Source organism: Cygnus olor, chromosome 2, assembly GCF_009769625.2.
Source record: "Cygnus olor isolate bCygOlo1 chromosome 2, bCygOlo1.pri.v2, whole genome shotgun sequence".
NCBI classification, from domain to species: Eukaryota; Metazoa; Chordata; class Aves; order Anseriformes; family Anatidae; genus Cygnus; species Cygnus olor.
In genome coordinates this window covers 132,676,598-132,820,776 of record NC_049170.1, presented here as the reverse complement: position 1 = coordinate 132,820,776, position 144,179 = coordinate 132,676,598, and the positions used below count along the sequence as shown (strand labels likewise).

Sequence of the window (144,179 nt, the reverse complement as noted above, 5' to 3'; positions counted from 1 at the left end):
ATAACACTAAATATTACTACTTTGCTAGAACGGTAATCAAACTCTTGATGGCGTAGTCATTTGTGACTTTTGATAGTGTATTACCTAGTCCATTACACACATTTTGATACTCAGTTTTTATGAAACCCAAGTCATTTTATCTAAACTAAATTAGTTCATGTAGGTATTTAAGACCAACAAACCTATAAGCAAAATTCTGCTTAGTAATTATAGCAGTCAATCCTAGTTATATTGTAATGAAGCTTATACTGTAGTTAAATTAGTCTGTTCAGTGTAGAAGATTGACTTTTTAATACTTTACTGAAACTGACATTCCTTTTTCCTTTTCTTACCATTTCATGTGCTATAAATAATAACACAATTCTGTTGACCTTGATATAAGAATAAAGAACGAGGTATGCATTTGATTTTTCCCTTTTATCTTAGTACTAATGCCGTTTCATACTTTAATGGGATGTTTTCCCTTTGAAATATAGCCAACAGTGTCAACATGAAACTTCAATGGTTATGCCAACGCAAACTAAATACTTCTAGCACCTGTTGAACAGAACAGACACATCTTTTCAAAATACATAGCCCCACTAACTCTTAAAAGCTCTGCATTATATATGCAGCACATTACTTCTTGTATTAACTGTGAGTGATGAGATAAAAGATTCTGGACATTAAAATATTTTGGACATTGAAACTGAAATGCTGGAATTTCTTATCCTCATTAAGACAAAATTTTATGAATGTCAAAGTGAGTTTTAACTGATTAAATAAAGTGACTTAGTGGCGATATCTGGTTCAATACTTCATTTACCAGAAATTACATGGGTACAGTTTTCCAGTATTGTGACTTCAGCCATATACATAGTTACAGATGTTCTGCTGGTCATGTCAAATAGCCTCAAATGGATTTCAGTCCTCATAGGCAAAGCCTGGACTGCATGGGCCCCTGGAAAGCAACACAACAGCACTGTGGCGAGTGCAGAAATTTACCCTTCACTTTAATTCATGCTGCAACAAGCTTATCTGCAGTTCTCTCCATTCCCTAGGATTTTAGGCATGGACTTTAAAAGTAGTCACAGGCCTTTCCCACCAGTTGTGCAGGGCACTGGGGTCACAGTATCCTGTATGTGCCATGCAGGTGCTACATAAAGACCTCCTTACAGCCATGAGCATTCAGAGCACTCTGCCTTTCACACAATTTGAGAAATATTCGCTAATATACCATAACAGCTCAAGGTAAAAACGTAACTAACCTGATCTATCGAAAGAATCATCAAATACAATTCTGCAGGTTTTCCCATTATTGAGGATGGTCTTCGCTGCACCAGGGTCATAACTAGCGAACCACGGCAGGAGGGAGCGATCATAATGCACTTCTTTGTTATTGATTTCAATAGGTGACTGATGGCGCCCTTTGGCAATAGGGTAATTTTTGTGCCACTGCTCTGGTCCTAGAAAAGAGAAATATCATGAAAACCTTTTCCAGCTAGGTATGAGTTGCACTTGTTTCACAACAAATGCAAGTTTGTCTTTGCTGTGCTATGGAACATAAATAAAATGTATTAGCAAGTGGGTTACTAATCACCTGGCTGTTAGTCATGGCCTGTCAAGAGCCGTGTAACAAACAATTAGCTCATTCCAGCTCGGATATTACACACCACAAGTTATTCAGCTGAACCCAAACCCACACAGCACCCCCCAGATCTCACGTAGCAGGTGCCTGACAACACACCGGGGGGAGGAAACGAAAGGTGTGCGCTCAAAGCCCGGCAGTGGCTAGAAACGCGACGGGGTACACCCAGGTGGTGACCCAGATGGGACACCTAGCCTCGGCCCCAGGCACCCCACTGCAGAGCAAAGCCGGTACCGGACAGGAGCTCACCGTTGTCGCTGTCGTAGCCCCAGGGGTAGTAGTTGGGGTTGATCATGGTGCCGCTGCCTCGCCCCAGCCCCTCCCGGCGGCTCTGGCAAGACAGTGGCCGGGCCTGACGGCGGCTTTTTATACCCTGCCGCCAGCTCCATGCCCGTCCCCGCCGAGAAGGACAGCGGGGCCCCGGGGCGGGGAGAGCCGCGCTCCCTCGCACCGCCCGCCACCGCCCCGCCGTCAGGGGCCGCCCCGCCGTGAAGGAGCACGGGGGGATGGCGGCTGGGGATCCGCTGTGTGGGGAGGCTCCGATGTGTGGGGAGCACGGAGGGGATGGCGGTGCGGGGGCTCCCGGCCGTCCTGGGTGGGGCACGGGGGCTGGAGCACACCGAGGCCGTGCTGGGAAGGGCTGCTGAGAGGACGGCTCTGCTGCCGCCTGCCCCAGCTCTGAGTGGGGTGTGGAAACGTGTGAAGGAGCTACAGGGCTGCCAGAGCAAGCAGTCCAGTTTCTTCACAAATTTGGACTTTCCTCGGGCTGAGGCTGAGGAGTGTTACGGGTTCTGTCGCCACAGTTCTTATCCTTACACAGGAGGACACCTGTGCACACCCTTCACCTGTGCACAGCCAATACAGACCTGCCCCAGATGCTCTGCCATGGTGCCACTTGCCCTCGTGTTTCTCCGACGTTGCTGGGCTTTGTGTGGTCTTATCTGGAAAGCCCACTTGCCGTGAGACTGCCTCAGGTTAGATCAGGCTGGGTGTCTCCTGAGGGGACCGCGTTAGCAACATGTTTCCCACTCGATCCACAGTGCAGCACCGGTTTGGAGGTCGTCTGGGGATGAGGCACTGTGTCTGACAGCTTCTGGGTGCAAATGGTTATCACAGATTCACACCCTTCCCTATAAAATTTCCACATATACAATTGGAATCCAGTGTTGCTCCCTGTCTCCCACTGTTGTCATAAACACCTTCCCCACAAAAACTGTGGTGTCGGTTGTCCCCGGCCTTTAAAAAGGTGCTGCTTCCTACTGCAACGATTCTTGGAAAGTGGAAATCATCCTAGCTGAAGATCCAGCTCCTGCCTGCTGCAAATAAAGTCTCCATTATCGAATTAAGCATAGGATCTGTTTGTTTTGCTTCTGTTCTCTTTTCATTTAGCAGGGTGTTATGCATCAAAGTGCACTTAAAATTGTAAGCATACATGTTAGCATGTGCATGTTCCTTATCTGACACGCATGTGACGCGCAGAACTCAAATAACTTCTGAAAAATATTTGTTATTCTGTCACATGGGGAATTATTAGGTGAGTTAGATACAGACACGCTGTTGTAAAATGGGTGACAGACTAACTTGGCAGAAGAAAAGATATTGGACTGAAAGGTGAACTACTGTGGTTTATGCTTTAGTTGACTTTCTGAATAACAAGAAGTGGAATTATCTTAATAAGTAGTAATGAAGTAGGGAAAAAGTACAAGTCCATCAAAGAAAAATGCAGATGGCACAGGTTGTAAGTGTGGGGTTGTCGTATGGAAAAGTCCAGTACCCCTGAACACTGTGTAAGCTACAGTGGATGAAATTCAGTAGCAGAAAGTGAAACACAATGGTCCTGAATCATGGTCTTGGCTGACAGGTTTGTTTGTTTGTTTGTTTGTTTCTGATCCGAAGTGGAAGTGAAAGAGAAGGGGGAAGAGTGGGATTTGTTGGACATACAATGTCAGTAAACATGGTCAGGGACTGCTCGCAAAAAGCCGGTACAAACTGGGGCTTATCAGGCCTGGTAGTTTCACTGGAGCTGGAGGGATGCTGGTATGACCTCCTCTGAAATAGGTTTGTGCTTCTTGGTGTGTGTGCTCAGTAAAGCAGAATGAAGATGATTTGGAACAAGTGCTGTGGAGACCAGAACACCAAAGAACCTCTTTTACAAGAGGAGTCTATAAAAGCTCAGTGTGCTTTGCATAGCAAACAGGGGGAAGAGCGAAGTGACAGCTTTCTGTAGATACACATCAGAGAGGTAAACACCAAGAAATGAGAAGAGTTATTGAAGCTAAAGAGCAAAGTCAATCAAAGAACAAATACATATGCATGTGCCACAAACAAAGGCAAGATAACTGATGAAGGTTTCGAGCCTCCCAAGGCAGTCCAGTAGCTTTTTAATAGGAAAAGTGGGGCCATGAACGCCGTACACAAGAGCTACATATTTATGCTCTACAGAGCACATACTATTTCCCACCTCTTCCTCATTTTGTTACTCCTATTTCCCACCATTTTCTCACTATCATGACCCACAGACAAATCTCTAGATCCACAGCATCTTCTGGTGACTCAGACACTTGCCTGTCTTCTAGATAGAGCTACATTGCAAACATAATCACAGTCTATCTGTAGTAGCCCAGGACTATGAAGAGCACCCTGGAAAGCAATTATAAGCAAATCTACTTCCAGTCCAGCATTCAATCAGCTGGAGCCAATCTCTCTTCACATTTTCCAGGTTCTCAGCCTATTTTTGTGAAAACAATTTTATGTTGCTTCTTAAAACCAAATTAGTGGTAAGTCAGGGAAACCACAGTGAGAAAATATCTGGGAAGAAGAGAGAAAAAAATAAATGGAGTTCTGGTACATGAGTATAGACATATGCATTGAAGCTAATCAGTGTGTCTCACCTGCCACATACAAATATTTCCCCAACTTCACCGTTTTTTCAAATATGTGCCCTGCATCCACCAAGGAACCTGTCCCAGGTCACCCATTTCTCACAATCAGACCATTTTTCCTGTTCACCCATGTCGTTGGGGCAGGATTAAACTTTGGGACTGTTAGGTAGGCATCTATGAATTTACAGTGAAAATGTGCACTAGTAGATTAGTAGATAATAACTAGTAGATTGCAAGGGTGCACAGTGTCCCCCAACACATCTCTCTGGGTGAAATATTCACGCCTGTCCTTCTTAGAAAGTTCCTGAGAAGAATAACTTAAAAACACTGACCTTACTAGCAGAAAATCTCCTCTTCTGGTATGAGAAAACTATTAAAAGTCTTTGTTGGTCTTTTTTATTGGTGGACATGGCCTAAGTTCTCTACACATTACAGACTAGAGAAGTGTTTTAAGTAAATACACAGATTGAATAGAAGAGAACAGTCGCAATTAAATTTAGTCTAAAGAGGAGGTTGAAACAAAGAGCTTTCACAGAGAAAAATGACATTCAGTATTGGACAATGACATATTCCAGTCTGCCACAAACCAGATTACAATATACACACCAATGCCTGCAATGCAGAGACTACTGGAATCAGTGAAATACTTTTGCAGACAGCATGGCAATAACTGCTTTTAAAGCTATAGGGGTGTTATGGGAGAAAGTTATAGGAGAAAAATTAAAAAATATATTAACATGTTCTCAATGGGATCTCTATGGCACTCTCTATGGCAAAAAAAAATAAATAAAATAAAAATTCCCCCAGAGTACTGATATTTCACTGATTAAAATGCATGGCTATGTGTCTTCCCTGTGGAGTTCTGATTAGTCATTCATTATTTTTTCCTATACCACATATTTTCTCCATATACATTGCTAAGATTAAATCACTTTATAAGGTTTAAAGAGTATCTTTTTTTACTTTGAGAACATAAGCTTCCTCTGGATCCCAGCTAGGCTCCTACTTTTTTTTTTTTTTCCTTTGAAAATGTGTTTCCTTCACATATGTGTTTATAGGCTGTATTACATCCTAGGATTATTATTGTTGCTATTTAGTCTTTATGTCTAGCAGCAACAGTCAGAGGACCTATCATGCTAGATATCACACAAACATATAATGAGACCTCTTTCAAAGGCCTGAGAGACAGATGGGAAGGAGGTAGGCAGTCAGGAGCACTAACAGTAGCTCATGATTACAAAGCAGATTAATGACACAGTAAAAAATAGTATTCCAGGATGCTTGATGATTCATCCCCTGCACAGATCACTAGAACCTGGACTTTCAGAAAATATTGTTGTACTAATTTCTTGATGGGATACAGAAGTTTATTTCAGGGCAGATCACAGGTCACAATTTGGTGGGTCCTATCCTTGTGTTGGAACTAATAAATACCACAGCTTTAGATAATAACAAAGTCAGATAAGAAACAAACAAACAATCAGATTTGATTTCTGATTTAAAATCCATTTTAGAAATAATAGTAAAGTTCAGAGATAAAAGTAGTCAAGAAGTGAAGTTAAGAAGTCATCAGACAACACCCATTCTGTAAAAATAAATAAATAAATAAATAAGCACATTCAATACACAGAACCCTATAAGCTTTCTAATAGAATAGCTATTGTGGTGTTACTGTAAGATTACCCACATGGCATGTACACTGAAATCAAAGTCTCCATTCAAGAATGAAATCTGAGTTGAGCCATCTGCTCATCCGTGCTCTGGCACCGAGTCTTAGGACAATAAGAATTTGACCTCATCTCTTCATAAAAACGGAGTCTGAACATGTCTGCTGTGAAATTCATGCAATTTGGTGACTCTTCTCCACTAATGTATAGTTCGTGTTTTTTATTTGGTTTACATTGACCTTAAACTGTATGTCTGAAATGAAAATATCTAGTAAAATGTTAAACAGATGACTGTCTCCCAGGGTAAGTTGTTGAAGCTTATATAAACTATTTATTCTGAGTCCTTGGTATTAAATGATTTGATAAAAATTCTCAGGCTTAGGATTGGAACACACATAAGGAAAAATTGGAAAAGAAATCCAACATCTTTATAAACTTAAACAGCAGTGCTACTTCCCAGTCTAAGGTCCCCAGCTCTTTCTCTTTCTCTCAAAGGGAGACTACCCGAGCACGTTCACTGATGCCTGTCTTTATCAGAAGATAATTTAGAGGTAAGACAAACCTGAGCACTTTTAGAATTATTGTACAAATCTTGCCCCTTACTTTTTTTTTTTTTTAGAAAGACTGAAATATATCTGAACTGAAATAGTTCTGCAATATAGCTAATGAGAGAAAAAGTCCTAGAAGAGAAAGCAAAACATGAATCCACTTTGCTTACATGTCATGGAAAAGTGCTCAACAAAAGTGTCTTCTGTGTCAGTAAGCTAAAAACTCTGAGGAGCACAGTGGGAGGGTAGATCTGCAATTGAGAGAATCCTCAAGCCAAAGCCTTGATGCTACTGATGGTGATGGCTATACAGATACAAAAACTACTTCCAGAAATAGATAATAGGTTGTCTTTGCTCATGTTTCATAACCCACTTCCAGAGAGTGGAGGAGGTTGCTATTTCCAGCTATCCTGACATAGTGATTCCTCCCAAATGACTTTATCTAGGCTTTGCTCAAGGGACCAGGAATTACTGCAAGGTCCTTGGCTGATTAGAATACTATTACCTCTCTATATTGTTTCCATCCCTCTTGATTATTCACTTCTCCTTACATATGCATAAGACAGAAAATCATTAACTCAGGAGTGCGTAGTCTCAGTTTGAACAAGTAGAAGAATAATTCCAGTTCAGAGAGACAAAGGCACATAGCTGGCCAAGAGATTTAAGCTGGTCAGTTGCTTCTTATACATATGTTGTTTGGACTTTAGACTTCAGCTAGATATCTTTCCATGTAATAATAATCATGATTAAAACTAGGGTTTGTTAGGATAAATGAAGAAATTATTAGAAGCTTATTCTGAATTTGGGTCCAAGGCATACACAAAACAGTTTTAATAAAAAGCTAAGTATATTCAAAATATCAGCCTAAGAATTGCTATATTTCTCATTAGCATAAATGTGTCTTCATACCTGGATCTAGATTTATGCATTTCCAAAATTCATTAAATCAGTGTGTGCAAATTTTGCTTTCATTATAAATATGCATCTATTCTTCCAAGTTATTCACATTTCACAGAATCTCAGCAACTCAGATGCTTTCATTTCCAGCTGCTGAAATTTCCCAAGCTGACATTGTGCTGAGAACATGAGAAAGAAGCTATTAAGCTATAGCTCTACGTAGCCACATTAGAGGGTCAAATTATATAGCAAGTGAAAAGGTTTTTTAATGTGTAACATTGCCAGTCTCTTTTTTCTGTAATAATAAAAAAGTGGAGGGTGGGATACGTCTGTGGTATTTTTGTAATCCCTGTTATGAGGTCTAGGAAGAATCAGCTCCTGCTGAGTTAGTTTATTACAGGACTTTCATCCAAAGAATCTTGTTCCTTGCATGCTTTCTTTTCAAAACTAAGTGAAGAAACAAAAATAAAGAGTGATTGAGAAAGTCCACTATTAAATCAGAGAAATTCCTTCTTCCATTATGAGGCAGATTAACAGCAATTACAAGATCAGACTCTCTTTCATCACATGCTACCTACCACTTATACCACAACCCCAAATTTGGCTTATTCATATAAACACTGATATATATTGCATTTTTAATTCAAGCATTTTTCTTTTCCAGCCAGTATTTCCTTCCTTTTCTCTTCACTCTTCTTCCCCATTCCTATCTTATTTGTATGAGGGAGAACAAGGTAATGGAAGAGCATTGCTCCCAAGTACTGAGCCTTTGTCAAAAGGCTATGTCTACTGAGGCCATACTTACTTCTTTGGCGTTATACCTACGTTTATAGAGCAGTGCTTCTGCAAGAGAATGAGCACAGTAACCCACCCATTCACTTCTCTTTTACTCCCAGAATAAATTTATAATAAAATTTACAAAATGGAGTGAAGAGCAGAATGTATAGATACGAGACCTCTGGGAACCAACCTATCTATGGTCTCTGAATTGTAAGCAGGTATTTCCCAGCAGGTATTTCACAGTACCTTCACAGATCACATCCAGAAACTTTAAATGTGAAGTTTGGTGGTAAGTATACATAACAACTTAAGCAGAGACATATTGAGATCTGTAGGTACTTTGTATCAGTTGGGGTTCACCAAAAGGGTGCAAAGAATTCCTACTTCAGAAGAATGGCTACCAGCTCTTTCTGAAAAACACTGGCAAAGCAGTTACTTGAAGAAAGGAACATGCACAAATTCTTTAGATCCTCCACCTTTATTGAATATAGTTCCTCCCGTTCCCCCCCCCAAAAAAAAACAAACCAAACCAAACCAAAACAAAACAAAACAAAACTTGGAAATCAGCTGATCACACCCAGAAAACTAACTTAAGAAGTATTAAGTAGAAAATATTTTCCAATCTGTCATGTCATGATTATAGCTCAGCATAGCTGTGTTTTTATGGTAAAATATATGTAGAGGGGATACCATATGAATTTCATATTTTAATGTCAAAACCAGTTGAAAATATTGCTGATGGCAATGGCACATTCTTTTAAGGGAGTGAATGAAGCACTGCTTTTCAAAAAGATACAGTCTGAAATCGTCATCTTAGTCTCATATCTGTACATGGAAAGCATCTGAAGGGGATAAAATCCCAGTATTATTAGCTACTAGGAAAGCTTCCTTGCTGAACTGCTGCCGGTAAGCTACACTGCTACAGGTATTTGCACAGTAGGCATGTTATTCAGTAAATCTGGAAAATGCACATATCCAGGAGAGTAAAAATATGAGGGAGATGTGCTAACAAAAGGGATATGTATTAGTACACACAACTTTATATATACAAGCCTGCCTAAAACTGGTTTATAAAGACTTATCTTCAGAATTGCAGCATATTTCTAAACTGTGTGGAGATCAACATCACATAACTGAGTTGGCTAAGCGTTGTGACATCATCTTGATGACATTCTCTGTCTGTCTGCTTGGAAGTAATGTGATATCTACAGAATGGGCAGTACCATAGCACTCTAGCAGCTAAAATACCTCTGCAGTTTTCTGCAGATCAAATAAACAGCCAGCTGGTCACACCAGTTAATACAGCACTGCCCAGCTATAAACTGAATTCTTTCCTTATTCATCTTCCCAATTAGGCATATTTAAAGGTAAATCATTCACTGATTTATTGGCTGGGCAGGAAGAAAAAATAAAAAAAGAAAGAGAAGAAGAGAGATGTGAAACCTCTCTTGAGTGGCAGAGAGAATAGCTTAGGCCATAAGGAGAATGGGAGCTGAGTATGGGAAAAGAATAGCAGAGGCTGATATGAATTCCTGGGACAAGCAGGAAGAAGTAAGAAAGGGGGCTGAATGTGAAGGGGCAGCAGTGAAGAAAAAGATGGAAAAAGACTTGTGGCATAAGGATTATTTACTTGACAGAAGATAGCCTGGTTGCCAGGAGTGCATAAAACAGAAAGGAGAAAAGAAAGGCAGAACACAATGTCTGTGAGTGCAGAAGTGAAAAGAGGCAATGGCAAGGTCAATAAATATGCCCAGTAAAAGCCGAAATGCACTGCAGCAATCCTCCAGTATATAGTCTCCCTCCTTAAAGTCTTGTAAATCTATGATCAAAATGAAAGAGGCAAATGAAAGAGATGATGATAATTCAAATGAAATTAAGGTAGCTATTTATTGAGATACTATGAACAAGGCTTGCTGCAGTAGAGTATCTACTAGTGTCCCTGTGTGACATTTATTTTACTTAATGGCAAAACTGTAATGACCTGACCAGTGGCACAGAATACACCCTCAGCAAGTTCAGGGATGAAATGAGATGCTGCTCTCCAGAGGCACCCAGACAACTGGGCCCATGGGAACCTTGTGAAGTTCAACCAAGGCAGTGCAAGGTCCTGTCCTGGGCAGGAGCAAGCTCAGGCACCAGGACATCCTGGGGAGGGAAGTGATAATTTCCCTCTCTTCAACACTTGCGCAACTGCTTCTGGAGGCCAGCTTTGAGCCCAGTAGCACAAGAAAGACATTGACAAAGTGTTTTGAGTCCCATGGAGTGCTAGTAAGATGGTTAGTGGCTGGAAAAGGTGACATGCAAGGAGAAGCTGGTGTTATTCAGCCCATAGAGCAGGCTAAGTAAGATATGCCTGCTTCAGTTGTTCCACATCAGTGCCTTCATGCAGAAGGATTGCAGCGTATTGCAGAACAGTTTCATAATGACTGTTTTGTGCCTAGTACAAATATTAATATAGCATAGCTCCCATTTTAGTTATGAATTTGTGGCAAATAACGCAACAAAACAGAAGCTGCAGAAAGCACCATATTGTTTTGCAGCAGACTGGCATGTGTGAGATGTTCACGTTGTACTTTTCATTGAGCATGCCATAGTTGGTGTGACATGTCACAGCCAAGAAGCCAGTTTGTCATATGCCTTCTACTTCACTGGAATTTTTGCCAGGTTATGGAAAACATGGTAGGCATGAATGGAAACCTATTAACAGCCAGATCTTTGTCTACCAAAATAAAAAGAGCAGCATACTGAGTGAAATTAGGTTGCTAATATGTCACAATTTCCCTGTTTTCCCACAGTTTCTATTGTCAAAGAGCAGAATCTGATACTGGCAGACTAAGAGTAGATGGCTTATAAAATATCTTTTGGCCAGCAATTATTCTATTTTTATTGGTACTAATCTACAGAATTGCCTAGCTGCTATAGCTTTCTCCACTCTACCACATACCTTATTTAAAAGCCCTCATGAACAGAATTGTATACTAGAACAAGAAAAAAAATGCAAAGTTTGCTAGTATCAGTAATTTTGTCACCTTCTCAAGTAAAGGTTTTTATATGTGGAGGAGTTAGAAAAAACAAAAACAAAACAAAAAAAAACCACCAAAACAAGTAAACACATCTAGGTGAATGATCAAAATGTGTTGGCAGTCTTGGCTGGAACGCTGGTAAAACGCTTGCTGTATTTCAGCATATGTTCCCATCTACTCACTTTGCAATGCAGTGCAGCTACAACACATAATTGTGAGCTCATTTGGATACTTTTTGAATGCCATCCAGCCATTTCTGTCGACTGCATTGTTTTGTCTGCTACCTTTCAATTCCTTTCAGAGCCCTGGAAAATATTTGCTTTTGTGCCCGCACGCACTCACACACACACATTGCCCATGTGTAATTGCCAGAGGCAACAAGTTTGCTTCATTTAATATAAAGCAGGCTAGCTGAACAGCCAAAAAAATACACAAGAAGAATATTACTGAGTGGGCAGAGGACCACGTGAAGTTCTCCATAATAGCTAGTATTAGGACAGTAAAGGAGATGCTAATGCAAGATAACCCAGAAACATGTAGAAAGAACTCACCTGCAAAAGTCTACCTGACACTCTGCCCAGAGCCGGGAGCTCATAAAGTCCTCCAACAAGTCTGGCAACTCTGGTCAGGCTGCTTCTGTGAAAAATCTAACGTGTATTTTTTCTTACCAGCCTGTACAGTTTGCAGCCTGCACTGACCATCTCCTGTGCAAAGGGATGCATGCTTTCTTAGACCAGTCACAGGTAAGCAAGAAGACATCTCAATGAAAAAGATTGATGGTGGAAGGGCCCCCCAAAAACCCCCCAAAATTTTAAGAAAAAAAAATAATGAGAGCAAACTTTAGAACAAAACCTGCTACTAGAGACAACCCTGGGACAAGTTAAGCAGAGAGAGAACCAGCAAGGACTGTTGGTCTTATCAAGTGCACACAGAGAGAGAAGCAGGAGGAGGAACCATGTCCACAGCAAGATTTGAAGCCAGACGCATAACGCTGAGCCACAGATTATTTTGGAAAATGAGTGAGAAGGATTTCTGGGCTGTGGCCAGTGTAATTATGTTTATGGAGTTGGATTTATCTTCTGTTACGGTGAAAGCCGTACAATTTCCTTCCTCGGGTGCCATCCAGTGAATGTACCAAATGGGGTAACTGTAAATAACAAAGTTGCTTATATGCATTAACTAAGTGTCCATATCCTGATGGAATAATTAGATCGTAAATTCCAGCCAACACTAATGTTCAGGATAATTGGATTATATAGTGATTCCCAGTGACAAGGAGTCTATGGGAAAGCTTTCTCTAGGTAATACTACCTTGGTGCCCTATCCACCTGAGCTGTTTGGCAAAACTCCACATCCCCATTTCAGATAATGTGAATGTTCTTGCTTATTTCCACCACCAGTTCTGACTACTGAGGCTTGACATTTCGTATGCAGCAGACAGACCAGATGGTGAGACAGAAGCTGAGGCAAGGAGATGTTCAGCAGCTTCTCTTCTTGTGACTGATTATAACCATTCATTGCTATGATGCTTATTTACCAGTCCTGACTTTTTTTTCTCTATACGCTCATAAACTGAATTAACTTACTCCTTTTTCTGCCATGTAAGGTATTGAGTTTCCTTACTGACATGGAAATATGTGCATTCATGATGTCTATCTGGGCGACAACTTTAAAAGAGGATACCTTTTATTCAACAGTTCAGTCACAGTAAATATTGCCAAGTGAAGAGGTTACTCACATGAACAAGTGCATTGTGAACTACCCCTCACAATCATACAATACGGAGATACAAATGCAAGTATTTATTGTAAGAAATGGATCCACTGTTTAACTTGAAGCTTTATTGTTCTACATGTAGTATGGCCTAGATGCTACTGCGAGGCTATTCCAGGCAAATCTTTTCTGAATCACGGAACTTCAATTCCTGATTAAAGATGTTTCAATACAACAAGAAAAAAACAATAGACATCTCTAATGTAGTGTTGCTTTTTGTACTGCATTTAGAGAATTACAGAGCAAGAAAATAGCAGAAATATCTAAAAAATTACTAGCCCTTTAGGCAGATCTTGTGACAAGCAAACACCCACCTTGCTTCCAGCATGGATGACAGAGAGCTCAGCAGAATAGCACAAGCAGCAAATTTTGTCAGGTTTCCAAAAATTAACTGGTAATTCTCACTTTTATTAATTTTAAATAATACATTTTAAATTGTTTTGTACTATTAAATATTAACCCTTGAAAGTTCAAATTGATTGAAATATCAAACGACAGAAAGCAAAACTCTTTGTAACTCAGATCATATCCTTGAGTAAAATGTCACAGACAGGGGTCTAGCGAGAAGTTGCTTTTATAAAGAACTGCCAGGCAGGATTTTCTGCATGAGCTCTTTGCTCTTCATCAGCTCTGAGGTAAGGAGAATAATCACTGAATCCATAGCAAATATGTTTTTTTTGTTGTTGTTGTTGTTGTTGTTTTTTTAAATAACACTAGGGGGAGAAGGTATAGGAACTCTGGTTGGGAACATTCAAAATGTTTTATGAGACTTCTTACAGTGGCACTGAAATAGTCTGATGATGGACACCAGTGTAAGTAATCTTTTTCATTTTTAGTTAATACTGTACATAACCTCTTTAATGTAAGTCCTAGCTCAGTTACTACTTTAAAGACGGAAGACGTTCCATATCTTCAGCCTTAGATTTCACTCATTCCATGCCTTTTTCAGAACTTTTCAGTGGAAGGTCTAGCAAAGTGCTCTAAGACATTAGGCATGGAAAGGATTGTTTCTAAACTTGCATTGCCTACCTTTCCTGACAGAGACAATGAAATCACTGTTACAATTATAGGTCTTACACATTGTTGGGCAACAAATCAACTTTGATCTGTTTATTCAAGGGTCAGTAGCATTTGTTTAGCTATAAATTTAGGTATATTGCAGACACTGATGCCATCCATTGCTCTATGATGTCTGACAAGAAAAATTGTTCCTTGATTATATTCTTTCTCCTACAGAGATTTATTACACAGACAATGCACAACACCGTGGGAGCTATTAAATTAGTGTTTAATGGCTCGAAGCCTGCAGTGTTAAGGGAAAAAAAAAAAAGCCATCACTGTTCTCTGAAAGAAGTGAATTTTTAATGGAGTGTCTTTGTTTTTTAATTCAGCAGAGAAATTTTCATTACCATGCAGGATGATTGAGACATCATGTGCAGAGAGAAAAGGGATATGTAGGCTGAAAGAGCTAGTTAGACAGCCTCTCACTGACATGCGGGGCAATGCATCCTTCAGTCCTGGTCTCATAATTACTCAGATCAGCAACTAATGTAGTGCTTATCATTGAGAGATTCTCATCCGTAACTCCTCTTACCTTGTGATAGGATTCTTTGGGACTTTAAGAATGGAATTACATATCCTAGCTGGACTTTACTGAGCCTATGGAAGAAAAAAAGCACTTATATGCAGAGGCTTTGCATTATGTAAACATGCAGGCAAAATATGAGATTTTTAGAAAGAAATGGCTACCAGTCTGTAGCTATCAACATTTATTTAAATGCAGGATCTTATAGCCCAAGTATCAAAGTAGGGAGTATTCATTAATATAAATACAACATTATTTTTATATTAAACTCTATTTTAAAATCTTTACTGTGACTTTCCTCCTTATTCTGTGTGGGAGGGTTTGTGCATGATTCAGTAGTGCACATCAAGCTGGACTAGCCAGCGAGCAGGAGGAGAGCTGCACCTGAGAATATCCAAGGTCAGAGCTGGATAAAGATAGCCTGGGGCTGGGCAGGAAGCCTGGACGAATTTACAGCCTGGTCGAATTTACAGCCTGGTCTAGGTTTTGAGGGACCTACAAATGTGTGTGCATGTGGATGAAGCGTGAGGCTGTGTATACATCAGCAAGTGAGCTCAATCCCTTGTGGTCATGTTTATGGGAGTGCTGTTGGTGTTTTTCTGGGTGCTGGCAGAGGCTGCTCTGTCTAATGTGTGTGTGTGTGTGCACATGGGTGCACGTAACCCAGCCTCATTATGGCCTGGATACCTGATGGGAACAGCAGCAAACAGCCTGGGGAGGAGAAATCCCTTCTGTCTTGCAGTTTGCAGGATTCAGTTGCCTTTAACGAGGGCATGTAACAGGTAGCTGGTCCGTATTAGGTAGCAGGCCGTATTAGGTTGACTGCAGACTGCTCATGGGGCCCCTGCATACTGCAGGTCCTGGCATGAAGATCAGTACCACTGATGAAGCTGAGCAACAAACATTATTAGTGATGTTAATTGCTCCATGATTCTATCAGTACATGGTGAAGTGAACCAATGGGTAGATTACATTTCAAATCAGTGGCATGGGATGAGCCATCTACAAGGAGCTTTTAATACCAAGAGAAAGACGTTTCAGTTTCTCTCATTGATATTTTTCCCACCTACACCTTTTCTTCTCAGAATTTCATCCAGCTGTCTTCCCTGTCATGTAGGTGAATAGCTGTTAGACTTCGTGAAGCTCCAGGTAGAGTATCCTTCAAGCTGTCACCAATTTCCTATTCAAGATCCAAAACAGGATCTGTGGATGGGGGCTAGGATCTTCTCTCTGAATGGCTCAGAAGTAGGAGGAGGGTCTGACAGCAGCCAGCAATAATCAAAACAGTGCAAGGAACTTTGAAAGCAAAGTGTGGGAGATGTAAGATGTGTGAGAGGGGTGTGAGCTTGTGGATGAGGCTGGGACAGTCTCTCTCATGCAGCATTTCTCCTTTTTAGCCTTTTCAAGTTTCTCCAAGTTGCTCCATTACCTGTATCTCCATTCCCTTCTCTCACAAAACTATTTCAGCTCCCTTAGAAGACCTTAGATCTTTTTATTAGCTGAATATTGTTGCTTCTGTCACCTCTGTCATTTCCAGAAAATAGAAAAAAGTGTGTAGGAGAACCACCTCTAGCTATAGAAACCACGGTAAGCTGGTGTAATGGCCTATCCACACCTCTGCTGAATGAAAAGTACAGTGGCTGCCAAATATTTGTGTGCCCCACCAGGTGTACAACAATGGCTAGAGTGGCAAAGAATTTCACCGCCTTCACCAAACATCTTTTGTTTGTGATCTGAACTACATTCACACACCCCATCTGGCAAATATATCAATACATTATTTCTCTCTTGCTTGCTCTTTCTCTCCTCTCTCAAACACCACTATAGTTTTTATATAATAATCAGATTATTTCAAGGATGCTGTTAACATAGCTGGCTTTTAAAGCTAAGCTCTATAATTTGACAAATGAATGTATTCAGTGCCTAATATCTGTGATGTTTCTTCACTGAGGAGGGATTCATTCCACTGAATGCCAAGAATCAACAGACAGATCACTTTTGGGGTTTATTTAAACATGACTATGGTGGGAGTTTAGTATTATGAATGGTCTTTATGTGGTACAGCAATACAGGTCTGATTTACAGGTCTGAATAGTGCTGGACTGAGATTCCAGTCATCAAGTACTGATTACACACTTGTCAAGGTAAGGAAAACCATTCTGAGTCAAATTGAACACCTTCATCTTAGCACACTTTGCCATAAAGCTGTCCACAGTAACTCCCTTCTGGGAGATCCTAGTGCTATCTTTTCTCCTTTATTTCCTTGGATTGTGCAATTCTTAGCAACTAATCACGTACAAAATTCTTTGCAAGGACTGCAGCCATTTGCTTCCCTTCTAAACAAACATAAAACTTGTACAATGGAAAGAAGCATTTGCCTTACCTTTCAGATTTCTTTTAGTCTCAAGCAGTCATTTTTTCCTTGAACTGAGCATGGAAGCTTCCTCTCATGCTATGCCTTTCCCTTTTCTGTGTCATGACACCAGAAGTTTAAAATCCTGAAGTAAAATTTCTGAAATGAACACCCTTTTCTGGATATAGGCGGCCAGCCTTACAGTCACCAACAGGACACAGAAGCAACATGGGCACTGTGATGAATTTGTCTGTTGTTCTTCTAGCTCTTATTCCGCCATCAGAATCACACAGAATCAAAAGCTGAGTTTGGAAGGGCCCTCTGGAGGCCATCTGGTCCAACCCCCTGCTCAAGCAGGGACACCTGGAGCAGGTTGCCCAGAACCGTGTCCAGGCAGCTTTTGAAGATCTCCAAGGGAAACTCCACAACCTGTGGGCACCCCAGTCACCTTCACATTGAAAAAGTGCTTCCTGGTGTTCAGAAGGAGCCTCCTGTGTTCCAGTGTGTGCCCATGGCCTCTTGTTCTGTCACTGGGCACCACTGAGAAGAGCATGGCTCTGCCCTGCACCCTCCTTTCAGGTATTTATGGACATTGATGAGATTCCCCCTGAGCCAACCCTTCTCCAGGCTGAACAGTCTCTCAGCCTCTCCTCACAGGAGAGGTGCTCCAGGCCCTTCACCACCTTGGTGACCCTTCCTTGGACTCTCTGGCACATCCATGTCCCTGTTGTACGGGAGGGCCCAGGACTGGGCACAGTACTACAGGTGGGGCCGCACCAACACCGAGCAGAGTGGAAGGATCACTTCTCTTTTGTTCTGCAGGCGACTGACTAATGCAACCAACCATCAGCCTAATGCGAAGTTGTTGGTGTTGTTGGCTCACCTTTGGTATATGGAAATTATGGATGAGAGAACTCATTATAAAGGTTGGTACTCTCTGTAATTATTTGAAATCAATAGGGGTAAAGGATACTCAACTGCAAGCACCGCTCAGCGAAGGGTTTGGTCTGTGGCCCTCTGTATCCAAAGTAATCAAACCGCAGAGTAAACCAGAGGCAGCATATAGCCCAAGAATTCATCTCCTTGTTAGACATAAACACATACGTACCCCTCTCTGCCTGAGGGGGCATGTCCAGGGTCAGGGTGTGTTTAGTGGGAAGTTAGGTGAGGAGAAAGCAGCCTGTATCTCTGTTATTTTGGGAGTCCTCCAGGTGCTGCATGTGAGGCTTTGAGAATGACCAGCTCCTTGGACACTGTATGGGGGACATGCTAGTGGCAGGAATGACAGAAATGAGGACTGGCCTACGCAGGAAGTAAAGATCAAAATATCGGATGTGGAATTTAACTCAGCCATGGGTGTATGGTATCTATTACTGTATAGCATGCTCTTACCCCACGTTCTACCCGTTATTAACACATCGGTTATGTTCAGATGATCAGCTGTTTTTACATGAATATACCACCACCATCATTGCATGAAATGAGCCCCACTTTGGCTAGATGGAGGAAGAGTGACTGTTGTAGACAAAAGTATAATTTCACTGATGAAGGTAGATGGTATGATGATCCTACATTCCCCAGAAAATTTTAGGATGCTTGGACCTTTTTTGTTCAATACCTTTGTTTCAATGCTTATTTCATTACTCCTGATGGACCAGAGGAAATCTAGACCACATTGTAGCTCAGGCCTCCTGTTATTTACAAGCAGTATCAGACACTGTGAATGTTGGGGAACTGGCTCCACCATGTGGGCTATGAAAACTGAACATTAGAAAGTCTAGCAAGAAACTTGAAAGGAGTTCTAAATAATGATGATAAGGAAGCACATTGTGTAATTAAAGAAAATACGGCAATATTTTGCCCTTTTGTTAATGGTATACTGGTTGTGGGAGAGCTACACTCAGAAAAACAGGCTTTGGTAAGATAGAAAATAGGGTACAAAGTTAATACTGTACCAATGCTGAAAACCCATTCTCTTGTATATATGTATTGAGAGGTACATAAAGTATTCAGTTACTTCTTTTGGGTACCATATCCATAGCTGGATCTTCTCCAGACTGCCCGTTTTACTTGCTCTGGCTGCTTCACATTGCCTCTGGAAATAACGCTTTCCCTGAGACCAAGTGGGTCACGTCAAAGGAAGCAGCTCTGCCAAGAGGCCCACAGCACCCAGGAAGCCATACCAGTGCAGTCCTGTGGGGAGCGATGAGGAGAGGCACGGCCGGACTTCAGAGGAAAGAGGCTACAAAGGGACTCACACAGGACTGTGTGGTATTTTTTGCAGCCTAGCATATCATACAGACATTTCCTGGCTCAGAGAAAGCCTGAAGGGAGTATCTTCCTAACAGACTGTTTGAGATACTCACGTTTCTACTCTGCCTTTAGTATACCTGAATTTTGTCTATTAAAACACAAACAAGCAAACAAAACCTATTGTTCTGCTTTGTGTCACGAGCCTCACTTTGGGGGTTCAGAGCCTTTTGATGGTGCTCAGTTTAAGGAATAGAGAGACAGTAGACTCTCCTTTTTCTAATTCCTAACACCTGCATTTGGTTACTCACCTCCACGATAGGTCCTGCAATGTCTGCTGCTGAACATGCAGTGAGTCAGTGCTGGAGCCCAGAACTGGAGGCTTCATGAAAATGTTCCTGCAAGCCAGTTCCAGTGGACAGGCTTTTGTGCAGCAATGGTTACATAGCTTGCCTCTTTTTGGTAACAAATGGAAGCAAGCAAATTACTGTGTCAAGGAGTAAAAGCCTGTATGTAAATGGTTAATATAGAGTAGCTGATATTAATTATTAGCCCAAACGTGTGCAAGCTCTCACCTCATGGAAGGCAGTTTATTTGCTTTCACTTGCAAAAAATTGCCATTGCTTAGCTGCTCTGCAATGCTTATTTGTTCAGAGGCTCTTCTCTTTCTCCTCTTCCATCTTCCATCACCACTCTTCTGCAGCCTACCATGAATTCTGAAAATGCTGAAATCTTCCAGCAATCCGGTCCCCTACTCTCCCTAGACTTTTCGTGAGGCCTCCTCCACTTCTTGTAATTCTTCTCTCTTCATAACTTTAAGTCAATAGAATAAATTAGTGTGGCACCGTTTTGCTTTCATGCCTAAGAACAATTGATGGAGTTGACACCTTCAGTGAAGGAGCAGGAGCAGGAACCTCCTGCTCCCAGCAGGTCCAGTTAGAGCATGTTGCTCAACAACATGTGCAGTCAAGGTCTGAGCATCTCCAAACTGAGATGCCACTGCCTCTTTGGTTTATAGATGTAAATATTTGACCACCTTTCTGCTTTTTTTTTTTTTTTTTTCTTTTCACATTATATCTAAAAATTCTCCATGTTCCAGATTTTGCCACTTCTCATCTTCTCCCTGTGCATTTTTGGGATGTGTCTAACTTTTCTCCCCTTTCCTCCAGATTGTTGTAAGGTGTCTCCTCAACCTTCTCAAGTTGTAACAACCCAGCTCTCAGCATCAGGATGCAACATGTTGTGCTCCAGCCCCCTGAACTGACCTTCCGTTGGACTTAGAACACTCTGTTGATGTCATCTCTTTATCTGGGAGTCAAAAACTGGACCCAGTACTCCAGAAGCAGCCTCACAGCTGCTGAAGAGAAGGATGCTACCACTCCTCTCAACCTGCTGGCTATGCTCTTGCTAAGCATTTTTGATTACGGAATAGCAAGTCTTTTCCTCATTTAAGTGCATGGACGTTTCCATTCAGTTAACTTGTCCTGACACAAATACTGAAATCTTGCCTTTTTGATATTAAAATCTTTGAAGATGCGTTTTCATTTGTTCTTCTTTGTAATTTGAATGGAAGCAAATTGCAATAATCCATGCAAGATTAATTTAAATGACAAGCACATTTACTCACTGTAATTGCATAGAACATTATCCCATCATGATTAACTGATAAAGAAATCTGGCATTTGTTACATACAGGATTAAGTGGGTTCTGCATATTCATACAAGTATTTTGCTGTCCAGTCCCAAATTTAGAAAGTCAAAAATTACCATAATAATATTCCTTTTGTAATGTCATTTTTTTTAATATCACATGATCTCTATCTGTATTCTAATCTGAATTTTAATAAACATAAAACTTTACAATCTTTCTGTCTCTCCCTCACAAATAACCCTGAGATGGTCCATTTCATTTATTGCACTTTTTTGCAGATCATACTGATGATCTGTACAGCAGCCCTAGACTGAAGACACTTATAAAATGTATTCTTAAAGACAAGGTGAGTCAGATTTGTTCTGTAATTCATCATTAGCTGTACATGAGCTGTACTTTTTATGGGAAAGTGTTATAATATATTCTATCAAATTCTCATTTTTGGAAATAAAAATAATTCCTGAATGCATGCTTTATACTGAATATATACAAAGATAAATTGGAAAATTCATGGAGAAGAAAGGCAGATAGATGAGGTGGAACACATACGATATAGATAAATTTACTGGGGACAAAAGGCCTCAGGAAGAAACAGATTGATTTATTTTGTTAAACTGACAAAATGAGCGTTCTTTAACTCTGATTACTCAGAAGATAAATATGAGCAAGTGCATGCAGGACTCTCTCTTAGAGATACAGTAAAAATAATATATATTCTTTTTCATTTTGTAGTGGAAATGCATAACCATAGCTGCTTGTATATCAATGGTCATACCAGGAATTTATGGTACAGTTATGAATTTACACCCAACTGAAAAACAGCCACAGCTTTTGGGAAATTATTTCAGCTAGTAAAAAAGCTTTGAAACTGCAGGAATAACTTCTAATTCTCTAGCAATTGCTCTTGTGAGGTGTGGGATGCTGCAAGGTCCTTCAATGTCTCTCAAAACCTAATAGATGGTAATTTATTTCAGTAATTTCTCTGGACTGCTGAAATTAATGCATTATATGCATAAAAGTAATCAAGGATTTACTGCACCGTACTGATTAGGATATTTTTTTTTACACTTTTTAAAATTTGTGTGTCCAGAGGCTTTTTTCTCTATTTAAGGTAGAAAAGACAGCAGGATTGTAGTCCACAAAACATATTCTTATTTTGTTAACCAGTGTTATCAATACCAACTATGCAATCCATCAAAGGGAGAAAGGCAATGGTACAGAACTATGCACTCTTTATTCTTTGAGACAAATGCAAAGTCTAAAGCATATTTGCAATAAAGTTAGTAAATCTGAGGAGTAATAGTTTGAAGACAGAATAGAATGAGAGCAAATGCACAGGGGAATAACCTATATTTCAGGCAGGACTTCCTTGTGAGCCAATATACAAAGCATGTGTTTGCTGTAGGAGCCACAACTACTGTGCCAGTAGTTGATATGCTTCTGTCTAGTCTGCCACTCAAGAGCAGTACAGGTAATACTGAAATAAAGTAAAGGACATCTGATGTGTGGGGAGCAACTGCATAGTACCAGGGCAATTAAGATATTATTTCACTTTAAAAAGTTTACTTTGTGTGCTTAAGAAAGTATAAATGAATAAAGAAATTTCAAAATGACGTAACTATTTCAGCTATGCATGTGCTTGGCGCATGTGCTTCTTCCAAGAAAACCAAAATTAATATTCAAGTTAGTGATATTCAAGATCATACATGAATGCATGAACTTGGGAAAAATATAACAGATTATTTGAGTCCAGGCAAAAAATAAAAATAAAAGGCAAAAGTGTTTTATCTGATGTCTCATGTTTTTGAGGATCTGTTTGACTGGATACACAGAACCATGTTGAGATATTAAAACGAACTACAACAGATGAAAAGGTAGTTACTAGAATGGCTGTCCATCCTTGTATTACAATCAAATGAATCAAAGAAACCAGTAGCAAGATTTTGTAGTAAGTTCTTGTTACTTTCCATCACCACTCAGCATCAGCAATAAAACCAGAACAAATCAGTTTCTTATGTAAGTCAGTTTATTGGTTCTCGGAAGACACAAAAGCCATTAATTTTAAGTGCAGGCAAACTAATCCTGTTTTATTGCCCCAATAATAAGAAATTAAAACATCACAGTCAATGCCTTTTAGGTAGGTAGACTCAAATTCTTGTCTCAGTTATTTACGTAGAAACTTTCTCAACACCAAGATCAACTGCATAAGGATATAACAATAAATTTTACATGTAAGACACAGTATAATAGAAAAAGTTGTTTATGAGCTTTCTATAGAAACATTTTATGTGTTGAGATGTATAGACTCAAAGGTTAAAGATCTAAGAGACTCTTAAATTAATGCTGTTGCAAGTGCCTGCACTCCTAAAATCAAAAGCAGATCCTTCTGATAATAAGTCAATGGCAAAACAATTGTAAACAGGATTCAATCAATACTCAGTTTCTGCTGACACGAACTTGGTTTTTAAAATAAAATTGCTTCATACTAAGCAAAATAAGCTTCTAGTAAACTGAAATATTAATTCTCAATGGGAATTCAAAAATTATTTGAAAAATTGTAAGTGAGTATAAAGGATCAAAATCCACCTTCAGTTTTATCCCTGAATTCTCATTGAATTGTGCTGGTAATAACAGCAAAAATTTAGCCAATATTGCCTGTTCCTTACTTCACCGCTGGAGCACATTTTTTTCTAGCAAAGATGAAAAGTGAAATAGTGAAGGGTGACTGGGAAATGCCTCTTCTAGCCACTTGTACCCCTGATTTTTTCAAGTTTTGACATATTCCTTATGTACGTCACTGTGAACATGTTTTGTTGCAGTATCTCTAGAACTCTCTTTGCCACCTATTCATGAGTTAGAGGAAGATAATCCCCAAACTTAATTTTCAGGAGACTTTACTCACCATGACTTTGACTACCCAGTCTTCTGATTGGTACCACGCTGAGAAGTCATCCCAATGGTCAATATTACGTAGCAGATATTTACTCACATATTCTGCATGCGGAGCTAACCTAGATGGTAGTTGTGTTACACTGTTTGGGGAGCATGCCGAAATGATAGCATTTTAGCATTGTGAAGGACAGGGGAAGATGTTTCTGTCTGCCAGTCATTCTTTGCTCAGATCATATGTGCCAGCTGAACTGCCTCCCAGAAAGTGACAGCGCTAAAGAGACTTCACTTAGAGCCTCCAACTACGCAGAGTCCCAGTAAACAAACACTTAGGAGACTTAATCTGGATTTTTTTAGTAGCAGGGAAGACAAATGACATGAGTCATCAGCAAAGACCCTCTCCATATGCAACCAAATCCCTAATAGGTGAAATCATTAATATGTAGACTAAGATGCCAAAAAAAAAAATAGGCCAGAGGATCAAAGATAAATCCATCATCCTGAGAGGTAACAGTAGAGCAGCAGGAGCAAGGCACTTCACCCCCCAGCAATCCTAAAGCTGCTGTACTAATACAAGGCAACCTGATACCAGCAATGCTTTAGGGCTGGATGGGTGAAGTAACAGTAGCAGTAAATCAAGGAAAGATCAATGGGCAGCTGCAGGACATGGCAAAGACAGCAAATGCTGCCATGACAGCAAGGTATATCTTTTTGTCTTCACACCACAAAAGCCAAACATGCCTGATTGTATCCCCAGAATCCTGGACAACAAACTATGAACAAGAGAGGAAAAGAAAAATGTGGTACATTAAAGAGGAGTTTACTCTTTGGATGCTTGCACAATGTGGGACATCTGAGGAAGTTATCTACTAAGATGCTGTAGGAGCAGGCATTTTAGCTCCTGTTCATGTACTGTTTGACCCACTGTTATTTCTGCTTTCCTGAGCTACTGGTTCATTTTTCTGCCTTTAGCACATTTCCTTTAAAATTCATTTAAGTATTGGAACTGAGCCCGTTTTTCTTCCAAGACCACGTGGCAGAGAAGTAACACTATCACAAATGCTAAAACATGAGGTCAAGGAATACATGTATTTCACATTTCCTTCATAAGGTTAGTGATTGCATAGAGTATCTTCTTCTGCTTTAAAAAATCAGATTCAGTTTTACCACTCAGAATGTTAAGCTGAGAAACACAGATCTTGATCCAGAGGAAAAGCAGTAAGAGAGCAAAAACTAACTATGCTTTAGAATGCAGGGATTTTCTCAACTCAGGCTCCACAGAGCTTTACTTGAACGAGGCTCTCACCATCCTGCCCTTCACAGGCTGAAGTGGACGCCAGTTATCAACCAGTGGGTTCATGGCTTCGTTTTCACCATTCTTGGAAAGGCTACGGAGCTTTGCCATCTGCAAGGAAGAAAAATAAAAGCGGACGTGTAAATTCATCTGGAAACAGTCCCTTGATGCCTAGAACAAACACTGAGGCAGATGAGGAATTTGATTGTACAACCGATACATTAATTTGTATTATCATTAGGATTTACAGGTTCTAGCTAGTTTGGTTCTTCTCACTGACAACTTTTAGGAGGTCAGTAATTTTCCTGCACCAATAATTTCTTAAACCTGCTAGACATTACTCTTACTTGCCACTTGATGTTGAAGCACAAAGAATGAACCGAGGCTGCTGAGAGGACTGAGTTCTGTGCCTCTGGGGCAATTCTGCCTACACAGGTCTCCAAGATCCCACAAACACTCCTGCTGAAGCTATTCCAGATCATGTCTAGGAAGACAGCCCAATTCTCAAGGTCAGCTTTGCAGTTCAATTCAGCTTAACTCTTTTTGTAGCCAATTTTTCACAGTCTTCAGCTCTCCTCATAAAAAAATGCAAGGTAACATATGGCTTGCAGAACATTACACTGACGTGGTGCGAGACTGTCGAGAACTAGTAAAGGAGTAGCAGCACTAGCTGGAGTTTACCTGGTCTGGGCTGACTTCAATGGGCTCCCTCAAGAGAATCCAAGTGATGCACTCCTCACAGGGGGGTGTTGTGAATGAACCGTGGTAGGTCCAGTAGTCCCGAGATTTGGGGAAAAGAATTGATGGATCGAAGTGCTGAAAAGGAGCCTCTTTCCCCTTAAAAAACATGAAAAATCTCTTAAGTAATTCTAGGCATATACAGCATGAAAGACACCAGCATCAATGTTATAGGGGAAGTAGTTAAATATCAAGATTCATGCAAGAGATCAACCTCCTTTTCGTCTCGTTAAGTATCTGCCCTGAAATTAGTAACAACTGAAATTTTGACTCCATTAATAAATTAAGAGAAATTACAACCTGAATTGTGCAGGACCAAAGCAAATTCATTGCTATATTTTTCTATTCCCCGTGCCCTCAAAACTAATTAGTGATTATCAAAATTTGTTTTATTTGGGGTCATTTGGGATAAAAGTTAGGGCACTGCAGGTTCTGGTACCATTTTTATCCAATAGAACAGTGGCCAGGTGCTTATCCAAGATTCAACCTTCTTCTCTATCTCAAGGAATAAAAATCTGCATCTTTCTCCCCCTGAACCTGTTCTCTACTTACATTGCTATGGTGACACTTTTAATCTTTTCGTTGGCACTTCACACAGAAAGCAAAAATTGAAATACTCCCTGGAAGGGTACAGGACTTTGAATGCCTTTTACTAAAGGTGAATATCAACAGACAAGGAAGAACAGCAGACACCAGACAACATTTCCTAAAAGGGTTTTCTTTTCTACCAAAGGGCATACTCAAGAAAGTATCTCAACAGGAGTGTAATGAGATTTTCTTGTCTCCCCTGCAGGTGACCATGAACTAAACAAGAAAGTTTAGTTCTCTACTGGTAATTTAGGAAGCAATTCTGGAAAACTAAATCTGTTCTTCCAAATTCCTGCTCCTCTAATAGAGAATCTTCTCTAGATAGAAACAGAGAACTACCCTACAAAGTGTAATGGGAGGAACTGAAATCTTTTCCACACATCCTTGCACGAAATACCAGCCGAAGGAATAGCATCAAGATTCCAAATGCCTTCCTGACAAAATTATTCGGTAAATTCAAGATGAGTTTGCAAATAGCTTCAAACAGAACTGTGCTTTTTCAGTAAATACAGTACAGTGTCCAAGAAACTCCTCTTTCTGTAATGTATCACAGCAATTGAGACTGCATGTGAGATAAATACACTGATGATACCATCCATTAATCTATCCTGAAAAATAAGTCTCAGTAAGATGTATGTTATGACAAAAACAGAAGGTTTAAGAAATAAAATACAAGATCTGTACGACTGCACATGACCTATCTTTCTCTGCTTTTCTAGAATTGTTGCTTTTCTCAGAATCAAAACAAACAGTATCTGTAGGAAATCAGATTTCTTCTATTTTTTCTGTTTTGCAGTTAGAAGTCATAAATTCTGCCTGTGAGGCAGTCCTGAATATGATGTAATGGGGTAGTTATCACTATCACCTCGTCATAATTATATGAGACACAGTGTTTCAAAGGGCCATTTATAAACTTTTTTCAACTGTAGCAAAGCTCTTCTGCATGGTAAATGGCCAAAAAGGGACGAAAGGGTTACGAGAGGAAGCTCAAACTATATTAAGATTGATATCATTGACAAAGTAGGTGGCATAAAATTGACCTTCAATTCCCTCAGTAGAAAAAATGAAATATAATGAAAGCTAAGAAAAGCTAAGCTAAGGTTGAAACAAAATTAATAAGACTAAGTGAGAAGATAACAGATTTTAGAATCAGACCCTCACATCAATGACAGTAAGTATTTACAAACCTACATGCTTTAAGTATTTATATACTTAAAGTAATGAAAGAAATTCTGCTAAATTTGCAAGAAAATGTTTATAAACTTTGCAAAATTGGAGTCCTAGTGATCTGGTGATATGTTCAACATCATATATAAAACTGAGTTTTAGCATCATTAGATAGAATCATGAGGCTTTTCATGAAGTGGAATGGTAAGGTAGACCTAGGAGTTAGGTTATGTTAAATAATGATGTTAAGAAGTAGCATCATAATTCTCTGCAAATAGATTCCCTTCTGCAGTTTTATGTATGTAATAGGTATGGACTTTTGGTCCTTAGATATGCATTTTGTCCTCTGACCTCAAGTTCAAAAAGCTTTTAATTTCTTCTTGGTGTTTGTATACTAGCTTATTTACACACAGCAGTGCCAATAAGATTATCAACTATGCATGCAAGGATTGACAAAATATCATCCACAGCATGAATAATTACAGAAGCGAAGAGTTATATGCCTACTTCAATAAAAAAAGTGTCCTGCTCCACAGTCCAATCTATCACCTCCGGTGCTAATGTTAGGTACCAGAATGATGCTAAAAAGAATGAATCTCAACTTTGGATTTCTACTGCTGATGCTTTTCAGCTACATTTTATCACAAAAAAAAAAAAAAAAAAAAAGAAAGAGAGGAGAGTTTTGATACCTTGGTCTTAATGTTATCTATTTCTTCAAGAATTCTCTTCATTTCTGGTTTGGGAGTTTTTCCAACCTGTATGCAAAGCGCAAGTATAGTATATTTTCATCGTGTTCCACGGTATGTAGAAGTATATCACATCCATCAAGTTAGGCAGCAGTACCCTTGCAGTCCCAAGCTTAATTATTTAATTAAAAAAGGCATCCGTGTGGATTCCAACTCTGTGTGCTTATTGGTGGGGCCCACCGGGCACGAACCTATGGACAACACCCCTTAGAGCATCCAATACAGACTGGCACAAAACTGTGTATGTTAAAAGAACGTCCAAAATAGAAGACTCAAGTAACTGGCTTAGTAAATCAAAAGTGTGCTGTAAGACTCCACAAGGCATCTCCCACTGTCTGAGCAACAAACTGTGCACCCAGTGTCAACTAGACGCCGCAGGGTCCAGAACTAGGCTCCTAGTTTGGAAGCAACCCACAACTGCTGTGAGATGGGCACTCAGCAAAGTGCTGGTAGTCTGAACATATGGAGCTCTTACAGACACAGAATATCCTGCCGTACATATGCAGTCAGATCAGATCTGGTGAAAGACATATGATGAGAATCATGTCATGAACTCCTAAAGCTATGGGGTCATTCTATTGCTTGTGTTCATGATGTTTAGCACCACCAAAAGCTTTGACATGGCTCTGCATCTACGAGTAAAGACAGTATGCATAAGACATGCTTTTAATGACGTCTTTTTTACAAAAACAAATTAAATTCCCATTATTCAGAAGATAATTCAATCTCTGTTCTAGCAATACTCAAAATCCAGTCATGAAACAAGACAAACCCAGAGCAGAACAATGACTCCTGTGTCAAAGAGCAAGAAAAAAATGAAAGAAGGCCAAGGAAGATAGAGCGATACTACTTTATTTTGTAGACTTTTTAGCTGACCTTAGCATGGTCAATAGGAACATAATGTTATACTTTGTAAGTTGTGCTTTACAAGACAAAGCTTTAATCCAGAATAGACCAAAAAAGATGACAAAGGAAAATAATCAAAGGACATTGTCTAGCGGAAGGTGTCCCTGCTCATGTCAGGGGGGTTGGAACTAGATGTCCTTTAAGGTCCCTTCCAATGCAAACCATTCTGTGATTCTACATAGTCATAAGGGAGAATCTGTACAGGTGCTGAAATTCTATCACTATCAGTTTAAAACAACTACAAGAAAAAATGTCAGGCTGGTTCACAGTATAACAGAATTAAAATGACATTGGATTTAGTCTGTCCAGGGGTACTGTTGTAAAATTAATTATATCCACTTGCTACATTTGTATGAATGCAAATTAGCAGGGATGTATCTGACACTGTGCTCAACCTGAAGATCACACCTGTGAGTACAATGAGAACCATATATTTGAAGTTTGCATAATTTATCCTACTGGGTTGTTTGCATGTAAGTGTTTCTGAGTGTCCTAGACCACATACAGGTTTGAAACTAGGATTGATTTATGTTCATAAAAAAAATCAATTGCAAAATATCAGTACTGTAATATTTTTTATTAACCTGCTGTATTTCAAAGTTAAGATGTTCAGTGAACTCCTTTTACCATCAATTCTTTCAAGTACTTGGTCTTTTGGAGCAGGTTCCTTAAACTCCTTTTGATTCTCAGCTCATGTAGGGATCATCAAGAGATCAAGGGAGTGAATCAGTCAACATAATCCTGCTAACAGGTAGATATAATACCTGTTAGCAGACAAAGGGCAGGAGGAAACACTCCTCCTATGCAGACTGTCCTCCTCACTCAGTACACATCACAGCACAGAGCTGACCAGCTATCAGGGACAAAGTTAGCAGGTGTCCCAGGCGTGAAGTTCTGTGTCTTTTGTTCAATACCACCTGTGATATGTGCCACTGGTGTCACAAATGGTGGCAGAAGTCTGCTCTGAATGGGTCAGTGCATGCAATCTGAAGGGCCCAAGGACATATGTGACTTCAGTCTGTGCATCACTTTGAATGTTTTCCTGTAAAACGATACAGTGTAGGGAAAAATAAAGGTAAAAAGACAGTAAATACAGAAAATATTTGAGAACTGAATGTTTGCCACTTACTTTCAGAAAAATGCCCACAACAGCCACACCATCAGGTTGTTTCAAAGCTCCAGCAAAATTGCCATGTTTTGGATTCCAGTGTACCATGTGTAACTAAAAATCAATAAAACCTTGGTTATAAATGCAAGAGATTGCCAGAGGTGCAGTCTTACGATCTCTTACATCATATTACAAAATTTCCACTAGACAGCAAGTAAAGGAATGAACATGAAAAGGAAACTACACATAAGTATCTCCAGTTCATGTTCCCATGCTTCCACGTGCTCGCACTTTCTATATATACCACTTTGCATTTGATTGAAGCATAAAGGAAAGAAAATGGACTTTACCACACAATGTCTTTTAAAAATTCATCAGACAATTTGGCTATACACAGTTCAACCCAAGCATGTGACATGCAAACATGCAGTGCATAAAGCACCTACTGACATGCACTTCATTCCAGTAGATCTTGAGGTTATGCAGATATCAGCTCTGGGATTTACTCTGGGTTTTATCTAGTACATTTGTTATTGTTTTTTAACTCTTACTGCTCTCTGCACATCATACCGGAGAGGAGTAGAGATTGTAACCTGGCAGTTCCTTCTTATTTCTGCTTTCAACAATGCTTATTTTCAGGATATACTTTAAGTTTTGTATCTCCTTCCAGAAAATCTCCTGTATATAGCTACAAGTACTGCAACCAGCAGTGTCTCAAAATAAGCAGTGTCTGGAACATGGTCCCATACAAAACAATAGGAGTCTGGTGCATATTTTGAATGCAAATTTTTAACTTTTTCTTTTAAACTATTTTATTTATTTTTTAAATAACAGCAAAGTAACTTGCCTGGAATACAAACTTGTGTAATGCTGTTTCTTTTCCCTTATGGATAAAGATATAATTGCTAAGGATAAAGGTAGAGTAGCCATGTATCTTTGGCCACATTTTGGCAAAATGTCATACATTCCAAGCATTCTTCTCTTGTCTATAAATACCCAAATACTGCAAAAAGAAAAAAAAAAAGCAAAGTAAAAAGTCTGTGCTTGAACTAACCAAAAAGTAGCCTGAGGAAGCAGAATTTGTCTGTAGTCAGTCACAGAAAGTAGAATACTATTGCAATTTGGCTGTGGCTAAGGAATGTGAGGAAAAAAAACCCAAAGCATCACCTACAGTCATTTCTGCAACGCATGTGCACACTGACCCTGTAAAATATCTACCAGAATTTTCTCCTATGATGGGTGGGCAGAGCCCCTGTAAGCTCTGCACCTCGAGGTTATAGGTGATTTACGGTCATAAAACACTGCTGCAGTCTTCTTTTGTGGACATAGGTATATATTTTGAACCTATTCTCAGATAAGACAGAGGAAAGAAATTAAGGAAGAACTTGCTAGTAATTGCCTAGCATCACTAGTGAATTCTGTCACATTTATTACCTGTTGATGTCTTCAGGGCCTAAACCAGCCATTAGTTTTAGCAGCTCTGGACAACAATGGCATAGTAGTTTATATATAAAAAAAATCTGTTTACCACAGTTCTTGAAAGCAGACAGATTTTAAAGCACACATGTTTGGCAGTTGGAACATACTCTCTTTAACAGCCTGAATCAGTTTTAAGGTAGATCTAATTTTAAACTTCAACTTATCAAGTGCACTTTTCGGCACTTTTTTCTACTCATAACGCTTCCTGAAACTAACTTAGTAATTCAAGTTATGCTACAAATTATTAACAGCCAACAAAGCATCAGCAGAAAACAGAGCTTTCTATTTGGAAATAACATATCGCTTTGCCTCAAGGATTTTTAAAACATTATAGAAAAAGAGCAAAAACTCATTCAATGAAGCAAATTTCATGTTAGTATATATTTGTAAAGACCTGTTTGTTGGCAGGTGCAACATATTCCACTGCACAGTGATGAATATTCACAAGTTTCATAGACAGATTTTAGAGAAAAAAGAAACGAAATAAACAGATTTTAAAGAAAAAATAAATACTTGTAAAAGGGAGAATGGTTAATCTGTTCAGATGCACAACCAAATTCCAGTTAGTACTGAAGACTACTGTTAAAACTCAGTCCTACCTCTGCTGCATATTTCACCCCATCTATGACATGCTCAGAGCCATGGTCATCAGAGGAACCCCAGTGCAAGTGCAGCTGGCGCAGCCTGTAGGCTCCTGTGAGCGGCCCACCTCTCAGCACTGCAATTGATAATCTCCATCAACGCCAGCCTACAAACTAGTCTGTAAGCAAACTATGGTTACAGCGTGGTTGGATGCTTCTAAAAAGAAAAAATGTTCTTAGGCAAATAATGCTTACCACACATCAGCAATTTGCATAAACCCTGACTCTCAAAACACCACTCCTGTTCTTTCTGTTAGGTTTGGGGACTTTTTTCAGCAGGGACTGCCTAGAGGATAAGCTCTCAAATGTATTTTTTCATTCATTACCTAAGGCAGCAATGAGACGTGTTCCCTTACACAGAAAGCCGATAATGCAGTTCACAACTGCAGTGCCAGAAGACCTTGCTTAAATAGCATTCAAGTTTGAACTTCTAACAATAGCTTTGAAGTTCAAAGTTAACATATTTAAAACCTCTTGTATCCAATGGTGTCAAATTAATTCTTGATATCACGTGTGTTGGAATACCTACAGATAAAAGACGTGCTAAGCACAGAGCAGAAGGTTTAACTCTGCAGTTTCTCTTTTAAGTTGGCATGTGTCATAGCCATTGACAGAGGCACTGCTTCAGGTTTTAGGCATGCCTTCCTCTTACTTTTTTGACTTTGTTAATATATAAGTAAATTATCCTAACTAACTCAATACTGTATAGAGCTCTCAGTGGAAGATATATCACTTGATTATTATTCTTGTTTCACTTCTGAATATAGGAAAAATGGTACAGACTCTATGGCCCAAATTCTTGATAGTATTTGCTTGCCCTTTTACACTGGAATTTGCGTGAGGGAGGAACTTTCCTTTAGGAGCTGAATTTGTGTTCAACCTACATTTATAAGCTAAATCAGTATCAGAGTTAGAAACTCATTTATCAGTGGTTTCTTACCAATGGCCCTTTTGAGAAATCAAATACCGTGTAGTGCTTGGAAACAGCACTCCATAAGGGTCCACAGATATCTCCAGCACAAACATAAACCTTTTTAACTTGAAAGATTTTTCCATGAGATTAGACCAAAAAAGTGTTTCTGAAATTCTTTTTCCTGTGGCTCTTTAGAGCTGTTAAACATTGTATTTGATTCCAACAGACAAATCTACTACCCAGCAGCCTGTAGAAAATTAGGTGCAGGGAGCTCACATTGGGTGTCCAGAGGAGCAAGAGAGATAATGGGGAGGGAAAATGATTTACGGGAAGGGCTACACCAAGGGCTGCACCCATCTTGACCATATCAGGGTCTTTCTCCAACACAATTCCCTGGGCAGACACCTTCCTGAGCCACCTCTTTCTAAACATTTCTGCCTTCAGGAATCTGCAAAGAAGACACATCAGATCCATCCAGAAAGGTTCATAATCAATTTAATTCCTTATATGCTTTTAAGTCATGGGATTGATTTTATGTAATGCTTGTGGACAAGAATTCCATGTTAAAACAGAAGTGTAATTTATTATTTTTCTAAGGCTTCTATATAGAAATAACAGTAATTGATATTAAAGCACAAAAACATAAAGAGATGGTCCTTGTCCTAAATAGTTTAGATTCTATCATCTGTGAGATGTGGAAAAATAACATGTAGCTATAATCGTAAACAGAGGAGTCCAAGGAAACAATGAACTCATCAGAATAAACAGGAGTGATTGTAACCTTTCAATATACCATTGATATATATCATTAATTATATAGCTTTGTAAGAACAGAATCACAGTAAAAATGCCATCAAAGCTGATGCAAAAAAACAAACAAACAACAACAACAACAAAAAAGCAACGGAAAGTTACTGTTTTCCATTAATTAGTTTGTTTTCCTTCTTGTTAGAAGAAAGTCAATATCAATATTGCATACTCTTGATATGTCTTCACATTATATGGTATGTGAATTTACTTTTAACTTTAACTGCTGCTGCCTGTTTGTATTCAGAACTATAAGCTAATACACCTCTGGAATCCAGTTTTGAAAAATTTAACTTGAGATGCAAGACTGATCTCTCAACTAAATAGCAAAGCCATTTCATGGCTTTTCTGAAGTGGCTTCTACAAAGCAGAGGGAAAAGAATCATTATCAAATGTCAAAGGTTGAGTCAAAAGAATCTAAACATTTCCAGAACTTGCTGAACAGTTTTGGAATTACCACTCAAAGTAGATAGTCACAATCACTAAGCTATGTAGTCTGCATGCAGCATACTTAATGTAGGTGTAATGCTTTATTGGTGCTGCAGAATATGTACTGAATATTACTGCATGAATATGCAGTGATGATAACTGTTGGGATTTTTCATTTAATTGTAATTATATTTTTTCCCTTTTGAACATACAGTTGTAGTTCTGCTGTTTACACAGTTAAAAATTCCATCTTTGGCATTTTGCTTAAATAGGCATTCAGGCTTTGGGCTCTGTTTACCTGCTTTGTTCTATCAAAAATAACATTGCCATGCTTGTTTTCAGATAATACTACTCTAGTTCACGTAGCTTCTGTGACTGTCCATCACTGTTTAAACAAGTATGACCATGACCATCAAGAAAAGCCAAGAAAAATGTCCTATGCAGCAAGAGGTGCTGTAGCAAGTTGTTTTTAATTGGTTGCTTCCTTTTGCATTCAAGGAAGTAAGTATTTGCAAATTCTTAAGGGAAATAGTAACAGCATTTGTGATTTGACTACATCCATTTCTCCAACCTGGAAAAGTCAGTAAAACCTCAGTTTTGGGTAGCTGCTCATACCAAAATGATGTAGGTAACTTTTGCCAAGAAAAGTTCTAGATTCAAAGGCTGATTTTTGTGATTTAATGTTAATATATGTAGTAGAGATGTCTGCAGAACTAGAAAAAGTAGCCAGGACAAGGATGTACAAGTTTCTCTGTTATACCTAAGACACAGAATTGAGTGTGGATTGGATACCTTCCCTGGAAAAAATAACCATAATGTCTAAGTGCTCAAATATACTGGAACACTGTGAATCTCAAAATCTGAAATAGCCACATGGCTAAACAGAGCAATCATCAACCTGACTGTCGAGGATGTGAAGCAAACAGAAGAAATCTAGATCAAAGCCTGTGAAAACATGCAAGTTTTGTGCTTACGAAGCATTTAATACAGCACATTAAACCCTTCTGGATAAAATTCTCTCATTTTACACAACACCTGAGGACTTGGTGTCCATGCAGAAGGTTACTTTAGGGAACTGCTAGCAGTAATACCTGGCTGCTACTCAGTCTCCCTTTTCCATTGAATCTGTGTGACAGGGGTGTCCATGCAGCTGCAGCCTCCCTGCCCAACCTGTGCTCAACCTAAAAAAGGCAGGATGCACAGAAATAAACTCTGGACCACACCTCACCTACCCAAATAACTTCTTCCATGTGGGCTAGTTACGGTGGGCTGTGTTTTGATTACAAGCACTATGTAAGCTTTAATTCCTGACAACCCCCAAAAGCCAAAGCAAAAGCTGACCTGATCTATCAAAACTGTCATCAAAGACAACTCTGCAGGTCCGCCCGTTGTTCAGGATGGTTTTGGCTGCTCCGGGGTCGTAACTGGCATGCCAAGGAGCGAGCGAAGAGTCGTGCCGCACATCTTTGCTGTTGATTTCGATGGGTGACTGCTTGTCACCTTTGGCCATAGGGTAGTTTTCATGCCAGCGCTCGGGTCCTGGGTGGAAACACAAGGGCAGGTCACCGACACCTCCCAGCCAGACCCCGGCTCGCAGCGGGGCGATGACCCCCAGCCCCGGGGCTGCCCTCCGGGCTCCCCCCCGGGGCGTTTCAACCCGAGGGAGCCCCCTCTCCCCCTCTCACCGTTGTCGCTGTCGTAGCCCCACACGGACTGGGCCATGGTGTCGCTGCCTGTCGTTTGCCTCGGTCCCCCGGCGGCGCTGGCGGCACGGTGGTCCCGTCTCTCCCTCCGCGGGGGCTTTTTATAGACGGCCGCCGCTTCATGTCCCCCCCTCGGAGGCGGGCAGGGGGCGGCGGGGGCGGGGAGAGCGGCTCTGACGGTTCCGGGCTGCTGGCGGGGGCGGCTCGGTGAGACCCGGGGCTGTGCCCTTCGTCTCCCAGCCCAGCCACGAGCGTGGGTTTAAACGCGATATTCGTCCCCCCTTCGCAAGGCAGGGGGCTGGCGGCGGGACGCTGCGAGTCTCGGGGACTCCGGTGCACAGCGCGCCCCGCCCCGCCAGACCTGAGGGGGCTGCATCGCCCTGACGGGGGGAGGCGGCGGCGGGCGGTGGGGCTGGGGTAGGAAGCCATGGCTGTGGGCTTGGGCGAGGTAACGGCGTGGGCACACATCAGGGCTTCGTCTCAAACTGGTTTCACACATGGTCCCATATTAACAACCCCAAAAGACACAATTATATGCCTGAAGGGATGTATCATAGTCGGAGAAAAGCCATGTCATTATGCAAAGCGAGCCTTTGTCAGCTGCAAAATAAACCTATTCCTTATAGTTGGTCAAATTCGAGTTTGATTTTGTCCGTTCGATTCTCATGTACACAGGGAGCCTTACACCAGATGGGGTGCGAGACCATGCATCTGCTGGCTGCTGAGCCCGTGGGTGGCTTGGGTATGCAGGGCCTACCAAAAAGTAGGAAATTACAAGGAAATTGGTTGGAAATTAGAAGACACTTCTTCTCAGAAAGAGTAGTCAAATATTGGAACAGGTTGCTCAGGGAGGTGGTGGAGTCACCGTCCTTGGGGGTGTTCATGGAAAGGTTGGACTTGGCGCTTAGGGACATGATTTAGTGGGTGACATTGGTGGTAGGGGGGATGGTTGGACCAGGTGATCTTGGAGGTCTTGTCCAACCTTAATGATTCTGTGATTCTATGGAAAGCTGCACACCCGAAGGCCGGTCCTCCAATCTCCACAGCTATTACCCTCTGCTAACACTGGCAACAAGGAGCATTGGTGAGGCCTAACGGGCTGAAATTCAGGCTGAGTATCTCATAGACTGTCGTTAAGCATTGGGACAAATCAGAATAGAGGCTGCATATTTCAGCCTCTAAATGAAAGCAAGCATTTGCCACATTAGGCAACTTGGCAATCTATATTTTGGTCAGGAAAACAGCTGTTTTTCAGATGATGGGGAGTCAGTGATCGTTATGGTGATAGTTGGCTTTCTCCCTACATTTTTGTTGAATGCTCAAAGGTTTTCTTTCAAATGCCACCTTGACTACAATCTCCCATGACTTTGTCACTCCATGTTAGCAGTACCACAACCATATCGGCCTCCTGCTAAATACTATCTCAAACTGCATACCTCAAGCTAAATAATATCTCAAGATAAATGTTTGGGGGTCTGCCAAGAGGTGTTGCACACCACGGAGGTTTCCAACATAGTTTCAGGGAGGTTGCTCAAATGCAGCATGTGCCCATCAGCACTGGAAAGTAGAATGAACATAAAAAACTGCAGCTTAGAGATGGTAAAAATTGTAAAACCCTTGTATTGGTGAGGTACAGGGAAGAGCTTGAGAAGCTACAGTATACAGAACATAAATTAATTTGGTCATATTTTACATCCCACAACCAGCTAGAGGATAAAGTCTCCACACATAGCTTACTTACATTGCTGGGTTAATAAATAGCTAAATTTTGACTTTGTTCAGGTTAACTACAATGATTTATTTAAACCTAATTAGTAAATTCTTCTTGCTTAGTAAATTCTTCTTGCTCTGAGGTTAATCATAAGTTGATATCCCCTGTTTGAGAGGAAGGTAGAACAAGATCTCTTCTCTTAGGAATCTGCTTCTGAGAAGATTCATATAGATCTTTATATATTCTCTATGTATCTTTAGAGAAGATTAAAACTTGTGAAACCTTAGAAGCTTATACAGTATTATAAGAGGTGTACCTATCAGCACCTTTAAAGATACAATGATGTGCTCGTAACCAAAGTGTCCTTTAAAAAGTGTAGTTCCTCCTATCTTTCTTAGACAGAAATAAAATAAGAAAATACTGGGAATTGATTTAGAAACAATGGGATGGAAAATTATATCTTTTCACTTTCAAAAAAAAAAAGGAACTCTGAAACAAAAGAAAATATAATCTTTTACTCTGTCATCAATCAAATGGATAATGACACATTTGTTTGCAAGGACAGGCATGTAAAATTGACACCTGTTGCAATTTTAATTCAGAAAGCTTAGACATTAATCCTTTTCAAATGGTTTCTACCTTATCTTCCTAGAGAGAAACATTTGTGAGCTTATGAAATTCTAATTGGAACAGCTTATTTTCTTTCTGTATAGGGAGACAGCTTAGTAGGCTTGTCTATTGATGGCTCAGAGAGACTTTTAATCAACTTCAGATATACAAGGAGTGCTTTTTGGAGCCATTTATAAAGGTAATGGACATGATTTGTATTACACACTAAAAAGTGCAAGTCAGTGCTTTCCCTAGTGTTCCATTTCATTGTTCTTCATGACATTTTGCACAATCTTTTCTATTAAGGAGTGCCATGATGACAGCAAAAGTCTTCATATTTACATCTTCCAGTGAGCTGGTCCTGTTGCACACACCTTCTCCACATGTAAGGCACTGACTTACACATGTAAGTGACAAACAAATGCTAGGATCAGCAACGGAGGTACTTGGAGTCAGCCCCAGACAGAGTCATATCATATTGTTTCATTAATGTTGTGGTGCTGTTATTCGTTTCCTTTAGGTTTCATCATCAAAGGTAGAGCAAGAAGAATTTGTAGTAGCTTTATCTACATTAAAAGGTAATCACAATAAAATGCTCTTAGCATCCCTTAGGACCTATCTTCATATTCATCTTTCTTTTCTGACATTGGCTCAGAAATTCATTATCATCTAACTTGAATAACATCACTTCCTCCAGAAAGTAAATGCATCTGTTACAGAAAAGCCATTATAATTAAGAAAAGCCCACAATTTTAAACATCTAAGAAGAACAGTTTTTCCTAGTGCATTCAAAGCTGCATTGCAATAATTTCAATATTTTTTTTTTTTCTTACATGTCTAGAGAGCCATCAGGCATCTGAAATAGTGAAGGGGAGAGTACAACAAAATCAACCTATATCATTCATGAAAAACTTCAGGATTTCTGTGAACCCGGCTACAGTATGTGTACTGCACCGGCAGTACAACAATATGCTACTAATGAACACATCCTCACAGTATCTTCTGAAAAGAAATTATATTATACCCATTTTAGAGGTGAAGTTATTCAGGTGTGAAATATTTAAGGATGCCATCCATAAAAGTAGTCTTACATCTCTTAAGCACTTTTTAAAATCTCACTGAAGTTATTTACCTGTGAGTACATAAAAGGACTGCAAAAAAGCAGGGAATCCAATAGTCTCTTACTGTATGTTTTCATCAGGTAATGCTTACTCGTGAACGTGTCTGCATGCATTAGTACTCAGTGGTAGCACTGTATGACATAGCAAGTTGATATCTATTTCATCAGAAAAATAAAGATTTGAGAATCAGAGAAGGAAAAGTAAGATGAAAAGACTAGGGAATTGAATCAAAACCGACTGAAGCAAATGGCAGATTTCAGCGTCAGCATTAGTGGTTCAGTCTAAAAAATATTAGTAAAGTCATGATTTTACTTGCGGAAGCAAAGCTGTGCATTTGTTACAAGTGTTCTGATTTTGTTCTTGAAGGTAGAAGTGATTTGAGCATTGATAGGAGATTTCAAGGTGAACTGTAAGGGCAGGCTGAATAAATACTAAATTTGGCTTCTCTTAAACTGTCTTTATAGAATGGTCCAGGAATACAGCACATATGATGTGAGGACTTAATCAAATAAAAAGCAAGTGACATAGCATGGAAAGTGATTTTGTTAAAGAATGCTGCTGATGTTTTAGCTGTGAAAGATAGCTGCCAGACAGCTCCCTATCCCTGCTGTATCTGTAAATACATAATATCAAAAGTAGAATCCAATCCCAGTGCATATAAACCAGCAATCTTTGTTTTCTGTTACACTAATAAAATCACGTATGCAAAGTAGACAAGTACCTGCATCACACCTTCCTGTAACTGAAGAAAAATACAGTGGGATGACGTGTGACCAGAAGTGAAAGAATTTACCCCACACAGCAGTTGTAGAAACACTTGTCTGAAGCTGATACCCAACCACAGGATACAGTTTACCTCAAAATCTTGTCTGAATAAATAAAACACAGTAGCCCTGTTCAATACCTAAGCAAGCAGGTGCTGTTCATCCAAAAGAGGATTTTGTCTCCTAAATGAAAGACTGGAAGAGAAGGAGCAGTACTAATTAATATGCTATAGCAATGGGACACTTTCTGAGGGACTTGCAATTCAGATGCAATGTTTGCTTCTGCCAGACCAACCAAAGGCATAATCAAGCTCATTTCACTTATGGAAATACCTCACCTGATGTCGAAGACGCTTTCTTTGGTAAGGAAAGGAGAAATAAACAGAGTTTGGAAAATGGCTCAGAGCCATGGCTTTATCCAGGGCATAGAAAGCATTCACAGGAGAATGATGCATGGAAAAGGGACTTACTTTGTCAAGCTTTGGATCCCACCAGCCATGGCTGGCATGTCCAATACCTTGACATAACGAGAACAACCAAAGTGCTGTCCCACCTCAGTATGCCGATTTTCAGCAGTCTCCAAAGGCCAGCATGACAGCTAGGAATGGCTGACTGTAAGGGGACACACAGAAGTAAATATGCCAGCAGGATGTAATTCAAGAATTCCCCTGCTCAAAGCTAAGCTTTCCAGGTTCCACCATGCTTAGGGCTATTTCCCGTGGGTGATTTCATGCAAAGGGCTTTACCGGACAGAGCACAGAACGTGCCCACGATGAGCACATGGTTAAATAAGCAAAAGCATTTACTCAGTCCCTGTGGCCAATCTAAATATAAAATATCTTCCACTATATTTAATAGCTTGTGGAAGAAAACAATACAACAGAAAGGAATCCGATAATACAAAATATGGAAGGGGCAACAGTGTTTTTTTAACATATTGCACATTGTGTGCCAGGGAGTGCAAAAAAGGTATGTCACTCAGTGCTTTTGATTGAGGGATGCCATGGTGGCATGCGGTAGCCAGAAAGCCAAATTGTCATATGCCTTCATTTCACTGAGATGCCATGCTATGGAAAACATTGTAGGCATGAATGGAAACCCCCATTAACAGCCAGACCTATGTTGGAAGACTTGCCAAAGGAAAAAGAGAAGCATATTTGTTCAATTTTGTTGTTTTTATACAGAACAAGTTATTTAGCTACATTACTTTATTTGTTGAAAAACACAGTCTAGCACATCTAGACAAGCATTAGGCAGATTTTTATGTGTACTTCCATTTGAGGAGGGATATAGCTCAGCAGTCTTCAGACTCTAGGAATTTGCTTGAAAAATTACATCATTCTCCTGCTACAGTTCAGAACTTACATTACCATTTGCAGAACTTGGTATTTAATCCATGAGGGGCAGTCAACATGAAAACAGTAAACCAGACTTCAGATTTGGCAAAAGGATCTTAAGTTTTCCTTGTGTCAGTCAATTAAATTAATATGGACTTAATATTACTAGCAAAAATAAATAAATTAGTAAATTACTAAATAACATGCATAGATCTGATACCACAAAAACATGCTGCCTTTTAAAGACATATCATCCAGATCTGAAAAACTAAACTGCATAAACTCTGCAGGGAGATGACTCTTCTGTTTTTCTCATAGGAATTTGCTGTATGGCATTCACAATGAAATCCAAATCTGAGCTGGGCTGTCTACTTTTATACACACTGGCACAGTCTGACTTGAAATAATCCAAGTATGAGAATCTGACCTATACTGTTTGCTTTTATAAGCTGTGGACGTGTCTATTCAGAAATTCCAGCAGATTGGCAACTCTTTTATATCAAGGTAGAGTTTTGTGTATGACCTTCATCTTGTATGGTACTCTGGCAGTATCATCTACCTGAGAGCAGTCCTAACCAGACCACAGAAATGCTGAAATGAGGCTGGTGGAGTTCATAAGAGCTTTACAAAAGACATCTCAATGATATATGTCACATAGCTAATGATGCAGCAAATCAGAAATACTTCAGACATATTTTCCAGTGAGACACATCTTCTTAAAAGAGAATTTTATAAGGAAATCATTGGATTTGTTTTCAGCCTTTGAAATATGCCCTCTGCAGACAGCAGAGATTTCAGCTCTTAATCATCTTCCAAAAATCCCTGGAGAGATGCATGTCCCCCAAGCCCTGAGGAAAGTTACTCCTTATGAATCCATACCATTTGTGCACTTCTAAAGGTCAGAGCATAGCATCCCATTTCCATCAACACCTGTGGTTCTCTTCACTTTAATGGAGTCAAGATTTTACTTTGAGACCACAAACCCGCTTGAAGCTTTGAAAACAACATTGGTAGGTCATAAAAAGATGACTTGATGTGTAGAAGTATAAACATTTATGTGTGTGTAGCAAGTGTAAGGAGTGTATAATTATAAAGGAGGCAGTATAAGGAATCCCATGCTTGTCAAGTACACAAATTTCAGCAACACATATTGAAGAGCAAGTGTTAGCAGCAGAGAATAAAAAAATAGATATTCAAAAGCCTCCTGTAACTGACAAACACTATAATCTGGAAATGCTAGCATTCTCAGAAGAACACTTTAAGAAATTAGCAATATATCAAAGGCTTTTATTTGTTTGTTTGTTTATTTTAAGAAACCCCACAGAAGCAGTCTAGAAGAATGATATGCAGTGATCCTACAATGCAATCTTTAAAAATCTATCTGAGGATGCAGTTAGAGAGCAGCACATCATTTTGCAGTTGGCAACATTCTGCAGTCATATGGGAAAAATCCTCAGATTCCATTCTCTGTGTAGTAAGTCCTATTTCTATGAATTTAAACTAGTGCGTCTCCATGGGCTCCTCTACAATATGCAACTTTCTGTAGTATGACCACTTAAGCTCAGGCTGTGTTTTTTCTACATCACCTTCGCTCTTTAAAGTTGGCAATATAAGAAACTGTGAAGTGCTGTTGATCTGCCAGTTCAACCAGTGCAGTGGACTTCCCAGCACAAAAGATTTCTTAGTTTCTTTCCCTCCATTCTTACCATTCTGTCTTTCTTTCCCTCAGCCTTTCTCTTTTCTTCAACTTTCCCCATGGTTTTACTCTGCATTCTCTACAAATTTGTTAGTTGCCCAACACATCTTTACATTATGTGCTTTGAAAAAAAAAGAAAACTATTTTTCTCCTGAATCAATGCCAAGGCTTCATGTTTTGTTTTGCTGATTGATGCTAGATCCAATCAAACTCTGCAGTTCAAATCTTGTATACTCATTTTAATGACTCTGCTCACATACCCATAGCAGTGCTGGAGTACAGGAATATGTTTGAGATATGGAGCCAAAGTACTCAAAACCTTGCAGAACTAAGCTCTTAATTCTTGACCTCAAAGGTGTTTCAGTGCTACCTATAAAAGCATTAAAATTATCCAATATTATCAACTTAACTTTTAGTGGAGGTTTTTCTATTAGGAAACCCTTTGTGTCATGGAACTGTTATTTTTAGACAAGGACAGAGTAGTTGTGGCACAAACACCCCATATCTTCCTAACTGCAAATAAGACTGTTAAGGGCCTTGATGTTTTAAGTTAGATGCAAATAAGGAAATTATGCTTCATGTTTATGATGAAGACAGTGACTGCTATATTTTGTGCTGCATTTTTTGCTTTTTTGGAAGCAGTAGCAACATCATACCAAAGAGTGACACTGAGAGGTGCCCTCTGGTATTTGCAGCTTCTGCCACTACCATAATGGTCATGGCTTATAATGAACACATTATAAAACAGCTCAGAAATAGTGCACACTGAAATTCTTGCTGCTGTCCAGATTGGGACCTAGTACTTGGAGTATGCAAGCCCTGTCCTGTAGGGACTACACAAGCGACCTGGAACTACAAACTTTGGTCCTTACAACAGTAGTATTTGTGTATCCTCCCTGAATTGCCACAGGTGCAGATCCTAATCACTGTCATCATAGGAGAGCGTGATTCTGACTGTGGAAAGCAGATGAGAACACAAATAATTCTCTTTGATTCTTTATATTTGCTGGATGCATGGCTGATGTCGTTTCCCTTGTATTAGTGATTTCAAGAAATTCTCCATTCAACAGACTTGAACAATCATTCTAGACTTCGGGAATGCTTTTGGTTTGCAAGAAACAAAAATCAATGACTCCCTGTGTTCAGAATGCACACTAAGGTGCATTCTCTGACAATATGAATGATGCATCAGTTCACTGCTGCAAAATGGGGCTGCAAAAGGTAACCTATGTAATTCTTTAGGAGATTTTATTTGCCAGTTTGAAGAAATATGCTGGCCTGAAATATGAAAAATAAGGATTAATATTTGAAAATGCAGATCAGGAAATACCTGCAAGAAGTCTCAAACCAGTCAGTACTAGCAGTTTACATAACCAAGCAATATATGCAGATTTCTCTAACATCCCACACAGGAATAGCAAAGATTTCCCAGCTTTTCAGAAAGTACATTCCTCCAGTGTAGCACAACTGCAGTGAAAGGCATATGACAAGAATGAGAAGCAATTAAATCTAGTCCAGTCTTTGACACCAGTGTCCCTGAGGACCTGTGGTGTCACTCCCCTCCCGGTGTTAACGTTAGTGTAGTTGTGCAGAGAATTCTGCACTCTACTCCCTGTCTCACAAGACTGTTTTAAAAACAAGTAATGTGATTTCTGCAAACATTTTTATTCATCAAAATGGTGCCACAAATGCTACATGCTAAATGTTAGCCACATGCTTGTCATTGGAACACCTCTACTGACGGGGGGCAATATGATCAATACTGAGTGTGCACAACATGCTATATCACCAGTCTATTTTTTCTGTTTTCCTGTAGAGCTAAGGTCTGCAAGTAGCATGCTGGGTGGAAAGAACAGCAGACTGTACAGTGGCAGCAACCTGAAATTTATTTTAGTATGTCTCAGTTTGCTTTTGTAAACATTAGTGTTTGTACAGCTAGTTTTCATTATTCATTCTTCTTCCGTGTGCCTCTGGCTGGGCATTTTCCCAGCTTCAACCACGTGCTTTTTACAAAGGTTCTCTCCAGAAAATTGTAGCAAAGTATTTTAAGGCCTTAGACATGGAAAATATTTTCTAACATTGCATCACTATATCGTTCTTGACAGAGGCAATGAACCAGTGTTTCAATTATAGGCCGTATACACACAATTGGGCAACAAGCCAACAGTTTGCGTCAGTGTATTCCAGGGCCAGCAGCATTTGTTTAGCTATAATTCAGAGATGCTGTAGGTTATGATGTTCTATTGTGACTGGGAGAATAAGTGCCAGGAATTAAGCCCTTCTCAAGTTAGTATAATTTAATTAATCATAGAATCATAGAATCATTTAGGTTGGAAAAGACCTCTAGGATCATCTGGTGTAACCTTTAATCTAGCACTGCCAAGTCCGCCCATTAAACCATATCACTAAGCTTTACATCTACAAGTTTTTGAAGACCTCCAGGTACGGTGACTCAACTACTTCCCTGGGCAGCCTGTTCCAATACTTCACAACCCTTCGGTGAAGAAATCTTTCAGGAATATCCAACTTAAGCTCCACTGCCACAACTTCAGGCCATTTCCACTTGTCTTATCACTTGGTACTGGGGAGAAGGAAACCAATCTCCACTTCTCTACAGTCTCCTTAAGGTAATTGTAGAGCACAATAAGGTCGCCCCTGAGCCTCCTCTTCTCCAGGCTAACAGCCCCAGCTCCCTCAGCCACTCCTCATTTGTTCTCTAAACCCTTCACCACCTTCTTTGGACATGCTCCAGCACCTCGATGTCCTTCTTGTAGTGAGGAGCCCAAAACAGAACACAGTATTCAAGGTGTGGCCTCATCAGAGCTGAGTTCAGAGGGACAATCACTTCCTTAGTCCTGCTGACCACACTATTTCTGATACAATCCAAGATGCTGTTGGCCACCTTGGCCACCTGAGCATACTAGTGGCTCATATTCAGCTGGCTATTGACTAATACCCACCAGTCCATATCTGACAGGGAACTTTTCCAGCCACTCTTCCCCAGCCTGTATTGTTGCATGGGGTTGGTTGTCCCCCAGGTGCAGGACCCGGCACTTGGCCTTTTTGAACTTCATACAGTTGGCCTCGGGCCCATCAGTCCAGCCTATCCAGATCCCTGCACTCAGTTCTCTTGTCTAGATTATTGATAATGACATTGAAGAGAAGTGGCCCAAGTACTAAGCCCTGGGGGCCAGCACTAGTGACTGGCCTCCAGCTGGATTTAACTCCATGCACCACGGACACTTTGGGCCCAGTCACCCAGCCAATTTTTTAACCCAGCGAAGTGTACACCCCATCCAGGCCTACGAGCAGTTAGCTTCTTCAGAAGAATTCAGTGGGGAAATGGTGTCAAAGCCTTACAGAAGTCTAGGTGGACCACAGCCACAGCCTTTCCCTCATCCACAGAGCGTCACCTTGTTGTAGGAGATCAGTTTTGTCAAGCAGGACCCTGCATTTGATAAACCCATGCTGACTGGGCCTGATCATCTGGTTGTCCTGGAAGTGCTGCATGATGGCATTCAAGATAATCTATCTTTGCATGTGGACATGTCTTCATTATCTGGTAATAACTTTTCATACACAGAGAACAGGCATGCTGTGTAACCAAAATATGTTTGCAAATGTGTACAAAAAGCTTCTTAATACTAAATCCCAAGTAAGGAAGAATACCAAAATCTGGAATAAACAGTACTGGTACCTGAAACAGTACCATTAGTCAAATTACCTGAATTAATAATGTCAGATGTCAGTTGCTAAAAAATTTAAAAAAAATAAAAAAAAGATAAAAAACAAGAAAAAAGATATTTGGGATTAATACAATTTTCAAATCCACTTTTATTACTGATGATTTTCTTTTTTTCTTTAAATAAATTTAATTTGAAAATACAGTGTTACTTGACAAAGAAAATGGATGTGCCAAACCAAAGTGATTTATTTTCTAATAATTCTCTCATTCCTTTCAACAATCCTATCACCAGGTTCAGATCAACCCCACAGTGAGAAACTGCATAAACTACCTGCATGAAAAAAGTAAATAAATGTTCATCTCTGGTCCTAATTATATTACTGCAAAACCCAGGAAATTCCAAAGGATTCCATATAGGCTTATTGTTCTAGGTACAGCAAATGAATGAAGGTCTGTAAACTCAAATATCTGCAGTTAAAGGCACCATATCCGTACTTAGGCTCTCTTTTTTTTTTTACCTAAAACATCCTGTAGAGTTTCTGTAGTAGTGTTCACTGGGTCTGTTCACATTCTGCAGATGGAATAACGTCAGATGCTGCTCTCTCTAGACAATCTGCCAAGGTAAACGGAGGTCCTGAGCTGAAATCACAAGCCTCTTTCTTTGGAAGATGACACCTATAGCTCTCCTGAGCTGTTCGCAGAGAGTGCCAGTGGACCACTGCTGACTCAGAGCAAAGACATTCTCATCTTTGATGAGAACAAAGCTCCTGCTAGCTCGCAGGAGGAAATACTCCTCTCACAAACACCTGAAATGCTGCAGCATGCAATGCAGTATTTTAGCTTAATAGTTTAGTTTTACTCAGCTATTTGCTGTGGTGCTCCAGATTATCTTGTGATCAATTAAGAAAACATTTTAAATATTGCCATCATCTGAGTTTTTATTTCTGCTTCTCTGAGTTTAATAAAGGTCTAAGTTTAACTACATCCTTCAGTATAACACAAGAAAATATAAAGAAATCCACTTAATATCTGGCTGCATAGTCTGTGAAGTCCAAGTGACCCCTTACCCAACACAATCTCTGAAATTAATGAGGGTTTAAGTCACTCATGTGGACTAGTAGTGTCCTTATCCCAAAACTTTTTTTAAAAAATTGGTATTTTATAATAATGTCTTATACTAATAAATCTCTTTCTAGCACCAATATAATGTAATACTATATTTCCTATTTCACACATGACAACTCTCATTGAACCTGGCTGAATTTATCAACTTTGATAGTCACCTATTACTTATATTATCATATTTGTCTTTCCTTTTCCTTTAGCCTGCTGATTAACTTCTAATAACACTGGCTGCAAAGCAACCTGAAATACAGGAAGTGGGCATTCTGGATGTGCAGGTGATTTGATACCCACACTGTCATTCTGCATGCATTGATATGTCTGCTATATTTGACATACACCAAGGTGAGACTGTGCACGTGGGTACTCTGCGGTGTGCGTGGTAGTTTTGACCCATTCTGCATCTTACTGCTTATGCACTGCACAGAGGTAACCAGCGCACACTGTAGCTTTATTAGACTAAAACCTGACCCATGAGAGATGTGTTTTGTCTTAGGGAGTTGGTTGGTTGTTCTTAGGATCCTGCATACATGGAATGAATACAATTGCCTATTGAAGCATTAATTGTCTTTGTCTCCTCAAACTGTTATTGGGAGGTTTTCTAATGGCAATAGTCAATTTAGGAGTTTACTGGTGTTCACAGTCCTCCTCCTGTGAACATACTCACCTCAGGCTGTGGTTCAGAAAGCCCAAGGTCACATACAGAAGTGTTTCACCATCAGAAGTTCATATTTTAATCATCGGTCTCATGCTTATATGCAACACTAAATTGCAGGAGTGCTGCTAAACATGAATGATTTGGTATTCTGACTGTGTTGCTTCTCAGACAGAAGATGTATTGGGCACAAACTGATGTCTCTCCTTTGGCAATGACTGTTTTAGCACTGATGACTCATAAAATCATTATCATTATTGGTTTGGAAAAGACCTCTAAGATCATCAAGTCCAACCTTTAACCTAGCACTGCCAAGTTCTACCCAGTCCCTGCTCCCTGTGGGCAAGTAGCACTGACATGCTGGAAAAGCCCTCCCGTGGTGGGTTGGATCATGTACCAGAATCAGGAAGCATTTTACAAAGATTTGGACGCAAACACCACCAACTATCAGCTCTGTCTCCTTGTGCTGTGCAGGTGCCCAGCAAGAAGGAAATCCGTGGCCCTGCCAGGCATGTGGGGTGCTGGCTCCCCACTCTGGGGCTGTGTAATGGGGATTTGGGCAAATCCTGCTATGCCATCTGCAAATCTCTTCCTATTGTGCTTCTCCTATAATGAGACTAAAAGGAGTGTTAAAAGCTGTTGCAATCAGTGAGTATTTTGAGAAAATAAGGGACTGAATGAAAACAGAACAGCTTGCAATTCCTGTGTAGTCTTGTATTCAGATTTGTTATAGGTGTAGGCTCAACAAGACTAAGATTTGCTGGACAAATGATTTAGATAATCATTGAGTTCATTCATTTCTATTCTACTAAAGCTTTATTTATTAGAATGAGGAAGAAAATAGTAATTAGATGGGCTGCTGATACGTGTCCACAGTGACGGGTTTGTGCTATGGAGGATGAGAAGCTTGCAAGATATTCTCAGCCATTTTTCTGCCCCCAAAATTAGAGACTAGGACAGTTGCTGGGCAGGTAAGCCACCTAGCATAGGCTCAGCCTAGCAGAGAATTTAAGCACATGCAGCGTTTTAACTTTATAACCAGTTCTGGTGCTCTCACTGTAAAGATGCCTATATAGATATACACAGTTAGGTATTTTTTATTTTTATTTGTCACAGGTATTGAGTTTTATTTTAAATAAAAAGCACTCTTTTAATATCCACACACATATATAATATATTTAGTTTGGAAGAAACTATGAATTTTGTTCAAAAATTAATGTAGCTTGAACTTGGTACAGAAGTAGCTTACCAGATTTTTGGGGTGTGCTGGGGTGCACGTTGGGGTACTCAAGCCTGTGATATATTTAGAAATGCATCAGCACACCATTTATTTGTGTTCTCCTGTCTCATCGGATGGTTCAAACTGCCTCTCCTTTGTAAGGCAGCATTTACCACACTCCTGAAAAGCCTTTGCATTGCTGGTTGTCCTGCTTCTTCTGTGATGCTTCCCTCTGTTATCCACAAGTTTGCAGCAAAGGCCAAGCACCATTTGCCAGTCCTTTATGAGAGGAAAGACCTCTCATGTCCTTATTCTCTACCAGGGTTGAAGTGTTGCATGTTTCTGTACTTTGAAAACCCCCTGGGGACCAAATGCGATCCATGCAGAGCAGGCACAGTCATCCTTCATCAGGTTATTATGTTAATACCATGTATATTAAATAAAGTAGAAATGAGACTACTTCTGAGAAGAGTAAATTTGTTTTCATGAGACAAGGGATTCTGTTCTCTCCAGCAATCTGTCTGCTTTCTTAATAATTTACAGCACAGACTACAGATTAAAGAAGTGTCATCTGTAGACAGGTAAAGAAAATTGACACTTAATTGTGATGTGCTTATTATATTCCACTCTAGTAAATAAGCAGTTCTGCAGAAATCACATCAACATTAAAGAAAAAGTATCTGTTTCAGAGATTACAAGACTGTCCTGAAATAATGGCAGATGATACTGTGTTTATAAGATCTGCTTCTCTGTCTGCACTTACTACATGACACTTGATCTCACTATGGTATTGCACTTTGGAATGGAAAAAAAAACACATCAGTTTAGTTAGGCTTTTAGGGAGCATTAGCTAATTATAGCTTTTATAGTCTCCTTCATTTAGAACTAGTCTTCTGCTTGTAATAGCTGTGGTCATCCCCCTCCTGAAGCATCCCACACTGTCACTTGCTGGATACTCTGTTTTTCCCACAAATATGCGTCTCTGAACTCTCAATCCTTTTAATTTATCTTAGTGAAGTAGAAGATTCTGGACTATTTGCTGTTTTACTTTATTAATATGAGTGATTTCACTGGGGCTTAAAAATTCAGAGAAAAATTCAGCCATTTATTTTCATGGTTTTTCTTTGTATGTCTTAATCCAAATGTTATGAATTCTAAAAATCATTGCACAACAATGTTCAAAATTCCCCAGGCTATGCCCACATCTCTGACTCACTCTTCTTATCTTTAACTCTGGATGTATTCTTTATACAACACATTTTTTGAGTCCTATATCTGATCATAGAAAATAAAAAATAATCAAGGTTTGCTGAAACTCAATACACTTATCTAGCATTCCGATACTTTTCATAGTGACAAGGAAAAAAATTGTAACTTTTTTAGACAAAACTTGAACCACAGAACCATGAAAACATTCAGATTGGAAGGGAACTCAGTGAGCCATCTAGTCCAACCTTCTGCACAAACAGCAATCCTAAAATATCTCATGTCTGTTTCAGAACATGTCTTAAAATGATATGTATTAGTTTCACTTAGTTTATTACCTGTCTGCAAAATTTATTCTTAAAATGGCTGCTAAAATCATTCTGATTTCATTGATACAAATTCTGGAAAGAAATAACGTAGTGGTCTCAGTAATCTCTGGATAGAATGAACATACTTCCAGCATGGTTGGCCATACAAGAGAAATGTATAGGGTTAATGTAAAAGAATATCCAGGTGCACCATATGCTGATGTTCAAGAAGATAATAGTGAAACAGTAAGGGAGAATAATATCTGAAGTCCAAAGTCTCACATTATGAGGTTAACAATTCTACAAGGACAGCTGTTTTAGTTCAAAGGCAACTGACCACAGTATCATATGAACAATTTAGGAAGCATCCAGAGAACTGCATCTGTAAGAAAAATAGTGAACAGACATTTTGTGTTTGCTGTATTTGGCCGAGAGCAATACAAAGATGAGAAAAAGAAGGACCTACCTTCACATAACATGAGTATCTTCATTGAAGTACAGAATGGTTATTATAAAGGACAGAATTATTACATTGCTACTATTGAGCAGTACTAAGATAGCCTTGTTCTATGTATCTGAATTAGAGATAATGAAGGCATGCAAGTGAGGGAGCCACAGGGAACTGCTGCCTCACCAGGTTCTCCTACACCTGTATTTATTTTCCATCTTCCAGTTCCATTCTGCCCACATTTTATTCTGCACCTCCAAGACCTCTTCTTGCATCCCTCCCAACCCAAACAATTCCATGATTCTGTGATTTTTCAGGTCCTCCATTTCCTGTTGGCATCTGATAGCCTCGCCCCCAGGCTCTTCACAGTTTCTTCTTCAGTTTCTAAAATGCAAAACCCAAGACATCTTTATTTAGAACTGTTTTCTTGTCACCTCAGAAAGCTGCCGGAGAGTGCCGCTTACTGAGATCATCTCAGGGGTTTTAATCCTTTACTGAAAAAAAACAAAACAGGAGGGTGAAGTCATTTTGAATAAGACCAACCATTTTTTAAGACACTGATACTGGGAAGTGTGAAAGTGGAAATAAGTGCAAAGAAACACAGAGAATTTAAATTCTTTCAAAAGAAAACATTCAAATTTTCAACCAGCTATCCTTCCAGGAGCAGACTTTCTTCAGAGCTGCAGAGTCTCCTTTGTGATCTCCCACGTTCCTGCTCTGTCAGCATGCAGAGCGATGGGAAACAGCCAGGGAAGTGGTAAGGGACAGGGAGATTTTGGCAGGATTTCTTTTTAACTTCTCCAAAGAGGTAAAAGCATGAATATGAGACTGAGCTAGCATTGACCTCTTTCAGACACAGACACAGACACAGATTTCTAGGTTGGAAGAGACCTCAAGATCATCGAGTCCAACCTCCGACCTAACACTAAGCACTCCACTAAACCATATCACTAAGCTCTACATCTAAACGTCTTTTAAAGACCTCCAGGGATGGTGACTCCACCACCTCCCTGGGCAGCCCGTTCCAATGCTTAACCCTTTCGGTAAAGAAGTACTTCCTAACATCCAACCTAAAACTCCCCTGTCGCAACTTTCGCCCATTCCCCCTCGTCCTGTCACCAGGCACGTGGGAGAACAGACCAATCCCCACCTCACTACAGCCTCCTTTAAGGTAACTGTAGAGAGCAATAAGGTCGCCCCTGAGCCTCCTCTTCTCCAGGCTGAACAAGCCCAGCTCCCTCCCGCTCCTCGTAAGACTTGTTCTCCAGACCCCTCACCAGCTTGGTCGCCCTTCTCTGGACTCGCTCGAGCACGTCCATGTCCTTCCTGTAGCGAGGGGCCCAAAACTGAACACAGTACTCGAGGTGCGGCCTCACCAGAGCCGAGTACAGGGGGACAATCACTTCCCTAGACCTGCTGGCCACACTGCTTCTTATACAGGCCAGGATGCTGTTGGCCTTCTTGGCCACCTGAGCACACATCTTGGCCACCTGAGCACACTGTTTCCCTTCAGTAACACCTCTGCTTTCTGTCTGTTGTCAAGCTGAGATCAACTCACTGACTCCTTTTCTCCATCTCAGTCTATTTACCTCTTTTCAGGTTTTCAAGGCCATCTCTGCACAGAAAAGGAGTGGAAAACTTTTCTGTTTTTAAGCTGTGAGGAGACCCACAGTCTGCTCTGCTGACCTGGGACTCATGCAGTTCTCTCTGATCCTTTGCCAGTACACCGGAGTGGTGTAGTGGTTGGGTTGTTTGTTTTTTCTCCGTTTCTTCTGGGAGAGCAGTAGGATTACTAGGTAGTACGGAGCGTGATTTCATGGTGGTAGGGAGCATGGAACACATGGGTAATCTCAACTACAAGAGATACTAAGGGAAACAGGGCAAGGAGATCCTATTTTTGACATTTTCAAGCGCATCATCCTGTTATCAGAAATTTGAAAAAAATTGCTGTTCATTTAAGAATAGAAAAGATATAATGATTTATCAATTAGAAAACAAACAAAACAACACCACCAACAACAAAAACCCATGTCCTCTTAACCCCATTTAGCACCATGGGGCTCAGCTGCATCCCAATGGAACTTCTGGTAGTGAACGTGGTTATGAACTAAGTGCTTTTTCTTGCTCAATCTCTGTATAATTTGCATTAAATCTTGATCATTCATCACATTCCTGTACTTCAGGTTTACACACTGGGATGCCCCACTTGGGACGCTGTTCGTTTCCGTTCAGTAAGAACTCTACCCAGGGCTAAGGCAAATGCACAATTGTGCAATTTCTTTTAGTGCAAAGACACAAATGGTGTGTCTGTAGGTGGCATAATGGTTATGGTGTACTTATGAATGCTGTGGCATTCCTGAAGCTATTTCTATTTTTTAACAGATGTGATTTTTAGATTACAGTTGTTACATTGCAGTAGGTTTCGAAAATGCCCTGATGAAAGAAGAAAGATATTGAAAAATCAGATTTTGTATCAGCCACGCTGCCTACATGCCATCAAACAGCTGGATACATTTGGATACACCTAAAAATTGCACTTTATTCATGGAGTTTATTGTGGAGTTTAAAAAGAGAAACATTGCTAACAGCCTTACAATGGAAATAAGTGAAACTACATCTATTTAAATATACTTATTTGCATAGGTACATATCTGAATCTTACATTTTTAACAAATTTGCATGTATTTCCATGCAGGTGTTTCTTTTTCAATATTTCAGTAGAACAAAAGAGAAATATTTGCACAAAACAGCTGACACTGAAATTATTTTTTTTCTATCTACTTCTTATTAAAACTCTTTATGAAAATTTGAAAAATGCTGATGGAATCACTGCATCCCTAGCAGGCTCAAAGAGATTATTTTTCATGACTATTGTCAATGTGAACAGTAAAATTAAAAGGTATGCCAAATTAAAGTCAAAATAGCCAACCAGAAATATATCTAAATATAGCCTTGATTCAAGTTTTAAGCAGTATTTAATGAAAAGAGGTTCAACAATTATAAAAAGAAGAACCTTTCAGTAAGTATATACCTTTTGTTTTTCTACTATTGTTTTGTTAGTTAGATCTTCTTGCCCCCTCTGTATGAAGAAAGCATGAATTTTATGCTTTGTCACTGACAAAAGGAAAAATACTCTTCAAAATTTCTGCTGCTCCAGTGTTTCTCTGCATGGAGTATGGCTTGGACTCTCAAGAGAGCAGAAATAAAAAGTATTCTAAACTTGCAAATGCAACTTACAGTAAAACACAAATTAACACTTTCTGTAACATCTTTATAAAAATCTTAGTATCAGAAATTGTTTTCATGCAAAAATCTTACCCTATAAAAAGCTATTTTAAAAGATGTCATTGAATTGCCTTATTTCACTCAAGTTTCAGGTCAAAAGCATACAAGCCAAATTTCTTAGTGCTGCTTTTCCATTGTGCCCTAGCAGGCAGCAGAGGGCACAGCTCCCTGCTGAAAACCCTCAGAGCAGGCGGCTGTGTGACCATACCTCATTCTGGTTCAGGCGTGTGCTGACTGTTGGGAGCAATGCTTTCATTAAAACGTTGCAGAGTCCACAGCCAATGAGACCTCTGAAAGAAGGCATTTATATTTCATTATTTATCCAATAGTAAATTATGTTCAAAATCATGAGATTTAGTTATGCTTAACGTAATTCCCAGAATATAGGTATTATCACAAATCACTTCAGTAATTATTTACATACCATGTTGTATACAGAACCCAAAAAATGAATACATTTGAAATAAAAAATTCTGGTCACTTTGGCCAAACATCTGCTCCCTTCATACAGCTCAAATTTGTGCACAGCCGTAGCAGTAACACTAGGCAAAGCAGTATTCAAACTGATCAGCAACTCCAACTGAAGAGTCCAAATCCTGAATATTTATCATACAGATCACAATTTTCAATGGTTTACTGGCACAGAAATTTGATTTTCAAATTCTGGCTCCAAATCCTGGGGTCTGTGGATTTTTTTCAAGGTGACAGACAACAGAGAAGAGCAAGCCTGCTTTCAGTAGGCTCAAATTTTCTGTATTTTTTTGCTGGTAAATGTTTAAGCATTTGAAAATCAAAGGGTTGAAAACCCCTCATGTACAGCATATCAGATATACTATCACAGCAGACCATTTTTCTCTTTCATTTGTTATATCAATAAGCCAGACTTATTCTGTTGTAGCTATATATGCTTTTTTTCCATATTAAGGGACAGAATTAAAAGGGAAAAAATATAAATACTCCATCATTTCTCATAAAGATTGTTTTATATATCAGTAGAACCACAAATGATAAAATATGTATATTACATGTATATTATCATGTATATGGTATATTACTGTGTATATGTATATTGTCATGCTATCGCCACCATATAAAGTTGACTTTTGTTGTGTTTTTTGTTGTTGTTTTTTCTACACAACTTAATATTTAAATACATTAGGTCAAATTCAATATACTCCCTGAATATGAGGTACATAATGTGACATTTATAATGCTTTGTTGGTATTCACTTGAAATTATGAACTACCTGGGCTCAGAGAACTCCTGGCAACAAGAAAAGAAGGATACTTTATTATTTGAATCCAACCTTTCTTGCCTGCTTCAGAACTTGGCTGTTCTCATAACTGGGACAGAGAGTAATAGGACAGACTTTTTTATCTTTTATAGGCCTGTCTGCAAATAAAATAAAGAGATGTATTATCTTTCATCACTTGAAATTAAATGCTCACTACTAAGAGCCTCAAGCTGTGGCCCGTACCAGACAAAACTCCCCAGTTAAGGTGACACTTCTCCCTTCACAGAGAGGGGCCAGGTTTGATCCTGCCCACCCTGGCAAACAGAGCTGTATCTTTCCCACCAGCAAAGCCCCACACAGGAGGTAATATGAGATGAGGTCTTTCACAACCCTTAGGGTCCTATTATCTCCCTCCTTCATGCTAGAGGCCAATATTTATTATATCTTATTTTTAAGGCGATCCCTATCTCTTGAAGCCTGTGCCTGAAATCCTATTCTGATACACATTCAGCAGCCAGAAGCATCATTAAATTTAAGCCTGGAGTGCCAGTGAAAGTTGAGAATATCCAGTCCTTTGCACAAGGATGGCAATGCCTGATGGCTTGGAAACATCCTCCTCCCAGTTAACTCCAAGGATTTCATATTGTGGTAATTTTCCTACCACAAGTATATCTACAATAGCTATAAGGGAAGATCATCCAATATGTCCTATTTAATATTGACTGCAGCATTACAAATAACAACGACATCTTGATTCTCTGTATACATTAACTAAAAAGGAGCACTGTGAAAGCCAGTGAAATTTTTGAAACCTTTATTATTTGGTATTATTTTTTCACAAATGAATTCATTCAAGATATTTAGTGTTTGACACTCCAAAATGATGTTTTCCTTTGCATGTTTCTTTTCAATTTAATGTTTTCCAGAAATGTTTTCTGCTATTTCTGGTCACTGACCTTAAAATAAGATTATTTTCCATTAATCCATACTATGTTCATATTTACTTTCATACTCATAAATAAGGTCAATAGGCATCCTGCTTTGCAATATGTTAAACCCATCTATAGTGGTTTGCAGATTCGGAGCTTTAGACATTAAAATTTGCCCACACTGATTTGGAAAGCCAGGGATCCACTTCTATTTATACTGTGAAGGTTTTGCCAAGGATATCACATTTCTTTAATCCCAGTTTCCTGGAAAGGTGCTAACACTTTCCCTGCGGAGTGTGGATAGTCTAAAATGTGGAGGCAATAATCAGTGCTTGATGGAATACAGTCTTGTGCTTTAAGAAGCTTGTTACCATCCATGATCCTCAACCTTCTTACACCCTGTGCTGCTGTCACATTTTTTGTGGTTGCTGTCCCAGCATTTTATTCCCAGAGTTCTAATACATTAGTATAATGTGACACTGTCTGGACCACAAGTGCTCTGGAGGACTGCACAAAAGCCACAAAAATAATGATAAAATGCTTTAAATCATAACATTTTAACTTACATGTATAGATATCCTAACTAAATCCCTGCTGCAATTTGTAAAAAACTTTTACAACCTTAAACATTAAAATCTTTAGAAAAACTTCAGTGCTCCTTGAATTCAGAAGTCTTTCCTCCTAGCATGATGGTGTTGTAAAAAGCCTGGAAATGTTTTTTTGTCAGGTAGAAGAGGGAATCGCATAGTGCTGTGCAACATGCAATACTGAGATATCAGCCACCCTTCCCAAGCTGCATCACTTTAGTTCCTGGGACTTTGTCTTCTGAAGAAAGGCTGATTGTACAGCCTCATTGTAATTTCAGAAGTTAAAACAAGTGATAAGAGTCTATTCAAAGAGATACTGGCTTCTTTTCCTTTGCACTCTGGTTCAAGAGCTCTTAAAAGGGCGCCTTCCTAATATTAACTGATTTATCAATATTCTCACAGCTAAAATATATGGGTTTTGACAGTTTTTAATTTAAAATTGTAAGAACCAGCAGTTTAGACTTTAACTAAGGAACACTAGTAATTAAATAATTTAACAACAACGATAGGGTCACAGTTAAAAACTGAACTGCACTTAGTAGGGTATAAAAAGGTGTAAGGGCAGGAATCATAAGCCAGTTGTGTTGGGTTTCAAGAAGCAAACCAGCTGCCATGTCAGTCACCCACAGTCTGCTGCACTGCTATCAGAGATCTAGAATTACTTCAGAGCCTGGCTGATGAGACAGTAAAAAGGTCATAACTCTGAAATCTGGCTCCTCTTCCAAGAGATCACTTTACTGAATCTGTGCCATGCTCACCTCGCACTGAAAGAATATTTTTCATAGTCAGAAAATTGACATTGATTATCTGATCAAGCAAAAGATACTATGGCAGTTTTTTTCCATATTATATTCCCACTGCATCCATCTAACAAGACAAGATTTATATTTCCCTTCCCTATTATTCCTAAAACCTCATTTCTTTGTTAGAAAATTCAAAATGATCTCTCCCCAGTCTTCTATATTGTTTGTTTCTGAACTTTATTCATATTGTGCCCATACCATGCTGGAATGCCCCATCTGTTTCACTCAATCCATACATGATTTCAGATCTCTCTGGATGAGTTGGTCACTTGCTTTTTACAGTGGTTCTACAGCTAGCTCTTAGTCACGGAAAGAAGAGGATCTTTGATATTGTCCGTATCTCTAACTGTCATTGACCATCACCGTCTATAGTCGACTGATAGCAGACAAGGAATTGAGGGCTCTCTGGCTCTTCCAGTCACACTACCATTAGTGTGACTAACTGCAGTTGATTTGCTGCTCTGGTTCTCATAGGAGTGAAGGAGATTATCCTGCATTATTCCAAAGGAACAGTGATAATTATGTCAGATCTGGTCAAAAAGCCAGGATTAGCATTCTGCAAAATTTATAGATCTTAGTGATGGCTGCTAAACTCCCTCCCCCTCCCCATTCCCCTCCCCTCCAATCCAATGCATTCAAAAGAGTTCCGAGTCTCAAAATGAAAAACTCTTGAGCTTTGAACACCTATGTCCCAATTCTCCAGGACTAGATGTCCCTCCAGGACTCATAGCAGTCCTAGGGGACAGGCAGGAAGCTCAGACGCATACTTGTCACTAACAACCTTTAGCTTGGGACTCAAAACCCAAGCCTTTTCAGGCACCAGGAGAGAGGCTGCCAGTCCCAAGTGCCCATGATGAAAGTGGCCTTTCTGGGGCTCCTGGGCTGCCTGCTGTGCAGCTCTAGAGCAGTGGACTGCATCTTTTTAGTATCTGGTACCAGATTTAGTTTCCAAAGCCTCAAAACTCAGTCACTGACACCAGCCTGAGTCTGTTTCAACACTAAACATGGCAGTAATTCACCACAGCCACTCTAGATGTTAGCAGCCAAGCCTGTGTCAGGCCTCCCACTTGCCCTGCCCCTGCCAGGGTGGTGAGGGCTTGTTGCAAGCCCAGTTACTGAGGTCTTCAACCTCCCTGCTGGAGAACTCCAAGTTAAAACCTGGCCAGACCCAGGATACCTGTTTCCAACTGATCTGCTGGTTTTGCTGTTTTCATTTTTCACGTAGTTTACATAGCAAGGTTGTCCAAGGACCAAACTGTGTACCCTTCACCTCAACTGAAATGTGGTGATGCAGTGAAACACTGATATAATCTTAGTAATCTGGCTAGGAAATTGGATAGGGACTAAGCAGGTGAAGCTGTCTCTCTTTCAGCTTAAGTTTGCGGTGGTAATTTACCTCTGATATTTTCCATTCTAATAAGACATAATTTCCGAACAGCAACAAAAAATTAACAGAAAATTGCTGTCCATCTATGTCTGAGATGCACCTAAAAGCTGTTATATACCTAGGCATCAATGCCACAAGTTCTGTAGGTTATAACGTTACTTGCACAATAGTATCTGAAATTCCCGACGTCAGCTGTGGACATCTGCAAAGGCAGATATCAGTAGTTTCCTATTACTGAGAGTAGTCTGTAAGAAAAAAACAGGAAAATATCAACAGGTTCCATTTTTGCAACTCAGGATGACAAGGCAATGCTTATATAGTCTATGATAACCCTTATTTTATATAGAAATGATTATTAAATATGCTCAGTTCAAAAGGTTACAAATATAGATAATAGCACAACTGTTTAACTATGCTGCAGTACTTGTCAAGCACATGCTCCTAAAAATACAATCATGCTTTTAAGCATATATGAGACAGAGTTTAAGCCAGACAAAATCCCATATGTATTAGTAAAACTTACCTTTAAGACAGTCATTTTATCATATCTTACTGCTGGTGAAAGAGGTGATTGTGTGTAAATACTCTTGAACTACAAGACAGGACCTACTTCTGGAGAAAACTTTGGAAGCTGCACTTCAATCATGCACTTAATCATGTATTGATCCTCAAGAAGATTGCTTTGAAGATTCCCAGCACTACAAAATTGGTTTGAGAACATTCCCCAAACAACTGAAGCTGGTAGGACTCGGTAGGCTTTGGAAGTCCTCTTTTATTAGTGAGAGCATTATCAGTGATATTAATGTAATATTTAAAGATATGCTGACCATTTTGTTGCACATTGACATTGTTGTTTTTCACCACTAAAAGGTACTAAGATTGCTTATTTCTTCGTAAATGCCAGAATTTGTACCAAAATCCACAGAGAAATATTTTAAATCAGTGACATTTTCCAAAAGGCTGAGTATCCGCTGCTTTCCATGTACTGTACTTTCTTACCAAAATTATTCTTTGGATTGTGAACATTTAGTGTAAAAGTCTTTGGGCAACATTTGAAAAGTTAGAATGCTGTATATTTTAATTTGACATCTAATTCATATCTGTCTGAATACAAGGTATGACCAAACAGACTGCAAGCCAGACTGCGCTGTTCCCTTATTACAATCCTTTCTTTTACCACATTTTCTCATGCCATTCTGAAATCATAAAATCAATAAAGGTTGGTTAGACACTATTGCTGTCTATACTGTTCAAGGAGACATTCAAGAACACCAATAGTTTCTTTTCAAAGAAGACAGTACCTCGCAAGCAAAAAAAATGGCAAATTTGAACTGGAGTTACCAAGGCAACAATGGTAAAAGCTATCTTTAATAGCAAGACAGATTTATTCATAACATATTGAATGTTTGCTTTGCTGGAATGAATATTCCAGCTACAGGAAACTTGGAGAGGGAGTCTTTATCAGCAAGTGTAGTGATAGGACAAGGAGTAATGGTTTTAAACTAAAAGAGGGTAGAGTTAGATTAGATATTTGGAAGAAATTCTTCACTGTGAGGGTGGTGAGGCACTGGCACAGGCTGCACAGAGAAGCTGTGGATGCCCCATCCCTGGAAGTGTTCAAGGCCAGGTTGCATGGGGCTTTGAGCAACCTGGTCTAGCGGGAGGTTTCCCTGCCCATGGCGGGGGGGTTCGAATTTGGTGATCTTTAAGGTCCCTTCCAACCCAAACCATTCTATGATTTATTTTCATTGTAAAAATTTCAGAATTAAATATGATTATTAAGATATCACATATCTGTGTTATGTATTCAAGTGGTTTCAAGGGAAGGTGTCATAAATTAAGTATTGGTACATAACTTGAAGTAGAAAAATTCAGGTCTTTATTTATTTTGCTAGGACATGACCACTGGCAGAAGTTATACCTTATTGCCAATGGAGACTGCCAATTGATACGATGACCAAGGAGGTAAAAAAATAATAATAATAAAAAAATCTCTGGGGCTTCTCCAGATCACCTGGACAACTTCCGCATACAAAGAGATTGTCCATGTTGGGCATTCATTTCATCTGAATTTTGGAAATGTACCTGGGAGATACGCAAATTTACTATAACCAAAGCAGTCTTATACACAGATCTTGAATTAAGATATTCAATAACTTTGGCTTAACTGAAGAAATTTTTTTTTTTTTCTCCAGAGGATTAAAATAATCTAGTATCAAAATATGTTAACTTCCAAATTGGAGAAAATGGCTTGCATGATATAAAAAACTTTGAAATCTATGACTTGAGTGTCACAAAGACTTTATCAATTCATGTTTTTTACCTTACTCCATGCATATGCAATGCTGCCTGGCAAACCTCTTGCTGGAACCCACAGACTGAGGCAGTTTCATTTCCATTTCCAGGGCCAAAGTGATAAGCAAGGCTCGGAGCACACAATGGATGAAGGCAAATATGCCTCCGAGGTAGAGTCAATGAAAAAAAGTCAAAGTAGTCGAAGTTACATTTTCAAAGTCCAGTCATATACATCATCCTGGGAGGGGGGAGGGGAGGGAGGGACAAAAAGTATATGTAGATTGTGTTGATAATTATTTTATTTTGCAAAAGCAATTCTGTCTCTGCATGTGGAAAGCTGACTTTGCAAGGGCAAATTAGGATTTTGTGGTCTGTACATATTAAGCTATTTTTTTCTCATATAAATCTATATTTAAATAATGAAAGAGGGCTGGAAATTGCAGGTACAAAAGTAAGTAACACTGGTGAAATGCTAAAAAGTTCAAACGTGCAAGTGCGTTCAGCATTCTACTAAATCAGCTTCTTTTTAGAGAGTCTGATCAGCCGATGTCCTGCTATAATTGTTGCTGGCGGTCCTTGCAGGCTGATTACTTTAAGTTCGGCTTTTTGCCTTTTCAAGAATAGCTAGTAAAACTCAGAAGAAAGTAATGAAGAGAAAGAGATAGAAAAATTACCTAATAAGGGCCCCAGCAGCTGTCAAGCATGTTAACTGTCTTCAGATAATGAAGCAAGGTCTCTTTTACAGAAAATAGAAAACACCTCTGAAGTAACAGATTTTGTTTTCCAGTGTCTTTAATAGTTATCAACATGCCAAAAAACAATCCACGCTCAATCCGCATAATGTTATCTTTGGCAGCTTTTTAGATTTTAGGAGCATTACAACATGACAATCTAATGAGGCAGATTATTCGTTTTTAATTTAGGCATGAGGAACATGCAGCCAGAAGTGTGTTCCTAATAGGAAATTTTCCGCTGTTGAGAGTGCTAGAGCTATCTTGTTCGATACAGCCAAGATAAGAAAGGGGTGTCCCTTTAGAATTGCTTCCTGCCATAAAGAGATAGTGCACTTAAACTGTGTTTAAGCAGCACTATTAAGTGTTTATTAGTTTGCTTTGAATCAATGGTTTAAAGACTTTAAGGTGAAAAGACAGTAACTCAGTTTTAAAATATACCAGAGGACTCTTTCTTTAAATAAGAATTTTAAAATTCTGTGCATTATACAAAAATTTCCATGTTCTGACTCTAAATTTCATAATCTCCTCCTTGCAATAAAAGAAGTTTTGATACTTTTTCTGACTGTGTTGCTGAAACATTATACAAATTATCCTGGACTGGACTATTGCCAGAGATTATATAGTTGCTAAGAAATTGCTAAGCATATTAATAAGTAAGGTGAATAATTAAAGAAATTATTATGATTTCCATGTTCAGTAAGTTTTGGATATTTATATTTCACACAAAAACCAGCACCAGATATAGTAAGCAACATACTAGACTGAACTAAAGTTCCTTAAAACCTTATTAAAGAAAATACTGCCAAAACTGAAAAGTTGTTGAAAGATTTATGTTGAATATAAACCATCCACAGCCATGATGTTCATGGCCATACCATCAGTCTTTCACAGTAAAAGGGACTGCTGTGAATAAATACTGCACCACGTGTAATAAAGTGGTTGTACTCCTCAAAATGCTGTTTAATCTATTACATTTTTAAAGACATGGAAGTGGAGGCATGCACAAGAGACTGTTAGCAGTAGAGTTAGAAAAAATATATATCCCTGTAGGTTGTGATTTCCACATCTTTATGTACTTACCCTTAAATTGCTTTCAGGAATACGTGCAGATCTGCCTACTCGAACATAAAGCCTGAATATGGGCACTGACAATGTCGGAGCAATTCAGCAGAACACCATAAATCAACAGGTGTTTGCAAGCACGTTCTCAGTTTCATGGTCAGAGAGATCCCTGAGAGTGCAGAGTGGCATTTCTAAGTATTATACACAAATTGCAGCATTTTTTTGTGATAGAACCAGTAAAAACGACCCTGTTAATTGCTTTTTGGCCTCATCTTTTTCACTCTAGTACTCAAATGTGGCTAAGGCTTTTGACAAGCTGGATGGCATGGCAATTGTCACTGTTTTCCTGAAGGTCAGTTAATGACATACTGAAAACACGTGTCTCTCTTTCCTTTCCTTTACTTATCAAAACTGTACTCAGTGATGAGGACTAGAAAAAAATGTCTTTGTATTAAATCAGTGGAGGTGACTGCTTCTTATCCTGACTCAGCCTATATTGCCATCGTTGACCATGATTCTACACTTTCCGCCCAAATCCCCATTTCATTCACAGAGTCTTCAAGAAGAGCTGTGCTTTGCAGGTATGCTTGCTTGTGAGTTTGTGTTTTTCACCTACCTTTATAACAGGAAATGCACACCTTTTGTGTTTGCTTTCCACTCCATTTATTATGTGAACTTTCACAGAAAGAACGTTTGAGTCATGCGTGCTACTACAACCTGAAAAAATTTTAAATCATAATTCCAAGAACTCTTGGAGCCACACACATGACATATTTGGCCTTTCAAAACCAAATGAGGCAGCAAAAAGATTCCTTGTTACTAAGGAATTCCTGTTAAGGAAATGTCACAAAATAATATATTATTGTTTAGCACCAAAATATAATTACTTGTAGTTCACACTAAAAAGGATACAGCAAAGTCCTCTTTCTGAATGCTTCCACAGTTAATTTCAAGGATAACCACAACCCCTGTGGAACAAAGCAATCATACACTTCTGAACTACGGATTGGTATTCCCACAACTGTTTGTATTACCCTGCCAAACAGAAGCAAAACCTATATCCTCAAAATTCTAAATTTTATCTCATTCGGGGGAGAGGCGGTGCAAAGCTAAATTTATCAATATTTGTAAAGATTATTCTTGGTTCTCTTTGAATAAAACTACTGTCAGGAAATTAGGATTTTAAAAGTATTTTCTACCTACAGCTTGGTTCATGCAATGAAAACCTGAAGGGTGTCTTGAAGGTCTTGGATTCAGCAAAGACTAAGGTAAACATCATCACAGCCTGATCATGATAATTATACAGAATAGTTACATTAACGTTTATGCCATCTGCCGTTTTGAAGACTTCAGAATAATGCAGGAGTTCAGCTGAAGGAAGCTGTTAAGATAGGGGGCTGAAAACATGTTCCTGAGCTTGAGTTTATGGGATATCATAAGATATGTTGTATTCTTCGGGCTCCATCCTGTAGACAGCTATAGGTTCTTTTTGTAAGAGTACAAGTTCCCTGGTTCATAACTAATCCTGTGCTTCCATCCATCTCTCTGTCTATTTAAATTTACCCATGGCGTCCATCACCAGCACAGCCTTGCAACTGTAAGTTTTGCTCAGTTGAGGGAGAGAGAAAAGGGAGAAGAAATAACACCAGAACTGTACTTTTCTTTAATCTTGTAAATTCAGGGCTCAGGTTTTACAAAATAATAACTGTTAAGCCTCTCATAGAGGTAGAAAATAAGCTGAGATAGGATCTGAATATCTGAGTTTTAGTAAGGCACATTAAAAACACAGTACAGCACCTTCCATAGGATTTTAAAAATGTAGACTTTGACCCTGGACATGCAAACATCAACATGTGTGAATCCTCCCATTAACCTCAACAGGCAGCTGATTAATTATATACTGAAGTGTTTTGCTTGCTCAGGAGCACAGAGTTCAGAATCTTGAAAACAGAAACCCTTTAGCTAGTGATGACCAAACTCTTCGGTATCTGATACCATTGGGGGAGGAGGGTAGATGCAAGTTGTTTGTTTGTTTTTTAAAGTAATGCTTCTCATTGTTGTTGGTGCCTCACTGTATCTCAGTGTTAAACTTGTCACTAGGGCAAGTGATTCACCTCTGCTGCTATGAGAAAACACTAGTGTTTTGAAATGATCTCCTCTGATGCAGGAACATACTCCCCAGCAGCCTGAGATTTTAAGTAAATCATATCTTACTCGTGGGTCTCATTTAACCAGCATATCATCCATAGGGTAAGCAAGCTCAGTTTTCTGATTTTGATTCTTCAAGCCCACTGCCTAAATCTTTGGCTTATTGGACCTATAATTGCTCCCTGACTCATCCTCCCCTCCATGAGAGTGTAACCTGGATTATCCTTGAAGAACCTATTCCTATCGGCTCAGAGCAGGTACAGTACTGCAAAGACCAAGGCCTTTTGTGTCTTTTAGCTTCTGGGACACTATCATGTTACAATGTATTGCTGCATTTTATTAGCTCAGTTTGTCTCATTTTTACAATAAAATTGGTATAATCTTTATACAGCATTATTGTTCTTGATAACATTTATCTGCCTTAGCCCGGTTAGGCTACTCACATCTTGCGAAGTCTTGTAGGACCTGAGATAGGATGACTTCAGATTTGCGGAGTTACTTCCATTGCTCAGGTACAGATAGCTTGCTTATTTAAACTTCCTTGCAGTGCTGCATCTCCCAGAGCAGTAGTTCTTTCCATCTCCACTGCTACATGACTTCCCAAAAGACAGTCTCAAAATGCATATTTATATCAAATCTAAACCCAAAACCTGTCTGAACAGGGGATTTTGTAGTGTGCCACAGACCAAATGGCCAGGGTACAGTGCTATAAGGTGGTTAGGAGCCGCACTGGCTGCTTACCATTTCCTAACCCTGTCAGACAAGCTAAAACTCCCTCACTAGCCTTATTGAGGAAAGGATTCATTCTGCTCTAAAGTCTTATGAAACTCTGTTAAATTACTGCCACCTATCTTTCCAAAGGTGTTTTAATTACCTCTCCAGGTAAGGCTAGTTAAGTACTTTGAATCTTTGAAAACAAAAAGCAAGCATGTAAAAATTATTTGGTATATTTTGATATGATCCTTATCTATGATCCTTAGTATTCACAGAAGGTGTTATTAATTGGGCTACTCAGTGGGTACAAGACAGAAATTGAGTAAATAACTAGACATAAAAAACAATGTTTAAAGAATCGTAGAATCACAGAATGGTTTGGGTTGGAGGGGACCTTAAAGATCACCCAGTGCCAACCGCCCTGTCACAGGCAGGGACACCTCCCACCAGATCAGGTTGCCCAAAGCCATATCTGACCTGGCTTTGAACAAAGAAAAGTTGAATTAGTTTGAAGGTGTTGTTTTTTACTTTCATAACCAGCAATATTTGTATCTTATCAAACCCTTTTTACATAGGGGACAGCACAGTGGCAGCAGTGTTTGAAGGTTTCTGTGGTAACTGAGCGTAGGGGTGAATAGAATATCCAAATCACTCATTCCAGTACTCACGTGGCAGCATAATTCTTATTCACCACTGAATTAATTCAATATTATGAAGCTTTATTTATTTTTTAAAATAAAGAAGTCCTTGGGAATTATAACAATTTCTCTCTGTGGTGCAGTACAAAACCACAAAGCTGCATACATTCTCTCATTCCTCAAGGCATTTAGCTGGCCCAGTTCCCTACAATCCTGCCTTCTGCTGAAGGGGAAATATCTTTTCCCATACTGAGCAATCACTGGCAACCCAGTCGCTGAAAGGCGGAGTGCTGAGAGGATAATTCCAGTCGACCAAAGCAAACCTGGAGCACAGCCTGTTCATCAAAAGCAACACATCTAAAAAAGGGCCATGGAAAAATCTACCAGAGAAATGAAAACATTCATGTTCTTAACTGTAATATTGCTGCCCTGCCAGGAGCTGTTGTAATTCATTGTGCCATTAGGCTAGTGTTTTTACTGAAATTAATCTATACTCTTTTTGTAAGAGGAAACTAACGTGTTTTAATGCATGAAATGTACTTTAATTTTTAATGCGTGAAATGAACTTATAATTTTAATTAATCTTCACATTCCTTCTGATGTGCTAAGTAAACCATGGTGATAAGAAGCAAAGTAAATGTTGAGAGTGAAATTAATTGGAACTCAGCACTCCAAGGAGAGTGTATGCAACTGTATGAGATGTCTCTTGTTTTTTGCAATGAAATTGCTTCTGTTAATGGCAATTACTAATGGCTATTGTTTTAGCTATTAAAACTGGTTTCTTTCTCCAGTTTACCTGATATACACTTAATTGAAATAAAATTAATAAAGAAAGCACCTTGAAACGGAACAGTATTGTACCAGTGCTGTGCTATCATTGTTTTCAGAGAAATTGTGCAATAATTACTGTTTTATTCCACCTGCAGCATCTAATGAAGAATTACGTATATGCACAGACATATGGCCATGCAAAAATAAAGCACCATCAGGTTCACTGTTTCTCAAGGAGAGCAACACCCAGCTTTGCAAAGGGCTCCACAGTGACAACTGAATTATTTAATAGCCAGCAGTGGCAAAGCTCTGAACAAGATAAGGTCAGACTCTGCAAGGAGCAACACGAAGCACTAGAATAGAAATTAGGTTTCCAGGTAGCTCCGTTATGCAACTTGAATGTTATTTAACTTAAATAATGAAGTACCTTCATTAAGTTATGTTACTATGATCTGCGAACAGGAAGATAATAATTTTCATTGCTCCCAGTTCTAAAAAAAAAAAAAAAAAAAAGAGAAAAAAAGGTGCCTTTGGGAAAAGTGAGAATAGAAGCACAGTTACATCTGTTGGACTGGTTTCAGAGGAGGTGTTTTCCTCGTGATGGCAAAAAAATAAAGTAAACTTTATTTTTAAACTTTACTTTAAAAGGGTTTTTGTTTGTTTGTTTGTTTTAAACAAACAGATCACAAAGGGCACACATTTAAGAAATGGAAACAAATCTGTTAGAGCTAAAAAGAGATGTTTTGTTCAGAGTCTTTCTAAAGGTTCTCTCACAGATATCCTGAAGCTACATCTTATAATTTCTCAAGTTCAGCATGGGCCTGAGACCCATGGGTTCAATCAGTTGGAGACATTTGCACATGTTCAGAAGGGTGACAGAAAGTGGGCGGCTAGATCTAGTGGTTCATCTTAAGTTCATCTCCAACATAAATGACTACACCCTGTCTCTTTTTGTGCAACACCTCCTGAAATTTACTTTAATAAAATACAAGTGAAAATATTAAGTAGGAACAACTGCGAAAATCAAATGGATCTGCTTATGACAACCAAGAAAATGAATAAGTAATTCATAGCCTATGAAACTGTAAGGCAAAGGAAATGTCCTTAATTTGATCAAGGAAAGGCAAACTCATTTCATAGTATCTCTAGACTTTGACTACCAGTGAAACAGAGCTCTCTTATCTTTAGAGCAAAGAAAGAGAACAAAATTCAAACAGGATTATATTTTAAGACATAAAACTATCACTGTGTTGACAACTACTGGTACCTGCTGTCAATATAAAAGAGGGAAAGGAAAATTACTTAGTGCGACAGTTTGAATGGATGATTTCTCAGAGGCAAAGATTTGAAAAAACTACACAGAAAACCATAAATATTTAAAATCTTCTTTTAAGAATAACATTTTCTCTTTTTTACCAGAATTAATCATTTTCTCATTTGCTGCTCAGTATTTTATCCACACATAAAAATATTGATATCTGTGCAGTGCATCAATAGCCAAACCCTACAGTAAATCACTCACAGTCCCAAACACAGGCAAATGCAAGCTACCACTTACTCAGCTCTTCTGGAGAATCTTGCTAAGCTTCTCCTCATTGTGCAAAGAGTTACAAAATAGAGTAACTCTGCTAAAATGAAGTTCCCTCATAGCTCTACAGCTGTGAAACAGTAGTTCCATTTAGCATTTCACATCTGATCAGCAGAACAGGCTTCAGGTCAGGCTCCAGCAACACCTTTCATCTTGAACTCTGTCAGGCATGTTAACTAGGACTCCTTTTTTGGGTTTATACGACAAAATTGGAACGATTACTGTTCCATATTCATTTTTTTCTTTAGAAAGTCCTTCCTAGTTCAACTTTTCCTTCATGTTGAGGGAACTGATAAAACACAGATAAAACTTTGTAGATGTGATAGTCTAAGGAGGCCTAAGTAATGGTTCATGACAGGGTAGGGATTTTTACCACAGGGTATATAGATCTCTTGGAAAAGGGAAGACCTTATCTTACGGGGAATCTTCCACAGCTCTAATCCGCTCTGTACAAGATACAACAATGCAGGGACTGTAGTGCTAAGCAAGCCCAACAGCACAGGACATGAAACACAGAGTATGGAGGCAGCTAACAACAACTCTGGGCAGTGGAAAGAAACATTAGCTGAAAAAGATCCAACAAGGATTCATAGTGCATTGCTACTTATGCTAAGTTGATTCATTATAGCTTAATTGCATGCTTTATTTTTATTTATTTATTTTTTTGTATTGGCACAGAGCTCAAATGAAAAACATTTATTTTGACTGCTTAATCTGTAGGCATTAAGTCTTTTCCAGTCCTCTGAGGTAAGTGAGAGATAGCACCATAAACACTTTAAAATCAGCAAACTAAATTGTACCAAAAAGTTCACCGTAGCGTAGCAAGAGCTAAGTCAGGTAAAACAGTGTATCTGTAGGAAAAATGCACCTATGGGGTGATATGTTCATGCCCATACAGTAGTATACTGTGACTAATTTCTTTAAGGGCTATTGGTTACAGTGCTAAGCCAGCCAAAGGTGCGAGGTTCCTCAGGAAGGGTGCTAAAGAAGGAGATTCCGTGACAACAAGGCACCTGCTGCCTCAAGGGACCCCTTTGTCATCAAGGTATCCCCATAGGGCATGCAGGCAGTGGTGTTGCTGTGGGGCTCCCACATCCCGAGGGGTCTGGAAACACCCGTGCTGCTGCAAAACCAGCAACAGCCACAGTGCTTTCAGTGCCTGCAACCCAAAATGGTCACTTCCCTCACTGCAAAACTATCTCCACCTGATCCCTGCTGTATGCCCGTTACATTCACTTCCTATTTTGTCTGTGAAGCACTACCGCTGGCGTTTGGATAAATCTGGGAAATCGAGGGCCTGGAATCTTTGAACAATGTTCACCCCTCCTTGGGAGACCCGTGAATTCAAGCCAATGCCACCCAAGCAGGAGAAACCCCAATGAATGGCAGAGGGGCAATCAAGCACGTCACAGGCCCAGCGTCTCTCAGAGTGTGTCACCCGGGGGCTGACAGCTGCTGGAGTGACACATCCGTAACTGAATACAGCAGGGGAGCAGTGTGATTCCTCCAAAATGGGGCCACAGAGCATGGCCTGAGGGACAGGCTGGTGGCTCACCTCTGCATGGCCCTGGCCAGGCCCTGGCTGCGGACACGTGGCTGAATTTAGTCTCGGACAAGGCTGCTGGCCACTGGGCTCACCCCTGTGTAGACAAGCACAATGTCGCCAGTGTTAGGCAAGGCAGTTTCCTAAACAGCATTTTTGACCTTTTGGTCACAAAACCACTAGCTCTGCACAAAAATCCTGGCAGCATGAGGATGTGCTTTTTTGAGACAGCGCACCTTCGTTTTTGGCATGTAATGCTGGGTAGTGTTTGTGGTAAGCTGGTTCCCCCTCAGCACACAGGCAGCTGACCCAGAGGAGGTAAAGCTCTACATTTTTACAGCTTTGCCTAATTGATATAGTTTATTTCAGTGTTTCCTACAGTCTTTTTCCAAATGCATGCTTTGCTCTCAAGTACCTAGATAAGATGATTCAACACAAGCTAATGGGCTGTCAAAGCTGTGACTCGGCCTGCTCTTATTCTCACTGAAATCTGTAGCAAACCTCCTGTTGATTAAAGCTGTATAGGATAAAGCAGTGAATGAGGCTGAAAGACTGGAAAAAATAGTGTCTGGCAGGACAAAATCTAATGCAATAAAACCCCATCTCTCTCTGGGACATTCAGTTACCAGACAAATGTAATAACGTGGATCAATATGAAAGAGCAAGTCACCCACTGCCAATATTTTACTAAATGGAACCTCTGAATATATCCTCTCCTGCCCTGTTGTAAACTTGCTCCTTCAGCTGGAGGGTCGGGGCAATCTGGTCACCTGGACCGCCCCTTACAAGCAACCTGCTTCCTCATGATAAGGAGATGCTGACCCTTGTCACACCAACAATGTGCTGTCAGGAAATATTTAGATTTACCCTTGGAAAATGTGTTAGGACAGATCTGGCAGCAGTGGCATCAAGAGCCGTGAGTAACTGATGCAATAGGACCACTACTGTCTTATGGAGAGGTTTCTCATGAGGAAGACCAAGGAAGAGATATCCACAGCTGCATCTGTGCAAAGAATTTGGCTTCCCTGCAGTCCTCTGGGGCAGGCCAGACCAGGAACTTTCCCTCCTTCCTTCACCAAAGATGTGGTCTTCTATGGATTTGCACTGTTGTGATGTGTGGTCTAATATCCCATCAAAAAATTGTTTTGTAATTATTTTCATGGTACCATACAGGCCATTTCTGTCATGGTAACATCCTTTTGAGGCAAGATCCAATGGAGCCATCATGTCTTCTATCTGTAAAAACAAAAATGCAGGAAAAATGCCTGAAGCGGTCACTCTCCTTCTACTATTCAGAGTGCTTTCAGCCCTTGAACAAGCCCTGTAGGATTAGGCAAGACTTTACAAGGCTGCCAGCAAACAATGTTGCATTTTGCATTTCCATTACACATCCCACAGCAAAGTTTGTAAGCTGGATTATTTCATCATTTGGTGAAGGGAAAGAAAGGCTCCAGGGAAAGCCTCCAGACAGCTTTAGATAATTATTGCAAAGGAAAGCTTTGCCAAGACCTACAGAATTGTTTCCTATTTCACTCATTGTACCCTGCTTCTGGCCTCCTAGTTTTCCCTGGTATGAACATTGCTGACCTATCCTCTGATCCCTTAGCCTTCCTTCCAAGTATTTGTTGTATGTGTATTTCTTTCTTCAAGTGACATTTTAACTCATTCAAGCATATTTGATTGATGAGAGGGAGGTGGAGAACAGATGTTTGGCTCAAGCAGTTGAAGACCAGACACTTATGTACAGGAGATCAAGCTATAGGCCAGTCTGAAATCTCATTTCTGTAATACTACATCAAGTTGTGAAAAGAACATAGACTGAATTCAAATAAATGCTTCAATATAACAACACTGTAAGTAAAAAAGTATATATTAAAACCTAATTGTGGTCAAGGCTATGACATACACAGTATCTATATTCATGTTCTGTAGATCTCCAAGCATAGCAGCATCCAATTGGCATGGTTAGACAAATGATAAGATTCAGCAACTACCAAACCATTGTTCCCGAAGGTTATGCTTTGAAATCAGTAAGCATAACAAAAAAAGTGATCCTTTTGCTACAGGGCTGGGGCTACCGTTAAGTAGGAGATTTCTTAGGTAGTCAGTACTTCATGGAAATTAAAATCTTCTTTTTAAATGTCTAAACAAGGAGTTAAGTACCAGTTTGAAAATACTGACTTCATGTGACTACTGCAAAGCCACAAAGAGAAATGGTGTGAAGTTAGGAACAGAACAGAGTTTCTGCCTAGAGCTCCCACATTGGAGGTGGCTCAGCCTCCTAGATCAGACCTACCATTAAAACACAGCTTTCTAAAAACACCTTCCACCACTCTCCAGGAGAGAGTGCCCCTGCCCCTGACCTGAAGTCATGTGCTATACATCCAGGTTTCCAGGCTTTCTGTGAACAGGAAGGCTCCCTCTTTTCTCATAGAGAAAGAAGAGGGTACCCAATTTGTAATTGCTCTCATCTTCCTTAATCTCACGTGCACACTCCTGGCTTTGACTGCAGGACCATCTGGTTTTAGTCTGACTGCATACCTAATGAAGATGGTGGCTGTTTCTATAGTTCAATCAACGTTCATTTATGTGCTGGCTTTTGTGACACAAGTCACAAAAAATTTAAATTTCTGCTGAAAGGCAACAGACTTATAAGCAGAACAAGCATTAACAGAAATTTCACAAATAAGGAGAAGCACAAGAAAGACTTACAACAGGATTTTGAAGATGCATTTTGGCACCTAAAATGAAACCTGGGCTGACTGTGGTGGCTAAATCCAGTAAGAATTCCAAAAAGCATATGCCAGCCTGTCTCTCTCGTTTACAAGACGTCTAAATATCACCATCGTGCTGGAATGCTGTGTGCAGTGGTGCCCATGCAGCAGCCAGCTGACGGAGAGTTAAGTGTCCAGACTGAGTGGGGACAAGGTGTCACACAGGTGCTCCACCAGGACTCAGAAAGGAAAGAGGCCACTGGTGAAGTCCCGGGTTGTATGGCTGTGTCCTAACAAACACCAGAAATGTTAGCCATGCCCCTCCATATGAGCAACTAGAGAGGGACAGGATTTGGCCATGGTTAACTATTGCTAGGAAGCTCCGCAGCACGGTTTTGGCAAATGTCAGCTAGAGCACTCTGTGAGAGAGCCCAGATGTGGTGAAGTCAAGGTTCCCAATAGACCGTGTAGAGAAAGGTACCCAGGAAAGTTCAGCTGCACATACCTTTGTTCCAGGACCAGAAAGTGGGCCCTGGTTTGTTTTATTTACGTGACAGGCATAGCTATTAAGTTCTGCTGCAAAGCACAGCAGACAATTTTTCTCTGGAGGCTTTGAAGGAGTCCGTCAGGAGGCATCTGCTACACTGCTTTCAACTTGAACATTTCACTTCTGTAACTGGATAGTATTTACATTGTGGGTGTGATATTGTTCCTCTCTGTAAACCCAGAAAATAAAATAAAAGTGATGGCAACAATAATATGTAAAAAATAATTTCTTTTTAGCTATCTAGCCATTTATTTGGTTAGTGGTTTTAAACTTTGGCTGGATAGCTTTCCCCCTGCCAAACAAGAAAGGTTACACTCACTGCCAATAAGAAGCATTAGGTAATGTTTGTACAGTGCCTACCAAAGAAAGAGTGCTAAATACTAGGAGTGAAGCACATCTCAGCACTCAAAGATCTGCATGTTAAATAGTTGACCCAGTGCCCAGACTGGGACAACTACTGACTCCAAAGAGGCTGGAGATAGACTTATGCCATAAGAGAAAAGAAGCCTAGTGCATCTGTACAAGTAACACCATGTAAAACACAAATAAGCAGCAGAAACACTTTTCAGAAAAGTATGTGGATCTTTCTTTATTTCGATACAAAGAAATTCAGACAGTCACATTTTCTTCTTGCATGAATTACCATATACAAAATGCAAGAGAAAATTCTTGTGTTTAATCTTTGATCTTTCTTAATTTTCAACCAGTTTTAGCAGGAGCTTAGTGCAAGCAACTCCACAACATACAGGGAGTTACTTTGTCATAAACAACAAACAAACATCCCCAAACACATTGTCATGATGCAACACACCCTCACTAGTCACTAGGGAAAAATGAAGCACAATCTTGAGGACTCTACGTTATTTAAGCAATATCACACACAGGCAGTGGGTATTCTTGAGTGCTGTTCAGCTCAGATATCCTGGGTGTTCCCACTCTGCTATTAGGTGGCCATGTTGCAGGGCTAGATTACTAGATTACTTCCTGATTGCAGTAACCCAGTGATGGGGACTGTATAGGTTGTATATACCCTCCACATACTGCCACAGAAAGTGAAACACAGATCAGTGAAAAATGGCAGTTATCCAATAAATGATAATAACAATAACACACCAGAAAGGAACAATTGTTTATTGTCCTGTCCATGCTTACAGCTTCCATCTTTCTGTAACCATAATCCATTTCCAGCTAATGCTCATTTGAGGTTTGCTTATAAGAACTAAGAAGCATGCCCAGGGCTCTAAAAGTGGTACTTAATTGTCCCGGAAATGGGAGAGACTGGTTGGCAAGTGCTTTCTGGAATTTCATATGGAGAATGATGTGGGAGCTATGCCACTGCTGAAGGGAGCACCACAGTTCACCTGAATCAGGAAACTGAACCAGAACCGGTTTTAAATATCTGGCCAGATTTTCTAAATGCACTGTCATTGTTCCAATTGAAAAAAAAAAAAATCTGCTAAGGGATGATCATCTGCGCTCATTTGTATTACTGCATGTAAATGTTGCACGGAGCTTGCCCCTAGAGCCGCGGCCACAGTGTCTGTGCCCACGCTTGCCCAGCTGCTTTGGTTGGCAAGGCCAGCCAAGCCAGGCCATGGTAAACCTACAGAGCTGTCTTGGTAGTGCTGACCTGGCCACACAAATACATAAATACACTTTCCCTTGATACCCGGGGAAAGAAAATCCAGCTAGAAGGAAATACACAAAAACTTGAGCATATAGTGGCTGCTTCTGGAGTATGGCGTGAGGCACATGTGGCACTATGCAGTGGTAACTGTTATGGAGAACAAGCGCAGCATTATAGTACAGTTTTTACCCAAACTATGATTCTTTAAATCTCCATGATGCTTTTGGTTTTGTCTGAAAGTCATCCTTTAGTTTTTGTATAAACTTTCTTTTTCCCTTTTGGGAACAGAAATAAGCCCTAAACTCCACAAGGTACTGCTACTCCTCTCCCACCCGTAGGCCGTGCTTGGAGGCCGCAGGGCGCCTGCTGGGGGCTGCCTTGCTCATGGGCACCTGGCAGCCAGGCCAACGCTTTATTCGCAGTGGACACCTATCGGCAAGAGCAATGTCCAAAGCAGCTCTTTTCCTGGAGAACATTTTTGATGGTCATGCTCCTCCTGTCTTCGCGTTTTTTCGTCCTTTCACAGCTCCCCACTCAGTTGTTCACATTCAACTCAACTAATTTTACACCATTGAACATAGTTTAGTCTGTAATGGTCTTTTCAATCCCAATACCCTTTTCCTCAATCAATCATCCGTCTATCTCCAGAGCACATGTCAAAACAGAGTATTTTTTTAACATTGGCACTGTTTGCCGGTATGAGAGCGCTCGGCATCCCCAGTGTTCAGGAGACACAGCTTCTGTGGAGGTAGCATAGCATCAACATCGTGCATTTATCGTTCTTACATACTTGCCTGTTGAACGTAGCTGTCCTGATGCTCTCCACAAACAACACCAAAGCCTCTGTGGGCACAAGACCTTGCCTGCAGATTTCAAGAGGTTGCTGCAATCCAGTTTCAGCACAACTCCATAATACTCAACAGAAGCTGCTCGTTCTAGAGTCATTCTCCAGCTCTTCCTATAGGGTTTTCTGTGTCTATACACATACGTAACATATATAGTATATAAATATATATAAATACGTATATATACAGAGAGAACATATATAGTTAGTTCAGTATGTTCCTAAATGTTTTGGAAATTATATATAGGAACTGTAAGTGCATTAACACCATCAGGCTGTGCATACAGACAAGACCATTCAAGGATTTGCTGAGGATACATGCTGACAACACCATGCACCATGTTACAGCAACTCAGATATTGTTAATTAACAGTGTTTTACTTGATTTTCCCATATACAGCCATTGCTATGTTTCAATCAGTTCAAAACTAATTCAGAGAGGTTTGCTGCAACATATATTCAGGAAAGGCTTTGTTCTGGGCTTTGCTTCTGTGGTGAAGTTTCTGTGGCCTAGTTTTGAAGATGAGCTAACTATTCCACCTAAATAGGTGGACCTATTCTCCGTTATCACCAGTGACAGGACCCACGGGAACGGTGTTAAGCTGAGGCAGGGAAAGTTTAGACTGGGTATCAGGAAGAGGTTCTTCACTGAGAGGGTTGTCGCACACTGGGACAGGCTCCACAGGGAAGTAGTCACTGCACCAAGCCTGTCTGAATTTAAGAAGAGATTGGACTGTGCACTTAGTCACATGGTCTAAACTTTTGGGTAGACCTGTGCAGTGCCAGGAGTTGACCTGATGATCCTTATGGGTCCCTTCCAACTTGGGATATTCTATGATTCTATGATTCTATTTTGAAATGCTGAAATCTTTTTTGGGGACATCAGGCTAGAAGTTCCTTGGCTAGTCTCTGAAGACATCTTTAGCAGACTTCAAAATTGAATCTGTTGTTGAATAATGTGGTACTACACACTCTCGAACAGTTAGTTTGATGTCACAATACCTGTAATAATTTGTCCTTAGTTATATTTGCAATGAAACAGGTAACAAAAATACTATTTAAAACATCTTCAGCAATTCTTGGGTTCTGCAGACCTGGGGACACAGCATTCCTTTGATTATTCATACCTGGGTCCCTGTTTTTTGGTATTACGATGGGAATTTTAAAACAATTTTGAAATGCAAGTTTGTATACTTAGATCATTAGTGATTTCCAGGTAAACATTTTACTCATGAAATCACAAAATACATAAGAAGCTGGAGTTTGAATAGGACAAAACGAAAACGGAAATCAAAAACCAGACTCTCTGAAAAAAATGTTTTGACCAGCAAGGATGTTGTAGTGCCTTGTTTTCCTCAAAAATGCCAAAGTGTTGTTTTTTTGTTTGTTTTGTTTTTAATTTCACTGAGAATACATTTCAGTCTGTTTGTGCAACCGTAAACAAGACAAAAATCAAAAGCAACATGTTGGCATAGTGCTTATTCAAAATATTTTCAATCAGAGATACAGTAAAAAATCTAAATCAGATCTTCACAAAAAGTACATCATCTTTTTGTTCCATGTGACCTTTATGATTACATTTGAAAAACAAAAATGTCAGGATCATTTCCGAATTATTCAAATGTATCCACCCAAGTATGTGGGTGAAATTTGATAAAATAGAATTGACACCGGAATTGTCTCTGCAGCATGTCAGTTCTGTTATGTGGAAGCAGAGAATCTTCTTTTTCCTAGGAGAGTCAGGTACACTCCTTTCGGAGAAGTCTGCTGTCTCCAATTTCTGCTGCACAAATGAAGTCAAAAAGATTGCACATGGAAATGGTTCACCACAATGAAACACTTTACTCTGCATGAATGATGGTGAGGTTGATGGAAATTGGAAACACAACACTAATTTAGAACGTTTTTATTCATGCACTGCAGTGTTATCACCTGTCTCACCAAATTGCAGACATCCAGAAAAGGCCATCTTTTCATAAAGAAGAACCTCATGAATAAAAGTATAGACTTGACATTATCTAAGAATTGAGTCATGGACCAAAATTCTATTAGGCTAGATCTATACAAACAGTGAAATACTTAGTATGAAAAACAAGCAGATGATCTTAATGCAGAGAGAGTTGGATGAAATAAAATTCTACCAGATTTCTGTGGGATGATTGCCACAATGCTTTTTTATACTATTTAATACATCACAAAAGAAACAAACTGCTCTAGAGCAGCATTCTTCTGACAATTATACAGATGCTGCAACTTGCAGGTGCTATAGGTTCCTCAAATATGTGCAACTTTTAACATCTGAAGGATAGGCAAGATTCATCTCTAATGGTCTGCCTTCATACCTACCTAAAGTTTACAAGAATATGGATCTTGGATTTCCTTTCTATTAAGTCTATTAAAAATGTATTACATATCTCTATTACATTACTTTATTCATATCCCATGTTCTACTTCTTTCGGTAAAATTATTTTAAAATCAAATATCTGGAAAACTTTTTTTTTTTTCCTCTGGATTGATTCTTTGATTTTTTTAGGTCCCAGTTCGTATGTGGAAGGCCAGCAAAGATCTGTTTGTTAACACAGTGCAGAGAGAAATCTCTGCAGTGGCAGAGCAAATAGGTGTATGGTAGTAGTTGTCTGCTTCATCTTCAGGCCCCTGTTCTTCAGAAGGAAAGACAGCATACTTCCCAGGTTTTTACTTCACTATAAAGAAAAATATCAGCTGTTTTTAAACTCTGCCTTTGTAACATGAAAGACATCATGAGCATGACTTGCAAAGGCTATAAACAGCAGAGTGCCCTGCTTCCTTCCTGTGCCAAAAACAGCAGAGTTGACCCCAAGGATCTACTACAATTTACGTAATTCTGAGAATAAGTTTATGGGTGGCCAGTCATCCAGCTGTATACAACTCTTGACAGACACTCTTTTCAGCAAATGCCCTATATGTTTTTTGGTCATTGAGCATTGCATTCTTCCTTGTATAAAGGATCCAAGTGTGTCAGAGGGTAACTAGTTGATCAAAGAGACCTGCAGTTGGGGGAGGAAGCGGGGGTCAGGGGCCATGACATATTTTAGCATTGTCTGCTCTAAAATCATGTTACAACAGCATAGAACCCACACTTGAGACTTGACCTCCCTGGGAGCACACAGCTAGTGGTCTGGTAGAGGACTCAGTGCAGGTTGAGTGTTGAGTTAGTGACTGGGATGCAACCCAGTATGCTCAGCATGCTCAGTGCTGAGACTGGGTCCGTGCTCTGACCTGGAAGTCACAGCAGAAGGATAATTCTGGGAAGCTGTTCCCAATGGATTTCAGTCAATTGAGAATTTGTTGTCTTTCAAATGTCACCAGCTTTCAGCCCAGACGTAGAACTGTGCTAGGTCAGACTAATGCAAACACAGCATCCCCACATTAGAATTACCATGAATAATGTCTTCCTCTAAAACTTATTTGCATAACTCTATATAAATAGTTAGAAACTCTAAGTACAATTGATTGAATGTCTTACCACTGCCAAAGACACTTTACTTGGAACATAAAAAGATACCTAACACTAGACTGCTCAAAGATAGATTTCAAAGGAGGGATGACATCTTCCAAGTATTTTCCAAAACTAGATCTGCAGTTAAAAACTGCAGGCTGCTCTGTAAAACTTTAATGTCTTTGATAGAAAATACAAGACACATTCATAAAATCCATTTTTTTTATTTGATAAAATCCTCATAAATACCAACCACTGGATCAACTCCACTGTTTTTTCAATACGTAAAAAACACGTAAAAGTTTTGTTTCTGATATGAAGCAGTAGCCTTATTACGTTCTCTTCTCAGGCAAAAAAATTTTATAACCTTCATGCAATTTATAAACAATTATTCATTTTCTGCAGCTACTTACATGATTGGCCAAAATATATCAGATCCAACACTAAATCTAAAAAAGGGTGTGAAAACACACAACACACTCGTGCTCTCTCCATTCACACCTTGCAGACGTCCTTATTCAGAAAGAAGCAGCCTGGGTCCTTTCAGCTGCTTTCTTCTCCCCATGCCAGGAAACAAAAAGTGCTGGCAGGTTTTTTCCCTTTTGTTTAATACTTGTACCTGTTGCTGCCAAATGCCCTTTTATTTTTCCCATAGTCTATTTGTGTTCATTCCTTCAGAAAACATTCAGAAGGCACTGAGAGGCCTTGCAGCAATAGTACCTGTAGTCTGGGGAGGAGAGGACAAAAAAAAAATCTACCTATCTTCAACTAAGCTAAAATATCTATGACTATCTACTTTATTCAGTTAAAAGAAGGTATATAAAATCAATTCTGTTAGTGATTTCCATCATATTTGTCCATCTAAGATAAAAAGACCTGTTGAGGCAAGAGGCACAGCATATAAAACCTATGAACAAACAAATTCATGGAGAGCAGTCATGGAAGATGAGGTCAGAGGTACTACAGAGACCAGTGGCAGTCCCTGTCCATGAAACCACCTTCCACCTCTCTCAGGTACCACTGTTTTTCATTAATTATCACAGTCTTAAGGTAATCTACCTATACTAAGCTACATCCTACAGCAAGTTCATTAAAAATAATAAAAATAAGTTTGGCTTGAAACGAATAATTACATTCAAATAACAAAAGCTCCTGAGAGAAACACAGGCTCAAGTCAATCCATAATGACAGACATTTCAAGTTGCTATTATGGACTCATCTTTTATTAGATATTGACTTGATTCTGATTTCTTTGGCTTGCTCTAAATGCTATCTTTGGTCTCGGAATAGAAATGCAACCACTCAAGTTCTGCTATGTCAGCAGAACTTCAGCAGGTACCTAGGAGATGTTATGTACCCAAGCAATGCTGTGCTCCAAGCACAACTCGGGGTGTCTTGTGTGAACCAGTCTAAAGCAAGAGCTGTCCCGGTCTCCTGAGTACTCGTTGAAGTAGTAGGAGTTTGATGCTACATGGATATATTGCTACAGTCCCTTATAGTTCATCATAGATGCAACAGACTGGATTTAGGCATGAACTGACAGATCCTTCTGTGACCTTCCACCTTGCATTTTTCAAGGTTAAGGACACTCACCACTATATGTGGCAGAATTCACTAATACCTAATCCAACTGACATGATCCCACAATACACAAAATCCTAACTTTTTTTAAAAAAGATGTTTGATCAGTACATCGTAACTGCTCTGAAGCAGTCAGAATAAAAGAATCATATAGATATGTTTTACCTAAATGCTGTTAGTCACTGCTGCTTTTTGTAGGAAGGTTAGTATGATATCACAGAAGTCAGCAATGAAATTACGTCAGCCTTGAAATGTTTTTCTCATGAGAACTACAATACAAAGTCTTACAGAGAAGCTAAATGTTATGTTAGATACCACAAGAATAATCCCAGAACATGCTTTAATACGAGGGATCCTCTTAGTGATATGCCATCCTAATTTGGTGCCAAATTCTGCACAACTCCTTCACCACATCTAACCCTTATGATAACCCTCTGCGCATGTAACACCGGCACCTCTATGCTCCCATACCCATGCACACAAACACATTCAGACCTGCTGACATCATTGATGAAACTACAAAGACTCAGGACATGCTTGTCTGTGAGAAATGACTGCATAGTAACCAACAATTAAACAATACCTATTTGTTATAACAACTCACAAAAAAAAATAAATCACAAAGTATATAACTATTAAAATTAATTCAGCCTTTGGTGTCAGAGGTGGCCTATTCTTGCTTTACTCCTTCAATTCCTTCTGACTTCTCGTCCCTTTAGAGGCTGGGGAGGCCGATAGTTTCGCAGCAAGCAGCAAGCGACCTCATCTTCAGCAGTGCTCAGCAGGCTGCGGAATTTGGCCAGCTGCAATTAAGAGAGAAGGTTCAGCAGGAAACCCTGGTGCTCACACTGATGAAAAAACATGCAGTAAAACTAAAGATACTTCTCACATTTTTTACACTGGGCAGAATGGAAGTGTATTTTTCTATGGCATGTGTGGAATGGCAATTCCACCATTTCTGTCCTCATAAATGTAAAACAATGACTCACGAGGAAAACCACCCGATACATGTCAGAATGAAGGGTAAAATGTAAGGATTATTTGTTTCCTATAGTGGAGACAGAACAGGCAGTTATTTCCATCTAGGCATAAGCTTCTCTGCTTAATCTGATCTCAGCAGAAACCCAGGTCAGAATTCCATGTCTAAACGCTGGGAAATTGAAGTCTGAATTAGGATCTGAAGCTAGTATTTTGTCTAATTTCTAATATTTCCAATATTTCCTTTTTCTATATACCAACTTTCTTTCTTTCTTCACTACCAAGGGCAGGATAGCACAAAAATAATTTCATTTTAATAGTGCGCTGAGTTGTATGGCACATTGCATCTTAACTGCATTAAGGGCAAAAAAGGTTAATCTTATCTTCCTCCACCCCACTCTACAGCTAATATTCATAATTCTATGTCACTCGGGTTCCTTGTAAGTTTCTAAAAATTTAAAATTTATTTTTCACTTCTTTCAATCTGAAAAGTGCACCAAAAAGTGGGAAGTAAACTATAAAGTTCCAAAGAAATACACATTTGAGAAATAAAAATAAATGGACAAACAGTATGAGTCATGGTATGAATCACAATGGCAAATGTTACTAAAAACAAATACTTTTAACTCTATGCAAGCTTATATTTATATGAATATAGCACATTTATACTTTAATGCATAAGATATAGCTACTATTTTTGAAATAGTAAAGAATGACTGTATTTTGCATCCTTTCCAATACTGTGTCCTCTGAAGCAGTTACACATGGGTGTATGTATACAATGCTCAATATTTTAGACTATATTAATTTTAGATTACCCCAAGTAAGAACCTTTTGACCTGAACAATGGATTGTATTTGGGAAATTCATATCTTAATGCAAATTTTCAAACCTAGATACATATGCGTTGCAGCAACTTCTACAAGACCACACTGGAGGGAGTAGGGAAGAGATACAGATGAGAAAAATGGAAGCACTGACTGAATACATAATTTAAAATCAGTTAAAAACAGAATTTGAGGTCTGATTGCATGTCTAACAAGCATATCTTTCAGTGAACTATTTCAAGATCTTGTGCAAAGATAGAAATCACCAGTTTTGCTGACTATATGGCCTAATGTTTTGAATTTTACTGAAGTATTTGTAATATTGACCATGAACTTGACAAATGCTGTGGTGCAAAAGTCCTGAGATTTACAGTGAGGCCAGCATATGGATACCATATCACAGGTGATGTACTTATTATCAGCTTCCAAGATTAAAGCTGCTATACTCTGATACACTTCAGCACCTCTCCACTGGGAGAAACACTTTACAGCAAAGATGATCAGCCCACTGGGTGTCACTGTTGCAACATTAATATATATAAATATAATGTGAAGTTTAGTAAGTCATCTAAGTAGACTCTAGTTTTAGAATATGTTGGTTCTTTTTAAAAACTGGATAATCAATAGCTGTTACACAAAGAAAGGCAACAAGAAGTCATGATAAATTTGATAGACACATTTTGTCCTTTGAAAATTTGACAAGGTATTCAATGTCAAGGTCTGCATAAAATATGTTCTTTTGGTGGCATTTACAATTTGAGGTCTTACAAAAGCAAATTTCTACAGCAGTTAAAAATCAAAATGCACCTGTTCGGAACAAACACTTATGGGCTCTCTCAGAACAATCCAGATGACACTTTCAAGAAGAGGTGGAACAGTGAGAGAGCCAAAGTAAGTCCAGTAGTCCAGGGATTTGGGAAGCAGACAGCTAGGATCGAAGTTTGTGAATAGTGCTCTTTTACCCTGGAAATTAAAAAGAAGCTCATTGTGGTTCTAGATTAAATATATTTAGCAAATTACTTCTTTTACAAGATCATTAGTGCCTTACATTCATTAACAATTTAAAAAGAAAAGAAACAAGTAATATTTAAAAGCAAGAGCCCAAGTTAAATCATGCCAAAGGGGCAGAGCTTCACCATTATGGGGTGGGCTGGCTGCACCCTGAATGATCACAGCATGTGAGGGAATGCCTTTCAGATGAGGTCCTACTTCTGTGACAGCTTTGCTACCTGTGTCCTTGATGCTAGAAGGACACCATCAAAGGAGTCACGTTAGCATAGAATCCCCATAGCTGCAAATGACTGCAGGATGGAGTTTTGAGGAAGAGGTGAGGAAATGTTAGACATCCAATGTGTTCTTCATGGGGCTGGCAGAGTAACCCCACAGGTTACTCTGTTACCCCCCACTCACTCTTCCCAGGCTTACTACTACTTCTCCCTGTTTGGGCTACCAGGCCAGAGATGCCTGCATGAAATGAGATGCTGCAAGCCTGGCTGATTTCTTTAACACAAACAGTAGCTTATTTCTCACCCTGTACCTCAGCAAAATAGGGGAGGAAACTTTTCCTTCCTCCTTTTTCACAGCTTCCCATGATGCATATTCCTTTCCTGTTAATATTCTCATAGCAATGGGCTAGTCAAAGACTACATTCCGTGTCTTTCCCTCCGATCTCTGACTGTGTAAAAATATTGTTTGTCTACTGGTTTTCAAGTCTACCTAGCAAGAAATTTCCTAAACTGTCCCAAGTCAGAGTTAGATATGAATAGCTATGAAAGTAAGGAGTAGGGAACTTGAAGGTGAAGGGATTAGCAGCCAGGTTACCAAAAACAAAACTAAAGCAACCATCAATATCAGGGGTGCTTTAGAAGCACTTGTTCACCTTGATTCTGATGGTGTCCAGGCGGTCAGTAATCTTCTTCAGCTGAGGGTTGCATTCACCAATCTATTAAACAAGGGAGATAAAAAAAGTAATACTTGAGCTATAGAGAAAATTTGCAAAAATAAATGATCACAAAGCAAATGTACTGAAACAGTTTTATATAGCTTTACTTAAGTGACTGTGAGATCTGATGGATTTTGCAAGAATGAGGCTTTGACTAGCTGACTCTTAGAGACTGGATTCAGAAAAGATCCACTCCCTTGCTCACAGTATTTATCTCTGGCCAATCATAGTAACTATTTAAGCTACAAAAGACCCACAAAATTTACATTGCAGGGACATTAAAGCATTTTTTTAATGTTCTATATGGAGAAACTTTAAGGTTTCAGGCTTATATCAGTAGTTGGAATTGCTCAGAACAGCAAGAAATTTAGAAACGTTGTTACGCATGCTGAGCAGAAATTGTGTGCTAAGAAATCCAGTGAAACTTTCCAGTTTACATTATAATGATTCAAGGAAAGACAGAGTTACTACAGCAGTTCTTTGCAACTGCTGCATGTAATTGCTCACTGACTGTACCAGAGCCAGCACCAGCACTAGCTGCCCCACAGGACCACCTGTCCCCAGAAAACTGAAGTCACCAGGCACAAACCATGGATTTGATGAAAGCCCTATCCTTTGTTGTGGATGGTGTGCCTTTTCCATCTGTTTCTTCATGCAGAAGCCAATGAAGCTGTTGCAAGGGTTGAATTTCATCTTAGAATATGTGCAGGAGGCAAAGATGTATATAACAATCAGAAGGAAATTCTCCATTTTATTTTATTTTATTTTTGTTCATTTGTTCAATTATTTTTTCAGAAGAAACTATCAGTGCAGAAACAAATATTTAAAGAAGCATTTGAACCAAATTAGATCACCCTCTTAAAGAAACATGTTAGGCAAGCACAAGTTACTGGGATCTACAATAGGGGCAGCTAAATTATATTCCACATCTTACATTGTACAGGAGGGCAGACTAGGCCAACTGAAGAGTCTCACTGTTCTGAAAACCTATTAATCTATTTCTAATCTTAAAGGAAGTACAGCTTTCTATATTGGAAAGTAAATAATACTTTGTGTATTATGAAGGAAACGCTATGATTTAATGCCCATACAAAACAAACATCTCTTTAACAATAATTATATTATCATATGCCTTTGGGTTCATACTTAGATTTATTTGGGGGTTGAAGCATTTTTTTTCTTACCTTCAGAAATACAGCCATGACTGCCAATCCATCTGACTGACGAGCTGCCTCAACAAAACTGGAATATTTTTCTGCGTTCCAGTGAACCACATGAAGCTGAAAAGCAAGAGGCACAGACAGCATCAACTCTCGCTGAACTGAAAGAGTCATAAATTAATACTAGAACTTTTTATGGTGTTGACACTCTACTTTGCTTATTTGTATTCAGAGCCATTCAGTTTTCTAATTGCAAGTATTTATTGAAATTGGTAATCATATAGTTCACGCAAATGGCAACAAGCATTGCCAGTGGCAGGAATTATTCAAAATTTAGCAACGATCAGCACACCACTGTGTCTAGCAAACTGCTGTCGGGTCCCCAGGTTGTGAATAGAGAGGCTAAGGCAATGGTTATGTAACTAAAGCTAAGGTTTTAAACCTATTTCTAGTACAGCTGATTTTAAGATGTGATTGAAAAACATGAACATGTCATTAGTATTTTGCTCCTCTTTTTCCTTAATTAAGTTTTCAGAAAATCAGCCATATAAATAGCTAGAAAATGGGCAGAGGAACATGCATTAAACTTGCACTGACATCTCTTCCTGTGTTAAGTTTAAGCTGACTATCAAAATTTCATCTTTGGCACTTTCCAAATGTCGTTTTCTATGATTACTAGTAGCTAGGAACTTAAAAGTGGCTTGATATTCTCAGGTGAGCATTTGCATTTCCAACATGTATTTTTCCAGAACTGTCCTATGGTAGTTTCTTAAGAAGCTGAAGACACCTTACTGCAAGATGGGGTGTAGATGACTTGCTACCTGTCTTGTAGCCAGGTGGAGAAAGGAAAAGACCATGAGGTCTACCCCCATACCACTTTGGTCTCTCCTGCTAAGCCAGGTTTCCTAAATCCTGCCCACGCTCTGCGCTGGGAGCTCAGGAAGCACCAGGACGTCCCAGCCTTGAGCAATGAATGGTCCGACTGCTGAACTGGAGAGAGCACAAACACTCACACAGAGCTTAAGACTAAGTACTTCACAAATGTTAATTCCTCTCGCAAACCCTCAGTGGATTAGTAAATCTTATTACCCATAGTTTTACGATAAGGAAATAGAGGCTCAGAAGCAGGGCATGGGATTGTTTTTTCCAAAATTGATGACCATCTTTTCAGACTTTGAACTTTACTCCTTAGGAGCGCTAAAAAGCAACTCCACTGATGACCTAAACTGGGATGAACCCCTGAAAAAAAGGCTAGCATTTGAAATACAACACTTTACTTTAAAACCCCCAAGTAAGAGAAGTTTAGGAAAGCTGGCACTTAAAGTATTTGTATGGGATGCAACGTAACTACATGGTTGATATACAGGCCTAGGAAAGTGAAGATTTTGACTGCACATCTCCGTCTTTGCCTAGCCTCTGTGAGCTTCAGTTTTCCATATCTGTAGCACGGAGCTGTTACTTGGTGTTACAACACATAACGGGGTGTTTGCTGAGTACTTGGGCTCTCAGTGGCCAAGACATTACTTTCAGCAAGTAAGGAATCCCACTGAAATCAATAACAATACACATATGCACACAATGAAACACATGCTGGCTCACAGCTTCAGAATCCATGAAGGAAAGTTGCTTACAACTATTGTTAATTAAACCAGGAGGAGAACAGAATCCACTAAACCATTCTTGGATGCACTACTACCCTGGAGCTCAGCGCCTGCACCACTCATCATGATAGGTTCAAAGAAGCTACGTTGAACAACTTTTAAACGAAAACATTTTTACATACACAGAAAGGAAACAGATACTCTCAGTCAGAATTGACTTTATTGTGGATTTTAAAGAAGCAAAAAACCAACAAAGAACAAAAAGCAAAATTCCCACAACTAAATGAGGCCCCCTCCCACTCCCTCATCACTTTGCCAAAAACCCCAAACCAACCCCCCCCAAATTCAAAAGAAACAAGAGCTGTGAAACACTTTTGGGTACAGCCCCGTTCTCAATGGCTTGTGACTTCTCTTTTAAGGAATATATACCATCTTACCACCGCTCTGTCACTGCAGCTTGAGAGGAGACCTTGATCAGACCATACGTTGCCACAAAGAATGAGGTCATGGATGCCTTCTGCTTCCCGCTGGGTTTAGGGGGCTGAACCTTGCAGTCTTCTTTACCTGTACGCTACTTTCTTCAATATAGTTGATGTTTTTTCTTGAAATCTTACTTCTTCCTCATGAAGGTGAAAACTGAAACCATCTTCGTTTCTCTCTGAGGTATTTTCTTTTGTGTGAACAGTGGTCAGAAGCCTTGGTCTGAATTCTGTGTTTCTTATCCCAAAGCCAAAATGACTTCTAGAGAGCTTCTTGTGGAGGGTTACCCAACCAACAGGCAACGGAAAGCTTTTTAGACTGGCTAGAAATTCACAGATATTTTCTCCTTCCATTTGGTTTCTTAGATGGTATACATATATATATTTTCTCAGCTAGAAATTTGGTTTTGGCACTTAATGGTTTTAAAGCACCTCTATTAATTCTTTATATTCCATCTCACCTGGTTCCTGTGGAAAACATAAGCCTTTAAACACTGCAAATGTCACTTTTCCCCATTAATGTTAGAAAACTGATTTTTTTTCTGACCACTGTCTCTTATAGCATTTCCAGCAAAATCTGATCACACCACCGTGCATACATTTCAACTTTTTTTTCTTCTTTAGTATTACAAGTCTTTTATTTTTCCATTAGCTTTTATGCTTATACTTTTTACTTCTTTTTAACCCCAGAAAACTCTTCACTGTCTGAACTACGTGCTGTTAAAGATCTCAGTCTCATCAAAATACTTCATGTTACTTCTGTTTGCAAAGAGGAATCAGAAACTGCCAGACTGAATATTTCTGGACATTTGGACTACTCCAAGGCACCGAAGGAGACAGAAAGGACCAAACGCGAAACACTTCAGGAAGACTGCTTGTCTTTTGATAAAATGGGGGGAGAAGGAAAAGCAGGGAGAGGAGGGGCAAAATTATTCTCACAACGGAAAGCTAGTCACAAGCTTAGAGGAACAGACGACTCCATGCAGAGCCTTACCTCTGCTGCATATTTCATCCCGTCCACCGCGTGCTCAGAGCCGGCTTCGTCGTTGGACCCCCAGTGGAAATGAATCTGGCGCAGCCTGTAGGTCCCGCTGAGTGGCCCCCCGGTCAGCACTACAAACCCAAACACAAGGAAGAGGTTTCACTGCAGGAACGGAAGCTGCTGCCCACATCCTAAACTCACACCAGGCTTTGGTCTTCAGATATTGCCCTGTTTCTTCTCAAAAGCTCAAATGGGCTCTCCTTTCTTTGAAGTACTATATAGAAATCCTCATTTGTCCAGGATATGACTTTCAAAATTGCACTAATGTGTAGATTAGTGGGTTACTGACCATTAAAAAGTTACCACCAGGTTACCACCAGGTGTGTCTTGCTATGGGCTGGATATTGCTCAAAAGATGGAAAAATATTGCAAGGAGGAATGGTTTTAAACTATAAAAGAGTAGATTAAGATTAGATATTGGGAAGAAATTCTTTGCTATGAGGGTGGTGAGGCACTGGCACAAGTTGCCCAGAGAAGCTGTGGATGCCCCATCCCTGGAAGTGTTCAAGGCCAGGCTGGATGGGGCTTTGAGCAATTTGGTCTAGTAAGACGTGTCCCTGCCCACAGCAGGGGGATTGGAACCAGATGATCTTTAAGGTCCCTTCCAACACAAACCATTCTGTGATTCTGTGATTCTATTTCTTTTTTGCAAGTAGTGTTCTATCTTGAATGTATCTAAAAGAATAACTGAGAAATTAAGCTTAAATAGAGATTCTATGAATAAAGGGGAGGATCAGAAAAATAAAATGTGAACAAAATTTTTCTCCTCCCTGAAATTTGAAGGACAGTAGTTGGATTATAAAAATTTTCAAGGCTCTTTCCTTCTTTTGCAACCAGATCCAGTTATGTAGACTGAAGTCTGAGAAACAGGATTGTATACTAAACAAAAAAATATATATCCATTGTACAAGTGCAATATTATGGACACTTAATTAGCCATTTATTTCAACTAAGCACCCATATGGGTGAGCTTTTGATTTTTTAAGTGCTTATCTTTTTCTAATCAGTTGGACGGACTCAAACCATCCCTGTCAAGTCTGCACAGAGACTTGAACATGAATCACATTCGGAAAGATTCCTTACTTACTGCAAAACAGATCACCCCACTCTCCCTGCTCCATCCACACCTCCTTGGAGGGTCTGGAGATTAGTCTGAGCTGTTTTACTGGTCCATTATAGAGATTTTAAGGAGAAAAGATGGGAGGTTCAACCAGATGGTTTTTAAATTAAGAACACTGGGAAAGAAAAGTAATTTTTTAGCTCTTCTAGATTTAATTCAAAACTTAAGTTTTGATAGGAGCAAAATGACACCAAGTAACAGTAAAAAGAATTCCTTAACTTGCCTATCTGCTGACACAAGTAGCCTGGGTAATGGAAAGGAACTGGAGGCAAAAATATTTGACCTTCTTAAAACTTTATCTCAAAACCACACTTTTACAGAGTTTATAAACCTAGTGAACAAAGGGGATGGGGAAGTGGCACTCCTAAAATAAATGATTTCTTTCAGGGATGGAGAACTTGTAGGCAAATGATCCTAAAAATGTGTAAAGATCAGTGTTCAAACTGGCTGAGGAGAAACAATTATGCAGAAATACATCAGCAGCACTCAGTGAAAAATTTCTGCTGAAAAATGTGGAAAATGGCCTGATGATGTATTTGTGTCATACAGTCAGTCATCATACAGTGGTAGTAAAAAATCTTCTATTCAAACAGCAATTAAGGAAGAAGTTAATCAGAAACTATTTGAAGAAAACATTAGTATCTCAAAGTTTGAAAAGAGCGGGAAGAAGAGGTATTTGAAACATTAATAAACCAATTTCAGGGAATGGAGCTGAAGTGGTACCAAAGAGGATAAAAAAAATTACACAAGCAGTTACAGGCCTGACAACCCAGCTTCAGTGCTGGTTGAAGTAAAGAAATAGTTCACACTAAATTCAGTTACTAATGTATTAAAAGATTCCAATGTATATAGTACCACTTAATTTGTTTTTTTTTTTTTCCTTTTTCTTTTCATAAAACCACCATATGGCAGGAGTGCTTACTTCACAAGGATGCCCCAGAGGCCAAATTTTGGCCCTAGAAAATTCAGTATTTTTTGATCAATGACCTGAAAGAAAACAAAAACATTACTGATAAAGTTTGTCAGTGACAAATATTAGGGAAAATAATGAATAATTCAGTTTACAGATACAGAAGGGTTTTTTTTTTTGTGTGTGTGTAAGTAATGAATGAAAATGGACAAAATGTAAAGCCATGCACGTACGACTGAAGAACATTGTTCATACATAGAAGACACGGAGTTTCCTGAAAATGACTGGGGTTTACATTTGTTAATTACCTAATCAACAGCTGCCAGTGCTTTGTTGTAACTTGGGCTTTATCCTTGGATATATGGCCTGAGGAAAGTAGTAGGAAGAAGATCATATTACCACTGCTTTGGTACTAATCTTAGCCTACAGAAATACGATCAGGACCTATCACTTCATGGATGGAGTTAGAAAGTGGAAGAGGTTCTTGCTGTACTCATATTCTTTTTGTTTGTTTGCTTGTTTAAGAAAATGAATTTAAAGGCTGAGTTGATCCAACTCACACCAGAAATAAAAAGTGTGATTTTGTTTTTTTTTAATTGTGAGGGTAATTAACAATTAGAAAAACTTACCAAAGGTGGTGGTAGATTCGTCATCGCTGGAAATTTTGAAATCAAGATTGTATGTTTTTCTAAGAGATGTGCTTTAGTTCACCCACACCTACTAGACTTGAAGCAGAGATTAATTCTGGGAAGTCGCTTGGCCTCTGAGACACACGAGGTCAGACCAGATCACTGACGGTCAGCTGGTGGTTTTCAGGCAACATCGTGTTGCACATATCAACAGGAAATTCAAGAGTTAAACTAAGACTGTCCAGGAAAGCAAAGTATGATGTTGTCTCCATCTATGTCTGTAGCCACTACAGGCCAATAGGTCCTCAGGACTAATGGACAGGATGAATATGAATTAGTCCCCCTCTGGCTCTAACTCTTGTGAATGCACCACATTGGCTTGGATCCTCAGCTAAGCCTCATGTAGCCACAAAAGGATTTTATTGCTTCAAGAAACTGCACTCCTGCAGTTTCAGTGGAGGGGTGCTAGCTCTCCTACCATCCAAGAGACGTTTTTAAAGATGAAGGCACTAACATTACAAAGACTACACTAAACCAGAGAACTTCTAAATAAGAATTACGGCTTGCAAAAAGGGAAGATACACACTCCTACAAAAGACTGGGACAATGACACTTTTCAGAGAAGAAAAGGGATCACTTGGGATGTATTTTATTTGTTCTGTATTGGCTCTTTCCTGACATAAGAAGTCCAGGCATGGATTATAAAAGGAAAAAAAATATATAACCAAACCTGCAACTAAAGTCAGGTAAGAGACTTGAGCGATTCGGTTGGAATGAACCTGTAATGAGACACAAAGGATTCATCTGCAGTGAGAGAGCAGCATTTGAAAAATGGTACACAACACCATTCAAACAGGGGTGCTGGCACTATCTAGCTGGTTGGGGTGGATCAAACCATCCGTGTGAAGAGGGAATCCTAGCGCTTCCTGAGAAACGCAACCTCGGACTCATCTGGAATTATGTCCCCACATTGCAACATGCTGAAAATCTGGGGAAAAGGGAATTTCGCATCTGGAGGAGTGGAGCTTACTGGTTATGAGGAGGTCACAGCTGGCAGAGAGACAGGCCCAGGCTGTACTACATTCAGGAAATGGTGGAAGGAAACACGGTGCAATAGGAAAGGAACAAACCTGATTTGTTTACGGTGTCATCAAACTCAACACTGGTGGAGTGCCCGTTGTTGAGGATGATTTTAGCAGACGCCGGGTCGTAATTGGGATTTAAAGGACGGAGAGAGGGATCATACTTGGTTTCCTCAGTTTTGATGTCGATGGGTGACTGACGGTCTCCATTAGCGACAGGAAAAACCTCCTTCCAGTGGGCAGGCCCTGCGAGGCATGGGAAGAGAAGCTTCATGAGAAAACAGACTGCTTGAATTTTTCTTGCTTACCTTCCTATAAATTCAAAATGTGTGCATCAGAAAACCCTAGCTCAAAATATCCAGCGACGTTTGTTGTACCACCTGGCAACAGCAGCTGGTGGGACCCCTTCACCTACCTTGCCTAATGTATCTAAATGTATTTGGCCTTGAAACCAGGCCATGTGCAGTAGGCCGATTTTTGATTACACACAACTAAGACTCAGCTATGCACAAGACATATCCAGCAAGTGTTCTTTCAAATCAAGTATCCCGTAAGCAACAGGCACTGTGCCTCACTAAATTTTTGACATGACTTTTTTGCCTGATATCATGTTTCAGTATGTCTTCAGGGATTCCCTCTTACCCACCCAATGTCCACCCAACCCAAAAGGGTTTTTACATCATAGTCACTGGCAGCAAAAGATTTGAGAACACATCCTCCTGCCAACTATGCTGAATGAGATGGGGAGACATCAAAAAAAAGACAAAAAGGTGATGTGCAGGCAATCCTGGGATCTGAAGGCAGTGCCTGTAACCAAACCATCGCTGCCCACCGATCACCTCCTCCCAGCGCATCAGCCCTGCAAACCAGCTGTCACACCAGCAGAGAGGCAGCCATCCTCTCACTAAAATGTCTCCATATGTACGTGTGCACACGTGCAAGCATTGTCTTTGTAAATCAGCAATAGAGTTGTGAGAAAAAATGACAAACATCATTCTAAAGTAGTAAGAAAAGCTTCATAGATAAGAAGTGTGAAGTGAACCTCACACACACAACTCAATAAGAACACGTGCCGTAGTTGAACCATATCTGAATAATAAACAATATGGAAAGAGGTTGTAAGAAAAAAATGGGAATAATGTGTTGCTCGGGGAATATGTCCTACCAGGTAAAGGCAGCAAACAAGTTGTAGTCCAGGCAAGAGGAGAAGGGAAGGGAATATGAAAAAGGGGGGAAAAAAGATGGAAAAAGGGGAAGGGGGGGGAGGCAAAGGAGGGTTAAAGGAGGGAGAAGGGGGGGTAAAAGCGGGAAAAAGTGTGGAGGGAGGGGGACTGGAGAAGGAGAGGAAGGAAGTGGAAGGGAGAAAAAGGGTAGGGGGAAGGGAGGAGAAAATTTGTAGAGCAAATGACCTCTCAGTATTATAAAGAGCATAGGAATTGTTTTTTCCCTCGGGTTTATCAAAGGTAAGAAGCATAATAACTAAGAGTGACTAGATATTAGAAAAACTCAAATATGAGCATCAGAACTGAGCTTGTAAAATCTGCACCCCCAGAAATCCTCATTGCTCCCTATACGGAAGGTAACTGATCTCAGTTTAAAAACCAGCCTGTTGTTTTGGATCTTTCTGGATGTCTCATCACTTAAATAAACACAATGACAAAAAAGGAGTAGAATGTAGTATGCTGTGATTAATAGCCTAACATCAAAAGCAGTCAGATAGCTTTCTTTCCTTGACTTCAATAGCAGTGAACATAGCTCAGAAATTCACAGGTGCTAAAACAGCCCTGGCGCCCTGCAGTAAATCAGGGAGGGCCGAGGGGGAGCAGCCTGCAGAGCCACCTGGGCACGGCCGGGCTGGCCCCCGAGCAGCACCAAAAAATGCAAGAGGGAAGGAGTAGCTCGGAAAGACCAGCTACATCTTCAGGTAGAACAAGGGCTTTGGGTCTTGAATTTGTTAAAACGTAATTTTGCTAATGACTTCATTAACTAAACCCATTAGTCAAACCACTTCTAAGGCAGAAGGTAAAAATCCTCCTGGTTTGAAATATAAAGTTGCTTAAACTTAATTCTTCTCACTTCACACATGATGGTCAAAGCCATACAATATTTTAATTAAATTCAGTTTAGCAAGTGATATAAACTTAATTCTGTTTAGATCCTAGTACCTTCTAGTTGGAGACAAAATGCACAATTTTATTCATTAAAGAAACATTCACTACTTCATCATTTATACCTAACTGCTAAGATTTAACGTGCTTAGAAAAATCATATTGCTACTTCATTTTAATGCTTAGGATATCCCTAACCTGAGAAAAGGCAAAGTATATTTATGTGGTTAACTACTTTGTCCTATTGCTCCATCTCCGCAATAACTATGCTTAGCATACAGCAAATAGTATGAGTGATTTGCATTCATAAGTAATATAAGTGGGACAAAAAGAGGACCTGAGCGTGTGATTCTGACATTAGCTAATCATTCAACAATGAACTAAAAAGACATTGTACCTGCTTTGTTGCTTGTCCTTAGCTCAGATATCCAAAATCCTGTTTTTACTTTGGTGATTAAGAATCTGTCAGTAACACAAGACTGCCAGAAATCGGTCCTTGCAAAATATACAGGAAAATAAAAGAAATTTAAGCTCATTTTGCACCACCTAGTTTTATCAAGTGGTATTCCTTACTAGCTTATCTACCAGCAACCCTACTGCAATAACCCCACTCTTCCTATGCTATGAAAATTGCGTCTCTGTTCATTACTACTGACCCCATCCCAAAGCAAGCATTGTGTATGTCTGATGGAAAATAAGTCATTACTGTTGGAAGACAACAGACATGATGTTCATTTTTTAATTTGCTGAAGGAACTTACGAAGTTTCCTCTTGTTGATGGAAAAATGCTCTTTTGCTAGAGGAGGCTAGCTAGTAACTCTCAACAATCAAAGCCACTGTAGCCAAGATTTAAGACAAAAACCTGAACCATCTGCTCTGAAGATTGCATACTTTCATTTTGCACAGTTTATTTTACAGACACCACTACCTAATGTGATGCACAGCTCTGTCACTTTATATTTGACTTATGGCACTCACCAGCATTGCACACATCAATTTATGAACCAGATCTCATAATGAAGGCAGTTATGAATTTGTCAGGAAATGCAGCCTACTGTAGCATCTAACTGCAGTGCTTTTATCCAGCTGAAGTTAAAGGTGATGAGTTTCATCAAAAGGCTGGACTAACTTGAAACAAGCCTAGCGGAGGCATTGCAGGATACTGTTTGGTTGCAGTGAGCCTCTATACTTGCATAAATATAGTATATACAGACAATAAAGTGAATTATTAATATTTTTTTTGACAGTTTGGTATTATATGCAGAAATTTTATTGGTTTAGCATGGTCTGATCTTTTCAGGAGCACATCCTCAATTCTAAAGAGGATCCGTTGCCCAGTTTGTCATATATGAAATGCTTAAACTTATACAGTTAGGCTTGCAAGTAATTTGGTTACATATCAGTTTCTAAAAATATTAGCTCTGGAGAGAACAATCAAAAATTCACAATGGGTAAAATTAAGTGGAGTTTTCCAATGCAGACATCAAAACTATGTAATTAGTCTCATGGAGAAAAGAAAAGGAATTCATCTCTTTTTATTTATAAAATACCTCAGCATTAGAGTCGTAACAGACCAAGAGACATGTTTGCAGTTAAACACAATACATATACATACTTTCCACATAATTTATTAAACTTAAATTTGTTAAACTTTATTTATTAAACCTATTAAAATTTATTAAACCTTATTTTATTAAACCTATTAAATTTATTAAGAAGTAAACTTACGGCAATTGATTCTCGATTTGTCTTCTAACTAAAGTGGTTCCCGTTTACGTACGAGATCTGCTTCTGCAGAGGGTTGAGAGCGTCCCCCCCCTGCACTGCAAGCTCAAGCAGCTGTGAAAAGCATGCATGATGGTGCCACACTGAAGCAGTTTTCAAGATCTCAGTATTACACCTCTATATGTAAGCACCATCAAAACTGTGAGGCAAGAATAAAGGCAAGAAAACAAAGGCAAAGTTTTGCATAGAAATAAAATAATGCCTCTTGGCATTTCAGAGATACATGCTTCAAAGCAGTGAGGAACATTTCATTCTGTGCATACCAGTCAGCCCTTGTTCTACACAGATATACCATAAATGCAGATGGGTATTCGTAATATTTGACAGTTTACTTTATGCACAAAATTATTTATGTTGCACTTATTATTGCTAAGGGGCAAATGAGTTTTTCCCCGGTTTAAAAAAACAGTGCTTTTATCACTGCAAGTACCAAATGCTGATGTCAGAATGGATGCAGATGTCTTTCCAACTCTTCAGAAAGTCAACCTGAATATACGACTGCATGCAATTCAATTAATTTCACTCATTGCTACTTCCTTAGTTGCAAAAGCTGAACTTAGTTCCAGGGAAACTGTCTGGGGCCATGCAGGGCAACAACATTTTTCAAGATTAACAGCAATTTCATGCATCCACTATTCGGCGAAACAAGAAACAAGCAAAACCAAAAAACTAAACACATAAAATGAGAAAGAATTAAGAAATAAAATGGATGCTAGGGAAAAGCAGTCAAGTGTTGGGTATCCAAACCTCTCTCCTTTTATTCTCTTGTGAGAGGTGAAAGGAAGGGGATGGACTGACGGGGAGCTCCCCACCTGGCAGCTGCTGGGGGCTTCGAGGGAGGAGGAGAGAGAGAAAGCCAAACTCCACCCCGAGTAAGTTATCAGCCGGTAAACAGAGTTTGGTAGACGAGAGAGGGGGCCTCAAGCAGGGTCCAGGGCCACCCTGATAGAAATTCTGGTGCCCTCCCATTCCTAGAAGCTGAGGATAGCACAGGAGGAGGGCTAGGATAAGGGAAGGAAAGCAGGTTTCTTATCTGGACCCTGCAGGTGAAGTCCACAGAGCCCATGGAAAACATATGGAGAAACAAACTAGAAAAAAACAAGACCCATTTATGTCTTAAGGGGAGGGGCAGAGCACGCTGCACAACGGTAGATAACATGCCTGATCATCGCAACATCGCTGTTATCCACCACCACCACCCAGTTTTTCAGGAAAAGTACATCCATCCAAGAAAAGATTGAGCAAAAAGACCAGAAAGGAAAGGCAGCATTTGTGCAAGCAGTGCTCCAGACTCCAAGTGATGATACTAATGAAGTGTACTCCTACGGGCACGAGTATGTGTAAATACAGACATACTTTTTCACCTTTTACTACACGCAGAGTTTTATTTCCCTGCGTAATAAAACAGACAACACAAGTTATTCCACGTGTGTGATCCAGACTGACTCCAGCTTGCAGAAGTGCCTTTATTTTTGCTTGCATGAATCGGGAGCCTGTCTGCACACCGGAGCAGCGTTTGCATGACTTACGATGCAAAACAGAGGAAAAGCCTTTAAGCCTACTGATGAGCCCATTTGGGGACTTCAAAGGCCGAGAAGATGAAGGAAACCAAGAAATAACCAAGATCCAAAGGGATCTATCTCCTCTTTGCTGCGCGGTTACGCACTCAGAGGACCGATCCCGACGCTTCCCACCGCGGGACAGGAGCGGGACATCACCGGTGGGGTGACCCCGGACCGGCGTGTGTCCGAAAAAGACCCGATAACAAAACTACGTGCCCGCTGCTGCCCCAGCGGACGAGGCACCGGCAACCACGGGAGGACCGGGCCAGCCCCTGCCTTCCAGCCCCACGCCGCCCCCTCGCTCGCAGGGGATGCTGCTCGCATCGCTCCCATCCCAAATCCCGCTCGCCCCGTCGGAGCGGAGCCCCGGCGGCACCTCCAGCTCCCGGCAGCGCTCACACGGGGCTGCCCGAGACGGCTCCGGGAGCGGAGCCGACCCCCGCGACGGCCGGGGTCGCCCCGACGGGAGCCCCCCTGCCCCCTGCGGGGGGCTCCGCGCAGCCGCCCCCCTACCGTTGTGCTCGTCGTAGCCCCAGTGCAGCATGGCTCCGGCCTCGGGGCGGCACGGCACGGCTCGGGTCGGGACGAGACGAGACGGGACGGGACGGGACGGGACGGCAACAGCGCCCTCGCCGGCACCGCCGCCTGCTTTGAAGGCGCCGGGCGGCGACGCCCCGATGCCCCGCCGCCGATAAGCGGCCCGCAGCGCTCCGCGCCCGCGCAGCCCAGCCCCGGCCCTCCCCCCCACACCCCCCCGGCCCTCGCCTGGGGCCCCCGTCGGAGCCGCCCGAGGGGCACGGGCTGCAGCAGGGCGGGGGGCCCGGCGGGTGCCCGCCTCCTGCCGGGGCTTCCCCGCGCTGCCCCGGCCCCAGTGCTGCAGGTGCCTGGGGACACGAGGCTTTCGTGCAAACCATGCAAAATGACTTTTTTTTTTTTTATATATATATAAATTTATTTCATTTTCATAGAATCGTTAAGGTTGGAAGAGACCTCCAAGATCATCTGGTCCAATCATCACCCGACCACCAATGTCACCCACTAAACCATGTCCCTAAGCACCACGTCCAACCTTTCCGTGAACACCCCCTGGGACGGTGACTCCACCACCTCCTTGGGCAACCCGTTCCAATGCCTGACTGCTCTTTCTGAGAAGAAATGTCTCCGAATTTCCAACCTGAACCTCCCGTGGCACAACTTGAGGCCATTCCCTCCTGTCCTATCACTGGTTATCTGCAATCATGATCTAGATAGATCATGGTTGTAGGAAAGACTTCTGAAGCTCTATAAACATTTCACACTCTCAGCTGACAGCCTAACACTTCAAATGAACTGAACACCGCTCTGCCAGAATCCATCGCACCGTCCTCTCTCCAGAAGACATGATGAGGCTCTCTCCTTTCTTACCTTATGCTTTGGGCCTAGCTGCAAACCGTGCAGCCCCCTCACATACGGAGGTAGGCAGGCACCAGCAGGAAGAACACCAGCAGGGCTCAGGAAAATGCTTCTCTGCCGGGCCCGGCCCGCAGGACTGCCATGGGGGCTCCATTTCCAGCTTCCCCGTGAAGGCCAGCACAGCCGGAGCCTCCCTGCCCTGCCCGGGCACTGCCTCCTCGGCCACACAGCTGCCCCACATGACTGTCCCGTGAGAGGGCCCTGCTGGGTCACAGAGGCTTCATTTTATATTTTATTTCATTTTTTTTAATTTCATTTTATTTCACTCTATTTTTTTTATTTTATTATGTTATTGCATTTCATTTTATCTTATTTCATTTCATTTTAAAAAAATATTTCACACTATTTTATTTTATTTCATTTTATTTTACTTCATTTATTTTATTTAATTCTTTTATTTAATTCTTTTTTCCTTTCCTTTCCTTTCCTTTCCTTTCCTTTCCTTTCCTTTCCTTTCCTTTCCTTTCCTTTCCTTTCCTTTCCTTTCCTTTCCTTTCCTTTATTTCTTTTCTTCTTCCCTTTATTTCCCTTCATTTCCCTTTATCCCACTTCCCTGCATCCCGTCGCACCCCCGCCACACCCCGCTGCCCAGCCTCCCCGCGCCCTTCCCTGCCTCCCCGCATCGAGAGGGCGGGGCGGGGAATCCCCGCGCCGTGACGTCAGGGCTTCCCCGGCGCGCGCGCTGTGACGCCAGCAGCGCGCCGCCCGGCCTCCTCGGGGCGAGGGCGATGGGGAAGAGCCGGGCGCGGAAGGCGGCGAAGGCGCCGAGCGTCTTCTGCATCGCCCGCGGCGGCGCCGGCAAGGCCCGGGGGAAGGGCCGGGCGCGGCGCGTCACCTCCGGGCTCAGGAAGGTGAGCGGCGGGCGGGGAGGCTGAGGGGGAGGCCGGGCGGGCTTCGCGAACTGAGCCCGGGAGGTTCCGGCTGAGCACGGGGGGCACCTCGGTGCTGGGGGGCTGGGGAGGCTCCTTTTATGGAGATACCCGAGCCCTGCCTGCGCGCCGTCCTCTGGGTGCCCCTGCTCGGCAGGGCTTGGACCCGGTGATCTCCACAGGTCCCTTCCCACCTCACCCGTCCCGAGGCCGTTCCGCCATTTTGGTGTTCGCAGAGCCCCGCGGCGGGCTCCCCGTCACGTTCAGCTGCAGTCCGCTGGCAGACGGACTTAAACAGCAGCTGTAAAAAACAAAAGGGCCTTTGAGATTTTTCCAGAAGAAAAATCTCAGCCATCAAAGCCACCTGACAGGTTGATCTGGCAGACAGGTGGGAACGTAATAAACTTTTGGAAACAGGGAGCCCCAGAACGATTTCACGTTGCTGGCTTCGAATCCCCACTTAGTCTGGAGGGTTCTGCATAGCGAAGGGAGAAACAGGTTTAAAAACACCTTCATGAAAACTCAGTAGCTTGTTGGGAGTAAAATTTTATTCTGCATGTTTGAAGCAGTATTCTTTAATTCATTAAGCTGTTGGGGATTTAGTTACCATTAAGCAGAATAGCAAGATGCTCAGTAAAAGTTAAAATAGGCTTATTCTTTAATAGATTAAAGCCCCTTGTAACTATCCAGGCAACTTTAGATATAGACATAGACATAGATATAGACACGGCCTCTTTCTAGAGAAGAGTCCTTGCCCAGGTACCTAGGATACTGGGCATTAAAACTGACTGGGAAATGCTAACAGGCTGTTACGGGAAACCTAAACCTTCTGTAAATTGGGCTGCCCACAGCCCCATCCACTCTAATTGGAGCTAGTTGTTGTCTGTATTTCTTAAGTCACTTCTATAGATTGATTTTAATTAAATTGCAAATCTAAATAGGCTTGTTTTATTAGCCTCGTGCCCCTGCTTTCTTACTACTGATTCTCCTGGTCACTCACGTAGGAATAAATGAGGTTACTGTTAATGTGTACTCTGAAATGACGGCAGCTTTGAAAGCAAAAGGAGTATGTGTTTGCTTCTGCCTATGCACATTGATGAGAGGTTAATTACTGTGGTAGCCTTTGGGACAGCACTAGGCAGCCTGAAATTTGGGATTGCCTTAAGATGTGTGAGCGTGCTTCTGGAACATCTGCTATGTAATATACCATTATAATGCTAAGATGCTGTTCAAAGCTTGGTACTTCAGAAGTAACAGGTGCCAGAGCTGAGATCAGCTGAATCTTACTCTGCTGCAGTGGTGAAAGAGTTCATTCCCCCAGCATCCACCTTGCCCCTCTACCACAGATCACTGTCCCCGGAGCACTGCACAATGCACCTTAGCATTGCACCAATGCATCTTAGCTCTTGCCGTTCAAAAGCAAGCATCTTTGCTGAAATAACTTATGAAGCAAGGCTTGGAGTAATCAACTTTTTTTGCCCGTACAACTCTTTTGCAAGTGCAACTGCTTTAATAATTTTGGATTTATTAGAACGTTAGTAGTACATGATTTGATGATATAATTAGGTGATGACAAATTCAAGCATAGAAATATTTCTACTAAGATGCAATTTTGGAAGATATGCTTAGAATCATAGAATCAAGGTTGGAAGAGACCTCCCAGATCATCTGGCCCAACCACCCTACCACCAGAATCACCCACTAAACCATGTCCCTAAGGACCAGGTCCAACCTTTCCGTGAACACCCCCCGGGACAGTGGCTCCAGAACCTCCCTGGGCAACCCGTTCCAATGCCTGACTGCTCTTTCTGAGAAGAAATGTCTCCTCATTTCCAACCTGAACCTCCCCTGGTGCAACTTGAGGCAACTCCCTCTAGTCCTATCACTAGTTACCTGTGAGAAAAGGCCGACCCCCAGCTCCCTTTCAGGTAACTGTAGAGAGCAATAAGGTCTCCCCTGAGCCTCCTCCAGACTAAACAACCCCAGTTCCCTCAGCCACTCCTCGCTTGTGTTCCAGGCCCTTCACCAGCTTCTTTGCCCTTCTCTGGACACGCTCCAGGGCCTCGATGTCCTTTTTGCAGTGAGGGGCCCAAAACTGAACACAGTGCTTGAGGTGCAGCCTCACCAGAGCAGGGTACAGGGGGACGATCACCTCCCTGGTCCTGCTGGCTGCACTATTCCTGATACAAGCCAGGATGCCATTGGCCTTCTTGGCCACCTGGGCACACTGCTGGCTCATGTTCAGGTGAGCATCAATCAACATCTCCAGATCCTTTTCTTCTGCACAGCTTTTGAACCACTCTGCCCCAAGCCTGTAGCGCTGCATGGGGTTGTTGTGGCCAAAGTGCAGGACCCAGCACTTAGCCATGTTGAACCTCCCATTGGCCTCTGCCCATCGACCCATCCTGTCCAGGTTCCTCTGCAGGGCCTCCCTACCCTGTGGCAGATTGACACTTCTCTCCAGATATAATACTGGCTGCTTAACAATTGTGCAAAAATGGTGAAATTTCACATGCCAGTGGAATTTCAGTTTAACATACGAATGCGTGTATATTTTTTTTCTCCCTACAGATAAACATTGAAAATGCTGACAAAGTAAGCAAAATAAATAAAGCATTTACTGAAATTCAGAAAGAAGTACAGCAGCTATCAAAAGGCCCTGTAGTGGAACCTCAGAAGAATAACCAGGTAATTTCTGTTTGGAAAAATCTGAGGAGGGAAAAGTAAGGGTAGTATGCGTTCAAAGCATTATATTCTGGCATTAAAACTGCAGGCAATTCTTGCTGTTGCTTTATGTCTATAAATCCAGCTTTATTAATTTCACTTTTTTTTTTAAATGCTGGTATCTGGTTAGCATATTCAAGTCCTGTGTAACTACTAAAGTCACTAGAGAAGGAGGTGGGCAGCTAAGCTGCAGCGTGCTTCCACAACATATATATTTTTTAATCTATTAAAAAACAGGTAGAACATCATTTAAAAGTTGTTTCCAGCGCCAGACCCTCAAGACCTGTCTCTTTGTATTTACTTATGAGAAGTAGCAATATCTGAAACACCAGTTTCTGTACTACAACTCCTGCCTGCAGCACTTGCAGATCAAAACAACATTTTAGTCTAGTCAACAAGGCTGCATGCAGCTTTAAGCATTGACAAGAAATAATTAAACAACTAAATACTGACAGGCTGCTCCTTATGCTGAATTTAAGCTCCTCTTTACAAAATCTTCTTATGCTGATACTTGCTGGTGCTGCAGGCATGGTTTGGGGGACAGAAAAGGCCGTGGGCTAGTATGAAGTACGCAGGTGAATCTGTCCTGGCTGTTGGGGAAATGAGAGGGAACTGGACGGGAGATGAGTAGCATTTACTGTGCCTGAGGTCATCAAGTTTCTGTATGGCTGGGAGTGTCAGAACGAGTGCCAAAAACCTCAAGGGAGGCTGAAGGAAGAAGGAAGCTCAGGTGATGGTGCTGCCAGCACAGTATGAGGCCAAACAAGGACATTGGTGCCAGTGGCCCTAGTCCTGTTAGCTTGCTATTGCATACAGCTGCGAACTTGGACTGTAGCACTACTCCTGTGCTAGCAGGGCTGTACATGACATAGCATTGTATTTGATCACTTGGGCTGTAAGCAATAGCGTTTTCTCCACGGTTTCAAAATTATGCTATTGAAAGTATTCCCTGAATTAAAAGCTGTGCCTACTTGCATTTGGCCACGTACATTACTGGCACGATGCCCGGTCTTCCTCTTGCGGCATGAAGTAGTGGCTTCTTATCTATCAAGTGTAGTGAATCCCGTAGTTCCCCAAATTATTGAATTATATGACTGCAAAGTTAGCCTAAAATAAATAATTAAATATAATAAAGACAAGCTCATCATCTAGGTAATACTGTTTTTGTTGTTGTTTTTTTTTTCCAAACAGTAAAAATAAATCACTTTCTACTTTACACTGAAACTTTTTTTTTCAGGTTTCTACACATCCAGAAGCTGAACCAGCAAATGTGGATGCTGCCACAAGCCTATTATCACAGCTGTAATCAGTAACGAAGGGGTTCCAAGAATTGAAGATCACACAGGCTTTGTTTGTACAATTTTATTAAAAAAATCTTGTTAATATACAAGTATTGGCACACTTTAATACAAACTACAAACAGACCTTTCCTATCACCTAGGAAAGTGGAATGTCAGAAGTCAGTGTGAGAAACTTAAAGTGCTAAAACAGAAGGCACTTCACAAAATTGGTTCACTGAAACAATTAAGCATAACTCAAGGTGATATCCTTCACTTTTCAGCTTGGCAGTGAAAGCTTCAAAATTGTTTGAAAGGTCAAAAAGATATAGAAAGCTTCTTGGCAGTAAAGCTTCAAAGAAAATGCTGATAACTGTGAGCAAAGCCTAATCATTTTTTAAAAAATGATCAAAAGTCTATAAAGCATTTTCACTTTCCTTACAAAAGAAAACTCCAAATCATTGGATTACACAAAAGACACTCGTGTGAAAAAATGTGTCACAATTCTGACAAAAGCCCTTTTTTTCTGGTGGTTGAATTTGTTTTGTGAAGTAGTTAAGGGAAGCAAAAGGAAATATACTCCCAGAGTCAGTGAACTAAGAAGTTATACATTCATTATTCAAATACTTAGGTTATGAAGAAGTCTAGAATGTTATAGTTAGAGGTAGATAAGTAGTCTGGTTGACACAATATCTAATAATTTAGTATCTGCACATCAAAGAGATCACAGACTCCTTCATTATCATCCAGGTTAAAGTTGTAGTCATCTCCGGGAGTAGGAGAGAGTCGTAAGAGAGGAAAAACTGTAAAGCAGGAATAGTTTAGTTTAAATTAAAACACTTGGAATATCAGCCCTACCTCATAATTCAGTATGTCTGTCATCACCAGTGCCGGGTTAGTCTTAATAAGTAAAATACTGTCTTGATAATCTGACAAGCATGCTAGGATACATACTGTGAACACCTGTATTGCCTTCAAACTAAGGCAACGTGACACATCCACATCTTTTTCCTTAGTATTTTACGTAAATTTGCTGGGGTGGAACGATAGCTGTGGAATACGTACCTAATCTCTGCTTTTGCAGCAAAGGAGCTCCTGAGCAGATTTTGAAATGTTATCAACTTTCCATCACTTATGTTTACATTTCTAACTGTTATAGTACTGTATGTATCAATCTTCAAATATTTATTTTAGATAAATTACTATTTTCCCTATTTTACACATAAAAAATGGAGGCTGTCCATTTCTCTGTACACTGCATTTCATGCATGGGCTTGAGGCCATTTTTGGGGAATGCAAGAAGAGAAGCCTTGGCCCTCATTCTGTACTGCAGGAACACTAATCTAATGCAAATGAGCTGGGAACATGGTACCTGCTCTAAAAGAGGAGACTATTTCCATTTTAGCTGTGTATTTTATTGGTACATTCACGTAATCCATTCTTCCCTCATGAACCTTGTAATTGCATGGTTCTTTCTGGATAAGCCCCAAGTTCGTCTTCTTGAAGGACAGATATTAACACAGGCTGCTCAGAGAGCAGCGTAGTTACCGGGGGAGATGAACAAAGCCAGCTGAGTTCACCTCTGTCTGGCAGCGTGCAGTCTGTGAGATATAGCACGGAGGGAGGCATGGAACAAATGAAATTACTAGCTGTGGCTCAGTTCTGCATTCATATGGCCGTGAAGATGGAAGACCAGAAAAGGGTTAGATTTGTTCAGCCAGTGTACCAGACCTGGCATGCATGCAGGCATATAAGTATCTTGTGAAATACCTGATCAAAGCTCCTGGAAGAAGCCTGAGGAAGATTAGTATTAAGCTTTATTTTTAAGGCAGCACTCATCAACCTGTTCTTTCTTTGTTCCAAAATTAAGTACTGCTGGGTTACTCATGCATGTGAGTACTTGCTGGATTAAGACTTTCAGATTTTGATTGTTAAATCAAACTGCTGCAGGGAATGGATAGGGGTGCAAAGACAAGAATGACAAGGATAGAGGAGGCAGTACAGGGGAAAGAAGTAGTTTCATACTGACTCTTGGTATGAGACTTAACAGACACCTACCAAGAGTGCTGTTCATACAAAAGACATGCTACTACTTTTTTAATAGCCGCAAGTAAAGATACTAAATACTTACCATCAGAAGACATGAGTTCATCAATAATATCCCCACTGATATTTCCTGTGAAAACAGGAGCATGCATTTATGGAAGTCAACAGATTCTCCGCATTACAACACTGAATTGCAAAGTACAGTATGGCTCGTGCACACTAGGAGCTGTGGAGATAGCATGCCACGTATATGCAAAATATCTTTGTATCCCCCAGTTTTTCCTAATAAATATCTCCTGCCCTCCTCATGCTGTACAGTTGATCCCTTATAGCCTTAAAGCCATGTAGCTTATTTGGCAGCAGCAGAAAATGAGCTTGCTACTCAGAACTGGCTCAATGGCTTCACTAAAAGACAAAAACAAGGCCTGTCATCTCTGTGGGAAAAATGCTACTCTTTCCCTCTGTGTAACTCATTGGTAATTCGGTCAAAAAAAAAAAGGCTCAGGAAACAGTAAAAACATTTAAATAGCAACTCTTTCTTCCTACCTGTGGGCTCATCCATCTTTGCTATGTCAAATGAGTTTGGCTTGAGAATACAGTTAACGTCCAAAGGGAGCAAACCCTGATAGTCATTTGAGCTAGCTGTAGCTTGGGCGACATCTCCTGAAAGGCTGGGGTACAACACCGTGTCTGGAAGGCTGGAATAAGGAGTTGCTGGAGTTGTACTGTTTTGCTGCAAACTGCTTTCTACGAAGACAGGAAGGCACATTATATAGTCTGTTGTGGTAAAAAGGAACACGAAGCGCCTGCACCTGGCTTCATCTCTTGAGGAGAACACTGCCAAGGTCTGGGATGAGGTGAGAGGAGTCTCCTCACCACTCAAACTCAAAAGCACGATTTAATCAGGACCCCTCAGAAACATAGTCTGTAATACCCACACCATTTTCTTAAATATTTCCATATTACCCTAATATTGATATGAAAGAATACCTGATATTCAGGGAGTCCCCCACTGTGGCTATGTGGAAGTAGGTAAGTGACCTTGTGGCACAAAAGCTGGAACTGGTGCCTTTATTATGTCTTATTAAAGGGTACATGTTCAAATCATATACTCTGTCAGAGGTTGGCAATTTCATTCCACACTGCATTCTGGAGAAGCATCTCAGATTAACAAACAGGATCACATTCAAAACCTGTTTGGTATAAGATGATAAGCTACAAGGGGAGAATCTATTTCACTGGATAGAGGACAGAAGAGGAAGAGGCTTTTCTGTCAACCTCCTGAAAGCTGTTAGTAAGCCCTCAGGCTGGTTTCATAACAGACACCTGCACTTCTATGCAAATTGTTGATCTGCCTTTCCTTTATCTATCACCTTTTTTAACAGTTTCTTTCCTACCCCCAGTCCTCCCTCACCCATCTTAAGTGGAAAAAACTCTGGACCCACCTGATGGCGTGTCCACAACTGATGTTTGTGGCAACTGTTGTCCCTGGTTAAGACCGTGTTGTTCTGGTGGATTTTGAGCAGCTGTAGTAGGTTTAAGGGGAGTCACTGGAGCTGCAGGCTGAGATGGGGTCTGTGCAAGGTCATCGGGTGGAGGAACTGGAAACACCATGGGCTTGGAGGAGCTTGATTCTTTATTTATAAGCAGTACATGAATAGGTCCTGAATTACTCTTAAGATTGATCTGGTATTTCTTCTGTCCATTCTGTCCCTGTAGAGGTGGTGTATTAAGAAAGTTAAAATTCCTTTAGAACTTCAAACTGTACAAAAATACAACAGTAACTGCACAGACTTTTTCTCATAGTAACTAATGAAGATGTTTGAATAGAATTCTCAAATTGATGCACCTTTTACCTCCCAGAAGATTGTGCTCTTCTAGTTAAAACACTAGGAAGAACCAGTAATTGGCATAAACTCATCAGATCATATGGAGACAGGAAAAACAACAAAAAAAATTAAAACAGATACAAATGATCTAACAGGAAACAGATTACAAACCTGTTATGCATTTACTTGGCCACAGCACAGTTACAGAAGACACAGACATACCATCTTTCAAAGTGTTTAGGTTATGAATTCAAGTTACACGAAACTTATAGCAAGACTGCAGCTTATCAGTAACAAAACAGATAAATAATGATTTCTGTGCATTTAAATTTCTTCCTCTTAAAAGGAGCTCCAGAATGATCTTAGCTAGGACCAACCATCCCACAACAGTTAAATATCTCACTCAGACTGAGTGAACACAGGATCGTAAGTCAGCAGAAACAATTCTTAGCTGATTTGCTAGGCCTCCTTTTGGTAAGTCATTCAAACACTTTAGCTAGGACTATTCCTGTAGTACAGTCTCTGTGAGACCACCGGCTCACAGTGGCTAATCCAGCAAGCAGGTTTTCAGCAAGTATGTTCTAGAAAAAATGAGGATGAGAAAAGTCGGAAAGGCGCCTGGGGAGAGAGAACCCAAAGCAAAACAATCCAATTTCAAGTTGTTAAGGGAATACTAAAATCAGCTGTTCTTGTCCTCAACAAAAAGCCAAAAAAGATGCATCACAACTGCTTTGGTCACACAGAGAACCACACCATTGCCTGAACAGTTTTCAGCATAGATAGACAAAGATCCAGTACCACTGGACCAGCTGGTCCTAGCTTTGGATGTTATTATGATACCAGACTGTGTTTAGCCTTACTAAAAACAGCTTCTAAAACTTATCTTGTGAACTTCACCCTTCTACACGTATAGTGGCTATCATGCTTCATACAATGCTCTCTCCCAACTATGTAAGATACCAACCCTATTTAAAACTGAGCCCTACAATAAAAATGATTAAAAGATGGATAGAAGTAAGTAATCTGGCATCCTACTCTAATCCTGCCCATTAAAGCCCTCAGGATAAAAAAAAAAAAAAAAAAGTCTGCAGTCTGTGTTTCTCTATCCAGTCTAGTACCATGTGACTGAACACAACCTGCATCTAAACTACAACTACAACTAAACCTAAAAGGCTTTTCTATAACAGATAGGATTTAGCAATACAATAAATGTGAAATTTGACACATAAAAGTCACTGCTAATTAGTTCTGAAGGGAATTCATAACAATTATACATAATTTGGAAAGCTGCAACTTTTAAGAATAAGAGAGAAGAGAGGGGCAAAGAAACCCACTATTGTATCTTGTTTTCAGTAGGAAACGAGTTACCATTAGTCTTTCTTTTGTACACCTAGTTTTACTGTACAAAAATACACTTTGTCCCACCCAGCCCTTCCATTCTCAACTAAGACCAACTTATTTTTTTTTCTCTCGCACAGACAGAGATAAATGCACAGCTCTAGTGTAGCTCTTCTTCTCCACTGTCCTTCTAGAATACTTAGGTAAACAAGAAATCAGTACATACCATTTCGGGTATAGGTACTTCTAACTGCGTACCACAAGGTGCTTGAATTGCTAGAAGTGTGTCTCCTGGTTAAATAGCAATTTTTAAGAAAGCGTTAGCTGTGCATATTTTTCGTACATCTTGCATGGTATCTACTTGAATGAGATAGGAAAATTCTCTAAGGCCTCTTAAAAGACTGCATAATTCCAGCATAAATGAACTTGTGATGGGACTTGCATAGTCCCTGTAAGTTTCAAGATCCAATATTTAACTAGCTTCTTTTTCAGCTAAACCAACTCTCTGATACAGCATACTTTATGGCTTTGAAGAGAAGTTACACAGGAAAGCAAGAAAATGATTTAATGATTGTCTTCAGTGCCAACATTTCCAAGTGTCTAAGCTCAAAACTTCTGCAGCATATACAACTCAGATTTAACGGTTGACTATAAAACTCACCTGTGGCGTACTACATGCACTAAAACTTATTGGTTAAAGTTAGGAGATCACAATTACATCCACAGTACTTGCACAACATGCCTTATCTGCACATCAATTCCTCTTCATCCATAACTTGGAATAGTGCTCCTTTGCTACCTGAGATATATTTACATGAAGTACAATATAACTGGTATACTAAATGCCTCCCTCCATAGTTTGCAGTAACTCTTTTCCGCAACAGCTTCTTTTTGTTAAACTCCACAGTAGTCTAAACTTGCATTTTTTTATTCAAAAACAAACCCAACCTTCCTTATGGCAAAAAGATGATCTTGAGCACAGCTGGAGGTTGAGCAACAATCTTTCCTTGAGTAACTCAGGATCAGTAAAGCATGTCCAGGGCAAAAATTTCTGCCAGCAAATCTTGGCAATTTGTTCAAACTTCCCATACAGAAAGAATCTTTTTGATTTAGCCATGTCCCATCTTTGAACTTCAGCTGGCTCCATTTGTATAATATGAAGAATTCCCTCTGATCGAAGCTGCCCCCAGAAACTTTTATGAAATCTGGTGAATTGGACCAACATGCCCTCTCCCTGGTTCTGTCAGAGCCAGAGGCAAGCTATTACAAAGTATGAATACAGAAGACGACAACCAAAAAGAGTACTCTAAAAACAGCTGAACTTCTATTCACTACTGAATATTTATTCTAAATTCAAAATACTCGCAGGGAAAAAACAGGTTAGCAAGTTAGCTTTCAAGAGGAAGATCAGAAAATCCCTCACTTTAAGAAATACAGCTTTTAGAAACAACTCACCATTGAAGCAGTTACAGATATCTTCATGGGTGACATATGAAAATGTAATTTATGTCAAGGAACATTTTTCTAATGCATGAAATGCATGATTTGTTACCCTTTAAAAGAAGTTTGTCCAAACTGAGCCTAAACTATAAACTTACTGCTGTTACTCTGAGGTGTAATCAAGGCACGATTTATGATGTTCAGAAATAACACCGTTCTGTACTGTAAAAAATAAAAATCTATATACATAAAAAGAATACCAAAAGAAAAGAATCTGAGTAGCTTGAATCAAGAGATTCTTTTTAAACAGAGAACATGTAAAATCTTGTTTTTAAGAATAGCATTTACCTCATCAACTCGACACTATAGAATTCAACAATGTGCCAGGATGTCCCAAAATCACATAAAAATATGCTGGAAGGGACTTGAGAGTTCACCCTGCCCCAAGGTAGGATCAACTATTAAGAAATTCCAGACAGATGTTTGCCTCTCCTGTTCTGGAAAACTTCCAGTGATAGAAGACATTCCATCACCTCCCTGGGGGATCAATTCCAGTGTTAACTCTCCCAGGAATAAGTTTCTCCTCATATCTTACTTAAATCTCCTTTCTTACAAAATCCATTTTATAGGTACAGTTTCTATAAAGCAATTGCAAGTAACGCGGAGTACTTAGCACTGGTACAATCAATAAGAAGGGCATTTTCCCATTCCAAATCTCAATACTTGGTCAATATGTTACAAGACAGATAAACACATAATTACAAGCAATGTAGGCAGACCTCTCTGCTTATTGAGTATTTACATTCAGGATAGTTTTCCAACTCCAAACCAAACAAGCTTCAGGACTTTGTTAATTCAATTTATCTTTGGGTGATAGCTTAATCTTTTCATGAGAAGGAAGTAACAGGAAAAAAAAAGATTCACATAAAGTACCGCTAAGAAATATAAATCCAACTGCCTGAAGGCAATACAATTCATTTTAAACCAGAATTATACTGTGGACTTAAAAATTGCTGCCATATATACACGTGCTATATTATTTTCAGGTTACCTTTCATACAGTCAGGAGAGCTTAAAAAGTCATGTAAACATGATTTAAACTCTTCTTTTTGAACCAAAACCAGAAAAAAAAAAAGATTAGGCTTTCTTTGTTTCTGGATGAAATGGATAACAGTGTGCTTTACCCTTTACCTATGCTTTAGCTGCTGTTTTAATACTAGTTCCAAGATGCACACAATTTGTTGAAAAGGATATTGGTGGTTTGTAGAATCATCCATAACGTTCTTGATGCTTTGCTGTAGCCACAGTTTCTGCTGATCCAATTCTTTCTCTTTCAGCTCTAGATCTTCAATTTCGGATTCAAGATACCTCAGTCTGTCTATTACTTCTTTTGTATTGCAGCCAGCACCTACTCCTCTTAAAAAGGTATAAAGGTTTGTGAAACCACAAGAAATGAAAATCTAAAAGATCATTTCCTAAGTATGCTTCCAATAATTTGAAAATATACTAATATTCAACATAAAGGAAATGAACTGGCAGTGTTTTAACAGAAAATGAACATTTTTAACTTCAGATCAGGTTTAGACTCTACCCAACTTGATTTTCTTTTGGAATGTAGGTTTTTCTCCATTAGAGATGGTTTGCAGATCTCCTTCACCTCCCTCTTAACTCTTCAGTTATACTTTCATCTTCAGGAACCGAAGAGAAAATAGGCATGCAATGCAGGTGGGCAGGTAGGTGGAAATACTGCCACCCAATACTCTTCCCAGATTCAGCTAGTGTGAATGCTAGTTATAAAGTAGCACTCCAAGTTTCATGAAAGCATCTCTGGTATATGTTTTAAACCTGATTCTATGTATCAAAGATGCAAATTAAAGGTAAGACAAATAAATAAAGTTCATTTAAAACTTTACTGTCATTCCAAAATGTTGCATTGCTCATTGATGAGCCTAATGTTAATTTTATTCTATCTTAACTGGTCAGAAGAAGTGGAAGGAGGCAATTTTTGTTGATCTTGAGCATATGAGGAAATGCAGAATTGAAGCTTACTTCCACTGAATGCTGTTTTTTGACTTCTTCTCAATGAGATCAATCCCCTCCAAAACATTAGTGATATCATAAATCCTTCTCTTCTGCCTCACGGCAAGGGTATCAGCAGCCTGTGAAGAGAAGAGCAATGAGTATCAGCAACCTGCACGCTGAGGGCAAACAACACACACTGTAAGCCATTCCCCAAAAACATGCCAAATAGTAATTATGTAATTCTGAAGGGAGACGGTTCAGCCCTTCAAGAGCTGGGTGCTCGTAGCATCTGCTTCAAATCGCGGGCAAGAGTGGCCTCCTGTGGCTTGAAGACCTGTCGAGAGGGGTCAAATTGGCCAAGACCCACCCTTGCCAGGCAGGAGAGCTCACGCGAATTGCCAAGACTGCCCTCTCAGCACCTGCACCACACGCTACCACCCGCACACAGGAGCTTGCAATGCCCCTTCTACAAGGTAAGAAACAGTAGGGAGGGCAGATGGCAACACCCTGCAATGGAACAAGCCTCTGAGGCCAACTGCACGTTAAGTTTATCATCCCCTCTGCTGACACTCTCTGAATCAATCTGCGTTGGGATATGGAAAGATCTGGGGGTAATTTCCCAAACTGGCTGAAGGAGAGTTGCATGACTGTAAGCCAGCACTGTCCTGTAAGCCACCATGTCAGGGAACGAGTGATAGGATGGGAAGAAATGGCCTCAAGTTGTGCCAGGGGAGGTTTACATTGGGTATTAGGGAGAATTTCTTCACAGAAGGGGTACTCTAGGAGGTGGTGGCATCCCCATCCCTGGAGGTACTTAAGAGATGTGTGGACATGGTGCTTGAGGCCATGTTTCAGTGGTGGGCTTGTCGTGTTAAGCTGATGGCTGGACTTGATGATCTTACTTTTTTTTTTTCCATCCTAACAGATTCTATGATTCTGTAACAGTTCACTGCATGAATCCACCCTGTGGAGCTGCCCACTCTGCCTGTGGTAGCGTGCACCAAGAGCCGTCTCACGGCCACCAGAACCCCCACACAGCTCAGGCTGATGCTCGCCCCCGACAAAAATTTATCTTTTCAGCTAAGGCATGGTGTTTCTACTTGCTGTCACAGCATGTCACTGAAAGCAAAGCACAGCACAAGTCAGAGGAAAGGCCACTTAATCATTTGTAATTCTGCCCATGAGGACTTTTTTGTACCTGATGCAAAGGCTTAAGGTAAAATAAGCAAACCTGAGCTAGTCACGCCTCCCATATCCTCCTCTTTTTGATGCTGTAAAGCGCCTCAGGTTCAGTGAGTATTAGACAAAAGGATAGAAAAGCAAAGAGGAGTCTGGCTGCAACTACTCTGGATGCTCAGATATATAGAATATAATTGTATTAAATGGATTAAAAGAAATAAAAAGAGAAGGTAGCTGGCAAAGACTTTTGGATTCCAAATTTGAACTAATGGGTTAAAGCCAACTAATTTCTTCTATAGGTACACAGAAATTTGTTTCAGTTCGTCCAACTAGCTAATAAATTAATGCTCTTAGCAAAGGAGCCTGTATGAAGAGTACAACCTGAGACAACAAAAGAGAGGGAGGAAAATCATATTCATTTTATAACAAAGTCCGTATTACTCCTTTAACAGTATTTTCGGAACCATAAACAAACTCACTAATCTTCCAAGGAAATGACATTTTCCTATTAGAAAGTTAATTACTAGGACTTAGCAGTCCAATTCATATTGGTGAATGTTTTTACTAGGGAAGGGAAATTAAAGGATAAAAAGGAAGAAGAATGAAGATTTGAAAAAAAAAAAATGTCCTTGTAGCCATGAAGTATAAATACTGTTTCTTCTCCTGAACAGTGACACACCTACTAAACAGTGTTTCTACTGACACTGTTATCAGCATTTATCTTTTGTATGGTCTTCTCCAACAGTCAGTTAAAAATCTAATAAAACAAAATACATGTAAATGCATATAAAATGCATGCTTTAGTTCTCCAAGGACGCAAGCTCTTCAAGCCACTCGTATCAGCAGGTACGTGCCTGCAATTTTAGCTGCACACATACATACTGTTTACAAAGATGGCAAGTAAACCCTTCAAAACCTAGTAAGTGACAAAATCAATGCTGCTTGTGCAACATTTCATCAACTCCCTCTACATTTCACAATCTTCAGATGCACAATTTTTTACATTTCTATGAGATCTCTACATTGTTCTGTGCAAAGAATGCACAGCGTACACTTAATCAGCAGCTATTCAACATCCTGATTAAACTGACTTTTAAAACTTATCATTTTTCAGCTTATGTCAAATGGTTGAGACAGATCCAATCAGCACAACAGAGGGACATCTACCCCTCTGCTGAAATGGTTGCATGGAGCTTCCACACACCTTTCTCTGGATAATTTGAATTTGGAATCGCTTCATAAAATCTTTTTAACGTAAAGGTGCTGCACTCTAGTCATTCTCTCTAGTATCTCCTCACACTTTGAATAGGTATGTATCCAAGACCAGTGCTGTATGGCTGTCTCACAGAATGGTTCATGGCAGGGGGGTGGAACTAGATGATCTTTAGGGTCCCTTCCAACCCAAACCATTCTGTGATCTGGAAGAAAAACACTTGTCACAGTGCTTAAGATTCCGAGTGTACTCAGATCATGCAACTTTTGCAATACAGATAATGTGCCGTTCAGCACAGTTTGAGTTGCATGTGTGCACACACAAAGCCCTGCCCAGAAATAAGCCAAACAAACAGAAGAAGGATAATAGAGAGTTGAGGTGCGTTCTCATGCGCCAACTTCTTTGCTCCCTAGGAGCTGACAAAAGGCACCGGGAATTACCAGCGAGCACAGCACATTTGCTGTGTTAGAGGAATTTGCCAAAGCACTGGGGCAGAGTCATTACTGAGAAGCTTAACAGCGCAGAAGGGTCAGCCAGCAATGCCTGCTCACTCTCCTTGTGTCAAAAGAAAGAAGTGCTGCATCTTACAGACTGTGCCCGCAGCAGATGACAACAGCCTTCTCCCGAAGACGACTGTCGACAGCTTGGTGGGAGTTTGGCAACCTCTGCGTAAAAGTTCTGAAGAGCACTGCATGAATAAAGATTAAGGGACTGTAAAATTGAACAAACGGGCTTTTTTTTTTTTTCCTTTCTTTTTCTTTTTCTCCTGTGGAATAGGGCAAGTTTAAAGCAGTTGTTACTTGCTCTTGATCGATGCACTGCTAAAGGCAGGTGCATGCCCAGGCTAACTGGGCAGAGTTGATGTTGAGGTTAACAAACAGCTCTGTGTAGCTTGCGGTCTCTAAGGAAGCAACTGCTGCCGAGATACGTAAGAGGCCTGTGGCTAGCACAAAAATGGAGTTTAACATGTTACGGTGGCTAAAATGCTAATGGCCTAAAGTCTTTATGAAAGGGAATAAAGATTAGAAATTGTAGAAAACCTAGGGAATTCACCAATATGGAAGTTCAGTGCTGTTCTGGTTCCTACAGAGTAAATATCCAATGCTCGATCAGACATCAAATGCAGTAAAGTTAAAATCTGAGGGTAGCAGTGACAGCAGGAAAGCACGCTGGATATTTGGAGTGTCTTTTCCAGTTTTGTTACCATACGCTTCCCTGACTACATCATCTGAGTGACATATGAAACTGGCTTCTTAAATCTGCATTTCCTAGGCACCTGACAATTAAATTTGAGTCGTTTTCAATTTTTCTTCTCCGTTATCAGGTAGACACATCAGATATTAAACACTATTAAGCACTTAGACAACATATTTGTTTTCAGTTGGAAATTTTGTCCTTGGTAGTTTTTGTTGTCATTTGCTCGTGTTTTTTTTTTGGACTTTCTTTATTAATTTGGAATTTCCAGACACATGAGCGCCTCATCAGAACATCTGAACAGTAGCTGCAAATCCAAAATCCCCTACTATTCCCACATTTGCAACGTTTTCTGTCTCTTGTAGTGGAACACAACAAACGTCAGTAGCAAGCAAGTATATTTTAGAGTACCTGATGCTTTGCACTGCTGTTCAGAAACAATACTTAACCCTGAGTAGAGTAGGGGTGGCATTTTGCTGTAAGCCAAGCCTATTTAAGAAATTGAAGCAGAAGCACTAGTGTGCTGCTGAAAAGAAGGAATATACTGTGCTCTGGGATGCATTTCAGGTCTTACTCATCTTCATCTTCAACATTTCTCCCTTCCCTGCAATTGGTGGGTTGCTGAACACAGGGACTTTACTTTCTTTCCTTTCCATCTCATCTCTTAGTGTTTGAAACTTACTTCCTTAACTGCATTTGCTTATACTGGGTTATTCAGTGACTGCTATGCAACTATTCAGGAACAACTGTTTAATTTAAAGAACGGGAACTGTAGAAATTAAATTCCCAGTAAGAAAAATCCTAACAAATCAGGGGAGTGAAAGCAGGGTGTTAGCAGTGAAGAGTCGTCCAGCCCTGAAGCATTTTCAAAGTTCAGCAGGCAGAAGTCGCGGGGCTCCTTGCACCCAAAGCAAGCAACAGTGAGCACGCACAGGACAACGTGCCGCTACCGTTTCATAATGGGTGCCCCCAGGTATCATTTTACAGACTGCTTAACCACAGACATATCCAAAGATCACCAGGAAACGTCCTGTAACACCGCCTTTCATTCTCAATTGCTAAATCACAAAGCTGAAAGTACACTAAGTAACTTCAAATTGTATTTTCTTCGCAGTGCACTTCTGATTTTGCTACAGAAATACTAATCAGCTGCAAGACATCAGATGGTCAATACCTGTAAATAGGATAAGAGACATCTGAAAACCTTCACTGCATGAATCATTTCTCGGAACTCTCTGTTTCATTTCAAGAGCATCCTGTTCTTCGGTTTCCTAAGCACACCAGCATGATATGATATATGTATGCTGCTGTTCATTTTGTTCCTAGATATGTGACTTATTTATGAGAAATAGCAAGTTACAGAAATGTATGTTTTGACTGTTTATGAAAGCTCTAACGATTTATTCACTTCAGTTAGTATTTACTTAAAAAAAAAAAAGTCCAACATATCGTGTAATGCAGAAACCAGTCTCCAGTAAAGGTTCTGAGCAGAGCTTTTTAAGATTTTTGCAATACCCATTTACTTTTCTAGCGTTACTAGAGTTACTAGCGCTTTTACCACCAGCACTACGGTTTTCTTCCAATGAGAAAATTCCCTTTCCTCACAAAAGGGAGCCAGAAACATGAGTCCCATCCAGTCATACAGCCCAGCTTTATTGTTCAAATCCCGCCTCATCAGCTCTTTAAGCCAAACTTTTTGGCCCAGGGTCTTCTAAATGTGTTGGTTTTTTTTGCTTCTCAAACTGACCTGACGGATCTTTCAGCACATGACAGATGGAGTAAACCACACAACAATCCCCAGTTCATGGAGTGCTTAGTTACATTTTAGCGAAGACAAAGAGAAATTAAATATGAATAAGTTAATCAACCTGTACGAACCACCCAAGTCCCCAGCGTAGCTAAAGCTGGGTTACAGCACCTATCAGCATCTTCCTAGCTCCACCTAGACAGCTTTACCAGGTGCAGGAAGGTTTCAAGCGCTCGCTCTCTGAACGTGGATGTGCAAAAAGGCTCCAAGCACACGGACTGCCTCCAACAGCCCACTGAACCTAAGAAACAGATAAGTTAAGCTGTCCAGAAGGGACTTCGAGCACCGAGCGAGCCCCTTACAGCACGTTGCTAAGATCCTCAGGGAAGAGTCAGCCAGCCAAACGCCGCCTTACTTTAACCTGTATCTTAACCAGATGAGCCCGGGTGATGCCTGCTGCTGCTTCTCCTGACACCTATTTGAGGAAGACCCGAGTCTCCCCCACCATCCTGCACGGTGGTGCCAATGCTACGAGGGCAACAGAGCCAGCCTCGAAACTTTCCCACTGGCCTCAGCAGCCCGGCGCTCCCCTCAGGACCCGAGAAGCGGCGAGGGGCCCCCGCACCGCGGGTGTGTCAGCCGAGCACACGCCACCTCCGAGCACCGAGGGCCCGCACCACGGGGCGGCCGCGTCCCGGAGCCTCCCCGCCGGCCGCCCCGGGAGCACGGCGCTGCCCGCCCGCCCGCCGCGCACCGCTTTGAGGTCCAGCACGCCGTCCTTGGCCTCCTGCAGCAGCGACACGAACTTGGTGGTCAGCAACCCCAGGCTCTTCTCGTGACGGCTGCTGCCGCCGCCGCCGCCGCCCGCCTCGGCCGCCGCGGCCATGCCGCCCGCCCGCCCGCGGGGCCGCGCCACGTGTGGCCGCCGCCGCAACGGCCCGAGCCCGGAACGGAGCCGGCCCGGGGGCTGCGGCGGGAGGGGCGGCGCCGCAGGAAGTGACGGTGCCGCCGTTGCCTGGACACCGGCGTGGTGGGGCCCGCGGGGCGGCCCGGCACCGGGACGGGGCCCGCGGGGTGGGGGGGGCTGCGTGCGTGTGGGCCCGCTGAGGGGTCCCGGCGGTACCCGGTGCAACAGCTTCAGTGCTGCTTGTCCGCGGCGAGGCGGGGCCGCTTGGGTTAGTTACGGGCGCTGGAGCTGCGTCCTTAATGAACGCGGAGTGCCCCAGCCCGGGCTGCTGCCGAAAGGTGGTCGAGGGGCTGGAGCGCTTCTTCTACAGGGGAAGGCTGAGGGAGCCGGGGGCGTCCCGCCTAGAGAAGAGAAGGCTTCAGGGAGTCCTCCGTCAGGCCCTTCACTACTTAAAGGGGGCTTATAGAAAGTTGGAGAGTGACTCTGCTCAATCACATAACGACAGGACAAGGGGGAAGGGTTTTAAACTTAAAGACGGGAGATTTAGATTAGAAGTTAGGGGAAATTCTTCACTGTGAGGGTGGTGAGGCACTGGCACAGGTCGCCCAGAGAAGTTGTAAATGCCCCATCCCTGGAGGTGTTCAAAACCAGGTTGGATGAGGTCCTGGGCAACCTGGACTAGTAGGTGGCATCCATGCCCGTGGCAGGGGGGTTGGAACTGGGCAGTCGTTAAGGTCCCTTTTAACCTGAGCTGTGCTATGATTCTAGCAGCTGAAAAACTTTGCTCGAAGCCCTTTGCAACCAGCACAGCACCTGTAAACCCCCCAAAAGCAGCAGCCCTCCCTGGCTCTCAGACCCCAGGTCAGCCCTAGCTGCTGGAGCACTCCGGTGAGACAAGACACAGGGCACAGTGATGCTCCAGCCAAAGGCATGGGTGGCAGGAGATGCTTGTTACCTCATCCCTCATAGTGGCGTCTGACTGTGTGTAGCAGGAACCTCCATTCAGATAGGCATTTTTCTATACATTATGTTAAACAGAGAAGCTTTTGAATTGCTACACCATGTGGATTTTAGAGAAGCACTTCAAGAAGGAAATGGTATTGGAAAAGAAAAAAAAAAAAAAGAGGGAAACAATGCCAAAGGGAGAATTAGACCCATGAAAACCAAACAATACAAACATTACTATGGCACATACGTACCCAGGTGCTATGGTATGAGATATCTGAGCCAAGAACAAAGAACAATAGGAATTACGGTGAAAAACAGTAACTTATCCATATGACAGAATCAGGAAATAGCTTCAGAATTAAAATTTTGGAGGAAAAATCTGAGGCTGACATTAATAAATCAAAATAGGGTACAAGGAAGTTCTTTTACCTTGCTGGTACATCTCCCATATTCAGTTATTTCACTAGAAGCGTAACCTGGTCAAATAGTAAGAAAAGTGTCCAAAGATACTCTTAGAAATCATAACAGAAAAGAACTCTGAAATGCTCCAGAAGTACTGCAACCTTTCTATGTGACATCCACGTAGCTCTTATAGAAAGTTTTCCAGATGAATATCTCCTCAGATAATAAGGCTTTTGAAGAAGCCAGTATGCAGAGCAAAAGGTAAGAATGAGAAGACATTTTCTCCTGCATTTAGGTAGCATTGACTTATTTGTATCAGAATCAAGAGATTGTTGTGATAGTACGCGACAAATAAATCAAGCTAATTTTAAACTTTACAGCAAGATTTACTAGACTGACACACAATTGTGTTAGCTCTTACTCCTTTCTGTTACCCCTACGTATTCATTTTTACATATTATCAGTTATTACACAGATTCAAAGCAGTCAGTCCTTAACAACTTTATCACTACACTTATACATTAGCTGGGAAAGTACGTTACCAGAGAGCGGATGCCCCGTTTTAAGTGCTGATGTCTCTGCACCTTGCTGGTCTCAGCGGCCAGATGCAGGAACCCTGGAACACAGGGAACCAGGACCAAAGCGAGTGTCTTTTCTCTGCCCCCTCCCACAAGTCTGGGATCTTCCCTTTTTATAAGGCAGTACACAATGTCTAAACAATTCCCAGCCCTTGACCTCCACCTTTTTTTTTTTCTTCTTCACTGCAGATTCCTTTCTTAAAGCAAAAGCAGTCTTTTCCCATCTCCCAAGGTTTTGCTTTTTCAAAGATATCACCAGCTGTGAGTTGCTGGTGGTGCTGCAGCCTCTGCTTCAGCTTGTGTCCGTATTTTCAAGGCCTCTGCTACCATCCCACGCTTAAGCTGTGCCTCATAACAAGAGGCAGGTGTTCCAGCCTCTGCTTCACACAGCAAGTTCTCACAACAAGTTGATAAGAAGCCCAACAGGCCTCGCACAATTAACCAAAGGCCTGTGGCCTTTTATTAGCACTTTTTTTTTTTTTTAAACAAAATTACCTATACATTACAGCACTCATTTGGGGGTTCAGAACAAGCTGATACTGAAGTCAGGTTAGTAGTTTTTGTTGTCACTTGTGCTACCTGACTGCTTTAACTACTGTGAGTTGCAAGGTGGGAAGAAATAGCTCCACCTGGTGTATCAACAAATATGACATTATAATTACTACCACAGCACTAAGTACTTCGGGTGATGGTGCAGTAAAATTAACATTTAGGGGCTTCTGAGAATAAGTAAATGAAATAGATGGAGATGTTGAAGTCTCCATCATATAAAAGTTAGAACAATCATATTAGCACTAGGCTTACGACTAGTTTCCATAAAGCCTGGTTAGAAGCCACTTGCTGCAATGAGGACAGATTAAACATTTTCAGGTCAATTACTGGATCTCTTATAACAAGAATCTCTATCCACAAGAAGGAAACCTTCAAGCTTGTCTTCACACATTTTTGTATTCTTGCATCTAGAAAATCTCTTTTGTTTTTACTTTCTTTTCTCTTATTAAGAACATTATTGCCTTGCTTCATATGATGATGTCAATCATAGATCTATTTTGATCCAATTTCACAGAACAGTCAAAAATAAACAAAGGTTAGAAAAAATATTTATTACGAAAACACTGTACAAATATTTGTCTGATTCCCAAGCCTTCACAATTCTTCACAAAGACATTCTCTGGAAGCACTTCAAAGCAAACAAGGAAAAAAGTGCACTGCAGTGCATTTGTTTAAATTAATACACTTTTTAGTGTATATATTAATGAAGGACAACTCTCAAATGTAAGGCATAAAGCTTCAAAGATCCTGTTGAATGTCGCTCAGAGCAGATGTAATTCGTCTGATTTTATTTTCCATGGCTTTTTTATTGTTTGCCATTTCCTGTAGAAGCTGACGCATTTCTTCTTCAACGCAGTAAACCTGAAAGCATATAGAGATCAAATATGATTCTTGCTTTTTCTTAATACACCAATGAACATATAATCTTGCCAATTGTTAACACTGATAAGAAATGGAGGAGTTCCATGCTTATGTTAGTAAAGAACTTGTTTTAAACTTTATATTACGGAAAAAAAAATATATATATATATATTTAACTGTAGTAGTAATCATTAATAACAAGTATTTTCTTAAGGAGCTAGATAAAACACCACCAATAAAGACACGACAGGACAAAATTTCTGAATCAGGAAAACAAAGTCGATGGCATATGACATCAGATATTTAAATGAGTATAGCAATTTTGCCAGTAAGCAGAATTTGCAGTAGCAGAATTTTGTTTTAAAACGTATTAATTTACTAGGAGATTGCTAGTAATGTATCAAAACTAAAATATCTACTTGTGTAGGAAAAGTACCAGTCCGTCACATCCAGAAAGAATGCAATATATAGCAAGAACAACTGTTAACACAGGCATGGGTGAGTTAAATGGAGTATCTGGTATAATAAACATTCCTTATCTATACAGGCAAAAATAATGGTAGGGTATTGATTAGTAACAGCTACGCAGTGTGCAACTTTGCTTGAACACAGAACCTCGTGACAGTACAGTTCTAGATTTTTCTTACTGTGCAAGGAAGGATAAAATACAAATAGAATAAACATATTAATCTAGTATCAAAATTACTTTTTCATTTGCTGCTTCAATTTGTTTTTGCTTTTCATTTGCCAGCTGTACTAGTTCTGCCTCATGAGCTGCCAACATTGACTCAAGTTGTTTTCTAAAAGCATCATCCATTTCATGAAGCTTTTCCATAGCAATCCTAAAAATAAAAAAAAAAGTTACACTCTTGCAAACAACCAAAAATATTAAGTATTTTGCTTTGTCTAATTCTACGTTTCATTAAGGATTTAACAACATAGGTACAAAGACAATTATTTCAATATCTAGCTTCAGAAGATATCCTGTTTTCTCCAGTGCACGCTCTAGTTTCATGCACCATATTTAGGGCTTCTGGCATTCTGCTTAGCAGAAGCATTTAATCACCATTAGCCGACACATTTAATCACTAGCAACAATACAAAAATTCAGACTTGCTACTGTCAACATGGCTAAGAGCTCCATATGTTTTCAAACACCAACTTATCGTACTTTTGCTTCCTGAGAAAGGAATGACTAGACTATGAGATCCTGGAGACTGCCTGCAGGCCTGAGTTTCACACAAACAAAGACAGTGTCTACTTTACTGACACTCCTTCACGTTTCCTTGATTCCAAGCAAATTCTGCTTTTAGGCGATAATTTTAAAATATGCAGTAACAAAGCAAAGCAACTTATTCCACTACAGAATTAATTTACACCAAATTTTTGAAACAAAATAATTATTTTGGATAAAATTTCATTTTCACAACTGATTTCGCAACCATTCCAAAACTTCTACATTTTCGACTTCTACATTTTAGGTGTAGTTGCTGGTTTTTTTGTTGTTGTTTTTGTTTTAAATCAGACTTGACTATCAAGGTATTTTCTTTGATTTATTAATCAATGACCTTTCTTAATTAACGAAAGGGTGATTAATAAAAGTGTTTAATTTAAAAAGCAAAAAACCTTAGTCATACTAGCTCATTCCTTTAGTAAAATGTGGTTATTACTGCTACATAAATCAGCAGTCTTGCTAGCTACCTAGCCTCTTCTTAAGAATAGTTGAGAGAAAGAAGGAAAAACAAGAGAAATGGGACTAAAGAATAAAGTACTCCTGTTACCAATCTAAGCTCATCACAGGCAGTGGTCTACCATATTTCTCCATAATGCCAGAAATATATAAAGCAACTGAGCATCGTCTACGTCCTAGGTCATTTTCTGGGGTATGGGTATTTGTTTCCAGACTGTTACAGACTGTGAGCCTGTGCCTCAAGTGCACGATCATCTTCACTGCATGACTTCAGACAGCACACATGATGACTGTATACAGGTCACTATCACATAAGCATACTAGGGAGACATAAGTATAGGCTCTAATCGTTTTCAAATCAAATGGGAATATAGCTAAAAAGTGTATAGAACAAATGCTGTAACTGAATATTAAGTTCCATGTAGTAAAGTCACCTGTATAGCAAGAATTATTTCTACGCACACCGTTCGCTGGAAACGGGCTCACCAAGTACTTAAAAAAGCATTATGCGTTCTGTCACTGCATAATAAACATTTTTGTATACTTATTAAGAGTGCAACTCTATAGTAACAGAGCAGTCACAAAATATGCTATTAGTGTTAAGGTTTTCACCTCTGAGTTTGAAGACTTTTATTTCTCTCTTCGATCAGCTTCTTCTCTTTGGTATCAAAGCTCTCCTTCATGTGTTTAACTTGCACCTCCAGCTGGCTCAACAGCTCCCCTTTACCTTGCCACTTCTTTTTCAGGGCACTGAAAATAAATTAGATACGTTTACAATGAATGCAGATGCCACTTTTTAGGAGGACAGAGAATGTTTTTCACCCCCCCCCCCCCCATTTCTGTGGGTTTTAATAGCAAGGAAGTACTCTATGAACAAAAAAAAAAAACCTTCATGGAACTGTTGTATACAATTATGATCCCAAAGAATTATAGCCAATTATATGCTTCACCTGTGTGCCTTCTTAATGTCATCAAGTTCTACTTCTTTTTCTTCTAGCCGTTGCTTTAATTGCTCTTTTCTTTCATTTTGCCTTTCTATTTTTTCCATTAGCTCTTCAAATTCAGCAGCTTTTTCATCCAACTGCACTTGTAAATGCTTCTGAGCCTTCTTACTTTCTTCATGCTGCTTTTTCATTTGTTGGTCTTTTTCTTGTAAGCCCTTTAAGAGAGAAACATTTCAGAACACAAAAAATGCCCTCCGTTTCAACTGTTACCCTTTAAAAAAAAAAAGGTGTTTAGTCTATGCTAAACAGAACAAAGCAGAATGATGTGATTAATAAGCTAAAGTTTTAAGTCTCTGAATGAGATGAATGGAATAAATTGAGCAAAACATAGTTGCTCTGTTAAAATACTGACTTACAAAAGCAGAAGGAATATTTACGTTGCAAAATAAACCCAACACAAACTCCATTTTTTTCTAGTAACACAGGAAAAACTGTTATCCTAGTCTTTTCCTCTCTCAAAATCATTATCAAGAACAATGAAGCGAGGCAAAGGGAAGACAAGCTGTACATAACTATGATTCAAAGAATATTTCCACATGTTAAGTTAGTACAAGGCCCTCTTCTGCTTCCAATGAAATCAACTGCCACTGACAGCCTAATCATGCTTTCTGAGTTAGTAAAACTAGGAGTGCAGAGCCAGCTTTCATCAGTCTTTACCATAACTTTCACTGCAAATCTTAATTTTTAATAAGCACATAAATTGTCACACATCTGACTTACTTCTTTTAATCGCCTAATTGTTTCTGTCTGGTCGTCCACTATTTTGTTTTTAATTCTTATAGTATCACTGTCCTGTTCCTTTTGCTTTTTTAATGTCTCAATCTCGTTTGTTAAAACCTCAATTTTTGCCTCCAGCTTTCCCCGATCTTGAGAAAGATGAGCTCCTAGATAAAACAGGATATTCATACTACAACACTCTGTTAACAGGTAACTTCAAGATGTGTTTTTTTTTTTTTTTTTTTTTTTAAACTCCCTTCCACCAACACTACAATCTTAAACACGGTCACTTCAATCTGCAAGCAGACAATACTTAAAAGGAAATGCAGAACTGAAGGTTGGTATTTTATGAAATACTTTGAAAACTTGTCTAACAAAAAATGAACAGTAGTTCTTACACACTCAACCAATCTCAAAGAACCCACGAGATGGTGCTAAGAGTCACATGAATCAGGGGGAAAAAAGGCAAAGCCTTTTTTCACCCTGTATTTAATACACCATTATGTACTTTCACAAGTAGTCTACTGAAATTTTCACATTGGACTTCTGATAGACATGCAGTGTTAAATAACACTACAAACACATCCTTTCATAGCTTCATATCTAAAAGTGCTTTGTATAACATTATGGCATTTTGATTGTGACATTTAGGGGATGTAGAATAACTATGTGTATTCACAACTAACACTCCCACAACTGCAGTTAAAGTTCTTATAAACGGCCTGTGTACTACAGAAGATCTATTTTTCCACGTCATCTTTACAACTTGGTAAGATAAACAAGACATCCAGACACCCTCTCATGATTACAAGTATATTAGGAAGTTTGCTTGAAAAGTATGATACTGAACACCAGCATTTTTATTGCAATAGAAAGAATAATAAAAAAAAGTTCTACCCTGTTGTGCCAACTCCTGCCCCCATATTTTCCTTTCCATTTTTAATCCATCAATAACAGATTCCTGGGCAGTCAGCTGAGAAATAAGCTTTCCATTTTCCTTCTTCAGAAGTTCCACCTGAACAGCCTTTGCTTTGTCCTGTTCAATCACAGTTTCAAGTTCTTCAGTTCGGCACTGTATGAATATTCATTCATGGAATGGGAAAAGAAAATAAGATCCTAAGTATTCAAAATTTCAATCAATGCTAGCCACCTAGGAAAGTAATACTGTTATACAGCAAATTAAGTTAACTGAGCAATATTCTGCTTGCATGTAACCTTCTGCCTGATTTAAAAAAACCCTCTTCCCATTAACGAGACACAAACATTTGCTTCAAATAGAAATACTTAAATCCCATAAAACTGTTTATAAAGCTGTTTTCTTAAATAGCCATCTTAAATTATTAATGCCATTATAAAAACCCATTTACACATTGTAAACATGCAAGTCAGAAACAACTTTTGCTTCCATTGGTGCTCTTAAGACATTAAAAACCAATCCAAAAGACAAATGAAGCTGTGGTGTTTTGAACTTCCCACAATAAAAATTTATCTTCAATTACACAGGCATTTTTTTTTTGTTTACATATTACTTTCGTTTAATATTACTATCACTGTATTTTGTTTTTCAGCAACAAACATCACTCATTGGCAGAATCATGTTTTGTTTGGACACCACAATAGTAATGTGTAGCAAGGAGATTAAAAACAGCTGCGCAGGGGCTGTATGTAGGACAGGCTGGATACATACATGGACTGGATTACACTTAAAAGTTGTTGAACAGTTAGTTATGTTCCTAAGATGCTTAAGAACTATTTGTGGATAACAGTACTGTACTATACTAGGACAGATTAGTAATATAAAATAAAGCAACTGTGTCCATGGTATGTAACATTAAAATTAGACAATTAGAAGGTAACAACTAATATTGATGATTTTGTTTAACTCTCAGAGGTACTGTGCTGATAACTACACTGGAATATTTACGCAGTTTCATTTTTACTTCACATACAGTGTCCAGCTAGTATTTTAGCTGCAGAACCACATTCCATTATCTCTCATTAATACCCCTGACCTTTTGTAAATTCAGGTTTTTAAATCTCAGTTTAGAGTCACTAATTGATTACATATACACCACTAGTGCTAATCAGAGGGCAAGAACTGCACTTTCTCTGAATACATGAATGACTCCGGATTTTGCTATATGGGTAGCATAGCGTTTGTACCTTTACGTTTGCTGTGGCTTCCTGATTTGATTTCACTAATTCTGCAATCTTCGCTTTCTGTTCTTTCACTATACTTGTCAAGTCTTGGATCAGACTTGTCATCTCGTTTTCCTTTTGTTGAAGATGAAAGAGGGCTTGTTGATGTTCAACTAGATCAGCAGCAGCATTTTCAAAATTCTCTTTAACCTAAAATTTGATAAGAACTCTTAATACTAACATTTGAGAAAGAGTGTGCATACATACGTACATACAAATGACATCTTATTTTCAAATAAAGGAAGAAAATAAGTTTAGAAACAATAATGTGAAATTAATCAATATCTGAAGCTGGTCTTCTACCAGTTAGTTTGTGATGTTTCAACTCACAAAGCTAGTTACGCTCAGCTACAAGTTTGTACGAAACAGAAGAAAAAAAATGAAAGAGAGTCTTCATGGAAGCATGAGAAGCAGACCAGAAAAAAAACAGAGCTCAATAGACAAAAACACTCTCTTAATCATATGAGGTAAAACAACATTAAGATCTGGAAAGAAGAACTTACAAGGAAAAACCTCAGAACTCAGTTTTAAGAGAAAGATTTGAAATGATTTAAAATGACGAGAACCCAATTTAAGACAAGATATTCGAAGCTGTATTTATTTTGCTTACCATTTAAAATAACATCAACACTAGCCATAGAAATAAGTTATCTAATGAATTCGGTAAACAAATTTTGATTTTGAATTTCAAAAATCAGTTTTCAATTTTGAAACGCTGAACAATAGGGAGCTCAATTATTAAATACACTAATATACATGTAGCTATAACCTTATCAAAAGGCTACAGGACTTTTTTACAATAATATACTCTAATAGAAAATAACTTTTTTTTTTTTTTAAAGACAGAAGTTTTTCTAATTTCTTTTCATTAACTTTTATTTACAAACAAAAAATGCATTCTTTGCTGTGGGTATGCTGACTTAGCATTTAGCATCTAGGTTTTCATGACTGGTATTTCAAAGTTTACTAGTATTTTTAGAGGAATCCTTGGAACAAACACCTTAAGAATCGAAAGAATATGACACATTTAAGAGCACTACAGCTCTGTCTAGTTTGAGATCAAGTGTTCTCGTGATCTTACCTCTTTAAACCTTTTTGCCTCGATAGTTAAAGCTAAACGAAATTCATCTTCTAACTCTGTATACTTCTGGTTTAACATATTAATTTTCTCCTGAAATTCTTTAACACGCTGTTCATGCCTCTGCTCCTCTTTAGCCACTTCTTTTGACAAAGCATCTTGAAATTCGGGTCCATGTAAAGCAACTCGGGTTTCGAGTTCTTTCCTGGAGTTACCAAACACACGCAAGAACTATAGAGAAAAGAACTACAGTATCTCACAACACTACTTCAGTTGGTTTCCTTACTATTTTTAGTAAGAAAAACTTTACTAACAAAATGATAAATTATATAATAAAGGGGGTACATTCCTTAGTTCCACTGACAGATTTCAGTCTTCCATGACAGTGGCCTTGGGATGGGAAAAAGTGCGTTAACTACTATTAAAATACCCAGAAAAAGGAACAACTTTACTTTTTAATTCAATCTTCTGTAGGAATTATCCAATTATTCTTTTGCTGTTAGCTAGTGTTTGTTTGCTTTGCAGTTAACAAGGAATCACAAAGATCAGGAAAAGATGGAAAGTCAGGAAAACCACTGTATACCACCAAATACCCTCTTCTGCAGTTATTCTCATCCCCTTCCTTACCAAACAACTGTTACTCCTCACTCAGACCCCAAACGTGAAAAGCAACGCCAATCTAAACAACAGCAACATAAAGAGCTTCAGTATATGCCTCCTTCCTGAATGGAAACATCCCCATAGGAGAACAATGAAGAATTACCTTGCACTTTAAGACTAGTCTGTTCAGTTGTTTTAATGCAAAAACAAAGCCTGCTGTCCTTCACATTAAATCTTTTGGAGATTTATAAGGAACAATCAAAAGTTCTCAAAAACGTAGCTATCAGATCTTTCTATCTTCCATTACCTTGACATTTGAATACATGTATTCTTGAAGTCTAGCATGTTACCAGCTTTTTTTTTTTTTTTAAATCAATAACCTTCCTCAAATACTAGTATAGAAAACACCACTACTTGCCTTAGTTTGTGCACATATTTGATTGTATTAGCTCAACAATATAGAATTTCAGCTCAAGTACTCTTCAAAAAGCAAACTTTGAAGGGAAAGGGGAAAACAGCCAATAAAGCCACCAACCCAGCCACCCACACTAACACAAGATACTATAGAAGCTGACAATTTGGGGAATGCTTTGTATTACTTAAGTATATGCAGACCTTCAGACAACAATTCAAATGTGATTTTAATTTTTACCTGATTGTTTCCTAGATTAAAGACCACATATTTAAGATACAAGAGGGTTCAGCCATATAATAAACTAAGAATATATGAACAGAAAGACTGGAAGAACATTTGCCTACATGAACTTGCAAGTCAGGAAAAAGCTTTGCAAGCTAAAAAGCTTTGAAGACATCCTTAGATAGGCATGAAAATGTGTGGGAAGACATCTACTTTTTTTTCTGTTTTAAACAAAGCACATATCTCCCATTAAAAACAAAAAGCCACCCACACACTTGGGAGAACACATTCAAACAAAACATTTGCAACACTAACATCTCTAGTAACTTGTTGGGAAAATAAAATAGAAGATCCCATACCTTTGTTCTTGTTCTTTTAATATAAGAAGTTCGTGTAGTTGTTTTACCTTCTCCCTCTGCTGTCGAAGAGATATTCGAAGTAACTGTACTTCTCTTTCATTTGCTGATGCTTTAAGCTCAGCTTCTTGCACATGTTTCATCTGTATAGAATTCATAAAAACAAGAGGAACAAGAGTCTTAAAACTATCATCTATTCTTTAGACCTTGTACTAGAATACAAATGAGCAGGTGCTTTAATAAAAGCTTCATGCACGTCTACCCAGGCCATTATGTTTACATCATGCTCCAAAACTGACAGTATTTTCACATGATTATGCAATTTTATTATGTCACCTCCCCAGGAAAAAGATATTTTTTACTTAATATACTGTTACACGTGCAGAAATTGAAGATTAAATGTTTAAAATCTAAGTGTTAGCTTATCTTACTATGAAACAAAAAAGATCTCATTGTAATACCTGTATTGGTTTCAAGCAAAACATTTATAGTTGTATTTGGTATCGCTACTTTTCTTTAAACACTCCAAATCCAAAAATCTGCATCTTACAGTTTAAAGTTGCTGAACAGCACTGCTTTCTAGTGATTTTACACAAAATGGAGACGCAGTATAAACAGTGAATGGAATACTCCACTTTTTCCATGAAGCATTCATGAAGAATTCTGTTTTATAATCTGAAGCCTTTTACATTAAAAAAACAACAACAACAAAAAAACAAACCTTTTCTGCCCTGGCAAGCAGAAAAAAATAAAAGAAAATAGTTATAAAAAAAAGTTTTAATTACTCATGAAATGGTAATTCAGAATCAAGGTGCTTCAGAAGTTAGAATATGTAACAGAAACAGTGGAGGTGATGTTAACGCTGGTATTCTTACTCCTCAGGATTACTTGAAGAATTCATCTCATTAGTTGTGTGCTCAAGTGGTGTTAATAACTTAACTCCCTTTTCAATCTGTCCTCCTAAGCAAAGCAATGGACTCGGCATCTCTCTCCAAATTCTGTACTAGCACAATTCTAATCTGTTTGCTTTCAAGAGTAATGAAGCTGTGAAAGGTTAATAGACTACAAGATTACTTTATGCATTAGTTATCTAATGGCAGAACTAAACGCAGCAAGGCAACCTAGTTTAATTTCCAACTCCCACCAGAAACAAACAGAAAATTCAACCTCCACAAAACAAGAGGCAAAACAAAATTGTTTTCTTTCTGAATTCCTTCACAATTCTCCTTTCAACTTCATATTTAACAATCAAAATTAAAAAATAAAATAAAGAAAACCTACATAGCATATCCTATTGTGTTAGATAAAACATTTCTTCCAGTGGCTATAATAATACATAAGTGCTTCTGCATAACTTTCAGTTTGAGAATACTAGAAGTATCTAAAGTTCATACGCTAACTTCAGCTGTACGAATACCACTGTACTATTGTGAGGCACGTGTAAGAAAACAAGTCGCCATGTTCTAAAGGGGAAGCCTCTTCATGAGAGCATTTAGATGCAGCCCATTGTATCCCTCGTTTTGTGGACAAAAGGAGGTAATTCCCTCCTAAATTGAAAAATTAAGAAAAAAAAATAATCAAATGAGAACACTTGTAAATTTAAACAGTGACAGAAAATAAGGTAAAAATTTAGACGCACGGAATCTTGAATCCTTTAAAGAAATAATCTAGTCATGCTGACTGAAAACCTTATACAGTGACTGCATACAGCAATGATAATTTACCACTGATGGCAGTAAACTTCTCATTGCTAGGAAGCTAATTGCTAATCTGTACTATAAGAAAGCTCTATAAAGTATTCTAGAATTCATTAATGCTAGAGCTGATGAAATAAAGAGAAGGTATATTAAATCTGTATGTTGAAAATGAGAATTTGGCCGTCTGCACACTCCCCAGTTCTCTGCTTTCTTTTTGGGTATCTGAGTGACAGAACTTTGAGCACCACACTGGCAGTTCAGAGAGACTTTTGAGGATGGATTTATTAAGATTCAGTTTCTGTAAGTGGACACATTCAGAAACACAAATGAGCTGATATACGAATATATTCAAACGATAAAAATATAGATATTGGGGAAGCTGCACTTAGCCACTGAAAATTCACCAAAGAGTTATTCAGTCAGAAACAGTGCCATGTAAGAATAAAAAACAAAACTACAACCGAATAAATACCCCAAGCCAACAAAAAAAACACAGAAGTTTTAAAATCAATTCTCAGCAATTATCACTGTTCTGGTTGGGATTAAAAGCATTTAATCAGCAAAACAAACAGAACCATCAGGTTTCTCTCTCACTAGTACTATAAGACCTTTATTGATTTCAGCCACATTTTAAAAATGTGTTTTCGCTTCTTTGTATCTTCAGAAAATATCAATTCTTAGTCTTAAGTACATAAGACTTGTTCTCAGTACATAAGACTTGTTCTCTTTTATCCTAAGAATACGCCACATGACATTTCTATTGCTAAAGACATTCAATGACAATTAAAATGGATGCTTGTTATTAACTACCACTATGTAAAAAAAAAAAAAAAAGCTTTTACTGTGGAAAACTAAGACTTCAGTCTAAAGTCGTGTTTATTAATATCTAGCAGTATAGTAGCTATCCAGTTTGAGAATTATTTACTCATGAAAAATATTTACCTCTATTGCTCGTTGCTGCAGCCTCTGTGTCTCCATCTTGGATAGTGTTTCTTCTAAAGCTTGCATAGTCTTCTGACGTTCTGCTTCTTTATTTTTTGCCTGATTTAACTCATTAGTAAGCCTTTCAGTTTCACTTTTCAGCTGCTGGACATCTGCTTGTAGTCTTGTTTTAGCATCTCTCTCTTTCAATATCATTTCCTTCAACCTGAGAAGGAACGCAATCAAGTTGTATGACAAACATTTTTTAGTTTAGTCAATTATGGCAATATTTATTAAGTGTTGTAGCACTGCAGCTTGCACTTCTTTGCATCGCTACACTGAGCTTCATTTCAAATAAAACTAAGCTGAAGACCACCTCATTAATAGGTCGTTAAGGAAATTACATTCCAAATATCATTTCGCTTAATATCTAAGTTGTACCTACAGTATCAATTTCTAATTTGATACTTTTCTTCCAAAAACTTAGCTCTTCTATCAAAAAATATTAGAATAGATAAGGACATTTAAATCTCAGAAGGAACAACATAATACTCATATTCAAAATGGCAACAAAGAAAGGTGGGAAGGGAACCTCAAGAAATAAGGAAAAAAAAAAGGGAAATAGTGACTCACAGAATGGTTTGGGTTGGAAGGGACCTTGAGGATCACCTACTTCCAGCCCCCGTGCCATGGGCGGGGACACCTCCCACCAGACCAGGTTGCTCAAAGCCCCATCCAGCCTGGCCTTCAACACCCCCAGGGATGGGGCATCTTGTGCCAGTGCCTCACCACCTCCATAATAATCACAGTCAATCATGGATGGTAGCTCAGGAAGCACTTGTAAGAAAACGTGCCTGATCCATACAGTGCAGTTGAGAAAGACAGACAGAAGAGACATCTCTGAACAAAGTGTTGTTTGTTGACAACTATGTTAGAAGAGAGAAATTCTGAAAAATAGAAGGAAGTTGTTCAGAAATGTAAGGATTAGGATAGCAGTCTATCTGAAGACACACTAGACCTGACCTGCACAACATACTGTCTACTAGCCAACCCTGGCCTACCAAAAACTTCTTTCTGCACTCATGGGAAAAAAGCCAGCTGTGTGTATAGGTGGAAAAAGAGCTTGGGAAATGCGAGCTTCAAGTAGAACATAAGACAAAATACAGTTACTAGACCTTCAGCTGAAAGAGAAAGTACAATTACAACACAGATTAGTTGGAAAGTAGAGGGCTAGAACTGGAGTTAAGTGGCATACTGTTACAATTCTGAGATACGAAGAGGAAGACTTGGATACTAAGCACTGACAGAAATTTCTTGTTTCCCTACGTCTTCTCGAGCAAGCACTGATAACCCATGAGGTCTTGCCACATACTGGATTTATAGCAGAGCTGCAGAAAGGAGTTTCATTAGGTAATACAGACAGATGTTCAAACAGAACTTCATGACGCATCATTTTTCAAGTATAGTTTTTTAAACCTGTTCTCATTTCTTGAGCCTATGAATGGAATTAAAGAAGAAAATGCATATACTACAGCACTTCACCTCCCTACCTCTCTGTAGTATATACAGCCATACTCTGAATATTCTTTTCTTCTTTTGCATGTTTCTGTAGTTCTTTGACATGCTCTGTTAATTTCTTCTCTGCTTGTTCTGCTTTCCACCTCCTCTCTTTCTCCTGATCCAGTTCCTGAATCAGCGCCTTAGCAAGAACGTGGTAAGCATCAGCTTATTTGGAAATACTCAAATGTAGCCAAAAATGATGAACAATATTCACAATTGTAGAACACGGTTACTTGGTCTTGCTTGAATCCAGAGAAAAGTGCAAGTGATCTGGCCAACCCCCCCAAAAAAGTAAAAATCAAACAAATTATCTTCCAGTTGACACTATAAAGAACTTCGCTATTTTTTAAGACTATCGACATACAATTATTTTTGTCACCTCCAATTTTAGAGTTCCACCATGAGACATACATTTGACTCCCAGAGAAGACACACTCATACTTGAAATGATGCAAAACATACTCGGTATGTGGATTCCTCTGTGGCGTTTGAATTCATTTCATCCACTTTTTCTAAATTGCTCTGTCTTCCAGTTAGTATTTCAGCTCTTCTTCCCACTACTTCCAAATCTGGAGCATCTGATGATGAATTGAGATTAGAGTCTCTCTGATGGGAACGAGGACACTTTGAGGAACTCCTCTCTTCCCTATAATGGCAGAAGATCAAGATATACTTAAGAATATGAAGAGTTTCCAACATCTCTTCAAACACCATCATAAAAAGTGCAGGGGTACAGAAGCTGAACTGTAGAGTTCAGAGCCACCTAGAAAATTATTTATAAGCATGTCATGAAGCAAGCAGTTAAACCCAAATCTTCAGTTGTAAAAATATGTAGTACCGGTAGATGCTATTGGAAATATTATGATCAGATAGATAGGAAACAGTTTTTGGAGAAGCAGAGCAGCTGACTAATGTAGTCCAACTTACATCATCTTCTGTTCCTCACTTCCAATATATACTATATAATCAAACAAATTACTATAATATCCTCAGTGTCTGCACAAAAATGGGACAGTTATATTTTTGATGACTGTTCTGACATCATGATTGTTTTTTAAATTTGACTCAAGCAGAGATGCATTTTCATAATGAAATCGTCTCCATAATTTAAAAGGATAAAATAAAATATAGATGAAAAAGTAAGCTGTTAGAATTCAGAAAGTGGTTTTTTTTTTTGAATTCTCAGTTCAATTTCCTTTTCACCTAAAGACTCATATGAAATGCTCATACAGTGAAATGACTGAGTGCAGAATGAATTTCAAAAAATTAAATAACACGTAGGCATAATTTCTATATATGTACAGATGTGTTACCATTTCAAAATACAAGGCACATAAAGGACTAATACTGAAAAATAAGGGTGCAGTTTATATAAAACAGTCAGACTAAGAAAAAAAAAAAGGGCGGGCTTGGACATTTATCAGCTGGGCAAACATTTATCAGCTGGGCCAGCTAACAAGTATTTCTTTTTCTTCCTGCACCTCTCAAGAATAAACTTCAGAAATTTGACACAATTGTTTTCCTAATCAATAGATTTGTTGTAAAGCCTCAGTAGCTAATGATTTTTAGGGTATTATTAACAGGAAACTAGTTTATTCGAACTACCACTTTCATAAAATGTTTCAGGACAAACTACATTCTCCCTAACAACATTCAGCTTAATTAATTTTTCCTCTATATGGCAAACATGGACATACCTGTTAGTTACCTTGCTTTTAGGATGATTTGCATGACATCGAGTAGATAAGGTAGTTCTACGGTAAGTAGGGATCTTGCTTCTTTTCACAACCTTTTTATTGCTCTCTTTCCCACTCTCAGGATCGCTCTCAGAAGTTGGATCTGTGTCTCTTTTAGCTTTAAGAACATTCGGAGGGGCTTCCCTTCTTGAGGCATCGGATACCTAAGAACAGATCGAAGTTTTATTTGTATATTTTACAACGTCTAATTAACTAAATTCTAACACTTTTCAATATGTTATTTTTGGAAAGCTGACGCTTTCAAAATCATTTCCATTAAGATAATTGCTTCCAAACTACCCCTTCCCTCCTTGCTAAAACAATTCAATGACTTAAACATAACAAACCCAACAGAACTGCATGCTTGAGAATATGTAAGTGTATCTTTTTGAAATACCTGAAGTTTCTTTAAAAATCATTAGGCATAGAAGCTTGGTGCAAAATGTAAAACACACGGTACAAAAAAAGTAATTACATGTTTGCAAGGCACAGCATAAACTGTTATCAAAATACAGGAAAATAAACCTGACAAACATATCAGACCAACTTGACCTATTACTTAGCAAAATAAACTTTCACAAACTCTACAATGCGGCTTTTTTGCTGCATTTCATATTTCACTGTGGTTCAATTACATACAGTGATGGCTTCGGAGTGAAAAAAAAAAAAACAACGAAATACAGAAAACAATTTTCTATGTAATATATTATAATCAGATAGTTCTTCCAATCACATATACTAGTTTTTAGTCAATACGAAAGTTTCCTTGATTCAAAGTTCAATCTCCAGCTTTAAAGCGTTGCGTTTTTTTTTAAAACTTACTCTCAGATTTTCAAAATTACTAGATACACGTTAGTATGAAGTCAGCACACACAGAACCAGTATAAATCATATGTCAGTAACAGTGAACCTTTGCAGTATCATAAAGTACATCTCATTTTATCTCATTTTATGAAAACTTGCCATGCAATCTTAGAAAAAAAAATCACCTTCTGCAGTATTTCTGAAATTTGATCTTCGATTTTTTTAATCCTCATCTCACTCTGTATTTTATCAAGTATGGCCTTCTCTGGTTCTGAAGATGAAACAAGCTCTGTAGAGGAGCTGACAGAACTTTGTGCTGGTATTTTTGTACGCTGATGAAAATACGCTAGCGCCTGGTCAATATGTGGTGTCACCACTGGTAACGCAGCATCGTTCTGTCAAAAGGAAAGACAACCCCTGTAACGTTAATGAATTACATGCAATATAAAAAAAAACAAAACCAAAAAAAAAAAACAACTATCAATTTTAAATTCAATACACACAAACTATGGCACCTGATCTTTGGATGAGGGGGACCCAGGTGAAACCAAACAGTCCAAAATGTCTTCTAAACATTGCAAATTTGAACAATTTCCTTCTGCTAGGTCTACTGGTTCACCATAAACACTTCTTCCATCTAGAACCATCAGCTGGGGCAAAGTCTGAAGAAGAGTTTCTCTGTAACCTTAAGGAAAAGACTGAATTTAAATTACTCAAAAAAAAAAAAAGGAAAAAAACTATGTGTAGTGTATTTTAGGTACCTTGTCATCATTGCAAAAGTAGTGATTATCTACAAGTGTCTCACCAATCCCTACCCATAAAGGCTTTCAACAGAAAACATTACAAAACAAAAGAACTGTGAAGGTGCCTGCATAGCCCTGGTCTACGCTGAGATTTCTCCACCACTATGAGAAGTTGCAAAGACAACTTTTTTATATACACCTACTGCACTAGAACAGCTGGTACAAATACAACGATACACAAATATAACAAAAATCAAGTTCTGAAAGGACTACCCCTAACTTAGTCCTTTTTCAGTGAATGAAAATGCTACTTATATTAGCATCTTACATACAGTGTCTTACAATCTGTCTGTCACTGCTTACTGATGCTGTGGGGAAAGGAAGAAAAGTTAATAGTGCTTATAACTGATCTTCCTCTTGCTGCAGTTTGCTCTTTGTCCACCTTAACCTAAAGTAAGAGTTAACATTAAGGCACTTCACGTGCCTTAATCACGTAAAGAGTTGAACCTTATCAATGCATACAAGATTTACAACTTTGAGAATATACGCTATTTGCAAGCTTCAGAACCTGGCCGGCAGTTTACAGGAAATTACTGACCGATAGAGTTAGTAATTATCTACTACAAATCATCTACCTGACGTGAGATCCATACCTGCTGTCTCACAAACTGGATTGGTCTTTCCATTTTTTTCCAGTGTCAGATTGGTCAAACAGCACAGCCCCTTTAAGCAGTGAAGTAAATGATTAATATCATTTATGCAGTTGCTGTGAAGGTCAATACAGCTAAGCTTGTAACTGGTTCCACGAAGGCACTGGAATCCTGTAAATTTAAGAAAAAAAAAAAAAGGATTCTTGCTATGGTTCTAGACTATAGGGGTTAGATCAAACGGCATCTTGTTGAAAAATATTCAGTAAACAATACATCACATTTGGAAATGATGTACCAACGTTTTGATAAAATAAATTTTGATAAAATAAACATTTTGCTTGAAGTTCCCCTTTATAACTCAGTTGATTAACAAAAGTTGTTACAAAGAAATTGGAAAGAATGTACTATGAACTCCCTTCATTCTACAGCTTAATATCTTAGAAACAATGACTGACTATTTCAACAAAAAGATTTAGAATTTCCACATCATACCCAAAGATGCATTGTCCTATAAAAAGGGAAGATGGGAATCTTTTGGAAACATCTTCCAGGAGTATTGCATTTTTCACTTTGGAAATAAGTTTGAAATGTTTACTGTACATTGGTGTGAACAGAGCAGGGAGTTCAACACACTGGCAGGGAGTTCTAAGCAGTGACACAGATTTGCCAAAATTTTGTGCACATCATACTAGAATAGCCCTACATATGATTGTTAATAATATCTCTTTAAATTTTATTTCTCTTGCACAGTAAAGAAGTAGAATTCTGTTCTCTGTGAAAGAAAAAACCTCTGCTTTCTTCACTCATTTCATTAACAATACTTTTAAGTCAAGTAGAGAACATGAAATCAAAACATTTGTTCATCAAATTTGTAGCTACAGTTACTGGGCTTCCAGATTTACTTAGTCCAGACTATTATAGATCATACAAGTGAGAAAAATATAGCCTGGTTCTTTTTGTAAACCATTACACATTGTTAAAAATAAAAATCTTCATGCTTCACAGTTCTTGATGGGAATTTTACCAAACTAGATCAGGTGCTCTGAGCAGCTACAGTTTGTAAACCCACTGTTCAGCAACACCAGATGTTGCGGGCAGACTTTTTTTTTTTTTTTTTTTTACCCCTGTTCCCATGCAGCTAAATAGGAGCACCTATAAACTGCTATGGTCAAGTTTACACACATGAAGTTCAGCCTTGCCATTAGAATGAATTCCAGTTCATGAACAACCCATGACAGAAGAAAATTTAAAGCTGAGAGTAGCAGCAGCTGCCACCTTCAGCAGCAATACTCAGTCAACTGGCTGAACTACTAGAAACCTCTGCAAACACACCTGGTCTTTTTTAATTGAAGGGATGTAAATGCTTTTTATTGCTCTGCACATGCCCAAGTCACTTACCAGACAGATCGTGTATACGATTATATGACAAATTCAGTGCAGTTAAATTAAAAAGCTTTTCCAGTCCTAAACAAAGTGAGGGAAAAAGAGACAGTCAGATTTTCAGTAAAATGCTCTGCTTTGTCAAATCAAGAATCACAGAATCATCTAGGTTGGAAGAGACCTCCAAGATCACCTAGTCCAACCTCTGACCTAACACTAACAAGTCCTCCACTAAACCATATCACTAAGCTCTACATCTAAATGTCTTTTAAAGACCTCCAGGGATGGTGAGTCAACTGCTTCCCCGGGCAGCCCATTCCAATGCCTAACAACCCTTTCAGTAAAGAAGTTCTTCCTCGTATCCAACCTAAACCTCCCTTGGAGCAACTTTAGCCCATTTCCCCTCATCCTGTCACCAGGCACGTGGGAGAATAGACCAACCCCCACCTCGCTACAGCCTCCTTTAAGGTACCTATAGAGAGCGATAAGGTCGCCCCTGAGCCTTCTCTTCTCCGGACTGAACAATCCCAGCTCCCTCAGCTGCCCCTTGGCTTGCAGAGACCTTGCAAAGACTTGCAGAGTAAATCTTTAAAAAATCATAGCTACAAATTATGATGAACTATAACCATAATATAAATAAAAAAGAGTCAGTTTTTCCATTTATGCAAAGGCATCTTTCTCTGATGTTTACAGACAACACGCACATATTTTATAGTTTACACAATATAGCTAGCAGTTTATATTAACTTGATAGAGCCTCAGTATAGGCATACTTTCCAGAAGGAAGCTTTACCACAGCTCTTAGAAAAACTTCCTAAGCTACTAAACGGACTGAAACAAACACTGCCGACCCTCCACTTTCGTTATCAGGTTGCCGGACAAATTCAGGGTGCGCAGGCTCCCCAGGGCGCTCAGCCCCTCGATGCGGCGGATGCGGTTAGCGGACAGGTCCAGGTGCTGCAGGCCCCGCAGGCGGCCGAGCCCCTCGATCCTGGCAATGCAACGGCGGCTGGCGTCCAGCGTCTGCGGCTCCGAGCCTCGCGCGACGTCCAGGAGGCTGCGGGGAAAGGCACCCGCCGTCAGCCGGGCGCGGCCGCGGCCGCGGCCTCCCCTCGCCCCTCAGGGCTCCCGGCCCCCCGTCAGGGCGCCCCCCTCACCTCTGACCGCCGCCATCCGCGAGGCCGGGCTGCCCGGGGCCTCCCCGCTCCGCCGCCATCCCGCCGCCGGGCTTCGAACTTCCCTCCGCTCCTCACGGCGCCGTTACGACAGTCCTGCCGCAAAGCAGCACTCCACGCGTCGCCATGGCCACGGCGCGTACGGAGAAAGGGTCCAGTGGGTGGGAGGGGGGAGCACCTCGGAGCATGCGCGCTGCGGCAGGTGACGCCGTGGCTTGGCCGTTTTGGGGCCGCCATGGAGGCGCGTGCCCTTAGAACCGTAGAAGCCTAGAGACGTCTAGGTTGGGGGAGACCTTCAGGGTCATCAAGTCCCAACCGTCAGGGAAAAATAATGTTGTTTAACCCGGCCGGCAGCTAAGCACAGCATAGCCGTTCGCTCACCCTCTCCCCTCCCTAATTGAGATGGGGGAGAGAATCAGGGAAAAAGTGAAAGCGTATGGGTTGAGATAAAGACAGTTTATCAGGACATAAAGGATAATAATAATAATAATAATAATAATAATAATAAATTTAACAATAATAATAATAATATAACGTGTACAAAACAAGTGATGCACAATGCAATTGCTCACCACCCGCTGTCCAATGCCCAGC

At 39.9% G+C, this 144,179-nt stretch overlaps 6 protein-coding genes across 12 annotated transcripts in view; 1 reads left to right on the top strand and 5 right to left on the bottom strand.

Moving 5' to 3' along the window:
- Positions 1 to 2,934, bottom strand: part of LOC121064563 (carbonic anhydrase 3-like) — a 14,453-nt gene extending 11,519 nt beyond the window's left edge. Inside the window, exons 1-2 of the mRNA XM_040546229.1 lie at positions 1,877 to 2,934; positions 1,248 to 1,445 (exon numbers count right to left, since the gene is read on the bottom strand). Coding sequence (XP_040402163.1) covers positions 1,248 to 1,445; positions 1,877 to 1,922 — 244 coding nt within the window. The 5' untranslated portion in view covers positions 1,923 to 2,934. The remainder of the gene's footprint in view (positions 1 to 1,247; positions 1,446 to 1,876) is intronic.
- A 20,123-nt stretch (positions 2,935 to 23,057) lies between these two features.
- Positions 23,058 to 36,567, bottom strand: LOC121064562 (carbonic anhydrase 3-like). Of its 2 annotated transcripts, XM_040546227.1 has the most exons (7): positions 36,427 to 36,567; positions 36,083 to 36,280; positions 32,551 to 32,669; positions 30,494 to 30,586; positions 28,402 to 28,467; positions 25,901 to 26,056; positions 23,058 to 25,330 (listed from the first exon to the last, which is right to left on the bottom strand). In XM_040546227.1, exons 1-7 carry the CDS (start codon positions 36,461 to 36,463, stop codon positions 25,211 to 25,213), a joined length of 789 nt encoding a protein of 262 aa, XP_040402161.1. In that variant the 5' UTR covers positions 36,464 to 36,567; the 3' UTR covers positions 23,058 to 25,210. The 2 variants fall into 2 exon arrangements, with proteins under 2 accessions (XP_040402161.1, XP_040402162.1); XM_040546228.1 differs by lacking the exons at positions 32,551 to 32,669; positions 36,427 to 36,567 and having other exon boundaries at positions 36,083 to 36,191.
- Positions 36,568 to 81,462: 44,895 nt separating this feature from the next.
- Positions 81,463 to 100,737, bottom strand: LOC121064550 (carbonic anhydrase 13-like). 2 transcript variants are annotated; one of them, XM_040546198.1, is made up of 7 exons: positions 100,574 to 100,737; positions 94,654 to 94,851; positions 90,817 to 90,935; positions 87,767 to 87,862; positions 86,520 to 86,582; positions 85,448 to 85,603; positions 81,463 to 83,638 (listed from the first exon to the last, which is right to left on the bottom strand). In XM_040546198.1, exons 1-7 carry the CDS (start codon positions 100,602 to 100,604, stop codon positions 83,525 to 83,527), a joined length of 777 nt encoding a protein of 258 aa, XP_040402132.1. In that variant the 5' UTR covers positions 100,605 to 100,737; the 3' UTR covers positions 81,463 to 83,524. The 2 variants fall into 2 exon arrangements, with proteins under 2 accessions (XP_040402132.1, XP_040402133.1); XM_040546199.1 differs by lacking the exon at positions 85,448 to 85,603 and having other exon boundaries at positions 100,574 to 100,707.
- A 1,432-nt stretch (positions 100,738 to 102,169) lies between these two features.
- Positions 102,170 to 106,490, top strand: RBIS (ribosomal biogenesis factor). Its single transcript, XM_040546197.1, has 3 exons — positions 102,170 to 102,363; positions 104,953 to 105,069; positions 106,343 to 106,490. The coding sequence occupies exons 1-3, from the start codon at positions 102,241 to 102,243 to the stop codon at positions 106,409 to 106,411; spliced, it is 309 nt and encodes a 102-aa protein (XP_040402131.1). The 5' UTR covers positions 102,170 to 102,240; the 3' UTR covers positions 106,412 to 106,490.
- E2F5 (E2F transcription factor 5) lies at positions 106,456 to 123,324 on the bottom strand. 2 transcript variants are annotated; one of them, XM_040546196.1, is made up of 9 exons: positions 123,190 to 123,324; positions 115,085 to 115,194; positions 114,290 to 114,451; positions 113,051 to 113,094; positions 111,822 to 111,886; positions 109,874 to 110,141; positions 108,975 to 109,175; positions 108,514 to 108,558; positions 106,456 to 107,185 (listed from the first exon to the last, which is right to left on the bottom strand). In XM_040546196.1, the coding sequence occupies exons 3-9, from the start codon at positions 114,310 to 114,312 to the stop codon at positions 107,076 to 107,078; spliced, it is 756 nt and encodes a 251-aa protein (XP_040402130.1). In that variant the 5' UTR covers positions 114,313 to 114,451; positions 115,085 to 115,194; positions 123,190 to 123,324; the 3' UTR covers positions 106,456 to 107,075. The 2 variants fall into 2 exon arrangements, with proteins under 2 accessions (XP_040402130.1, XP_040402129.1); XM_040546195.1 differs by lacking the exon at positions 123,190 to 123,324 and adding an exon at positions 121,145 to 121,304.
- A 988-nt stretch (positions 123,325 to 124,312) lies between these two features.
- On the bottom strand, positions 124,313 to 143,922 carry LRRCC1 (leucine rich repeat and coiled-coil centrosomal protein 1). 4 transcript variants are annotated; one of them, XM_040546191.1, is made up of 19 exons: positions 143,568 to 143,922; positions 143,262 to 143,467; positions 142,429 to 142,494; positions 141,034 to 141,201; positions 140,153 to 140,322; positions 139,823 to 140,032; positions 138,795 to 138,997; positions 137,560 to 137,743; positions 137,088 to 137,236; positions 135,559 to 135,763; positions 132,923 to 133,062; positions 131,330 to 131,531; positions 130,213 to 130,398; positions 128,947 to 129,121; positions 128,053 to 128,216; positions 127,279 to 127,487; positions 126,941 to 127,078; positions 125,345 to 125,480; positions 124,313 to 124,638 (listed from the first exon to the last, which is right to left on the bottom strand). In XM_040546191.1, exons 1-19 carry the CDS (start codon positions 143,624 to 143,626, stop codon positions 124,516 to 124,518), a joined length of 3,093 nt encoding a protein of 1,030 aa, XP_040402125.1. In that variant the 5' UTR covers positions 143,627 to 143,922; the 3' UTR covers positions 124,313 to 124,515. The 4 variants fall into 4 exon arrangements, with proteins under 4 accessions (XP_040402125.1, XP_040402126.1, XP_040402127.1 ...); XM_040546192.1 differs by lacking the exon at positions 142,429 to 142,494; XM_040546193.1 differs by lacking the exons at positions 142,429 to 142,494; positions 143,262 to 143,467 and having other exon boundaries at positions 143,568 to 143,919.
- Between the last annotated feature and the right edge of the window lie 257 nt (positions 143,923 to 144,179).

Coding starts and splice junctions, on each gene's coding strand:
- RBIS (XM_040546197.1), top strand. CDS start 102,241: ATGGGGAAGAGCCGGGCGCGGAAGGCGGCGAAGGCGCCGAGCGTCTTC. Junction 102,364..104,952: donor TCACCTCCGGGCTCAGGAAG/GTGAGCGGCGGG, acceptor TTCTCCCTACAG/ATAAACATTGAAAATGCTGA. Junction 105,070..106,342: donor AACCTCAGAAGAATAACCAG/GTAATTTCTGTT, acceptor TTTTTTTTTCAG/GTTTCTACACATCCAGAAGC.
- LOC121064562 (XM_040546227.1), bottom strand. CDS start 36,463: ATGGCCCAGTCCGTGTGGGGCTACGACAGCGACAACG. Junction 36,281..36,426: donor GGGCTACGACAGCGACAACG/GTGAGAGGGGGA, acceptor GTTTCCACCCAG/GACCCGAGCGCTGGCATGAA. Junction 28,468..30,493: donor TTGTGGGCATTTTTCTGAAA/GTAAGTGGCAAA, acceptor CTTTGCATACAG/GTTGGAAAAACTCCCAAACC.
- E2F5 (XM_040546195.1), bottom strand. CDS start 121,276: ATGGCCGCGGCGGCCGAGGCGGGCGGCGGCGGCGGCGGCAGCAGCCGT. Junction 115,195..121,144: donor GCGTGCTGGACCTCAAAGCG/GTGCGCGGCGGG, acceptor TTCTCTTCACAG/GCTGCTGATACCCTTGCCGT. Junction 109,176..109,873: donor AGTTGTGGACACGCCATCAG/GTGGGTCCAGAG, acceptor CTGTCTTCGTAG/AAAGCAGTTTGCAGCAAAAC.
- LRRCC1 (XM_040546191.1), bottom strand. CDS start 143,626: ATGGCGGCGGAGCGGGGAGGCCCCGGGCAGCCCGGCCTCGCGGATGGC. Junction 140,033..140,152: donor CCCCCTCATCCAAAGATCAG/GTGCCATAGTTT, acceptor TCCTTTTGACAG/AACGATGCTGCGTTACCAGT. Junction 128,217..128,946: donor GCAGGAGTTGGCACAACAGG/GTAGAACTTTTT, acceptor TGTTTTATCTAG/GAGCTCATCTTTCTCAAGAT.
- LOC121064550 (XM_040546198.1), bottom strand. CDS start 100,604: ATGCTGCACTGGGGCTACGACGAGCACAACG. Junction 94,852..100,573: donor GGGCTACGACGAGCACAACG/GTAGGGGGGCGG, acceptor CATGCCTCGCAG/GGCCTGCCCACTGGAAGGAG. Junction 90,936..94,653: donor TGACACCGTAAACAAATCAG/GTTTGTTCCTTT, acceptor TTGGGTTTGTAG/TGCTGACCGGGGGGCCACTC.